Source organism: Amblyomma americanum, chromosome 1 (assembly GCF_052857255.1).
Source record: "Amblyomma americanum isolate KBUSLIRL-KWMA chromosome 1, ASM5285725v1, whole genome shotgun sequence".
In the NCBI taxonomy this organism is placed as follows: domain Eukaryota; kingdom Metazoa; phylum Arthropoda; class Arachnida; order Ixodida; family Ixodidae; genus Amblyomma; species Amblyomma americanum.
This window is the reverse complement of record NC_135497.1, coordinates 345197798-345341839: the sequence shown is the minus strand read 5'-3', so window position 1 is coordinate 345341839 and position 144042 is coordinate 345197798. Positions and strand designations below refer to the sequence as shown.

At 47.0% G+C, this 144042-nt stretch overlaps 5 protein-coding genes across 5 annotated transcripts; all 5 read right to left on the bottom strand.

The window, feature by feature from the left end:
* Positions 1–3141: 3141 nt before the first annotated feature.
* LOC144121373 (uncharacterized) lies at positions 3142–15155 on the bottom strand. Its single transcript, XM_077654566.1, has 5 exons — positions 14951–15155; positions 11776–11890; positions 10387–10395; positions 7484–7729; positions 3142–3766 (listed from the first exon to the last, which is right to left on the bottom strand). Exons 1-5 carry the CDS (start codon positions 15050–15052, stop codon positions 3402–3404), a joined length of 837 nt encoding a protein of 278 aa, XP_077510692.1. The 5' UTR covers positions 15053–15155; the 3' UTR covers positions 3142–3401.
* Positions 15156–26879: 11724 nt separating this feature from the next.
* On the bottom strand, positions 26880–51216 carry LOC144121363 (protein ABHD1-like). Its single transcript, XM_077654555.1, has 5 exons — positions 51107–51216; positions 50225–50429; positions 42245–42514; positions 27924–28046; positions 26880–27171 (listed from the first exon to the last, which is right to left on the bottom strand). Exons 1-5 carry the CDS (start codon positions 51214–51216, stop codon positions 26896–26898), a joined length of 984 nt encoding a protein of 327 aa, XP_077510681.1. The 3' UTR covers positions 26880–26895.
* A 2993-nt stretch (positions 51217–54209) lies between these two features.
* On the bottom strand, positions 54210–76607 carry LOC144121355 (protein ABHD1-like). Its single transcript, XM_077654545.1, has 5 exons — positions 76365–76607; positions 72925–73206; positions 69355–69624; positions 55273–55395; positions 54210–54485 (listed from the first exon to the last, which is right to left on the bottom strand). The coding sequence occupies exons 1-5, from the start codon at positions 76605–76607 to the stop codon at positions 54210–54212; spliced, it is 1194 nt and encodes a 397-aa protein (XP_077510671.1).
* Positions 76608–87062: 10455 nt separating this feature from the next.
* LOC144121348 (protein ABHD1-like) lies at positions 87063–109448 on the bottom strand. The gene is made up of 5 exons (XM_077654534.1): positions 109339–109448; positions 108457–108661; positions 100461–100730; positions 88154–88276; positions 87063–87354 (listed from the first exon to the last, which is right to left on the bottom strand). The coding sequence occupies exons 1-5, from the start codon at positions 109446–109448 to the stop codon at positions 87079–87081; spliced, it is 984 nt and encodes a 327-aa protein (XP_077510660.1). The 3' UTR covers positions 87063–87078.
* Positions 109449–112481: 3033 nt separating this feature from the next.
* Positions 112482–134781, bottom strand: LOC144121339 (protein ABHD1-like). Its single transcript, XM_077654522.1, has 5 exons — positions 134539–134781; positions 131099–131380; positions 127525–127794; positions 113545–113667; positions 112482–112757 (listed from the first exon to the last, which is right to left on the bottom strand). The coding sequence occupies exons 1-5, from the start codon at positions 134779–134781 to the stop codon at positions 112482–112484; spliced, it is 1194 nt and encodes a 397-aa protein (XP_077510648.1).
* Between the last annotated feature and the right edge of the window lie 9261 nt (positions 134782–144042).

Sequence of the window (144042 nt, the reverse complement as noted above, 5' to 3'; positions counted from 1 at the left end):
GGATGAACGTGTTGTCTTGTGCCGCTAGAAGCAACCGGTCGCCATACGTAGCTGGGTGAATTTTATTGGGGAACTGTAGAAAGCTGCGAATAATTTTCTTACTCTCACAAAACTTGGGCGTGGTCATGGGACTACGGCAGCTCCGACAGATTCCTTCATCGGGGTGGTGGTCTCTGCGCCGGGAATACGTCAGTGTCGAGCGCCGGTTTCGGGGCTGTCGCGGCTTGGAAGTTTCTCTGAAAACCGAACGGATGAAACGGCAGGTGCGGGCACTAAGTTAAAAGGAAATGCTGGAACTTCGCTATGGGTATACTTGTTACCATGTCTGGCTGCATGTTCTGGCCGCAAGTAATATTGCATTTCTGGGAACGTAGCCAGCATGTCGTTGACTATTTACGAATGGGTTGTCGTGCATACTCGCCTGAACGCTGTGTGCGCAGGATAAATCCCCTAAGAAATGAAGTCTGTCGGAAGAAAGCTTTGTAATTCTTACTATACAACTTCGAAACGCTCCGCGAGCTTGGTTTCCGCTGTGCAGACATCCCCGATAGGTAGGAACCTAACGGATGCGTTCCTAACTGAAAGAAGCAGGGTCGACCAACGCCAGCACCCTGACTGTGCCAGCCATAAGGACCAGAGCTTTTCTATAAATCAGAGTTAATCGTAGTTTTTGTAGACGGGGTAATATGTGCAACGCTATGGTTGTACATACAGCTAGGCTATGCGGTTGTAACTTGAAGAGCTTGGTGCTTAGACAAAAGTTGCCGTGGATTCATGTCATGCGGTGCTGTCTTGCCACCGGCGAGCACGTTCGGGAGGGGATGGAAGTAGCCATTCAAGAGGCTAACTACAGGTGTAGTTAGGGTGGCGTGAATGTGAGAAGGTCTCTTTAGGCAAGGTACGTACGTCTGCTTGGCAATCTCCGACCACAGATTCTTTGTGTCTAGCGCGTGGAGCTCCTTGAAAGCCACGTGCTCCGGCAGGCTGGTGGCGATATGGTTCGGCTTGTCAAGCAGCTTATTGCTTCCTTTTAAGAATGGGGTAGCTCCAGCCGTGCAGTACTCGAAATTCGAGAAGTAGCGTGACGCATTTTCACATCTTCTCCCGCCTACTGCCCTCGAGATGCGTATATCTTCGTGTATAAGGCAAAGATGGGACCTAAATTGCAAACTAACCATTGCAGCCCACGCTTTTTTTATTCTTGGTCTGTGCAGTGTCCTTGGCCTAATACAGTTTACCTTCATCTTCCTCTGCAATCTTCTACTACGTCTTCTTCTTGCAGCCTTCGTCAAGGTACATCGCCAGGACCCGGACAAACCATTGATGGCGCTTTTAAGTGTCGAGTCACTTTTGTAGCTGCTAAGATTAAATTAAACGGTGGAATTGGGCATGGCAGCTTAAGAAGCGTCGGCGATTACTTCTCCCGACTTATAGCTGAAGGTCATCGCGTAAACCTGATTTGAGTTTTCAGCTTTCCAGAATTTCCTGCAGTTATTGGTTAACATTTCAAGCAAGTGTACGAGAAAAAGGTTTACTTTGTGTCATGAATAGCTGCGAAACGTGATTTACTGACCGAGCTGTGCTCTTCTAATGTGCCGCGGGCTCCTCTATAAACTTCACCGAGGTGAAGAGTTTGTTTTTTAAGTGTGTCGATGAGCTTTATGATTTAGGCAGCTTCTACTACGATTGGCTGCGAATAGTTTGAAGTTACAAGACGGAAGCAATTGTGATGGAATACCATTAGCGTGAAATTAGGTTGAAACTGAATACAGCCAGCGTTTAGAGTGTATACGCGCTCATGTCCACAGGCGGAGGTGAAGCCCTCTGGTTAACGAAAAAGACCTCCGTGTTTTTTTGTACAATTTTAAAGAATTTTTGAGGCTTACTCATCGGCACAGATAAAAGTTCATTTTTAGAAAATTTTCTTGCGCATCGGCGACAGCTTCCGTATAGGTGTCAGACTCAATGGTGCACACTTGTCAGTATTTTTTGTTTTTTCTCACCTTCGCCGCGCAAGATGTAAATACTCGTTACACGATAGCAACCCTGGATTTGTCGGTGTTATTCTAAGCTAGGATTTTGGCCTGTGTAACAGCTCCAATTATATAATTAACTGGGCTTGTTCTTTCGGGCAGACTTGTTTTCAAAGTCATGCAGGTAGCGATCATCTCCAGTCTTCTATTCCTTCATCCTATTCTTTGAATCCCACTTCGATAACATGTATAACTTACCTTCCTGCCTACGGGGCCATGCGTACGGTGCATACTTAACATGTCCGTGTACACAACGTACGGCTATGAATTCTCTTGGTGGCCTTCATTTTTACTGTGGGCCAGTGTGGACTCGCAAGCATTGCTTTGCTTGGACAGAATAGCGCACGTGATGGCAGCCGAAAACTGCGCATGTAGACGTGAAATTGATTCCTGCAGTTAATACCGTTCGTGTTGGCAAACTCTCAACAAAATCCTATCACTGCAAGCAGCTGGCAAGCAGCTGGCAAGGAGCCCACGTTGCGCAGTTGGGTGCACTGCAGGTTTCGAGTTAACACTAGTATATTTTCTGTCTCTTACCTTGCAACCTTGGGTTACATCCTGCACACTGAAATAGTTCATCGGCAACTGTCGCAATATAACACCGGATGACGACGTGCAATAAATATGCTTTACGTCAGACAGAAAGGGTATTTACCTTAGGATAACTAAAGAGGAATCACACAGCTACTAGTGGTCCCAAGGCACGTTGGTTAACAGACGTAAAAAGTGATAGTTCGCCTCGTCTACGGCAATGCGCGGAGCGCCCGACAATTTTATGAACCGATCGGTTGCTGAGGAGGAAATGCCGGGGGTACATCCTAGAGTCAGGGACGTATCCGAGGAGGAGGAGGGGGAGGCCAGAGAGCCCGGGCTACCCGCCTCCCCTCCAGAGTAGTGTTCATGTTAGGCATGGGCCCTTCACCCCCCCCCCCCCCCCGACCTTCGCCCCACACAACTGCCTCGGGCCCCTCCCGAAAAAAATATGGTGCACCGACCAGCATCGCGAAGCCTTGACAACTTTGAAATACGAAAAGAAATCCTGAGACCACAAACTTACTTCTCGCGCTGACAACACGGCATACCAGCGTTAATATAAATTCAGTCCTGGTACTAGAAAGCAAACAAAAAACTTTACTTTTTCTTCTTTGGCCGCGTTTCGAGCTCTAGAAGCACACTTATGAAGCACTGCTCAAGGAAAGGACGATTAAAAAAGGAGGGCAGCCACTCAGTCATCCGTTTCGTTTTGGTTTGCCCCATTCGTCTGCACGGCGAGGCAACAGACAGGCTGAGCACCACTGCACAGCGCTGTCCGAGCCACCGGCTGGGAGTGGCACACTCCGCTTCCTTCTTTCTTTCTTCAGTGGACCCTCAGAAATCGTCGTCGGACTCCACGCTGTAGTCCGCTTCATAAGCCTGTTCTTCATCGATCTCGCGGTCAGAAATGTCGTCCTCCACCTCGGTGTCTGAATCCGATTCCGTGTCGGTGTCAGAATCACTTTCCATCTCAGCCACAGCCTCAGTGGCGGCGGCCTCCCTGCCCGGCTTGGCTGGGTTGGCCGGCATGGCCGCCATGGCCGCCATGGCCGCCATACCCGGATCGGCCGGCATGGCCGGATCGGCCGGCATGGCTGGATCGTCCGGCTCCTCCGTCTCCTCGTCCTCAGAGTCGTCAATGTCCTCCACGACCAGAAGTGGGTCATCGCACTCCTGATCCCAAGACTCCGCCTCAAAGTCTGCGAAGCAGTAACACTTTTTATAACACCAAGAGCGTTTGTACCCACATTCAGCTCCCCTCTCCCCCTGCCTTGGTCAACGCCTTTTTGCATACCGCCATAGAGACCTGCCGGAAGAGGTTTCTTCTCGAACTACCCGCTTTAGTTTATTGCGAAGACTACTCTACTTTCCTGCAAGAAAACAAGGACAGGCAAGGTTTATACTTGTAACGGAAAGCAGTATGAACGAAGGTTTGCTTCAGAATCAGGCACTCCGCTCTCGCGTGGAATTTCAGCAGTAACTCTCATCCCGCCCACACCAACTGCAGAAAAATCTATCACTTTGGCTCCTGGGGCCTCGCATGGGCTCGCGCTCTCACCACCTACTTTCCCTCTCCCGGCTCCGGCGGTAGAATAAATCGGAGCAGGTCTGCTCGGGCGTAACATCGGTTTCGACATCACTTGTCGAACTCGAAAAGGACACGCTATCGCCTCGTGTCCTTTTCGCTCTGATGCGGAAAAGAAGCGTTAAAGGAGTAATGGGTCAAAGCCACGCTTTACCATATCTTTCTGTCTCGGCGTCGAAGAAATTCCAGCAAGACGAGCGAATGTCACTGTCGCTACTGACAGGCTAAACAGCCGTCAACGTAAGCTTCATTAGTGGATTCGCGCGGAAATTTGGTGAATCTTTACGCGGACGTTACGCCGAGCGCGAAATCAGGCAGGCGCAATGCCACATAGCCGTAAGCCATGCACAGCGAATCGCTGACATGAGCGTCCGCAACGAACCGTGCAGGGTGTTCAAAATGAGGCTTTCAAGATTTTTAGAAAATAAACGATGAGCTGCACGCAACAGCCGTTTTACACGTATGTTACGCGATCAGGTGGACACACAGCTAGAAGATAACTGTCATGGAGCATTAATTAACATTTTTGTCTGTGCAAATATGCAAGCTAACTGCATTCGCATGTCACCTTTATTAGACAATTAGGAGGGCAGCATCATTGTGCTTTTTGCAGCGACAGCTGTAATAGCTTAATCAAAGAGCCAAACAGAGGCGGTACAACGGCTAAGTCAATGTCGCACCACGCAGCATCACGCGCAGCACTGTGGAAAGGAGGAAAGCCTGGCGCGGCGACAGCGAATAAAACGCAGTAACAATCTCACTTCTCGATGGACACCTCAACTGCGCCGTGGAGAGAACCTCCGCTGTATCTGAGGATAGGAAAGAGGGGGTCTAGGCCACTTCTGGCACCATGGTCTAAAACTGCGAATAAGGCAAGACTGGAAAATAGGCTATTTAATTTGCTTCGTGCAAGCGGGCATTGGACTGTGCCGGGAAGGAAGGACTGAAAGGGGCAGTCCATGATACCGAACAACGCTATGTATCAGGCGTGCGTCTCTCGTAGTGAGCATGGCTGTCTACTCGCGTCCTCCTCTCCACCCACACGCAACGCTAGGCCAGCCCCGTCCGCGGCAACCACGTTTTGAAGCGCAACATGATCAAACCAGCCTGCTACAGTTCGTGTTTGCCGGCTGGATTTTCGCTGTGGGTTAAGCACACCGTAACCTTCCTTTATTTTTTTTCATTATCTTAAACTTTTCTGTGTAAGATGTAGAGTGTTAGTCGGAAGCATACTTCACAGCCGCGCCTTGTTTCTTTGTTTGTTTGCTTGGGTGCTTTCATGTAAGTTTTCGCATTACTCCTTATTCCTTTGGGACCTGACAGTTGCAACAAGTTATCTGTTCCTTAATTTGTCTGTAATCATAACATTTTCTAACACATCTCACATCCGTTGCCAACTTTGAGCTCGCGCCCCATGAAACTGCGACTTGCGCAGCTTTTTACCGCAGCCATATTCTATCTTGGAAAGAAATTAAATTGGCGTCAAGTTCAACCGTGGAGAAAATATTCCTTTAGAAGGCTGGGCCTTAACAATACAATGTTTCTAATCAGATTTAATTCCATGTTTGCTTCTCCCGCTCGCCGTCATCACCTCAAGCGACGCTACGCCACCGATAACGCTCGCCTTGAGCCAGTAACGAAGAACTAACGCGAGTCGAACCGCGGCTTCAGCCAATGACAAAGGAAAAAAAACAATTGAATACGATGGGTATAGGTGTCTTCTAAAAACCTAGCTGGCAGAGCAGATGGTAATCAGAAAGACTTTTTGTCGCCATCCTAGGCAATACTTTCTGTCTACTTGGTTTCACGCTTCTGCTGGACCTGCAGGCGAAATATGTCTCAAGTCTGCACATTTAGGCGAAAAAAGCGATTCGCTATTTTACGTTGTCGCACAGCTACAGCTGTAGCTGAAATGAAGTGTGCTGCTGGACGAACATGCAAGGCTTCTCATTTCAATATTCCGCTGTTTCTTGGGGGCTTGGCTATCATACGTGGGGACGTAGCGTTAGTCAAAATCGTGGGTTGCAGGCGGTTTCTAATGAAAACCTCCTGGCATACCCCTCCTAGATTGCTCTCTGGTGACCACCTGCCAGAGCCATGCTAGTGATTTTCCGCTCACAACGCCGACGCCGGATTATCTGCGTAACGGGGTCTTTAAATATGTCGCTATTGCTAACGCTGACGCTGTCGCTAACGCTATCGGGGCCTTAAACGCTATCCAGGTACCCGTTTAAATAGGGAGACTGGGCTATGCGCTTTTCCTTTCCTAAAAATCAATGGGGGGTTCAGACTGCGAATAAGACAGCACTGGGAACTAGACTATTGGCTTCGTGAAAGCGTGCCCCGTGAAGTGTGCCGGGAACGCGATCGAACCGATGACCGCAAGCGGAAGAAGGCCGAGTATGCACGTGAGCGTATACAGTATAAAATGGGCCTTTCAGACGCCCAACCGGGCGTCTGTGAAACGTCAACATGAAAAGTAAAAAATGAAACGTCAAATTGTGAAACGCCAAAATGCCATTAGTAGGCCTCTCCTCTGCTAATGACAAACAGCTATCGCTTATTAATGCACTAACTCGGTAAGCTTAGAAATGATGATTTTTTTTTTTGCGCCGTAGCAGTTCTTTCGTTTCCCATTCATTTTAGTCCAATACGTACAACTAGGAGGGCGCTTGTAAGGCTGTGGCTCAAATCTCGTAGCATATATCTGATCGCGTGTTCTCACAGGTGCCTACAAAATGCATTTCATTCTTTGCGACAAGAACTCGCCGATTCTTCATCTGTGGTACACAGACGTTAAAGATTAGCCTTAATTCTCATCTAAGCTATTACAATAAACTATTACCAATCTCCAAGCAGCTGTTTTTTTTTAGTTTTTTCTTTAGGAGCGTCTGCGGGCGGTATGTTTAAGCAAATTCGAACCGATTATAAACCTATTCTCGATCACTATATGCCTCGCGAGCAGGCAACTGAGAAAAGCGAAATTGCTTAAATGTATCGCGACAAAAGGATAGAGCTCTTCCTAGGGACAGCAGTGCACAATATTGATTTTCACAAACCATGCTCATCTCTGCGTGGCAAGACACGAAAAAAAAATTAAGAACTGCCTAGTATCATACCCAAGATTCTATACTGCGACAGCATTTCCAGCTGTTCCGGCAGAGTTTGTACCTCGCCATGATAGTGTGGTACAAATTTCCGTCAAGATATCTAAACTCCGCACTCGGCTCCTCCATATCGGCCCCACTTTGCGTCCTAAGGAGGACGAGGTCGTGAGGAAAGACCCAGTAACTGTTGCACAAGTCCGGCGAAATGGCGAAATTACACTCACCGGCCAGCACAGAGCCATCGCCGCCAACAAGCCCTGCGTATTCCGTGTCATGGAAGCGAAGCGGCAGTCGCAGACTCAAGTTCGAGTGCCTAGCGACCGTGTCCAAGTAGACTGCCACTGCCCTCTCGCGTCGCTGAAGCTCGCTTGCACCGGCTGCACGTAAAAACAGGCGTATTCTTGACCCGGGGAACCCCAAACGCGCACATCTGTTTGCGGCTCTGAGGCTGCCACAACTGAACTTAGCTCCTGATTACAGAACCTCTTTTACGTAACACCAATGCGTGACTGAGCGCTACACTAGAGCTGCAGAATGACGACACCAGTGACAACGATAACAACGATATAACAGCGCTAAAGAGTCAGTCAGACAAGAACGGCACTTGCGCATGCGAGGTATTGTGCGCCCGTTTGATTCACTACAATTATGCGGTACAGATCAGAGCCCCGTACTGCCTAAAATTCTTTTGTAGCGATACCTACACTACGCCAGCCACTTCGCGAGGTCAGCGTGGCTGCGCGCTGAGCCGTGGCACCACCGTTCCGCCAGCTGTGTGCATGCGCGGAGTGAAGTTGTAGCCCGCAGCTGGTGTGCACGCCGCGCGCCTACATTACGCTAGCATTCCGAGCTTTCAGCGAGGCGACGCCGTGGCCACCGTGGCAGCTGCCGGCGAAACCGAGTGGGGGAGGAGTGGATAGGGGGAGACAGTGAATCCACGTCCAGGGACGAAGATGAAGAATGAACGCCCAGCGAAACGCAGCGGCGAAAGACTAACTTTGCAAATTCGACTAAGCGAGTTCCACTCGGCCAGCTGTAGCTATCGCGTCACTCCAGGTTTAACCAGAGCTAAACCACAGCCATTTTAGCGCTAGCGCGCTTTGCGCTTCCCTGGTGCAGACATCATTGGCTGCCGTGGTCGGCCACCGTCTCATTTGCCTTTGGGAATCACTTTGCTGCCCAATCGCACAGTTCTCTTGAGAACAACCAACTGTGTAACACGAAGCCTGGGGACGCGATGTATTCCACTTCTCTCCCATAAGTACGCGATCCAGGCCGTGCTTGGGCCTCGAATCGCTTTGTTGTAAGACTCCCGCTCCTCACCGGACAGCAAACATCTGGATTCTGTGCTGACCATTATGAAGGGTTAGGCCGCGTTTATGCTGTCTTTATTCTAGAAAAATTATTCAGCCACACACATACTTGACTCTCTCTCTGCCCCACTTAGAGAGGGAACAACCAGCGACAAAGTTATCAACATTTGCTTAACTACGGCATACCCTGTTTGTCTATTGCTTGTCCTCTTTCACATAATGATTACGCTATGGTTTTTGACGCTCTTATCAAGGGAATCTCTGCGAAGGAAGCCCCAAAGTCCATATTCTAAGGAGGAGAGGCCCTTAGGCGAGGAAGGTATTGTGCATAGGGCCCAAATGATGCGCAAAGGCAGTTACCCAGCAAAATTGGCGCTGTTTTCCCCGTTCCAGCAATCTTTTTGAGATATCACTCGATAGAAAATTAATACATCCAGGAAGTCGAATGGTTTAACCATAAGTGTCACGCAAATCGGCTTAATTACCAATAATTGTTCGTTGAAATATCTAAAAATGGCGATGCACAAGTGAATACTGGAGCCTTTTATTAGATATTTGCCTTTTTTTGCTGCGCAGTGACATCAAACGACGACACGGAACACGTAGTACGCTCGCAAGTTATGTTTCAAGAAGCAGAGATCGTCGTGTGTTGAGATTGCATGGTGAATACTCGCGTAAACACGGTCAGCTGCTCATGTTAATAGCATAGTAGTCAAGGCAAAACTAAGCATCAGATTTTACTTTAATAAGCGATGAGAGAAACAGACGGTGGCATCTGATATGTACCTTCTTGAAAGACTAACACCAGGGCAGCCGCCTTTTACGCGGGGGCCACTATGTATACGACCCCTGGGAAAGCAAGGCGCCGGTTTGAAAAGTCTTGCTTACGCGGCGTTTTTTAGGAATGGTCTGTCCTACGAAGAACGACGCGTGTGGCATTTCGTGGTCAGCACGGGGGATGTTCGTCCTTCTGCCTTACATTATGCCTTGGTTGCCGTTTAACAAATTGCTAGGACGAAGAGAGTCATACGAAGAAGCCTTACGAGGACGGTACTTCTGCATTTAGAAGGAGTCTGCAGGAGTTTTTCGCACTGGCGATCGCAATACCAACGGCAGAGCGTAGCAACCACAGTGCATGTGATACTGTACTGTGTCACAATGCTCATCCAGCACTCGAAAACCTAGCGTTCCGTATTACGGAGCAATTACTTCAGTCAATTCTGGGTTATAATTGATCACACTCAGACTGGGTTCAGGTTCAGTGATGGCGAGGACATGCAGTGCTTCTTTACTTACGGCTCATTGGGGTTGACAACAAAAAATGGTTTAATGTCCTGAAATTTCACATGGGTTACAAGGGACAGTCTGGCCGGAATGAAACGCGAACTTGCCTGTGAACAAAACAAAATATTTACCTGTGCGCTTTCCGCTGTAGTGCTCAACTAGCCTGATTCGTGATTCTGGGTAAATTATCTACTGAAGTATATACCCGTTCAAAATGAATATCTTGGTGCAAAGTAGAAACCTACGGCATATGCGCGTTCGCGTTTCATTCCAGTCTGACTATACACTGTAGTGCAGGCGCTCCGGTAGAATTTTTAACCCCCCCCCCCCCCCCTAACCCCCATGAGGATATTTAGCCTGTGCTGACATCGCAAAGGATGCGACATTTCTTTTAATTTCGCTTCCACCGGAACGCGGCCGCCGTGGCTGGGATTTCCATCCCATGGCCTTGCGATCAGGAAACCAACGCCAAAGGCACTGATCCACCATAGTGGGTCGAGAGCAGAAAATGAAGGCTAAACTTTGCTTACCATAGTTCCCTGCAAAGAAACAAAACAAATAATTGTGAGGAAGTCAGCAGCTTATTGAAATTTTGGGTTGATCGTGCAGCTAACACCTGCATGTGCTCGCTTAAAATCAATGATTGCTGGTGGTGACCTTTATGCGATCGATAATGCTGCAACTCACACGGTTTTAAGGCAGTCCGCCTCACATACGCGGTTCCCAGCCTTTCTTTTTCCTCTCACGCTGACACAAAAGCAAGCCAGGCCCAACGAGTTGAACGCCGCGTCAGCAACAGCCTGTGGGTCCTTAACAGAGAGTATGTCATGAACCGAACAGCCTAGCCTGTGTGTCACGAAAGCTGGTATTCATACTGGATAATTCCTTAACTAGGTCCGTTTTTGGCCCTGGTTCCGTGACTGGTTATCACCTTCGCTCTGACGGTAACCTGGCAAGCACTACAGTATAGATAGCCGAAACGCTCTACCGCGCTCTACCGGCCCCTTACCAAGCCGAGCAGCAGCCCCAACTCATTGGGACGGAAAACAGTTTTCACTCTCTCAGCAACCGATCCGTGCACGGACGGTTTCATACCGTGACCAACTTGACAGCACAAACAGAAGCCGCTTGAAACAAGCGTCATTAATGCTTGCAACAAAAACTAGGCGGAAGCTTGCAACACACTACTTAGTGTCAAGCACTTGTTCTGTACTGCTACTACTTAGTAGCGGTACAGGACAAGTGCTTGACCCCTCCCGTGTCCGCTCTCCGTCATAATCGACTATGTCAAGGTTTCATAGCAACTCATGTGGCAGTTAACCTCCCTGGCCAATAGCGAGCGTGGTCACTTTTGTATGTAGCGCGAGCTACATTACGCCATCCACTTCGCGAGGTCAGCGTGGCTGCGCACTGAGCTGTGGCACCAGCGCTACGCCAGCTGTGCGCATGCGCCGAGGGACGTCATAGCCCGCATCTGTTGTGCGCGCCGCGCGCCTCGCCGCTGCGCCGACGGCGGAGCAGACGCCGCCCGCCTCGTCAGTTGTGCGCATGCGCGGAGTGATGTCAGATCACGCAGCTGGTGTGCGCGCCGTGCGCCTACATTACGCTAGCATTTCGAGCATTCAGCATGGCGGCGCCGTGGCTTGTCAGTGGCTGCTGCCGGCGGCGCGGCGCGCCGGCGGAACCCAGTGGGGGAGGAGTGGAGATGGAGAGAGTGAACCCACGTCCAGGGACGAAGATGGACAAGGGACGTCCAGCGAAACAGAGTGGCAAGGTTGATTTTGCAATTGGACTGAGTGGGTTCCACTCGGCCAGCTGTAGCTCTCGCTGTCACGCCAGGTTTAACAAGAGCTAAAGAATTTTTTTCGCCAATGAACTTTTGAATATCTACTCGAAACGGCCCACGGAGCCCAGCTTACTGTCGCGGGCGACGATTTCAAGCGCCATCTCCACCCCCTCGTCGTAGCTGGCCTCGGCCAGGAGTCGCCTCTTCTCACTAATCTGGCGAAGTTGTTCTCGAGCAGCCAGGCGCGCCTGCGGAGCGGAGCGTACAGCGGAAGTGACGGCATTGATGCACCTGTTAACACAAAAGCAAGCTGCGCAGTATGCGGCACAGGTAAACGGAACATGATCAGGGTTGCAAAACGAGCCAGTTGGTTGAGTCGCGTGGCTCTAGCAATTGTCTCGACACTGTCAGAGCTAAGCAGAACAACGCGCTGCGTTCGCAAGCAATCCGTTTACGCGAGGGCACGCGAGAATTCAGTGACGCTGTCTGTCGTGTCCTCCACGGTGGCGCCGTTCCGCTCACGCATGACTGGACTACGCCGGGTCACGCGTCTGAAGGCTTTGCACGACGGGAATGTCCTACGTTTTTTTTTAATCTTCACCTTCTAGTGTCGCGCATGGTGTGGCATCACTGTGGCTATATCGGTTGTCTTATTGGGTCATAAAAGCCGCACCATAGCTATTCCAACAGAAGGAGAAAAGAATGAAAATGCACAACGAGAATTCTGCTGTTATGCGAATGATAAAACAAAACTAATTCGCACAAGAATTGAACACAGGCCGGTATTCCGGTATTGCGCATAAAGTGAGCGCCATAGATCACAAGTTTCACGTATGAGTTGCACCAAATATAGGAGTTGCGTTCAAATTAAGCACTCAGTTTCTGCGCGGTAATTACGACTAACGCCATGGCAGTTTTGGGTGTAGGAGTCGCGGTACATAAAGGAGGTTTAAGGATTCTAGAAGCGGCTCTCTGCGCAGCGATCGAAGCAATTTGTGCTACTGGGAGCCAAAAACGGCAGTTGCAGGCTATTTGTTCAGAATGGGACTCGCATGTGCGCGTGCTTGAGCCAGCATCCTCTGGCATATTCACGCACGCCAACGAGGGGTTGACCTTCTTTGACAACCCTTCTTTGGCGTGCGTGAGTACGCCAGAGGATGGTGGCTCAAGCACGCGCACATGAGAGTACCATATGGCATTAACCCATTAATGCTATCGCGTCATACCCTTATAAGCTGGACCTTAATAATCCCCTGTAGTGTTTTTTTTTAACGTGATAGTGTTAAAGGCCCCGTTACGCAAGGAATCCGGCGTCGGCGTTGTGACAGAAAAATTAGGATCTTTATTCTGGCAGGTACTACCCAGACAGCAACCTAGCAGGCGGGTGGGACATCTAGGTCACGTGACGTCATCCGAACCTGCCCACCGGGTAGTGAGCAAACGGCCCACCGTGGCACGTGGCAGTAAAATTAATGATTGGTCGCTCGGGAAGAGCAAGCAAACTGGGCCGCACACGGCCCATATACCGCTGGGAGCACCTGCCATCGCAGGGCAGTGGCGCTGCGCCAGTAGAGGTAGGAGGACTCCCAGGAATCTACGAATGTACAATAGAAAATGACATTCTGCATATATGGAAATCATCGCATTACGCTATCGCGTCATACCCTTAAGGTGGGGCATAAGTGTACACGCCATTTTTTTTGCTTTTTTGGAGCATTTTATAAAAAGTTGGGTATAAGGTTATTAACCCATAAGAATTACTTGGCTCGAGCATGGCGTAAATGAAAACTGTGTACAGGAAATGTTAACAAAAAGTGTGGGAACTTACTCGAGATTGCCCGAGTTACTCGCCACTCGGTTACACAGTAATAACTCGGGTAAACTCGGCTAAGTTCGGAAGAGTGCCAGGCAAGTCGCAGCCAATGGGAGGAAGTCCGGGTGAGCTCGGGTAAGTTCGGAGGAGCGCCGCGCAAGCTGTGGCCAATAGGAGGAAGCTAGGGTAAGTTCGGAGCCGCGTCGCGCCAGCTGCGCGAGAAGTTTCTCGGGAAGAGCAACATGGTTCACACAATCCCTACGGGTGGCTGTGACAGGAACAGCCACCTGCCAGTGCAGTGGCGCATCGCTTGGTCGCTGCGCCACTGCGCTGGCAGTGGTACGAGGACTCGCCGCCATCTATGAATGTTCAGTAAAGAATGGCCAATTCTGCTTATGTGGGCATTAACCCAAGTAGCTCAGAACGGTGTACGGTTTGGTGGCCAACGCGAACTAAGTTGTACAAACGCACACACCGCAAACGCACGAACGGAAATAGGCAGAAGTGCACTATGCTTTTGCATTCATAGCACGTAAGCAGACTTAAGTGCCCCTGGTAGTTTTTACACGTGAGATGTGCCGCAGGATGTCAGGCAGCGACCGCAAGTGAAATCAAGTGCGAAAATGGCGATCCTCGCTGCAGAAAAGAATATCCCAGACTGCCAGCATGTCACACATGGTTAGCGGGCAGCAATGTTCCATTGGCGAGAGAGTGCTCTTTTATCACGTCCTCAGACACGGTGCGAACGTCTATTCTGTATTCCCTTCACCACAAGTTGACGAAGCCACTGCAGGAAGGGTTTCCCGACAAGCGGACGGGAGTAAACAAAACCAAAGTCGCCGCTCTCTTGCCAGACGGCCGGTGCTGACGTCACATCTGCGATGTTTGCCAGCAATCTCCTGATCAGGAGAGAACGAGGAGGCCCATCAAAAGTTTGGACAGACAACAGAGGGCTCTTGCGCTGTGTCGACCCGGCATACCACCGGAAAACTGGCCAATACGAGTTGGTGCGAGAGCCCGACGGTGGAGTCCAAGAAAGGCTCCTGCTAGTTATTCGAAAGAGGCCTCAAAACGGAATTAAGTCCTAGTTAAGACTACGCGGGTCTTTGAAATCTTCCTCATCGAATCGTCCCTTTCTGGTTTTGGACCTGCCCGTACAACACGCTACGATGCAAACACCTGGAGGTATAATTTCAATTTGCTCCGCTTTCGCATAGTCTCCCACCAGTGTCCTCATCGTGGTCTCTTTGTAGAAACCTGCCTACGGTTTCGAAAGGTGTCTAAACAATGTGCGCAAGAAAAAACGCTCAAAAAAAGGGCGCTATCCCGTACGCTTCCTATATGAAATAAGCACTGCGATGCAAGCATGCAGCTCTCAATATTTGAAAGTACCCGCCTCTACTCCCTCCATTAATCTTGCTCTAATGGCAAGGCGCTCCAATCGGCCGGAGTCCCAGACCTCCTGCGAGGGCACAGGCCCAGCCAAGCCGCTTACTCTTTCTGCAGCCTCCCGCCGCGCTTCCTTGGAGTGATCTCCGCCGCCAGCGTCGCCGCTCCCACCGCAGGCCCCGGACTCGCCATTTCCGTGCTCTGCCATCGTGTTGGTGTCCTCGGAATAACCTGACGATGCCTTGACTTCGTCTTTCTGTCGCGCGCTCTCCGGAATCACGCTGCACGCGGTCGACTGACCCCGTATCCTCGAGGTTACTCGAGGCCCATTTTTGATCAACAAAAAGCTTGTTGTTGTTGCCGCAAAAACGATGGCACACACCCACGGCATAAAAACCTTGTTATATTTGCCGTCGTCGTTTTTTTCCGTTGCTGCGTTACAAAACATGCAGTTGCGAGCGTTGTTGTGGCAAATAAAAGTATAGCAGCTGGCTATGCCGCTGGTAGCAAGCGCGTGGTGCCCCCCTTTTTCCCTGCGCCCAGGGGGAAGAGCCATGCTCTGATCCTACAGCATATTGTTTCCGCTAAGTGCTCAAAGTTACCCTCCCGAGGATCGGCCGATACGAACTTTAGAGCAAAAAATTTCCTCGCATGTTAGTACATATTTCAAAAACATTCCTCCGTTGACTAATTATGAAAATGAGCCGCTTTGGTACCGAGTTTTTTTTACTACGACTCTCGTTCACTAACGCTGAGCCCGTTTCATATAGCTAAAAACCTTAGCATGGACTGCAACGTTTTTTTTTTAAACATGGGAGATTTCAAGTTATGAGGAGTTCAGCTGAGGACACAACCCAAACAGCCCGACCACAACATACGTACTGGATGACTCCACCTCGCAGGTTATGTCATTTTTTTCATGAAATCATCATAAAATTGTTATTAGGCATGTTTAATGCTATTTTCTGTAAGGATAGCGGCGATTTCAAGTTCAAATGTTTCATTTCTTCAAAAGTGAAGGGTGACGCCAGAGAGCAGAGAGCAGAGACTCTTTGCTACGAAGTTTTGCCACACCTGCAAGAAAGCCTGAGTTGCACTGTCTTGCAAAAGTGAGTTGGCAACAAAAGTCTAATCAAGATTTTTCAATAAGCGCGTGGAATACGCGTCACTTAGCATGCAGGGTTCTATTCGCGCTTTAAAAAAAAAGAAAAAGAGAAAATGAATTTTAAACCGTCATGGCACTCATTGCTCAATATTCTGTATTACCCACGACGCGCTATTGGTTGATTTTACACCGTTACTTACCTGCCATGTTTTGCAGTTGACATGGCGGCTGTGTGCGGAAATGCTGTTGTTGATTCCCACTGAGTGTGTCAAGAATTTCTCGGAAAACATCGCCTGCAGAGCCAGTAGCACAGGGCAAAAATTACACATGACGCATTTCTTTGTCGCAAAGTACGCTCCCTCTTTTTTGGCCCTCCTGCGAGGTGAAGAAGTCAGAGTCAGTCTTCATCACGAACGCCTACCTCCTCCATCTTATCAGGGCAACGACAGACTAATAACGTATTCCAAACAGCGATCCGGAGCAAGTTTTCTTGCTACGCGAAACCTTAGTGTTTCAGTGGGCGATTTGGATCGAAATCCTGAGTTCTTATTGTACCGCGGCGGGATGGTTCCTATAGACTCCCTAGACAGCGCATGAAAGAACTGCACACGAAAAAACGGCATGCATCAAAACAGCAGAACAAGAAAACAGCTCAGTGAAAAATACAGCATGGCGACAGAATTGCACGCTTCAAAAAGAATGTGTATAGCAGAACTAGTGGCCATGCAGTCCTCTCTTGCTTGGCTTTAATGATCCAGATTTTTCAGTATTATGCAAGCAGAATCTGGGAAACTAAGAAATGAAATTGGCCTGGGCATCCGACTGATTTTATTGTTTCCCTTTTCGTTACACTCTCTAAGCAACCTCGTGGGGCCAATTTTGGTGGATTGATTTTCACTGAGACAGCAGCCCAATTTCACGTTTAATTAACGTCGAGTAACCGGAATCGTATTGATATCTGATGCTGAGGCATTAACCGTAAGACTCGAGCCACTGTATGATACCTAAATGTGAGGTTGTGCTATCTCGCTTTAGACAACCCGTTCTTGCTTTAGACAGCCAGCGTGCTTTTGAACATAATAGTTCAATTCACCGTGTTTTAGACCACAGCAGTGGCCGAGTGGTTGAGCATCCGCCTCGTATGCGGGAGGTGCGGGGTTCGATCCCCAGTGCCGCCGGGTACCCACCGGTGATACATTGGGTACAAGATTTCCCCTGGTCTGGTGCTTCGGCTTATTTAGGGTGAAATCCTTGGAAAATGGGTCTTTGACCCCTCCTTGAGAAATGGAAAATACCTTGTGTCATGGCGCACTTTGGCCTCAGATGCCCTTGCGCCATAAAAATTCATCATCGTCATCATCAGTTCATAAAGCGTTTGAAAAACTAAAGGTCACAAGAAAAAATGCTTGTATGTAAGAAACAAAAAAGGTGTTTTCCTAAGTACTCTGCAAAACAACCTAACTTAAAATAACCTTCACTCTGCAAAGCAACCTAACTTAACCTAACCTGAGCTAACCTAACAACGCAGTAGCTGTTTGGGTTGTGTCTTACCCTTTGCTCTTATGAGCATGCCAGTTCGTTCCTCCGCAGAACTGAACCTGTTCTACGTGGCGCTGGTTTGTCGCAGTGCTGTTTTCTCCGTGTGCTGTTTTGTTTTGTGCTGTTCTGATGCAAGCGCTTTTGTTTTTTCTTTCCCCCCTTGCTGCTTATGATGATGACGACGGCAATGACCAGGTGGACCCCTCGCAACGGCAGATCTTATGAGGACGGAAGGGAGGGCTAGTCTTTCACCTGACGGATGTATATGAAAATCGTCGAACAGACTTGGACGAAACTAGCGCTTACGCATTGTTAACGAAGTACACTTTTTTGCAACGTTTATATCTTCCTTGGCGGTGTTGTTATCTTCCTTGGCGGTGTTGTTCGTTGTCTAGCACTTAGATACCTAAACCTCCTGGTCGACCTGCTGGCCAAAAAATGTGTTCCCGGGAACGGAGCGCGAGTCCCAAAAATGTTCCGTGCATCGTGATATAATACATGCGACTCTAATACGTGTGCGCCTTGCTATGGGCACGCTGGTAACGGCTGGGGAACGGACACTCTCGACAGTGTGCGGTGCGTGGTCATCTGATCTTGGCAGCCCCCTCCCCGTACATGATGGTTGGGTCATGCTCAATTACAGGGGTAATGGCCGAAGTAAGTGGGCCCCCTGCAGAATGTGTACAATGTGTGGTCACGTGCTCTAATCCACCCAGAGTTGCGAAATTTGTTGTTTGAATCATTTTTTTTTTCGGCTGAGGTAGTGATTTCCTTGTTGCCAAGGCTACCTTTCTAGTGCTGCTGCAACTTGACTACATAGCTTCACCAGTCCTCGAAATTCTATTTGGCATCTCCCTTTCCAATTAGCTGTTATTCACGGCAAGTGACATACGGCATATCTGACCACAGGGCAACGAAATGCTAGATATCTTCATTCGAAAGGCCACGCCACGAAATATGAACTACCAAGATTTTCAACTAGGCTTGGGCAGGTTGTTACCATTCTGGATTATTTTGATAGCACGTTTCAAAACGCACCCAGCGCTTTGCTGTCCAGACGGTGTCAATGAACTATCCTTGTCGTTCAAAGCTATTCCCCAGCACTGATTGTCAGCTTTTGCTCCCACTAAAGTAAAAGTGACACAGAACAATAATCGTTCAAATTCACGAGAAATTATTCGGCTAAAACGGAGATGCTCCTGAATAAGGAATCTTTTAAATAAGGACCTGCTGTCTCGGTATATCGACATAATTCTAAATATGTCCAAAAATTTTAAAGAATTAATAAAGAACCAGAACGTAAGTATATTAACAATACTTTGAGTGAAGAAGTCAAATAAGTGTTGGCCTTGTTTATCTTCCAGTGTGCATAGACAGAACAATTTGCCACCCAATGATGCTGCAGATAAGGGTAACGAATTTAACCCTTATTTTAAATATCTTTTGACTCTTGATAACGGTACCACGCCATGATTGCCGTATACTGATCATGGCAGTGGAGATTCACTCGAAGATTTAACTTTCACGCAGCCCGGTATTTTTTCATTATTACTCAGTATTAATGAAAAGAAATCGAATTGCCCCGACAACTTACCGGATGCTTTTCTTAAACGATATACAGAATTGATTTCGAAGTACTTACTACTGGTTTAAATAAAGACTTGAAAATTCGGAGGGGTCTATAAGAACGGCAATAAGCTAAAGTCATCCAGATTACCAGATCAAGAGATAGTTCAAACCCCGCATATAGCCGCCCTGATTCATTTACTGCCACCGCGTGCAAGATACATGAACATATTCTTAAACCCATAATAACTTTTTCTAACCAAACAGTATCCTCAACCCAAATCAACATAGGTTTAGGTAAAAGCCTACCAACGACAACAGAGTTATCAGAAACCATTCATGGCCTAGCCCTCACAACCTACATACTTTGAAAGCTTAACATGTATTTCTAGATTTATTGAAAACCTACAACCTCGTGTCCCATGCCAAGTTACTTTACAAATATACCAGCTATTTCGGCAACTGCAACGTCACAAAATGGTTGAAAGCGTATATTCAGGCCGTCGCCAGATTGTATATTATGAAAAACATTCTTCAAATCTAGTCGACGTACCATTTTGGAAAACCGCACGGCACGGTTCTCGCAGTGATCGTTTTCCTCCTGTGTGTTAATGACATAGCACTCAGCTTTTAAGCAACCATACGGATGTTTGCTGGCTATTGTATCATATACAAAGAAGCTAATGGACATAAAGATGACTTTTCACTGCAGAACGCACTTACAACGATTGAAAACATGTTTCGGAATTGGCAAATGAAAATTAACCTTGACAAATCTGTCTTCATACCATTAACCGAAAAACAAAGTCCGCTTACTTTCTCTTACAGATTACAGCATCCAATAAAGCAAGCGGACGATTGCAAGTACGAAGGATTCATAACTTCATTGTATCTAAAATAGGATAAGCATGTGTCATTTGTTACAAGCAATTATGGTTTTCTCTAGTCTCGATTCGCTATAGCAGACAATCATACCTGCTTTAGCAGATACAAAAATACAAGCCTCTACTTCACTAATTCGCCCTATAATAGAATATGGCATCATAGTCTAGCTTCCATGTACAAAACATTGCACACAAAAGTTACTGTCCAACACAAAGCAATACGGTTTGTTTACAACCGATACAGAGGGATGATTGTCCAAACGAACTTTTGCATCGAGCTGACCTTCCAGCAATAAGTGCTCGCTCCAAGTTCATGCGCCTCTTGTTTGTCTTCCCCCTTGTAAATAGGAATCTTAAAATAGACGCAAGTTGATTTTGTGTTTATCGACTACACGAAATGCAAGAAAAAAACATTGTAAACATCTAAATGAATATAGGAGATCGAAATTTTAGGAGCGCTCCACAAGAATGTCCCTCATACCTTGAATTGCTTTGGGACGTTCAACCCTCATAGACCAAACCAATCTAAATGAATATCGATTCAATATTGACGAAAATGACTCAGCAGCGCTAGCAGACGGGGCGGAAGAGAAGAAAAGAGGCACATGTGCTCTCTCTCTTCTGTCCCGTCCGTTACAGCTGTTCAGTAATTTTCATCAACATACACCAGCCAGCCCGACTAAGCTCTCTTCTTGAATAGGCTTAATATTGATTCATTCAGGTATTCGATATCGCAAGCGGTCAGAGACTGGAATGTCCTGTCTTATGATGTTAACAAAACTCCGCTTTTTTCATTTCTTTGAAGTTTTGGGTTTATGGGTTTATGGATGTTTAACGACTCACAGCAATTCAGGCTGTGGGGGACGCCGTAGTGAAGGCTTCCGGAAATTTAGAAAAGCTGCGGTTCTTTAACGTGCACCCCTGGTGGTTAAAATTTCCGGAATCCTTCACTACGGCGTCACTGTTCGCTCTTTCGAATAACAGTTGGTTTCTTAAGATTTTTTCTTGTTCACACTTTTCTTAACTTGTTCCTTGTGTGCCATACCATGTCCCAAGCCTGCCACAGCCTCAAATGATATTATAAGAACGTTGTAAATAAAAACATTGGCAATATTCGTATTCCATTCGGTTATGAAAAGTACTATTCGCACATCCTAAGTTGCCGGGTACAGCGTGTTCGTAATCGTCGTCTTAGTAGTAAAAAATTGTCCGTTCAGCCAAGCGCTACCGCAAGGAAGGAATAGGTGGATATAGGGCGTCCAACACGAGATGCCACACCAGAGGAGCGCGATCACACGCCCAACCCTTGCACACAGCCCGTGCCCTGCACCTTCCCCAGACTGACAGAGCGAAGGTTCCTTTGAAAGGCTTGTCGGGGTTCGCAGTCTTTTCGCGTCCATGCAGCGTTGAGTTTCCACATTACCAGTTGTGCAGTCGCCATTCATCGCCATTCAATATTTTTTTATCAATCTCCGAAATAATATTTTAACGTTTTGCGGCACTACAAACGGTAGGGCGCTGCCGTTGGTATCCGTCCCTCCAGAGGTAAGAAGCCTCGTTACCCTGATGACCCACGCAGGGCACAAGGTCGATACAACGTAAAGCTGCTCAGCTTATTTGCACGTATTGCTGCCTTATAGCGTGTCATTCGGCGGCAACCTTTTGCTGCGAACTGACTGCAATCTTTGTGTACGACAGGTAACTGCTTCCGACGACCACCTGATACAATTATCCTGCGCATATCGTGGAAGAACTGGACAGCTCGGCGCAGCAAATCAGTCCACTTCGGCACAGCGTGACCGGAAGGACCATCACTGCCAGGCTTCCTGGAGGCGGCACTGCTGCCGCTAGACAGCTATAAAACCGTGGTTCACCTGGTTCACCTTCGCAGTCGGCGGCAACCTTTTGCTGCGAACTGACTGCAATCTTTGTGTACGACAGGTGAGCATTGCTGAAAACTCATCACTAGCCTTTTGTCTCGTTATGCCGCCGACTGCAACCTGTGCAATTTGTACCTTGTCATATTGTGTGCTTTGCTACACCTGCTAATATTATTCTCGACTGTTCAAAATGGCACGTTGTGGGGTTTGTAATGAGGCTCTACCTACAGATGGAAAACGAATTGTTTGCTGCGAATGTAGCATTGAACACCATCTCGGTGACTGCTCCGGTCTTTCCGAGAATACATTTACATCCATGGGACCAGGAAAACGTGAAAAATGGCGATGTCGCGTGTGTCGCGGGGAGTCACTTCCCGTGAAACCCAATGATAAGCCAACTGAAGAACCATCGGACGTTTTTAAAAAAGTGGCTGCGTTGGAAGAAAAATTGATGGTTGTTTCTGAACTGAAGATAAGCATAGATAGCCTCCTGGCTCTGCCGGCGCAGCTCGATAAGCTTGTCATGACAATTCCAGGCCTGCAAACGACAGTTACTGAGGTTCAAACATCAGTAGAATTCTTTGCATCCAAATACGACACGCTCCTTGCGACTTGCAACGATGCCGTGCAGGCAACAAAGACGCTTGAGCAAAAGGTTGCATTTCTAGAAGGGACTATTGACGAACAGGCTTCGATGATTCACCGAATTCAGTGGGAACTCAATGAAAGTGAACAGTACAGCCGTCTGTCCAATCTAGAGATAAGCGGACTGCCAGTTCAGCCACAGGAAGACCTGCGGGCTGAAATAGCGCAGATGGCTGAAACACTTGAAGTGCGTGACTTCAACCAATCTGAGATAGCCTCCTTGCACCGTCTATCATCGAGACAAGGGAAGATTCCGGTCGTATTGGTCAGGTTTTCGTCCCCGAGCCTACGGGAGAAATGGCTGCAGGTAAAAAGCAAACTTAGAACGCTAAATGAGTCCCACAAGCTCTCCTCAGTTTTATTCAATGAAAACTTGACCCGTATGAACAGTGAGCTGTTCTGGAAAGCTCGAATCCGAGGAAAGGAAAAATCTTTCAAATTTGTCTGGGTCAAGAATGGCAAAGTTTTCGCCAGAAAAGAAGTGGGGGCTTCCGTTATCAAAATCGCGTCTCTTTCAGACATTGACAAAATGACGTAGGGAAATTCACTATTACTGCTATGGCTTCTTTTTCAAGTTTTGACGTCTGTTTCCAATCGTTCCATCCAGTTTCATTGAGTTCTCTTACAATTCTTCACATTAACATTAGAAGTATTCGAAAACATTGGAATCAATTTCTGGTAATCGCACAAGACCTTTACCAAGTAGTAGACGTATTTGCTTTCACAGAGGTAAATATTGCTGACCATATTACCTGCACGTTCAAGCTTCCGGGTTATACGGAGCATTTCCTTACCCGCCAAATGGGTAAGGGTGGAGAAATTGCTGTTTTCTTCAAGGATTCTTTATCGGTTTCCAATATCAATATCTCCATCAACGCTGCAGAGGCAATGGGATTTGAAATTTCGTACAGCAACATTTCGAGTCATCTCCTTATCATATACCGACCACCGTCTGGAAATGTGGCTAATTTTATCACAGCATTGCATGACGTTTGTAAGCAAAGGTTTAGCCATGGTAACCTATGCATAATGGGTGATTTGAATATTGATCTGTTAAAACCTGAGAAAGCATCTGCGCAAAACTACCTAAATGCCCTTGCGGATCATGGTATAGAAACACTACTTTCAGATCCTACTAGAGAAGAGATCGTAAATAACAGTTTGTGTAAAACTTGCATAGACCACGTTAACGTACGCGCGCCGGACTCGTCTTATGTTATGGCAGCTGTCATTCGAAAGAAATTAGCGGATCATTACTTTACACTATGCCACCTTGCTAAGGTCGATTCTGCACAGAAACCTAATGATAGCAGGTGTGTTATGACTTTACTAGATCGAAAACTATTTGACAGTAAGGTGTCATCCTTCGACTGGAACTCATTTATATCACGAAATAACAAAGATACCGCCTACGATAACTTTGTTTTGGTTCTTAAAAATTTAAAAGAATCCTGCAAAAAAAGTATCATTGTCAAAAAACGAAATAATAAATGCTTCTGGCTTACAGCTGACATTCTCGCAGCCATTAGATGCAAAGAAGCGCTGTGGTCAAAATGTCGCGCTTCACCAAAAAATGCAAACTTACGAAATGAATTTCGGGCTGCTAGGAACAAAGTAACCGCTCTTCTTCGGTCCTCTAAAAGGCGTTACTATGCTAGCCAGTTTCGCAGTTGCCACCATGACGTGGCCAAAACTTGGGCTATCGTGAATGAACTACGTGGGCGTCAGCGTAGACCGGTCAAGGACGCAATCGAGCATAGTTTTGGTCACTTGACATCCTCTTTGGCAAATGATTTTAATAACTTTTTTTCTAAAGAACAGCGCATTGCCCGTGCCACATCACGTTCGCCGTTACTTCCTTCTTCTGTGATTGACTCAGCATTTCTTCCACACATAACAGAGCCAGATCTTTTCAGCATAATCTCCAGTCTACGGCATAGCAACTCAGCTGGAATTGATGGAATATTTATCAGCGACCTTTCCAGAAACTTCCAAAGCTTGAAGTGTGTCCTTCTTTTTCATGCTAAATGATATGATTGAAAGTGGCTTCTTACCATGCTCTCTTAAACAAGCACGTGTTATACCACTTTACAAGGGTGGCAAAAGAAATGATATCTGGAATTATCGCCCAATATCTATCGTGTCGTGTATATCACAAATTCTAGAAAAACACGTCTTATGTACAATGTCAGCTTTTTTGCTGAGGCATAACGTGCTTAGCCCACATCAATACGGATTTGTTGCTGGTTCTGGTACCCAAACGTTATTAGAAAAGATGTCGGATTCCGTTCATTCTAGTTTTGATAAAAATGAAGTGGCATTTGGTCTCTTTCTTGATGTCAGGAAGGCATTTAATACTGTTCACCATGATATTCTCTGTGAAAAGTTGTTTTGCTATGGTTTTCGTGGTCCTTTTCAAATGTTACTAAGAAATTATGTGTCTCAGCGATCTCAAATGGTGGAACTTGGACCTGTGCAAAGCAGAATTATAGACTTATATAGTGGTGTTCCCCAGGGATCCATCTTATCACCCCTCTTATTTAATCTCTATGTTAATGACCTCCCCGGCATTATAACTTCATCACAGATTTACCAATATGCAGATGACACCCTCCTCATCTCATCTAATACAGATTTTTCTTGCGCACTCCGTCAACTTCAACAGGACGCTACTAATCTATATGATTGGTTTCTATGTAACCTGATTGATATAAACCCCCAAAAAAACTCATCTAGTGTGCTTTAGAAATGCACACAAGCCTGTCCCGAAAAACGCTGCGGTTTTTTTGCACAGCTCCAGTTGCACTGCATGTTCTTGCTACCCCATTGCATGTGTTCCGTCCGTGAAATACCTTGGCATTTACTTTGACAGTGATTTATCCTGGAACACGCACATGGCACACCTCAGTAAGAAGCTTAGAGGCGTCGCATGCTTGCTCTATGCTCTAAGGGCCTACCTGCCATTTGCCATAAGACGTTTAATTGCACAGTCTTTGGGGTATTCTCTGCTGAGATATGGCATGTGCTGTTTCTTCAACTGTTCTGCAACGTGGAAAAATAGGATAAACCGTATTCTCAAGAATATGGCTAAGAGTGTCATCTATTCAATACCCCATAAACAGCAAAGTGTATTCCTTTCTTCAGGTCTGCCTTCCTTTGACATTGTGTTCAAACAAATCACTGTACTCAGATATTTCTGGAACTCTGACTTTCGGTTCCACAACGTTAAACCAATCCCATTAAGAAAAGTTTCTCGATATATTGTCCCTGCAGTGCGAACTCATTTTGGTATGTCTATGAGGTCACATTATATCCCATGTATATTCAATGAGATGCCTGATAATGTTTTCAACTTGAACACTCGCAGACAGTTACGAGATGCTATTGCCGAGCTTGAACAGCTCTAGTGCATATGTTTTAATGTACACAAAACAGAATTTATTTGGTAACAGAGGTTGTTGCTGCTGCCGGACGGCGCCCTACAAGCCCAATTGAGGCTTTGGCGCGTCCGCGTCTTGTATTGTTTCTTTGGAGTGAATAAAGTATTTATTATTATTATCATTTCAGCAATGGCCAGGAAGTGAAGCAAGCAGCGGGGTTACTGCAGTAATGAAACCTTTCTGCCTATCTCGTTCGTAAGCAGCAGCGAAACAGTAAAGTATTTGAGTTATAAAAGGTATGCGCAGACCCACACATATAATTATTTCCTCTCTAACAAGAAATAATTCTTCTGAAAAAACAAAAAAAAATCCCGGCCCTACCACACGTTTAGCAATGTATACCAAGCTCCCAAATATCATACGGGGATGAAATGCTGTGCGTGATAAGATAATCATATCTCTACTATTAGCAGAGATGCCGGTCTGTACGGAGCACCCCCCCCCCCCCCACACACACACACAGGCTTACCAAGTATCCAGGGAAAGACGCAGAGTGACAAATAAAAAAGCACTTGCATGTCGACAGTGGGAATGTGGTTGAAAAAGTGTTCACGAAACATCCCACTGCTGGTTCTCAATGGCGATTCAGAGGCAAGTGTAACCGAGTGCGCAATTCACTATACTTAACCGCTTTATGCTTAGGTTTTCGATATAATGTCGAAAATATCTTTATTAATATTTCTACTCTTCGTTCATCTGAGATGTTCACGGTTGCCACTTCTTCGTTGAACCAGGTTGAACTAAAAATATATTAAAATTCAAAGTGGTGAACAAAGTTATATTAGCGCCTATTCTTAGTGCCAATGAATTCAGTGAGCCGAAAAAAAAAACAGATTAACAGCCCTTGCGCCTCGAACAAAAGCGGCTATTCTCACGGCACCACCAGGTTAGACAACGGTGTTGCCCACAACTGGGGGCCAAGTGCAGTCCCCGGCCACAATCGCTAAGCAAGAATAAAAACAGCCTTCAACTCGTATACTTGCGAGAAGCCTTTAATTCCCCAGCGTATGCAGCACCCGAACGCCGCGCGCCTTGCACACTTTGCGGAGACCCACGGCGAAGGCGACCACGAAGCGTTCCGCGTAGAAGGGCTGGCGGGGCAGCAGCCAGCCGTCCACGAACCCCATGTGGCCCCCGCGCGGAGTCACCACGGCCCCCAGCCAGGGAGACTTCAGTACCTCGTCCTCGGGCAGGGCTGTCTCGGGGTTCAGCGAGTCGTCCTCCGACACGAGGAAGACGAGCGGTCGCTGCACCATGCACAGCTTTCCCTGCATGCGATTCGACATCGGGTTACTATAGGGTTGGAGTATAGCGTGTCTGCGGTTATTAAAGCTTTCAAGTGATGATCTCTTGGACACAAGGTTATATTTCGAAGATTGAGACTTCGCGCGGCCAGCCACAATTCTATGTCTCATTTTCAGACACTTGTCTCTTCTGCCCCGTTCTTGTGAGTGAAGCCACCGCGTATCAACTCCTATGTGGTGGTGCGATAAATTTAACGCCCCGTCTTCGCCATCTTAATGGCACGGGCTTCAAACAACGCCGGCCTGCTGACTTGGAACGCTGGATGAGGGGACCGCTATTATAACTTTTATAAGCCGCAGGGCATGCTGTCGCAATTAAGTCGCCAATACTGTTCCTGAATCCGCAAAAAACGGCAGAGCTAAACATAGTGGCCTACAATCCTGAGACAAATCGTACCCATAGTCGCCATCTCACAAACAGTGTGTACATTGACAGGATAGCTGCACGGGAAGAATACGTTTCAAAGCTTCTGGCGTTGCTAGTTGTCCATCGTTCCTTTTCCGTAACAAGAGTGTCATTGCTCAGAAGAAAAATCGTCGCGGCAGCCGAGAATCAAAGTCGCCATCTACTAAAACTCGCACAACGAAATTAAGGAGGTGATAAACCTTCATTTCATGAAGCCTACAATCGATAGCCCACAACTACTCAAAAGCTAAAAACATCTCGCAGTTTCGTCTGATATTGCTAAAGGGCATAATTCGCTGCTTCCTCCTACCTTCAGGCTGTAGTTCTCGTAGAAATGCAGCACCGATTGGAAGCCGAATGCCGAGGCTGCATAATGCCTGTCAAATGATGCCAGTGTCGAGCAGCGGAACACATCATCAGCCCGGATCACCCTCTGCACAGAAACCATACTGTGCGGTATAAGAACCCAAAGAATTTGTTCGCAGGTACTGATGAAAAAAAAGGAAATAAATTCAGGGCGCTCCTTCTTTACAAGGAACTGCAGGCGCCGTATAGCGCGAATGTGAAGCCTATATTTCAAGATTGGGTATTTGTTGCTAATTTACAAATCAGAATTTACAGCAAGTAGGCTTAGAGCATTCATTTTGAGTGCCTCCTTCGTCGTTAATGAAAGCATGCTGGCTTACAGCAGCTCAAGACGTGGCAGCATTCTCCAGCGTTCGCATTGCCAACAAAGGCAATGCGTTGGCCAACGCTGAGCAGCTGCCTAGTCGCCACCTGCGAAACGTCTCCACCGAACGGATATATTCCTCACAGCGTCTCATACCCGTGCCACACGTGCCGATGAAGTATTGCATGCCTTCCGTTAGTTTTCGGTATTATTTCCGAATTCAGCGCCACATGTACAGATTAAATATGATTTAAGCCGAAAAACTTGCTGAATATCTTACCAGTTCTTGTTAAAAATGCTGTACAATAAAAGCATTGCTTAAAGACTGCAAACAGGCTCACCATTGTCCAACTGTAACATATGGGATATCTTGCAGTGGATACCGCGAACTTTTTGTCAAGAACAACTTCAGCTAATCGATGTTAAATCTGATGCTACATCTTCAGCCGCAGTTATAAACGCTTGAAGCTTCAACTTCGTGATCCAAATGCGGTTGCCGTCGAGAGGTCAGGCGAGCGCGGCGTCTTGTTATCGCACAGCTCAGTCTGCCTCAAAAGCATGACACCGAACTTTACAGGCTCTAAATGTAAGCGAACACTAACGCATCGTATCCACGATATTGAACACCCTGTGATGGCCAGCGCAACTGTCACGACTCCTGTGCTTGCATTTGCCTTCGACTTGCGCTGACAGAACTCCGGTGTTTTCTCCGAAGTTAAGGTCGTTCAAGAAGACGTCTCGCTTCGCAGAGGATAATTTTAAAAGGTGTTTGCTAGTCTTGAAAGCAACTTATCTAACCTTAAACGTAACAAAACCTATAGAAGAAAAAATAGTTGTTGGACGTAATCGGATGTCCCCAGAGGCGTATATATCCGCACTTTGTTTTTGCCGCGTCACTGAACGCTTTTTATAAAGTTCTGCGAGGTAATATAAGACCAACTGGAGCAGCTCTCACTTACTACACATTGTGTCGCCCGCTAACCTACGCAAACATTTGCCAGTTTAATGTTGTCACCGAATTTTCACCAGGCGTCGCTGCCCTAAGGTGACGCCATTTCCACGTATCGTCGATAAAAGAACACGCCACAAGGAGTCTGGGGAATAGTTACCGCGAAGGCTCTTTCATTTTATTTGTCATATGTACAGTTCCGCACAGTGAGTTCGCGAGGTATACGAGATCCTCCTTTCCTACTACTTGGTCTTGAAATATGTTTGAAGAAAGATGAGAAATACGCATTTTCAAAAAGATATGAAAAAACAGTATTCTTTTGGTTTTCTCATCTTTTTGTCTGTACAGCGCTAATGCATTCGTGTAAAACGTATTCTCATAATTAGCGCACTGCGCATGTGCGTAATGGCATTTACGCCCTAAAATTTTATTTTCCAACTTTAATCAAAACTGTGAATAATTAGCTAAGGATTACCCAGGTATTGTTTTTTTTTTAACACGTAACCGGTCTGTTCCACTCAGTAACCTTGTTGTGCATGCTGCTACAACTTAACCTTTCTTGTGTTGGTGCGTGTATCACGCATATAGTTTGCATTTAATTCTCGTTAGAGAGGGTGGGGCTACACTGCCTCCGTATATAAGCCTCCAAACATTACAGAGGAAAGCAAGTGTTTCCGGGAGCCAGCCGTAGAGGCGCAAGAAATGAGTCTGCCACCATTTACCTTCCGCGAGCGGGCCTTCGTACCTGCACCAGACATGCACAAGCTGCTCGCATGGAAGCGCTGAAGCAGCATCCTTTTACAGCCTCTTTAGTAAGGAAAGAATCGCTAAAAATGCTGCTACATGTTGTTCTGTGGTGTCCCGTTCAGTTTCCGACTGTCACATGGAGTGCGCGGGTTCTGTTCACAGCGGTGCTGCTACCTATTCATTTGTTTCTCGGCAGTTTTTATTCCGAACACCTCAGAATGAGCGGCAGCCTTTCTTGATGGTAAATGAAAGCAATAGAAGAAATCGAAGTAACGTGACTCTTTTTATATGTACCCGCTCCTGTAATAACTTGCTAAGTGAGACGAGAGTATATGTAAATAAAAAACTCAATCCTGTGTACGTTGCAAGAGAGGCGCTTCTCCGCCTGCCATCTGTGCGAACCGTAATCAATATTTTCCCTCGACGCATGCTTCAGCATATGCGCAGCGATGCTAATTCCTGAAAAGGTAATAAGAGCGTATATAAGCACCTGATTTTTAAAGCGTCATTTAATGATTGCGTACGATCAATAAAATTGTCAAAATCCTAATGCACTATCTAGAAGGACCTACACAGTGACTCACATAAAACAAAAATTAAAATGATATTTGCGCGGCTTGTCAAAAACAGTGGAAACCACCTGCGTATATGACGTCCTGTGTTTACGATGATGTCAAGCAGCAGTGGCAATGGTGTTGACCTGGCCAAATACGATTGCTATTGCGCAAGTGCGAATACCAGATTGCGGTGTTGAGAATTCCGGTAGAAAGGATTATTCAGCGTATAAAGGTGTCCAATATTCTTAACACATGTGTACCCGCAGAGCTTATTGCAGCAATGAGCGATATATTCCATGTCTGTTGCATTTCAGCAAATTTGCAGTCACCTATTATACACCCCGCACATGTGAGGCTTGAAGACATGCACCACATTCAGTTGGCAGGCCCGTGCTATAAATATGTATATATACTTTCCAGTAAACAGAAGTCTTTATTCAAAACAAAAGGGTATTTCTTTCTATTGACGAGCAAGGGGAGCAGCCAGCTCAAGTAAACATCTTCCAAGGCTCGCATATCTGACCACAGAAAGTGGCCGTTCATCTCTCCAGTGAGAGTGACGCTTTGTCTTGTTGAGTGAACAAAGAGAAACCATTCGCTGAGGTTGCAGATGTGCACGAGCAGTTGCACCTGGGTGTAATATCGGTGCCAAGAAAGCAGGGTGGGATTGCCATTGGTGTACCTGATGTATGGCACAAATGTCAGCTGCTGCTCTGCATCAATACATAAGGTCTCTCTTCTTGAACATTGGCACTTTGTCTCGAGCAGGAGAACACCATTTCAGTTTCAAAAAGCCCATCAGTACTTCCACAAAGCCATGGCTGGGCAGTATAGACAACAAATTCAGTCCAGAAAAAAAATGTCCTCTCTTGAAATGCATGTCACATCATGCTAAACTTTCTGCAAACGAAGAGATAGAAATAATCAATGGTTATGTACACCTATATGAGCAACAAGACTATGTATTGCGTCAGCAGAAATTTTGATGTCAAGCAGGTTAGATGTGGATTCCCTCTACCACATCTGCACCAACTTTCCCTTCGAAGTCCTCGCGTGCCACTGGCTCCATCTTCATGCCTGAAAAATAACACATCAATTAGCCCAACATAAAATGGCGTGATGTTGGAACGCGTATCGTATGAGGTGGCCTCTGGGTAAAATCCTCGACCATGGAAAAGCGTTCGCACGAGCTCCTGGGGCGTCTTCCTTGTTCAAAGCATAGTGTGTGCTTGTGAACACGTTTTCCTTAGTTTTTTTTCTTGCTGCCACCAGTCAGAAATTTTAATGCGACATTTAGCAGGTACATTCCATTGCGATTCCCAAATGTACGATGACAACTAGGAGGCAAAGCACGCACCTAAAATTACTAGCCTGCCCATTGAAAGGCACATAGCTGCAGAGTACTTGCACATCTTATATTCTTTGTGTAGTACTGGGCCACTTCTGTTGTCATGTCTTTTTCATTGTCTTTTTTTTATAACTATCATTGTAAACTGCCCAGTGATAATTAAACTGTGCAGGGCCTTTTCTGGCTCCTGCACAAGATTTTTCAACTGTGCAATATCTTCTTCAAGCACTATTTGGTCTATGATGTCATGGAGGAGTGTCTTCCAAGCACCCTCACAAATTCCATTTTGTGCCCTCAAGATTTGTGAAATTGGACAGTTAATATCGTGAAACTGCTTTACGATGAAGCTTGGCTCCAACGCTTCAAGAGCTTCTCTTCCACCGAAGTATGTGTGCATGTTAGCTTTAAGAAACTATGCAGGTGCATTAGATGAAATAAAGATGGAGCACGCTTTGTGGCAACTGTAATTGCAAAGCACAAATTTTGTTGTCTTTTCCCTCTGAATTGCTTAACCACTGCACAAGAAAACACGAGGCAATTCAAAGATAACTACACTTATATTACATGAGTTAGGTACTGAAATGCAATGCTTAACACAAAAAGTTCAACTGACGCTTTATCGTCTACCCACGACTCTTTGGCTGGCCTTCCCCACTTCTGCCTTTCAGATATGCACGAGACATCTTCGTCTATCTTGATGTAAAGCGCGACGGCAGTGCAGTGCTTGCAGCTTCCTGCACAGCCGCAGCTGCTGATTCAGTGTCCAGCTTGTAGTTTACGGTCTTCCTTGCTTAACTGCAATGAATACAATGCAAATTCAACAACTCGCACGAACTTGGAAAACCAAACTCGTTAACAAAAACAAGCAAATATTTGCACAATGTGAACGCATTGCAAATGATTACGTTCCCGCCGAGAAATCGCTTTCCAAATCGTTCTCAGAGAAGTGCAAAGCTCAATTCTTTAATGGAGTCACATTCCTGAGAAGAGTTGTTGCTTCTTTTTTTGTGCGTGCAATAACTCCGCTGAAACCGCATACCACGCAGACCACTTTAAATGATATGTAAAACGTTTCGGGCATCAAAGTGCCCCAAAATATGAAACAAGGCCTGCAAGATTAGAGGCATACGGCAGGTAGCGGCGTGGAAAGCACAGAAGCGGCCCCCGAAAACGTACATCTACGACAGCGGTGCCCGTTTTCGAGGCGAGGCAACAGCTACGTTAAGCATGTCAGTTTTACTCACGTGCAGTGAAACGCAGTAAACTTGTTTCCCGTGCTGAGAATGGCACTTCGCACACACATCCACGTCGTCCACTTCCCTCACAGAAGTAACATGTCCATCGTAACAAGCCCATACCTTCTTTCCGCTCTTCAGAAAGGCGGGATGAAAGTATTCCTGCACGCCCTTAATAGGCTTAAAACCAGTGAATATCACTTGCGACATCGCATAGAGCAGTCCACGCAACAACATACGAACGCGGTCGTTAGTCGTGCCCGAATTGCAGCAATAAGCAAGTGTGTGGCTAGCACGTTCACCACCTCTACCGGCACAGAACTGAAGAATCTACCACGGCGGCGCTGACAGCGGTGCTACCCAGAAGAGCCCCCCGCTTTCTGTACGGAGCCTATAGCAGCGGCTGAGCCAATATCGAAATAATACTGTTGGGTGCAAAGTAGCGCTGTGCACCCGACAATTACATTGCATATGCATCGTGTGTTGCCATTATAACACCGGCGAGCAACTTTCCTAACTTTGCTAAGAGCTGAAAAGCAAGTTTCAGTCCGCTTCAAATTATAACTAGAATAATTGACATAAAGCACGACGGCAGCGCAGTGCTTGCAGCTTCCTGCACCGCCTCACCTCCAGCTGCAGTGTCCAGCTAGTAGTTGACTACTACTGAGAATGGCACTTCGCACGCACATCCACGTCGTCCACTTCTCTCACAGAAGTAATATGTCCACCATCATATAACCTCTTTCCGCTCGTCAGAGAGGCGGGATGGTTTCAAAAACAGATATTATTTTGCACAAGCGCCGTGCCTTGATAATTGTGCACAGTCTACTACTTGAAATGCTTAATTTCGTGCATCACCTGCGACATCGCATAGAGCACTGCACGCAAGTCCACACAAACGCTGTCGCTGGTCGTGCCCGAAACACGGCAAAAAGCAAGTGGGTGGCTAGCACGTTCACCACCTCCGCCTGCACAGAACTGCAGAATCTACCACGGCGGTGTTGCGGGCGATGCTTCCCTAAAGCGCCCCCGCTCACTGAACCAAGCCTGTAGCAGAAACTGAGCGAAGAGCTAAAAAATACTGTTGGGAGGCAGAGTAACGCTGCGCACCCGACAATGACGTTGCATATGCATCGTGTGCTGCCATTATAACTCCGGTGAGAAACTTTCCCAACACTGCTAAGAGCTGAAAAGCCCGTTTCAGTCCGCTTGAACATATCACTCGAATACACTTCCCTTTGCATCGCCGATGTCGAGAACGCCTTGCAAACAGATCCAAAGTAAACAGACTTTAAGAAGTCTGACCTGTTGTTCCAGTCGGTGCATGGCTGACAGGATAAAAACTGTGGAAAAGGAACACGCTCACAAGAGAAAAAATCCTCATCAAAATACACACATGTGTATTTCTTTTCTCTTGAACGTATTTCTCTTCTGCAGCTTTTTTTTCTGTCGCAGTAAAATGACCACTTGAGACTGATAGAATACAATGCTCAAAACAAGAGTTTGTCCTGGGAACTGTGGCATGACGTGACAGCGAACGTGCATTCCAACGGTTGGCCACTCTGGATCATACAGGCACGAGGATGACGGGATCCCTGCATCGAAGCTGCAGACCGCACCGGAACGCTCGCTTGGCGTATGGTGGGTCGGTGTTTCATTACCCAAAATATTAGCTCAACCCGGTTAGAGAGCGAAGGTTTTGGTCTGTCGGGCAACTAGACACGGCTAGGCGTCTGTAACGTTGAGTATCTTCCGCGGACTGGATAGGAGGTGCGCCCACCCTGCCATCCTGGCAGGTGCCAGTTAAAACAATGGTTGATCGCGAGAGGTGGGTCACCCAATGAACGCCGAGGTCTACTGCTGCAGTGCCGTGCGTCTCACACAAAATTTTCAGCGCTAATGCATGCAGCCCACATCTCTCTCTAAAAACCACCACCACGTACCTCAGAGCACAATTGAAGAATCCAATGTCCCAGAGAACCAGTTATGCGCCTTTCATTCCTTAAAATCATCGGAGTCTAGAACGCTGTCAACGGCAAGGGCAATGAACGCAGTCAACGCCGACGGTCTATAGCTTCAGTTCCGCATTTCTGCAACAACGTTGTTTATGCTAACGCATGCAGCACAGATCTGTCACTACCGACACTTAGGTTAAAGCGCGACTGAGATGTCCACTGTCCCACGAACCCAGTTATGCGCCTTTCCTTTGCTTTGGAAGAAAATTGAAGATTGGTTTGCGGTTGGGCTGAAGGTCGTTCGAAGTCATTCTCCGGCCTACGCTACGATTGTGTTACCTCCCGTAGTGAAGCTTTTCGCTTATATAATAATGCCGTCAGACGGTACTGTAGTGAGCGCCCTTAACATAATTTTGCGAGCACCGTTCTGTGATACCTTCCGCTTCCGAACTGAGTATGATTTGTGTCTAAAGTGAACAATAAAAGACCTTAGATTCTACCTATCTCTCAGTCAGCACATGCCACATTTTCGGCTCTTTTGGAGAATCCAACTCCACTGCTTTAAAAAGTGTCAATCCTAACAACTGGCGCCAGTTTTAATCCTTACTACTGAAGATGTTGAATGTTGTACTAACACTGGCCAGTGTAGTGCAGTGTACAGCGTGGTTAGATTACATTACAGTCCTGCTGCGATAGTTTAAATACGTACAGCAGGTGACGCATATAATTAAATATTTCAAGAAATAGACTGGGTACAATTATCAAGGCAAGGCGCTTGGGCAAAATAATGTCTGTGTTGGCGATGCCCCACTTTCACAGCTGTTTAGCGCAAAAAACCACGTCCACTGCAGATGACCGCAAAATTATTTTACTACGCCATATTACGCTTTTGATGTGCAGCACGCATCTGTTGCACTGAAAGCCCTCCAGTGCATCTTTCAGACGATGCTCTCGCTTTCCAGCGACTTCTCGGAACCTTAGGCTGTTCCGATCAAGTTCGTGTGCTTTTGCTTGCTTGCGTTTCTTCCAAGGGCAGCGGAAGGTCTTGCGTTCCAGTGTTACCTTTCTCAGAAGAGCATCCTTCTTTGTGCTCGGCTTCATTTTACGGCGCATAGAGCTAGGAGGAAGCTGACGCTATGCACTTGTTGCTCTATATGAATTTTCGCCTTGTTTGCGTGTTACTGTGCGAAGAGATAGACGATAACCTAGGTGGCTGCCCATAATCAAATATGTGTTCACATTTGCTCGTCCCCAAAGAACGGGCTTGTAGTGTGTTGTTCAGCCTTGCAGCTTATGCGCCCACAGTCTTCCCCTTCGCCATGCTTTGACTGAGCTGCATTAAGCCAAAGGGGCCTAGATGAATAACACCGCCTTAAAAAGTTCCACGCATAAACATTCCAGGATCTTCTTAAGGCTTAAGAAATCTTAAGAAATCGAAGCAGCTCAATCCTTGGATCACTAGAGAGATCATTCAGTTAAAGCGCAAGGTAAAAAGGCTACGAAAGCAAAAAAATAGAGCGACAGAACTTTCAAATATCAAAAAGAAGCTCAAAACAGTGTTATTAGATTCGAAAAAAACTTACTTCAATACAACACTGACTAATTTTCTCACAAGCTCACCACAAAAGTTCTGGCGATATTTTTCAGCGAAAAAGAACGCAATCACACAGGTAATGGATGGGGACGATGAGGTGACTGATAAAAACGATATTGCAAATCTGTTTAATGATTTCTTCCAGTCGGTCTTTAGTAGGGATAACAATGATATTGAGAGTGATCATACAACAATTTACCCGTTGCCATACTCAATGCACGGGATTCGCATCAATAGGGAGGGCATCTGTGAGCAGCTGCTGTCTCTGGACCCGAAGAAATCGAGCGGTCTCGATGAAATACCGACGGAATTCCTTAAACAATATGCTGAGTGGTTATCATATTATTTGCAAATTTTATTTGAAAAGTCATTGCGGGATCATTCTTTACCTCGTGACTGGCGCAGCGCAATAGTAGTTCCGGTATTTAAAGGCGGTAATCGACTTCTTGTAAAAACCTACAGGCCAGTTTCACTCACTTCTGTATGTTGCAAGGTTTTTGAACACATAATAGCTAAACACATCCTTCATTTTTTGGAAATAAATGACCTATTGTGTCCATTTCAGCATGGTTTTGCGGACCGGCCTTTCGACAGTAACGCAGTTAATTGAAACAGTGAACGACTTTTGCAAGGCTATAGATGAACGTCAGCCGGTAGATGTGGTCTGTGTAGACTTCTCGAAGGCTTTCGATAAAGTTCCGCATCTTAAGTTTTTTTTTAAACTACGCAGATTAGGAATCGCTGAAAATATAGTACTGTGGATTCAGGCCTATCTAAGTAACCGCTGTCAAGTCGTCAAAATAGAAAGTGCAGTATCGGATAGGCGTGAAGTTCTGTCGGGGGTGCCACAGGGCTCCGTTTTAGGTCTGCTTTTGTTTTTATTGTATATAAATGATATTTCTGCTATCGTCGAAAAGCCTGTCAGAATGAAACTTTTTGCCGATGATTGATTTACTCTCCTGTGGCTTCCCCGGCAGATCAGATGAACATAAATAGGTGTCTTCAGTCGTTAAACTCGTGATGCCTGAAATGGGGTATGGAAATAAACTACCAAAAATCTAATTACATGCAAGTAACAAGGAAGCAGAATGTTATGATGTTACGATACAATATCGGTGAAAATTCCTTAGATCAAGTAAAGTGTCTCAAGTACTTGGGAGTGATATTAACAAATAATCTTGACTGGCGCACCCATATTGAAAATGTCTATTTAAAAGCCTACCAGAAGGTCTGTTTCCTGAGGAGGAAGTTGCCGAATGCGACTAGAGAAATTAAATTGATTGCGTACAAGACGTTCGTGCGGCCAATCATAGAGTACGCAAGTGCAGTGTGGAGTCCTCATCAAAAGGGTTTAAAACGGCAACTGGAAAGATTGCAAAGGATGTCAGCACGTTTTATATGCTCTAAATACCGCCGCACTGATTCAGTCACAGCAATGCTAAAAGAGTGTCAGTTAGAATCACTAGAAGTAAGAAGAACAAAGCAGAAATTGAAACTTTTTTTTCTGATAATGAATGATAAAGTCAAAGTTAATAAACATCACTATGTTACACCTCCCCTGAAGCGTTGCCCTCGGAAAAATCACAGTAAGGTATTACAACCTATTATTACACGTACTGATGTCTATCGCTACTCCTTTTTTCCCGATGCTGTAAAAATTTGGAATCAACTACCAAGTGACATTGTGGACCAAACAGATGTAGAAAAATTTGTGATAGGTGTGAACGCGTTCCTGGAAGATTGCTGTGCAAATCTGTAATTCTGTGCATTTGAGTGTTTCTTTTTTTTTAGCGAAGAGAATTTCACTTGTGTCTGTATATGTTTCCCTCCCTGTAATGACCCTCATTCAGAGGGTTAACAGTATGAATAAATAAATAAAAAAACAAGCCACGGAAAGCGGATGTAGGTTCTAGAGATGTAGTCTAGCAGGCAATATAGTTCGAAGAAATTTTGGAATAAATCTTTCACGTCATGCGTCTGCGTTCTCACCTCAGAGACAGATCGCTCTCTCCAGTTGCACTCTTGATTTGTAGGTGGGCTTAGCCCGAAAGAAACAAGGAGATGAGAAGGACACAGGACGAGCGCTCTGCAAAGTGTGTCCTTCCAGCCACCCCCCCCCCCTCCGCCTCCCTCCTTCTAATTCATGACTTACCAACGATTCGAAATTTCCACTTTGACCAGCCACTTTCTAAGACAGAGCAGAGCATCTGAAGGCAAGAAGTCCAGCAGATCGCGAATTGCCCATGATGAACTCCTTGCAACCTCAGTGGAGCCAGCAGTTTTCTTCAATAAGGACCTGCAAAATTCAGACATAAATCACCTTTCCCGCTGTCACAGAAGGCACAAGGTGCCCAGTAGAGCTAGCCATGTAGACGACACGCAAACCAAACAGTGCGTCGGCGCTCCTTCATTTGAGTGAACTTGCATACTTGTATTCATGCGTATTTTTGTTGAAATCTGACATCATAGGCCACAATTCCACCAAACTGTGCGGTACGTGGGCTATACTTCTACTTCTAGCATGCTCGAGGTTAACGTCAACGCACTGCTCTCGTCTGCTCACTTAGACAGCTCCAATTACTCTCCACGACCGATCGGGATCGTCTGATGGAAGGTAGTCCAAAAATCTGTTATGAAAACAGTTAACATGTTTCGAACTTATACAGAGATTTTACAATGTAACCCAGAAGGTGGTCTGCCGGAACTCTACAGGGCTGAGCAAGATGCTACACAACGAATGCTAACAACACAGCGCCCTGCAGGGTAGCCGTTTGTCCATACCTCCTGCTGTCCGAGGCAGACGTGCTTGCCTGCATCGCCCTGTGGACACTGCCGGCGTACTGTGGAGAGTAATAAAGATTGGCACAATTGGCCGACGACTGTGGCAGCGGAAAAAATAAAACATAGAATTCAATGCTGGCTGTGAAATTCTGGTGAACCATTCGCAAAACAGAGGCGTTTGAAAGGCCTCGAACTCTCGTTAACGATGTTTTTTTTTTGTTAGCCACAGCCCCATGAGTAGCCATTACACCACTCCGGCGATCGTTCAATTTCAAAATATTTCTTACTCTGCACTGCACACGTATTAGCAATTGTACACAGCTTCTCGTCAGTGCACGGCTCTAAACTGTTAGAAGGCTGCAGCATGAACGATGCGCAGTCCTTCCGCCTGTAGATATCCTGTTCATCCTAGTTTGTGAGCCCATATCTAGGTCACAATGAGCTTCTACAAAATTGTCATTGGAAGAAAGTAGGAGTGAAGCGCATACCTGTATTTTCCGCGAAGGTGTTGCAATCCTTGAGGGCCACTTGTAAGTAGGTTTTCACGATAACGTTCTCAACCACGGCAGCATTGACTGTTCTATCCATATTTTCTTTTATTTTTCGGGCCCCCAAACCAAACAGTGTCGCCACGCACATCGATTGAAACATCTGTACATTTTACTACTGTTCAACTCGCGATGATTGCTCTGAGAATGTAGCGTTCTGCGACGTCATGGTCACGAATTATGGGTTCGAGCCAGGGCTGAGCAAAGTGCAAAATGCATTGCGATGGAAGCGAAATGCAAAAGTCCTCACGCACCGATATTTGGGTGCGCCCTAAGGAGATGATGCGTGTTGTAGGTTGTTTAAAAGAAGCGGATGGCTCACCTCGTCAGGCGAGATAACTATACAACGCTTCCTGTTCGCTAGAAGGGCATGAAGCTGAAATCAATGATAAGCCACACGCCTCACAGGAGCAGGGTCCCCGATGCAGTTCCACTTGTATGCTGAGTCATAGACGCTCTAGATTGTGTCGCCAAACCGTCACGGTGATCAATACCCTTTATTAAATGTATAGAGCCCTTCGTGCAGAAAACAAATGCATTCAGAGCACTCTCGTGCCATAATTTCCAGGGTATACCTCTACTAGAGCACTGTGTTCGTAGAGTTCTAGTTTGCTCATTAAACGCCCCAGCTGACTCAGGCAATATGGGACGACGCAGTGGAGGGCTCCGGATAATTCTGACTGTCTGGGATTCTTTAACGCGCATTGACTCCGCACAGTACACGGGCCTCTAGCATTTCACCTCCATCGAATTGCGACCACCGCGGCCGGGATCGAATCAGCGTCTTTCGGGACTACGGCCGAGCCCGATAACCACCGCGGCGACTTTCATAGAGTATTCGTGGCGTACGTATGGTCTACCGCAAGCGTCGTGGAATAAACTGCATCGCAGCGCCACGAGTTCGGCCTTCTCGACAAGCAGGAGTGAAGCGCACCAAAACAATGAAACTGTCACGCCTTCAGATATAGGTGGTCCTCCTTCTGCTTGTCTCCAGACCAGGCACACTCGTGAAATGGTGGCTTCGATGCAGTTAGTCGAAGCCCGAGTGATTTACGCCATCAAGAACACCGCTTATTTATCACGGCAGTACAACAGGGCACATTTTAGAATTAGACTTGATAGGTAATAAAGTTACATCCTGAGAAAACAAAACGTTGGCGTCCACTCTTGCAGCTTGGTGTCGGAATTAATTTCGATCATGGCTCCATGTTTCACAGTGAGCTGCACATGCAGCAGTCGGAAGAGCGGACCGTGATTCTAAGCTTTCAGTTATTTATTTTGCACATAAGTAGGGAAAAAAACGGTACATTTCACTTCTTCACGTAGCTCGAATGAGATACGCACACACAGAGTTAAACACTATCTCGCGGGTCATTTCTGTCGCAGTACGTTTCAGAATCGGTTACACCGACGGCCTGTGTTTGTCGGGATGTCAACGCACCTAATCGAAGCCAAACGTCCGACTTCCATTTCAATGAATACAGCTCAGATATCACCAACACTGTTTTTGTAACGACGCCGCAGTTGATCTTGACAGGCACTCGAAATCGAGAAAAACACTAAACGCCTAACTGAAGGCGCTTTACATGTTGAGAAATGCTCCTGAGCGCCCAGTGCTGTGGAAACAGTTTAGACAAAGTGAAATCAAATCTTTATATGTAAAGAAGGCATTTGAAATAGCTTTCAGTCTAATTATTTCACCACCCATGCAATCTTGTTCTTACAAGTCTTCCCTGAAGTTATAGTTGGTTTATTCTTAGTCAGTTTAACTCCAAATGAGCGTTACAGCCTAGCGCAAAGTAATTCACGACCATTAGCTCATAAATATAGTGCAGGACCATTTCTTTAAAATTTTATTGAACTTTAGCAACAGGTGGAAATTTTATTCAAGTTGTCACTCCGCTAATCGACAAATTTTAGTAAATTATCTCAGCAAGAACAAAGAACTCACCCCCCCCTCCTCCCGTAATGACCGCCGAGCTCACGTGACAAATCGCGACCTCATCGTTGTCAAGACATGGCTGTTTAAAGAGGAAATTTATACCGGTTCCCTGATCGAGTTAACGAGAGTCTTGTTTTTGTTTCAGCGCGGAAAGCCTCCCGGTACATTATTCATTTAATGACTGAGTTTCACTATCTAAATCATTTTTCTTTTAAATTTCCAATGCTATATCGGGAGATGATACGCTGGCGAAGTGGTGATCATGCTTGTCAAATCATCCTTTTCTTCATGGATGGTGCACTCACCGAGGCGCGCACCACATCCTCGTTGTCTCGCAGGCGACCCACGAGACCGCGCGTGATGCAAGCGTTCAGGAGCCGGTTGAAACCCCAGGGGTTGGCCAAGGCGCGGGCAGCCACCGCGGGTTGGAAGGGCGGCGACACGGCCAGTGCCGCGTCCAGCTGAGCTTGGCGACCCCGCTGGCACAGGTAGAGGGACACCAGGAGGCCGCCCAGGGACACGCCCACAACCAAAAGGCACTCGCGAGGATAACGCTTGCACACCTTCTTCACCACCTGCAGTGCCGACCGGTAGCCATGTCATCTAATTGCTGACCCGTACCTAATCGCGCAAGCTAATGAAAACGTAATCTCTAAAACGCGTTCCTGGCTAAATTTGAGAAAACAGAACCCACATTGGCGGTTTCGGGCGGTGCCTAAAGCATCTCACGTTTACCGTCAAAAGTAGAGAATGTGTGTATGCGGGGTGTATTGTCCCGATGGTGAATGTGGGCAATGAACGCTGAAGTGGAGTTCTTTTGCTTAATTAGAAGCACCTGTACACATTAACGTGCACTGATGTCGCACCTGCACATTGGCGTCTTTCGCATTTCGCCTCCATCGAAATGCTCCCGCCGCGGCCGACTTTCGATCGCGTGACCTTGAGCTTCAGCAGCCAAACGCAGAAGCCACTGAGCCACCGCAGCGTATTTAGTTAATTGGAAACATCTTAGTAACCTGCTATTTAATAATATTTAACTGATTTGTATTTGGGGATGATGGAAGCTTTCTTTAAAGACTTGTTATAATTGCCGGGGGTAGACATTGCACTGTTTCTCATTGTTATTTGATAGCATTGGAGCTGAGTGGCCAGGTGTCAGGTGAGGGGTTTCACTTTTTCTTTGTGGAGCGCTGTCGACCTTTTACTTTAATCCTTCTCAGGTATTAGAAAACATGTTCAGGCCTCTGACTAAAAATCACGATTAAATTTTCGAAACGATAATGTTTCGACCAGGACTGAAAGAAGAATAAAAATGGTTGCCTGCTTCTGATTCATGCAGTCCCTATATTATAGAGCGGGTGTAGGGGGGGGGGGTCTCAGATTCCTTGTCCGTACTGGTGGGGGAATCCGAGACCCCCGAGCCCCGCTGATATTAAGCACAGGAGGCAGATGCACGGAAGCTGCATGCGATATCTTCCCTAACTGGATAGACTTTATTTTCGTATTCTGTATTCTTCTACTTTGTATCGGAGCGTATGTTTTCAGCGTACGATCTTCAAGCATATAGAAACAAGGTGCTAACAGGTTCATCCCGAAAATAAGCTCCTACAAGAACCGCTGGAAACGCTGGAATAAAGGAACATTACAAAGACTAGGCAACAAGAAATAAATGTATTTTCTGCGGCGCGAAACTAAAGAAAAACGACCCTTTCGCATAGGAAACATGTAACGCAGTGGAGCACTCATATCCCACCGCAATCGGCAATGTCGAATACCCTTTTCTTCATGGTCACCTTCTAAAAATTTGACTGATAATCCTAGAAAATTATGCCAGAAAATAAGTTAGCTCCCGACGCATACCATCGCTCTTACTAATGAATCTAAAGAAGTCAATGACACCGAATTCGATGAAATATTTGGTCATGCCTTTTCATCGGTATCTACTAATGCAATTAACGCGACAGCTGCTGTGTCCGCAGCTGATAAAGACTAGAAAATGCCTGCGTTCGTATTTTCTAAAGCAGGCATTTCGGTCCTTATTGGAAAAAAAATTAAATCTCCTCAAGAGCCGGCGTAGATGAAAAGATCTCCAAACTATTGCGCGATCATAGGGGCATTTATGCAGTGTACTTACCTTCATTGCTCTCACATTCGTATCCATCAGGGTACGCATCGGATGACTGGAAAATGGGATTTAATAGAAATAATATAGCCCCATCAAGGCCAGCATAGCATGCGCAACAGCAGCATCACAAATCACAGCACATAGGACACACCAGATATCACATCAAACATGACTGACCTAAAGAATCGAATTCTTTCTCGAGTAAGCGCACCGAGGTTGAGCTAATGCAATCATGGCCTGACAAACTGATATGGTATGCTTCCCAGATTTATCGCTCTTGTTTTACCTTGCCTCTACCAAGAATCGCTACATTGCTGAACAGTGGATAACACCCACATTCATTGCAATGGCGAGGCAAGTTGGCGCCGTCATCGGACCCCAGGGAGGAGTTGTGCTCACGCAGCCGGTCATTGATACACCGACCGGTTTGGCCTATGTATAATTTCTCGCATGTGAGGGGGAACTTGTGCACGACCTGTGCGACACACGCCGTGAAACGGTTCTCGGGCTGCGTTGTGCAAACGTAGTTCCTTTCCCTGCCTCGAGAAATGCGCGAGCACAGACCCGAAAGCTTGCAAGGAGCAGAAAGCACCACACTCACTCTCTGCTTGGCCGCAGCTTTTTTTTGATGATGCGGCTCACTTAATGCACGTACGGCATGACCTCGAGTCCTTGCGTTCAGTTGCCCCAACATCAGCCCGCTTCGTACGTTCTTTCTTAAGTTTCTGAAGCAGCAGCGGTTCAGCCACTGCTTTCAAAAGGGGCTTAGGGAAACCCGTGGCTTCCATACGTTGGAATTGATTGCCAAGGCTATTTTTGATTGCGTGGTGACAGCTTTTTTCAAGTGCATCGCGGAAACAATTCATCGCAATCCCTCTATTTACTACCTTAGAGTGTGCAGAACCGAAAGGTAATAGAGCTTTCTTGCTTCTAGGCAAAAACCTCTGTTCATCAACGAGCATCTTTGTCCAGCAGTAAAACGACTACTTGGCATGGCTATTGAACACAAGAAAGCAAAAGGGTGGAAATTTGTCTGGACAAGCAATGGTAGGGTTCTTGCCAGGAAGGATGAGTCGTCATCGACTCTGTACCTTCGCAATGCTCAGGACGTAGAAAAAATGGTTTAAGTGTTTTCACTTATTTACAGTTTGCATCTCACCTGTAAAATGGCTGAGTCTCCGCACGAGTTAAACACCACATTTAATACATCGAGAAAAATTGGCTTGATTTCTTTTCAACTGAATATTAGATTAGCAAAGCATAAAGAAGATGAGCTTACTATTCATCTAAATGAATTTGTTTTTGATTTCGATGTAATAATCTTGACACAAACATGGTATTCATTGGATACAGAGGTTTACAGGCGTGATGGATATAACAGTTTCTTCCTAAACACACCTAATAAACAAGGTGGGGGGATTGAAATCCTCATCAAAAATAATCTAGAGTGTGAAATAATTCCTGAACTGTCTCTGTTGACTGAGGATATTGAATGGCTATGCTTGAAATCGAGAAAATACATAAACTGCGTGATCTACCGACCACCGAACGGTCAATTCAATAATTTTATTTCCCACATTGAACTGCTATTCAACTACGTGAATGTAAATAATTTGGAATTATTACTTGCGGGTGATTTCAACATTGATGCGCTAAAATCTTGCCCTGCGCAGGAGACCTTTCTTTTGACAGTAGAAGCAAATGGTCATGCTATCTTTACTAAAACTGCAACACGTGTTAAAATGTACACAGAGCCGTTGATAGACCTTTTTATCACCAACATTGATGCAAAATATGTAATATCAGCAGTTGTATGTAATGGCATAAGCGACCACTTTCTGATATACCTTTTTGTTGAATGTGAAGTTAAAAGAACGCATGCGCAAACTTCGACAGCAGTAGTTATCCAGAACATCACCCCTGTAACCTTGGAATCTTAATACTCGAGTCTTGTGAATGAAAACTGGGAAGGTGTATTCCACTGTGACACTGCAGATGAGGCGTATGAAACATTCATATTCATTTTTAAGCGAATTTACTGGGAACACTTTAGAGAAATTATTTTAAAGCCACTTCATAACAACAGAAAGCCCTGGATCAGCCGTGAATGTTTAAGACGAATGGAAAAGAAGGCTAGATTGTATAAAAAGTCTGTCAAAATGACGTCACTTTTAGATTTAAAGATATTTAAGCAATATAGGAATAAGCTTAATTCCTTCCTGAGAAATGAAAAGCGGCGTTTCCTGCAGCATCAGTTCCAACAGGAATCCTGTAAAGATAGTGCAGACGTATGGAAAAAAATAACAAGTTGCTAAACAGAACCCCATCGTCGCAAGTCATCAAAGATCTGGTTTTTCAAGGCCGCCGCATACAGGGCACAGAACTTGCCGAAGAATTTAACAAATTTTTTAAAGATGTCACCAGTTCTCAAAACCCTCAATCTCTGAGCAGCACAATTCCTAGGAATAACCGCAGCTTTTATTTTGATCCGACAGATGAACGCGAGGTATGTAATATATTCAACTCGTTGAAAAATAGCAAATCACGCGATATTGATGGCATACAAATTATTCCAGTTAAATATGTGCTGAACGTTATTGCCCCCCTACTGACTTATATATATAATCTGGCGTTATCAAAGGGTTGCTTTCCCAAATTAATGCAGATCTCCAGAGTAATTGTACTTTTCAAGAGTGGCGATAGAAATGATATGTCCAACTATCGACCGATTTCTTTTCTGCCGATTTGTTCTAAGGGCCTAGAAAGAGTAATTTATAACAGACTCATGAACTTCTGCAATAAGCTTAACCTCATTAATCCGTCACAACATGGTTTCCACCCAAACAGGTCCAGTGAAACAGCCTTACTAATGCAAAAAGAGATAATCCTCGAGGCACTTGAAAACAGGTAGATGTGCATAGATGTTTTTGTGGATTTCTCGAAGGCTTTTGATCGCCTAAACCATCAAATACTACTCAACAAGCTAGAAAGATATGGAATCCCTGGCACTGCAGCTTGTCTACTAAAGTCCTACCTACAGCATCGATATCAATGTGTAACAATAGATCAGCATGTTTCAACCCTTCAACCCACAACCACTGGAGTTCCACAAGGAAGTATTTTAGGACCGCTACTGTTTATTGTATACATAAAAGACATAACAGATATCAGCAACCTTCCAAAATATCTTCTGTATGCAGACGATACGAGTCTCTTATTTAGGGGCAATAACATTCCATTGCTCATTTCAAACATAAACAGTGTACTAGAAAAGTTGAATCGTGGAGCGCAGCAAGTTCCTTGATAATAAATAGTAATAAAACAAAAGCGGTACTTTTTCATTACCGGCAGAGTGTCGTTACATCAGATCTTAGGCTAAAAATAGACAACTCTATTATAGAGGTGGTAGACACAGTAAAAACACTAGGAATTCTCTTTAACGAGAACATGAGCTGGGACCCTCACATTAGCTCCACTTTAACCAATTTATCAAAGTTCGTCGGAATGCTCGCGAAATTTCGCTCCTATCTACTCGTATCGATTAAATTAATAATATACAACACATTATTCATATCGTATGTTAACTACTGTTTCCTTGCCTGGGGCACTGCTACTCAAACTAACCTGCACAAGATACACATGCTGCAAAAGAAAGCAGTACGTTACATAGAAAATGTTGACTACCTCGCGCATACCAAAGAACTGTTTAAGCGATTCAAAATTATGCCCGCTCTTAAGCTACACGAATTTTTCTTAGCCATAAGTTATAAAAAATTTATTTTTCAGTGACAACTTCTTGATAGCATTGTAATCCCTCAAATCAAACTCAACGCCGTACTCGTTTCTAAAACACGAACGTTGGACCATTCCCTTTTGCCGTACAGAACATGGTCTACAGATGATGCGTCATGCAGTTCCAAGGTTGCTAAATAAATTAATATTTGAAAGTTTTTCTCTTGAGACATCTAGTACACAAACACTAAGAAATCATTTTTTGTAAGCCGCTGTATTCCCTTTGCATTAGACAAGAATGACTTTTGCATCTCTGTTAACACCGATGTATTGCGTATTAATGAGCATGTACCAAGAGTTTATATCGATTGTTCTGAATTTTTTGTATTATATTCTGTTATGTAGTGTGTGTGGATTTTGTACTTTTTCAAAAATTTTGCCCTTGCTGTACGCCATGTAGGGGGCTCGGGCTCCCTCAAGCGAAAACCGTTCGCTTTTTGCCTGAACCTTCACAGATCACAATGATGTAAATAAAATTGACTTGACTGGAACATCCAGCATAAATGGCCATCGTCAAAGAATGTTAGTTGCCGTTTTAATAAATCTAATAAATCTCAGTTGATAGTCCAGTCGTCGTGGCGTGAACACTCCTTCTCTTGTTCCTTGTCTTTTGTGACTTTTCTTTCATGTTGCAGGTAACAAAGACCTAAACAGTACCTGAAAACTTAAGGTAAAAAAGAATAAATTATTCTTATACCTCATCAACCAGCGTACCTTGCAAAATCACGGACAAGCCATGTATACTCAAACCACGAATTTCTCGACAGCAGTAACTTATTCCGTAATTTACAGCGTGGGTTCCACAAGGATTTCTCATGCGAAGTAAAGATGGCCATCTTCCTTCATGATGTGCCCAGAATCTTCGACTTAAATTCACCTACTGACGGTATTTTTTTACATTTTTGCACAAGCATAAGGCTAACTACCACAATCGCGTTTATTGCAAAAAATAGCCCAAACGAAATTCCACACTTATGTTTCATTGCGGCTCGAAGAATTTCTCACTAACCCCTGATTATTGGCATAATGACCTTAACTGCGTGCAACCTAGGGGCGATGCCTGGCTAAATCGCTTAATGCCAACAAATGTAATCTAATGTCTTTTCATCATTAGCTTAATCCCTACGTTTCCACTTACTCAGTTCCTAACGTCCCACTACAATCTGTACACTCATTCAAATATCTAGTCATCAGTAGAGCGTTCTTGCGGGCTGGTTGGTTCATTGCAGAAAAAAGGTCGGTACTGCGCGATTTCGACACCACAGGAGAACAGGTGTTGTCGTGTTTGTTCCCTTTCTCCTTTCGTGTCTAATTCGCGCAGTACTAACCTTTTTTTCTATCTAGTCATCACACTGGGCCAGTAGTTCTCCTGGTGCACACACATAACAAACATTGTCGCAGCCGCTAACCGATCACTGGATTTTTTTGTAGCGTCATCTACAGCACGCGTGTAAAAGTGTTAAACTTCTCAAGTACAGATCACTTAACACACCAAGACTAGAATAGGCATCTGCTATCTGGAGTCCGCACCACGCATTTCACATCAGCACACTGGAATAAGTTCAAAATCACGCCACACGGTTCATTCATTCTGCCTATTGATACTAAATCACCGTATATCATCACTGAAAAAATACAATAAAATCGCAACTTCTTCCCATCATCGTCACATTTCTTCTCTTTGCCAGTTTCATAAGCGTTTTACAGCAGTTCTCTTGGCCAACCATTTTACATGACCCCACCAGCCCGCATATCTCACCACGCCAGACATCCACAACAAATTTTGTGGGAACCATCCCACATCGTCACTTTTTCCGATGCTTGTATTCTTTGTACTCAACCGACAGGAACGACCTTTCCCACGAAGGAGCTGTCATCACCTGTCCATCAAGCTTAACAGTTTAATAAATTCCTCCAATAATTTCACGCGACGGTCATAATCAAATAATTCTTGTACTACCACCCCACCTTTAATTCCACTGAACTAGGGTATTAGGGTAATAAAGTGAATACAACATAAACGTGTGGTTCGAAGAGCCATTCGTAGCCAATCTTCCCTCAATATAACCGGAATGTGTTCGGAGGCTTGATCACCTGGCGTCTGGTATCGGGTTTCATGCATTTAAAAGCAGCCTGCAGTAAAAAAAAAAGTTCATGCCTTACACTGCACCTTTACTAACGTGCCTCAAGCTCCCCTGATTCGCTAGCACATAGATGCCATCCGCACATGGATCACACCGACGTGCGAACACTAAAACATTGCCCCGATTACCCGACGCAGCTCTGTCCTCCACGGACCTCCACAGTGTAGCAGGCTAGGGATGGACCAGACAGCTTAGGGCTGGTAAGGCCGTTAGTGCCGTAATACCTCGGCAAAGTCTCTGACGCTGGCCGCATAGGTGACGCGGTGCGTGGTGAGCGGCACACCACCACATCCGTGCCCGTTCACCACCACGCAGGGGAAGCCAAGCGTGGCGAGCGGATGTGAATTCTCTGCATACAGTGTCGAAAGGAAGCCTCTCTGCCGTGCCCTCGAGCGTCCAGATCCACGCCCGCTGACGGAGACGAAGGTTCTGGGCCATTGGCCGCGGAGATCATCGGTGGTGAAGGCCTCCCAGGCACTCAGAGCGTCAGGCCTTCAGGGCATGCTTACTGACTTCGCACACGGCCTTTTTTCCTGCTACTCCCTTTTCTCCTTCACTTATATATCGCCTCATCCCCTTCCCCCCGTTCAGGGCAGAAAAACCGGTTTCGTCTTCCTGTTAACCTTCCTTGTCGTTCCTTCTCTTCTTCCTGCTCCTTGCCTTCGCATTAAATTCACTGCTTACGCCGGGACTTGTAATGCGAACGCAAGATAACCCATGCTTAGTTAATCGATGCAGCTAGCAAGGTGGCTCGCCACGCACGAACGATGGGATGTCGGAGGTTGTCGCGCCTTCAAATCATTTATTGACCTCTCTGGACCGGAATATGGGAAAAACAAAAGCGCTGCAGGTAATACAGTCCACACTCTACAACCAATCACGTTGCTTCTAGCTTGATACGCTCAGCGTATAATGGAACAAAAAACGCACTTCACCGGCTTTTTTCTTCCCAACTACATCACATCTGTGATAGCCAGCTGTGAGTGCGAATAAGCTCTGAGCGCTGGCAAGCCGCAATAAGGGCAACCTCATCGGCCAAGCGTGGCACTGCTTCCCGCAGCTGAGAGGCGTGCGTTGCACTCACGTGGTAAAGGCAGCCGACCAACCGCTGCAGGTTGGCACCGATGCACCAGACTGGAGTGCGGAAGTATCCCTTCACGAATCCCTCCATCTTGACGCATAGGAAGCGACGCACGTGTCCGGTGCGGCACAACATCCTGGGCTTGCGCACCACCACCAGGACATGGTAGACTACGTAGGCGGAGCACGCCAGACAGAGCAGCAACTCGCCCTAGGTGGACGCCTTCACATGCTACGCGACGCCCATCGCGATCCGCAAGTTCTTATTGCACTTCAACCTCGAGTAGCGAGCGCGCGGGCGGGTGCCTGTCGATTGAGTCGCTGGCAACACGTGCTGACAGCGACATCTACTTAAACAAGGCACACCACTCGGCGCTGTATATCATTTCCTCTTTTTTTTTCGTTTGATTAGAGTGCCAACGAATAATAAAAAGAAAGAAAAAAGGGGTGTAGGACAGAAAAAAATAAAATAAAAAATGTAGAAACGTATAAAAATTCTTGCTGTTTTCCCGCGCCGTGTAAAAGCGTTCTGGTACAGGAACGGACTTCGTTCCACCTGGGTCGCAATATACTCTACTATAGTCACACTAAATAATGCGCCTGGTGCATTGGTGCCTTTCCGTTCTGTCTAAACAATACCTCTAAGCGAATGTCTTTTCAGGTTTTGCGCAAGTTGCGACCTATTCGTGAGTCTATATATCCTAACATAAAATAAACGGTGCCACCCTTCCGCCGTCATTTGATGAATGTGGTCATGGGCCATATGGCCGAGAGGTGTACCGCCACCTCATCCTCCGTAGAGGTATTAGACCACCAGGATAGGACGTCAGCATCGTGCAGCAGCAGCGCGCCGAGGGCTGCTGAGATACGAGGAAAGGGCCTTAGTGAAGCCCTCGTGCGCACCAGCTTCAGAAACGCAAGTTAGGCGCGACACTTTGTGTGGTTCAGGCTTTTCCCTAACACTGAGGCCGGTATTAGCGTGAAGGCAGGAAAGGGTTGTAAACAGGGCTTCGCGGTGATAATGGTGATGCTGGTCATGCTGATGTCGCGGGCATGATTTTTGCCCCTGCTAGACATATGACAGGATTTTGTCCGGCTAAAGTACACATCAGAAAAGAAAACAAAACAGCTGACAATGATGATGATGGTGGTGGATTACTCGTATGGAGCAGTCCATTTGCATCGACTGGAGCAAGAGGTACGGTAGCGCCATCTCTTTATGAATAATCTGACAAATTGGCCCAAGTGGTCAGCGGGAAATTCGGTGTTGTCTTCGCATGTTCCCTCCGATTGGTGGACTTCGCTTTCTCCGCTTTCCCGCAGGGCTGACATCAGAAATATAATTCACTTCAGGGCATGTTTCGAAGCTTTACTTCCAACAATTCCTTTCCAGCTGAAGCCTAGCCGTCATTTTTATTCAACATTACAGAAAACGGCTTCTCTGAAGCTTCCGTGAAGCTAACAGTAAGCAGTCTTCTCAAAGGTGGAGGATTGACACCCTCCAGTTAAAGTGTGCTTACCAAAGAAGCATCAGCAGCCAACGCGGCTCGTATGCGGCTAAGAGGTTCACGAATCCAGGGAGCCGATAGTGACAACACGACGCGTCGAATGCCATGGTACCATGTGAAGTAGTGATGTGTCCCAGAGATGATGTTCACATTTGTAAGAGGACTTTTTTTTTCGTTGACACGGGTCAGAGCTAAAAAAGACGAACACAAGGCGAGAGAACGACGACACGGCCAAGATGAGCGCTCATCTGTGTCATGTATTCGTTCTCTCGCCTTGTGTTCGCCTATTTAAGCGCTAACTGTTTCAAAGAAATGTTTAACCAACTATCCCAGCCCCAAGTTTTACTAAAGTATATTTAGGAGGACTGTCGAAAGGCGCCGATAGTTTGTGTGCATTTGCGAGATTGATTCTCAACAGTTAACGATTTTTGTATTCGGCTTGCCGAAACTGACAGAGCGATGGTTCCTCGGAAAGGCATGTCTGGGTTCGCAGTCTTTTCGCATCCATGCAGCGCCGAGTTTCCACATTACCAGTTGTGCAGTCGCCATTCATTGCCATTCATTTTTTAAATGTCCGGAATACCATTATAACGTTTTGCGGCAGTACAAACGGTAGGTCGCTGCCGTTAGTATCCGTCCCTCCTGAGAAAAGAAGCCTCGTTACCCTGATGACCCACGTAGGGCACAAGGTCGATACAGCGTAGTGCTGTTCTGCTAATTTCCACGTATTTCTGCCTTATAGCGTGTCATCATTTCAGCAATGGCCAGGAAGTGAAGCAAGCAGCAGGTTACCGCAGTAATGAAACCTTTCTGCCTATCTCGTTTGTAAGCAGCACCGGAACAGTGAAGTATTGAAGTTATAAAAGGTATGCGCAAACCCACACATATAAATATTTCCTCTCTAACATGATCTCATTCTTCTGAAAGAACAAAAAAAAAATCGCGGCCCTGCCACAAGTTTAGCAACGTATACCAAGCTGCCAAATATCATACGGAGATAAACTGTACGTGATAACATAAACATGTCTTTACTATTAGCAGAGATGCCGGTCTGTACGGAGCACAGAGCCCCCACACTTACCAGTGTCCAGGAAGACGCAGAGTGAAAATTTAAAAAAGCACTTGCATGTCGACAGTGGGAATGTCGTTTAAACAGTGTTCACTAAATATCCCACAGCTGGTTCTGAAGGGGGCTTCAGGGGCAAGTGTAACCGAGAGCGCAATTCACTATATTTCACCGCTTTGTGTTTAGGTTGACGATATCATGTCGAAAATATCTTTATTAATATTTCTACTCTTCGTTCATGTGAGATGTTCACGGTTGCCCCTTCTTCGCTGAACAAGGTTGAACTAAAAATACACTAAAATTCAACATGGTGAACCAAGTTATGTTAGCGCAAAGCAGTACGCCAGCATGCTATACCTTATGTTAGTGCCAATGAATTCATTAAGCCGAAAAAAACATAAGAGCCCTTGAGCCTCGAACTAAAGCGGCGACTCTCATTGCAACACGAGGTTAGACAACGGTGTTGCCTACAACTGGGGGCCAAGTGCAGTCCCCGGTCACCATCGCTAAGCAAGAATAAAAACAGCCTTCAACTCGAATACTTGCGAGAAGCTTTTAATCCCCCAGTGTCTGCAGCACCCGAACGCCGCGCGCCTTGCACACTTTGCGGAGACCCACGGCGAAGGCGACCACGAAGCGTTCCGCGTAGAAGGGCTGGCGGGGCAGCAGCCAGCCGTCCACGAACCCCATGTGGCCCCCTCGCGGAGTCACCACGGCCCCCAGCCAGGGAGACTTCAGTACCTCGTCCTCGGGCAGGGCTGTCTCGGGGTTCAGCGAGTCGTCCTCCGACACGAGGAAGACGAGAGGTCGCTGCACCATGCACAGCTTTCCCTGCATGCGATTCGACATCGGGTTACTATAGGGTTGGAGTATAGCGTGTCTGCGTTTATTAAAGCTTTCAAGTGATGTTCCCTTGGACACAAGGTTATATCTCGAATATTGAGACTTCGCGCGGCCAGCCACAATTCTATGTCTCGTTTTCAGACACTTGTCTCTTCTTCCCCGTTCTTGTGAGTGAACCCACCGCGTATCAACTCATATGTGGTCGTGCGATAAATTTAACGCCCCATTTTCGCCATCTTAATGGCACGGGCTTCAAACGCCGGTCTGCTGACTTGGAAAGCTGGATGAAGGGCCGCCGACTACTGGTCTTCCAGGAATCATGGGATCATTATTGCATTTCAACTTTTATAAGCCGCAAGGCATACCGTCGCAATTCAGTAGCCAGCACTGTTCCTGAATCCGCGAAAAACGGCGGATCTATACATAGTGGCCTACTACCCCGAGACAGATCATACCCTTAGTCGCCATCTCACAAACAGTGTGTACATTGACAGGATATCTGCATGGGAAAAAATACTGTGCAAAGCTTCTGGCGTTGCTGGTTGTTCATCGTTCCTTCCCCGTAAAAAGAGTATCATTGCTGAGAAGAAAATTCGTTGCGGCAGCGGTGAATCAAACTCGCCATCTACTAAACTTCCCACAGGGAAATGAAGGCTATGATGAACCCTTATTTCATGAAGCCTACAATCGATAGCCCACAACTACTCAAAAGTTAAAAACAACTCACAGTTTCGTCTGATATTGCTAAAGGGCATAATTCGCTTCATCCTCCTACCTTCAGGCTGCAGTTCTCGTAGAAGTCCGGCAGCGATTGGAAGCGGAATGAGGGGGCTGCATAACGCCTGTAAAATGATGCCAGGGTCCAGCAGCGGAACAAATGATCAGCCCGGATCGCCCTCTGCGTAGAAACCATATCGTGCGTCATAAGAACCCTCATAAAGAATTTGTTCGCAAGTACTGAAAAAAAAAGGAAATAAATTCAGGTCCCTCCTTCATTACACGGAACTGCAGGTGCTGTATAGCGCGAATGTGAAGCCTATATTTCAGCACTAGGTATTTGCTGCTCATTCACAAATGAAAAATGACCGGTAAGCACAGAGTATTCCTTTTGAATGCCTCCTTCGTCGTCACTGAAAGCATGCTGGCTTGCAGCAGCTCATAACGTGGCAACATTCTCCAGCGTTCGCATTGCCAACAAAGGCAATGCGTTGGCCTACGCTCAGCAGCTGCGCAGTCGCCACCTGCGAAACGTCTCCACCGAACGGATGTCTTCCTCACAGCGTCTCATACCCGTGCCACACGTGCCGATGAAGTGTCGCATGCCTTCCGTTAGTTTTCGGTACTATATCCGAATCCAGTGCCAGATGTTCAGAATAAATACGATTTAACAATATTAGGATAAGAACGCCTGAGACTTGCTGAATATCTTACCTGTGTTTGATAAAAATTCTGTACAATAAAAGTATTGTTTAAAGACTGCAAACAGGCTCACCATTGGCCTACTGTAACCTAAGGAATATTTTGCGGCGGATACCGCGAACTTTGTGTCACAAATAACTTCAGCTAATCGATGTTAAATCCGCAACTATACCTTTAGCCGCAGTCATAACCGCTTGAAGCTCCAACTTCGTGATTCAAATGCGGTTGCCGTCGAGGGGTTAGGCGAGCGCGGCGTCTTGTTATCGCACAGCTCAGTCTGCCTGAAAAGCATGACACCGAACTTTACAGGCTCTAAATGTAAGGGAACAATAACACATCGTATCCACTATATTGAACATCCTTTTTCCAGCTGTAATGAAAGCATTTTTCAACTTTAATATAAACTGTAAATAATTAGCTATGGTTTACCCAGGTTTTCTGTTGTTTTTTTAACACGTAACCGGTCTTTTCCATTCTGTAACCATGTTCTGCATGCTGTACAACTTAATGTCTCTTGTGCTGGTGCGTGTATCACGCATATAGTTTGCATTTAATTCTCGTTAGAGAGGGTGGGGCCACACTGCCTCCGTATATAAGCCTCCAAACATTACAGAGGAAAACAAGTGTTTACGGGAGCCAGCCGTAGGGGCACAAGAAATGAGTCTTCCACCATTTACCTTCCGCGACCGGGCCTTCGTACCTGCACCAGACATGCACAAGCTGCTCGCATGGAACCGCTGAAGCAGCATCCTTTTACAGCCTCTTTAGTAAGGAAAGAATCGCTGAAAATACTGCTACATGCTGTTCTGTGGTGTGCCTGTTCAGTTTCCGACTGTCACATGGAGTGCGCGGGTTCTGTTCACAGCGGTCCTGCTACCTATTCATTTGTTTCTCGGCAGTTTTTATTCCGCACACCTCAGAATGAGCGGCAGCCTTTCTTGATGGTAAATGAAAGCAATAGAAGAAATCGAAGCAACGTGACTCTTTTTATATGTACCCGCTCCTGCAATAACTTGCTAAGCGAGACGAAAGTATATGTAAATAAATAAAAAACCTCAAGCCTGTGTATGTTGCAAGAGAGGCGCTTCTCCGCCTGCCATCTGTGCGAACCGTAATAAATATTTTCACTCGACGCCGTGCTTCAGCATATGCGCCGCGATGCTAATTCCTGAAAAGTTAATAAGAGCGTATATAAGCACCTGATTTTTAAAGCGTCATTTAATGATTGCGTACGATCAATAAAATTGTCAAAATCCTAATGCACTATCTAGAAGGACCTACACAGTGACTCACATAAAACAAAAATTAAAATGATATTTGCGCGGCTTGTCAAACACAGTGGAAACCACCTGCGTATATGACGTCCTGTGTTTACGATGATGTCAAGCAGCAGTGGCAATGGTGTTGACCTGGCCAAATACGATTGCTATTGCGCAAGTGCGAATACCAGATTGCGCTGTTGAGAATTCCGGTAGAAAGGATTATTCAGCGTATAAAGGTGTTCAATATCCTTAACACGTGTGTACCCGCAGAGCTTATTGCAGCAATGAGCGATATATTCCATGTCTGTTACATTTCAGCAAATTTGCAGTCACCTATTATACACCCCGCACATGTGAGGCTTGAAGACATGCACCACATTCAGTTGACAGGCCCGTGCTATAAATATGTATATATACTTTCCAGTAAACAGAAGTCTTTATTCAAAACAAAAGGTTATTTCTTTCTATTGACGAGCAAGGGGAGCAGCCAGCTCAAGTAAACATCTTCCAAGGCTCGCATATCTGACCACAGAAAGTGGCCGTCCATCTCTCCAGTGAGAGTGACGCTTTGGCTTGTTGAGTAAACAAAGAAAACCCATTCGCTGAGGTTGCAGATGTGCACGAGCAGTTGCACCTGGGTGTAATATCGGTGCCAAGAAAGCAGGGTGGGATTGCCATTGGTGTACCTGATGTATGGCACAAATGTCAGCAGCTGCTGTGCATCAATAATTAAGTTCTCTCTTCTTGAAAATGGGCACTTTGTCTCGAGCAGGAAAACACCATTTCAGGTTTAAAAAGCCTATCAGGACTTCCACAATGTCATGGCAGGGCTGTATGGATAACAAGCTCAATGCGGAAAAAAAATGTCCCCTCGTGAAATGCATGTCACGTGATCCTAAACTTTGTGCAAAAGAACGGGTAGAAATATCACGTGGTAATGTACACCTATATGAGCAATAAGACTGCACATATTGCGTCAGCGCAAATTTTGATGTCAAGCAGGTTAGATGTGAATTCCCCCTACCACATCTGCACCAACTTTCTCTTCGAACTCCTCGCGTGCCACCGGCTCCATCTTCATGCCTGCAAAATAACACATCAATTATCCAACATGAAATGGTGTGATGTTGGAAGACGTACCGTTGTAGTGGCCTCTGCGTAAAATCCTCGACCATGGAAAAGCGTTCGCACGAGCTCATGGGGCGTCTTCCTTGTTCGAAGCATAGTGTGTGCTTGTGAACACGTTTTCCTTAGTTTTCTTTCTTGATGCCACCAGTCAGAAATTTTAACAGGACATTTAGCAGGTACATTCCATTACAATTCTCAAATGTAGGATGACGACCAGAAGGCAAAGCACGCACCTAAAATTACTAGCCTGCCCATTCTGAAAAGCACATAGCTGCAGAGCACTTGCACATCGTATATGTTTTGTGTAGTACTCGGCCACTTTTGTTGTCATGTCTCCCTCATGGCCTTTTTTCCTTATGCCTATATTTGTAAATTTCTCATTGACAGTGTGCAGAGCGTCTTTTGGCGCTTGAAAAAGATTTTTCAACTGTGCATCCAAAATCTTCTTCAAGTCCTATTTGTTCTATGATGCCCTGGAGTACTGTCCTGCATCCACCCTAACCTGTTCCATTCGTGCCCTCAAAATCCGCGCAATTGAACAATTATTACCCCAAAACTGCTTTATGATGTATCTTGGCTCTAAGGCTTGAGGAGGTTCTCTTCCACCGACGTATGTGTGTATATTAGCTGTAAAATAATATGCAGGTCCATTAGACGAAATGAAGCTGGAGCACGCTATGGGGCAACTGTAATTGGAAAGCAGAAATCTTGTTGGCTTTCACCTCAGGATTTTTTGACCACTGCACAAGAAAATGCTTCGTAATACAATCATAAGTACCCTTATCTTGCATGAGTTAGGCACGGAAATGCAATGCTTACCACCAAAAAGTTCTTCACATGACGCTTTATCGTCTACACGCGACCTTTTGGCTGGACTTCCCCACCTGTCCCTTTCAGATGTGCACGAGACATCTTCGTCTATCTTGATGTAAAGCGCGACCACAGCGCAGTTCTTGCAGCTTCCTGCACCACCTCACCCTCAGCTGCAGTGTCCAGCTAGTAGGTGACGGACTTCCTTGCTTAGCTGCAATGGACGCAATGCAAATGCAACACAGACACGAACTTGGAGAACGAAACTTGTTACGAACAACAAGCAAATATTCACACAGTGCGAGCGCAATATCCCTGATTAATTTCCCGCCGAGCAATCGCTTTCCAAATCGTTTTCAGAGATGTGCAAAGCTCACTTCTTTAACGGAGTCACAGTGCTGAAAAGAGCTGTTGCGTCGTTTTTTGTCCGTGCGACAATTCCGCTGAAACAGCATATACCACGCGGATCAGCTTATATGTAAAGCGTTTCATGCATCAAAGTGCCCAAAGATATGAAACGAGGCCTGCAAGATTAGGGACATACGGCTGTTAGCGGCGTGGAAGGCACAGAAGCGGCCCAAAACGTCCTTCTCCGACATCGGCGCCCGTTTTCGAGCCGAGGCAACAACTACGCAAGAAGGTCAGTTTTACTCACGTGATATAAAACGCAGTAAAGTTGTTTCCCATGCTGAGAATGGCACTTCGCACGCAAATCCACGTCGTCCACTTCTCTCACAGAAGTAACATGTCCACCGTCATATAACTTCTTTCCGCTCGTCAGACAGGCGAGATGGAAGTATTCCTCCACGCCCTTATTAGGCCTAAAGCCAGTGATTATCACTTGCGATATCGCATAAAGCACTGCACGCAAGTCCACACAAACGCTGTCGCTGGTCGTGCCCGAAACACAGCAAAAAGCAAGTGGGTGGCTAGCACGTTCACCACCTCCGCCTGCACAGAACTGCAGAATCTACCACGGCGGTGCTGCGGGCGATGCTTCCCTAAAGCGCCCCCTGTCACTGAACCAAGCCTGTAGCAGAAACTAAGCGAAGAGCTAAAAAATACAGTTGGGAGGCAGAGTAACGCTGCACACCCGACAATGACGTTGCATATGCATCGTGTGGTGCCATTATAACTCCGGTGAGAAACTTTCCCAACACTGCTAAGAGCTGAAAAGCCCGTTTCAGTCCGCTTGAACATATCACTCGAATACACTTCCCTTTGCATCGCCGATGTCGAGAACGCCTTGCAAGCACATGCAAAGTAAGCAGACCTGAAGAAGCGTGACCTGTTGGGCCAGTCGGTGCATGGCTGACAGGATAAAAACTTTGAAAAAGGAACACGCTCACAAGAGAATAAATCCGCATCGAAATATGGACATGTGTATTTCTTCTCTCTAGAACGTATTTCTATTCCGCAGCTTTTTTCTGTCACCGTAAAATAACCATTTGGCACTGATAGAATACAATTCTCAAGACAAGTGTTTGTCCTCAGAACTGTGGCATTACGCGACAGCGCACGTGCACGCCGACGGTTGGCCACGCTGGATCATACACGCACTAGGATGACGGGATCCCTGCATCGAAGCTGCAGACCGCACCGTAACGCGCGCTTGGCGTATGGTGGGTCGGTGTTTCATCACTCAAAAAATTACCTGCGGTTGAACTGCTGCTCAACCCAGATAGAGAGCGAAAGCTTTGGTGTGTCGGGCAACTAGGCCGGGCTTGGAGTCTTTAACTTTGAGTGCGTTCCACACACTGGATAGGCAGTACGCCAATCCTGCCACCCTGGCAGGTGGCAGTGAAAGTTATGGTTGATCTCGAGAGGTCACCCAATGAAAGCTGCGGCCTATTGCTGCAACGCCACTTGTCTGTTACAACGTTTTCAGCGCTGATGCATGCAGCCCAGATATCTCCCTCGCCACCACCACGTACCTCAGAGCGCGATTAAGGCATCCACTGTCCCTGGGAGCCAGTTATCCGCCTTCCTTTCTTCAAAACCGTCGGAGTCTAGAAACGCTGTCAACGGCAACGGCAATGAACGCAATTAACGACGAAGGTCTGTGCCTTCAGTTCCGCATTTCTGCAATAACGTTGTGAATGCCAACGCATGCAGCGCACATCTGTTCGTACCGCCACGTAGGTTAAAGCGCGACTGAGGCGTCCACTGTACCAAGGGACAGTTATGCGCCTTTCCTTACCTTTCAAATAAAACTGAAGATTGGTTTTGAAAATAATGCTTTTGAGAAAAGGAAATGGCACAGTAACCGTCTCACATATATCGGTGGACGCCTGAACCGCGCAGTAAGGAAGGGTTAGTGAGTGAGTGAGTGAGTGAGTGAGTGAGTGAGTGAGTGAGTGAGTGAGTGAGTGAGTGAGTGAGTGAGTGAGTGAGTGAGTGAGTGAGTGAGTGAGTGAGTGAGTGAGTGAATAAACTTTATTGCTCTAATAAAGGAGGCTTGCTGCTTGCCTGAAGATTGCCGATGTCTTCCAGGCTGAGCGTGGTTGGCGCCCCTAGTCCAAGGCACAACTGTCCCTGGCCATCCGGCATGCGTGGCTCACTAGGTCTCTTTGGACCTTGAGCTGTCAGCTGGTTAGCCGGTCCTCCCACTGCTCCGCATTTGGCTCTTTGTTACCTCGGAAAGCTAAATTGTGTATGCATTCCCATGTGATATGATACAGCGTGGGGATTGCCCCGCACCACGGACATGTATCCCTATACTGCTCCGGATACATCTTATGTAGAATGTGAAGGTTGTGTAAGGCTCCTGTTTGGAGTCTTCTCCAACATGTCGCTTCATATTGTGTTAGCAGAGGATGTGGCTGGGGATATTTGCGTCTTCTGCCTTTGATGAGGTTGAGGATAGCTGCGTACGTGCGCTCTACCGTTATCTCCGGGCCGTCCGAGGCGTTTGACGCACCAGCTCGGATAGTAAGCTCGGGAGATAGCTTGTCCGCCTTCAGATTGCCTTCGACTCCGGCGTGTCCCGGTACCCAGTAGATCCTATGTTGGATCTTTTCGTTGGTTCGCTGCGTTTTCAAGAGAATCCTTAGTGCTTTCTTGTTGATTCTTCCTACCATGTAGCGTCTGCACGCTTCTTGGGAATCATTTATAATTGTGAGAGATTTGTTGGTGCGATAAACCTCGGCTGCCGCTAGAGCTACGGCGATCTCCTCGGCCTCAGTTATCGTCCCATCTCTCGTGGATGCGCTGCTGATGAGGCCACCCTCCTTTGTTGTGACAACCGATACCGTTTTCTTGATGCTTTGGCGACAAGTCCACGGGTACAGAGTGGCGTCAGTGTAGACTACCTGATCTTGTGTGACTATCTTCGCCTCTACATATTCAGCCCTTGCCTGTCTCCTGGCTGCGTGTAGATATGGATCCATATTCCTGGGTATAGGGCTAACCTGGTAGGTTCGACGTATTTTGTCTGGGATGTTTGCCGATCTATCCTCTATGTCCAGGACCCCCTTATAGTTCAGCCTTCTTAGGAGGGCCCTCCCTGTTGCCGAGTTCCTTAGCCTTTGTATCTGTGACATGACTTTTGCCCTGCTTAACTCGTCGAACGTGTTGTGCAGCCCCAGTTCTGACAGGCTTGCCGTTCGACGTTTTTCTGGGTAAGCCCAAAGCTGTCTAGTAGGCTCCTTTGGTTTGGACCTCTGCCTGATTTTCTTCACTTTTCAGCATGCTGTGATATGGGTGTGAGTAAGTTATTCTGCTGATGACTAGCCTGTTCACCAGCTTTAGCGTGTCGCCTTCCTTCATGCCGTATCTTCTGGATGATACTCTGGTTATCATATGGCAAACTTGTTCCGTTGACTTTTTAAGGAGGCCAGTCGTGTGGTTGCATTTGCCGTTGTTCTGTAGCCACATGCTTAAAACTCGAATGATCTTCCTTTCCGGGATGATCTTGCCCTCGAGTTTATCTCTATTCTTGCATCCGTTGGCTTCTTTCCTATCCTAAGTATTTCTGATTTTTCAGTTGAGCAGGCTAACCCCCTTTTCTTGATACATTGCTCAACACAAGTCACTGCTTCTTGCATTTGTTGTTCCATATGCCCCAGAGATCCCTGGTTCGACCATACAGTTATGTCGTCCGCATATATGGCATGTCTTATGCCTGGGATGCTTTCCAATTTTCTTGCCAGGCCAATCACGGCTAGGTTGAAAAGGATTGGCGATATGACCGAGCCCAGCGGCGTGCCTTTGTTTGGAGTGTCTGTGGTCTCGCTTCTTATATCTCCCAAGCCCACTGTGGCCGTTCTTCCTGTCAAGAAAGATCTTACGTAGTCGTGGACTCTCTTCCCGCAGTTGGTGGTGTTGATGCCTTCCATTATAGCCGCATGGCTGACATTCTCGCAAGCCCCTTTGATGTCGAGTGCCATAATTAGATTTTTTCCTTGTTGCGGGGCATTGGCAATGACCTCGTGTTTCAGTTGTAGCAGGATGTTCTGCGTTGACAGGTTTGCCCTAAACCCAATCATGCTATGAGGATACAGCTCGTTATCCTCTGGTTAGTTTTGAATTTTTTTGGTCACAATTCTTTCGTAGAGCTGGCCGAGGCAAGGTGTGAGTGCGATGGGCCTCAGGTTCTCTATGTGTAATTTCTTGCCAGGCTTGGGAATCATTACAACCATAGAGTGCTTCCATTTCTTGGGCACCAGTCCTGCCTCCCATTGCTTGTTTAGGTAGGTAGTGAGCTGCTCGATTGCCTCATCACCCAGGTTGCGGATTAGAGAAGGAAGGGATAAACGTGGCGGGGCTGAAGGTCATTCAAGGTCATTCTCCTGACTACACAACTGCTTTACCAAGCGTAGTGAAGCTTTTCCCTTATATAATAGTGCTGTCAGACGGCACTGTAGTGAGCGCCCTGAATAAAATAAATTTGCAATGACAGTTCTGAGATACCATCCACTTCCGGACTGAGAATGACTTGAGTTTAAAGTGAACAATAAACAGACCTTAAGTGTTACATATCTCTCGGTCAGCTCATGTCAGACATTTCGGCTCTTTTGGAATATCCAACTACACTGCTTTAAACAGTGCCAACCCTAAGAACTGACGCTAGTTTTAATCCTTAGTACTGACGCTGCAGAATGTAGTATTAACATTGGACAATGTAGTGTAACATACAGCGCATTTACATTATATTGCAGTCCAGTTGCGATAGTTTCAATACGTACAAGAGGTGATGCACAAAACGAAGCATATAAAGAAGTAGACTGGGTACAATTATCAAGGCAAGGCGCTTGTGCAAAATAATGTATGTTTTGGCGAAGCCCCACTTACACAATGGTTTAACGTCTTACACAACGTCTTACACTTACACAACGGTTTAGTGGTTTAACTTACACATTGGTTTAACGCAGACGACCACAAAATTATTTTACTGCACCATATTAAGCTTTTGATGTGCAACACGCATCTGTTGCTGTGAAAGCCCTCCAGTGCATCTTTCAGACGATGCTCAGGCTTTCTAGCTTCTTCTCGGACCTTTAGGCTGTTCCGCTGAATATCCTATGCTCTTGCTTGCTCGCGTTTTTTCCGAAGGCAGCGGAAGGCATTGCATTCCCGCGTTAGCTTTCTCGGAAGAGCATCCTTCTTAGTGCTCGGCTTTCTTTTACGGCGCATAGAGCTGGGAGGAAGCTGAGGTTATGCCCCTGTTGCTCTAGTCGCACTTTTGTCTTGGTTAATGACTGAAGAAAAAGCAACGCCGACCAAAAGGTTGTTGTTTAAAACGAAGACGTTTCGGCTTCCATACGGAAGCCTTGATCACTTGATCACTTGATCATTTGATCAAGGCTTCCGTATGGAATTCGTTTTAAAAAACAACCTTTTGGTCGGCGTTGCTTTTTCTTCAGTCATTAACCAAGACTTGATCAAGGCTTCCGTATGGAAGCCGAAACGTCTTCGTTTTAAACAACAACCTTTTGGTCGGCGTTCCTTTTTCTTCAGTCATGAATCTTCTACCCGACCAGACGCAGACTAGATTTCCTTGTGTCTTGGTTCCTTCTTACTGTGTGAAAAGATGGACGATGAACTAGATGGCTGTCCACAATCCAGCATTTGATCACATTTGCTCGTTCCCAAAGAACGGACTTGTAGTGTGTTGTTCAGCCTTGCAGCTTGTGCGCCCACAGTCTTCCCATTCGCCATGCTTTGACTGAGCTGCATTAAGCCCAAGGGGCCTAGATGAAAAACATCGGTTAAAAAGTTCCTCGTATGAACTTTCCAGAATCTTCATGTCATACCGTTAACAAAAGCCACATAAAGCGGATGTAGGTTCTAGAGATGTAGAGTAGCAGGCAAGATAGTTCGAAGAAAGTTAGAAATAAATCTTTCACGCCATGCTTATGCGTGCTCACCTCAGAGCCAGATCGCTCTCTCCATTTGCACTCTTGGTTTGTAGGTGGGCTTAAACCGAAAGAAACATGGAGACGAGAGTGACACAGGACGAGCGCTGTGCAAAGTGTGTCCTTCCAGCCCCCCCCCCCCCCTTCACTTCTATATAATGATTTACCAATGATTACAAATTTCCACTTTGCCCAGTCACTTTCAAAGAGAAGGCAGGATCATCTCAAGGCAAGTAGTCCAGGAGATCGCGAACTACATAGCATAACCTCCTTCCAACCTAAGCGGGTCCTGTAGTTTCCTTCAATACAGAGCTGCAAAATGCAGACATAAATCAAGTTTCCAGCAATACCAGAAAGCACGAGGTTCCCAGCAGAGCTAGCCATGCAGGTGACACTCCAAGCAAACAGTGCGTCGGCGCGTCTCCATTTGAGTGACCTTGCATACTTGTATTCATGCGTATTTTGTTGAAACTTGACATCAAAGGGCATATTTCCACAAGACTGCGCGTTACGTGGGACATCCACTTCTAGCGTACCCGAGGAGAATGTCAACGCACTCGTCTCGCATGCTCACTTCCCTGAAGGCTCCAATTACTCTCCACGACAGATCAGGATCGTCTGATGGATGGTAGTCGAAAAACTTGTAACGAAAAGCAGTTAGCATATTTACAACTAATACAGGGCTTTTACATGGTGACCCAGTACCGCCGTCTGTCGGAACTCTACAAGGCTGAGCAAGGTGCTACACAACGAATGCTAACAACACAGCGGCCTGCAGGGTAGCCGTTTGTCCACACGTCCTGCTGTCCTTGACAGACGTGCATTTCGATATAGTCCTTTTGACACTGCCGGCGTACCGTGGAGAGTAATAATCTTTGGCACAAGTGGTCGATGACTGTCGTGGTGGAAGAACTAAAAATATATACAATTCATTGCTCGCTGTGGCTTTCAGGTGAACCATTCGCAGGACTGAGGCGTTTGACAGGCCTGGAACTCTAGCTGGCGGTGTTTTTTTTTTGTTAGCCACAGCCCCATGAGTAGCCATTACACCACTCCGGCGATCGTTCTATTTCAGAATATTTTTTTTCCTCTTCACTCCACACCTATTATCATTTGTACACAGCTTCTCGTCAGTGCACGGCTCTAAACTATTAGAAGGCTGCAGCATGAACGATGCGCAGTCCTTCCGCCTGTAGATATCCTGCTCATCCTAGTTTGTGAGCTCATATCTATGTCACAATGAGCTTCTACAACTTTGTCATTGGAAGAAAGTAGGAGTGAAGCGCATACCTGTATTTTCCGCGAAGGTGTTGCAATCCTTGAGGGCCAATTGTATGTATGTTTTCAGGATGACGTTCTCAACCACGGCAGCATTGGTTGTTGTATCCGTATTTTCTCTTCTTTTTCGGGCCCCCAAAGCAATCAGTCTCGCCACACACCTCTATGAAAACTTCTGTCCATTTCACTACTGTTGCTCTACTCGCGATGAGGGGTCAGAGGCTGGCGTTCTGCGACGTCATGATTACGAATCGCGGGTTCGAGCCAGGGCTCAGCCAAGTGCAATATGCGTTGCGGTGGAAGCTTTGCATTATTGCTTTATTGGGGTTTAATGTCCCCAACGCGGTTCAGCCTTTCAAGGACGCCGGAGAGATGGGCTAAGAAATTTCATCCACCTGGGGTTCTTTAATGTCCACCGACATCGCACAGTACGTATGTACACGGGCTCCTAGAATTTCGGCTTCATCTGAACTCGACCGCCGTGGCCGGGGTCAAGCCCGCGTCTTTCTGGCCAGCAGCCGAGCGCCATAACCACTGAGCCACCGCGGCGGTTAAACCCGGTGGAAGCGAAATGCAAAAGTACTCACGCACCTATATTTGGGTGAATCCTAAGCCGCTTATCCCTGCTATAGGCTGTTCATAAGAAGCGGAGGCCTCATTTCGTGAGGCGACATAAAATTACAACGTTTCCTCTTCACTGGAAGCATGCGACTCTGCCATCAGTGATAAGCCACAGGCCTCGCAGGCGCAGGGTCCCCGACGAAGTTCCACCTCTATGCTGAGTCCTAGACGCTCTCCTTTACGTCGCCAAACAGTCGCCGTGATCTACTGCCTTTACCAAAGTATAAAGCCCTTCGTGCAGAAAAACAATGTATTCAGAGCACTCTCGTGACGTAATTTTGCGGGGTATACCTCTACTAGAGCACTGTGTCCGTAGAGTTTTAGTTTGGTTATTATGATAATAAACTCCCCAAACCACTCAGGCAATATGGGACGACGTAGTGGAGGGCTCCGAATAATTCTGACTGTCTGGGATTCTTTAACGCGCATTGACTCGGCAAAGTACACGGGCCTCTAGCATTTCGCCTCCATCGAATTGCGGCCACCGAAGCCGGGATCGAATCAGCGTCTTTCGGGACCGCGGCCGATCCCCTTAACAACTGACCCACCACAGCGACTTCCATAGAGTATTCGTGGCGTACGTATGGTCTACCGCAAGCGTCGTGTAATAAACTGCATCGCAGCGCCACGAGTTCGGCCTTCTCGACAAGCAGGAGCGCAGCGCACCAAAGCAAAGAAACTGTCACGCCTTCAGATATAGGTGGTCCTCCTTCCGGTTGTCTCGACACCAGGCACACTCGTGAAATGGTGGTTTTGATGCAGTTAGTCGAAGCCCGAGTAATGTACACCACCACGAACAACACTTTTTTATCACGACCGTACCACACGACACACTTTCGAATTAGACTTGATAGGTAATAAACTTACATCATAAGAAAACAAAATCTTGGCGTCCACTCTTGCAGCTTGGTGTCGGAGTTAAGTTCTATCAGGGCTCCATGTGTGACAATGAACTGCAGATGCCACAGTTGGAACCACGGACCATGATTCTAAGCTTTCACTTATTCATGTTGCATAGAAGCAGAAAAAGAAACAGTACATTTGACTTCTTCACGTAGCTCTAATGAGATACGCACACACAGAGTTAAATACCATCTCGCTCGTCATTTCTGTTGAAGTACGTTTCAGAATCGGTTTCACCCACGACCTGTGTATGTCGGGATGTCAACGCACCTATTCGAAGACAAATCCCCGGCTTCTATTACAATGAATACCACTCGGATATCACCAACACTGTTTCTGTAACGACGCCGCGGTTGATCTCGACAGGCACTTGAAATCGAGAAAAACACAAAACGCCTAACTGAAGGCGCTTTACATGTTGAGAAATTCTCCTGAGCGCCCAACGCTGTGCAAACAGTTCATACAAAATGAAATCAAATCTTTATAATTAAAGAAAATAACTCAATTAGACTTCATTCTAAATAATGATTTCACCACCCTTGTAATCTTGCTCTTATAAGTCTTCCCTGAAGTCATAGGGGCTTTATTTTGAACTCTGTTTCACTCCAAATGAGCATTAGAGCCTAGCGCATAGTCACTCATGGTCATTGGCCCTTAAATAAAGTGCATGCCCATTTCTTTAAAATGTTATTCAACTTTAACAGCAGGTGGGGACATTAGGCATGTTGTGATTTCTCAAATCAATAACTATTTCTAAATTAGCCAGCAAGGAGCAAGTGCTCACCCCCCCCCCTCCGCCGGTAATGCACGCCGAGCTAACGTGACAATTCACGACCTCATCGTTAACAAGATATTACTGTTTAATGAGGAAAGCTATTAACGGTTCCCTGACTGAGTCGACGATCATCTCGTTATTGTTTCAGCGCAGAAAGCCTCGTGTTACATTATTCATTCAGTGACTGAGTTTCATCACCTAAATCATTTTTCTTTTAAACTTTCAGTGCTATATCGGGAGATGATACGCTGGCGAAGTGGTGATCATGCTTGTCAAATCATTTTCTTCATGGATGGTGCACTCACCGAGGCGCGCACCACATCCTCGTTGTCTCGCAGGCGACCCACGAGACCGCGCGTGATGCAAGCGTTCAGTAGCCGGTTGAAACCCCAGGGGTTGGCCAAGGCGCGGGCAGCCACCACGGGTTGGAAGGGCGGCGACACGGCCAGTGCCGCGTCCAGCTGAGCTCGGGGACCCCGCTGGCAGAGGTAGCGGCACAACAGCAGGCCGCCCAGGGACATGCCCACACCCAAAAGACACGTTCGAGGGTAGCGCTGTCGCACCTTCTTCACCACCTGCAGTGCCGACCGGTAGCCATGTCATCTAATTGCTGGCCCGTACTTAACCGCGCAAGTTAATGAAAAGGCCAAGCAAGAAAACGCGTTCCTGGTTACATTTGAGGAAACAGAACCCACGTTGCCGGTTTCGGGCGGTGCCTAAAGCATCTCATGTTTACCGTCAAAAGTAGAGAATGTGTGTATGCGGGGTTTAATGTCCCAATGGGGAATGTCAGCAATGGACGCCTAAGTGGAGGGCCTTAGGTTCATTTGGACCACCTGTACACATTAACGGCCCGAAAGACGCGGGTTCAATCCCGGCCGTGGCGGTCGAATTTCGGTGGAGGCGAAATTCTAGAGGCCCGTGTACTGTGTGATATCACGGCACGTTAAAGAACCCCAGGTGGTCTAAATATCCTGAGCCCTTCACTACGGCGTCCCTCATAGCCTGAGCTGCTTTGGGACGTTAAACCGCCATAAACCAGACCTTGTACACATTAACGTGCACTTAGGTCGCGCCTGCACATAAGCGTCTTTCGCATTTCGCCTCCATCGAAATGCGGCCGCCGCGGCCGACTTTCGATCGCGTGACCTTGAATTTCAGCAGCCCAACGCAAAAGCCACTTAGCCACCGCACAGTATTTAGCTAATTGGAAACATCTTAGTAACCTGATATTTAATAATATTTAACTGATTTGGATTTGGGGAGGATGGAAGCTTTCTGTAAAGACTCGTTAAGATTGTCGGGAGTAGAGTTTGCACTGTGTTTGCCATTGTTTATAGGGTATCATTGAAGCATTTTTTACTCCTTCTAAGGTATTGGAAACATGTTCTTGATTCTTATTAAAAATCACGGTGAAATTTTCGAAACGATAATTTTTCGACCAGCACAGAGAAGAATAAAAAATGGTTGCCTACTTCTGATTCATCCATTCACTACATTATAGCGCTGGGGATCTCAGAATCCTTGTCTGTACAGGTGGGGGAATCCGAGACCCACGGCGCCAAGACACCAACCCGAGACCCCCGGTACCCTGACTTTAAGCACTGGAGGCAGATGCACGGAAGTTGCATGCGAGATCTTCCCTAACTGTATGAAGTTTATTTTCGTATTTTCTATTTTTGTACTTTGTATCGCAACGTATGTTTTCAGCGAAGGATCTTCAAGCATTCAGAAACGACGTGCTAACGGGTGCTATAATAAAAGAAGCTTCTACTACAACCGCTCGAAACACCGGAATAAAGGAACATTACAAAGACTATAGGCAACAAGAAATAAATGTATTTTCTGCGACGCGAAACTAAAGAAAGGCTATGCTTGCACATTGGAAAAATGTAGCGCAGTGGAGCACGCATATCCAACCACGGTCTGCAATGTCAAATACTCTTTTCTTCACGCTCACCTTCCAAAAAAAATTTACCGATAATCCTAGAAAATTATGCCAGAAAATAAATCAGCTCCCGACGCATACCATCGCTCTTACTAATGAATCTAAAGAAGCCAATGACATGGAATGCGATGAAATTTTTTGCCATGCCTTTTCATCGGTATTTAATAACGCAGTTAACGCGACAGCTGCTGTGTCCGCAGCTATAAAGACTTGAATATAGCTGCGTTCTTGTTTTTTGAAACCAGCATTTCGCCCCTTATTGCAAAAAAAAAATCATCCTCAGCCGACGTAGAGGAAATGATCTCCATAATATTGCGCGATCTTAGGGGCTTAGTGTAGTGTACTTATCTTCATTGCTCTCACATTCGTTTTCATCACCGGATGACTGGAAAACGGGAAAGCTATATATCAGGTAACAAAGACCTAAACAGTACCTAAAAACTTAAGGTAACAAAAAATAAATTACCGCCTGACCTCATCGATCCGTGTATCTTGCAAAATCGCGGAACACGCCCTGTATTAAAACCACGAACTTTCTCGACAGCAGCAACTTCTCCCGTAATTCACATGCTGACGTCATTTTTCTACATTTTCTCAAAAGCATAAGACTAAATACTCCAAACGCTTGCAAAAACTAGCCCAACTGAAATTACATCCTAATGTTCCATGGTGGGTCGAAGAATTTCTAACTAATCGCTCCCAATTTTTCCTCGTTAATGGTCGCAGCCCTCTCCACAATCAGGCGTCCCTCAGGATCCTGTAGTAGCATTCATCTTGTTGCTAAATGTGTATAAACGAATTACACTCAAAATTAATTAATTTATTTATTTATTGGCAATACCCGGCCTCAATCGCCGAAGCATTGCAAAGCGTCGCAGTCGTCGACGAACAGTTGTGTACACTCATACAAATATCTAGTCACCACACTGGGCCACGAGCTCTCCTGGCGCACTCAAACCATGTCGCAGCCACTAACCGATCACTGGATTTTTTGTAGCGTCATCTACGGCACGCCTGTAAAAGTGTTAAACTTCTCACGTACAGATCACTTAACACACCAAGACTAGAATACGCACCGTCTATATGGAGTCTCCACCAAGCATTTCTTATCAGCACACTAGAATAAGTTCAAAATCACGCTACACTGTTCGTTCATTCTGCCTATTCATATTGCATCAGCGCATATCGTCACTCAAAAAAAAAATACAATAAGATCTCACAACTTCTTTCGATCATCGTGATATTGCTTCTCTTTGGCAGGTTCATAAGCGTTTTACTGCAGTTCTCTTGGCCAACCAGTTTACATCACCCCACCAGCCCCCATATCTCACCACTCCAGTCATCCACAAGCTTTGTGCAAACGCTCCCACACCATCACTTTTTCCGCTGCTTGTATTCTTCGTAGTGCAACCGCTAAGACGACCTTTCCCACGAAGGAGCTGCCATCACCTGTCCAACAAGCTTAACAATTATTTTAATCCCTCCAATGATTTCACGCGACGGTCATAATCATACAATTCTTGTACCACCACCCCACCTGTAATTCCACTGAATTAGGTTTTTAAGGTAATAAAGTGAATTAAACTTAAACGTGTGGCTCAAAGACCCATTCTTAGCCAATTTTTTCTCAATATAACCGCGATCCGTTGGGAGGCTTGGTGAGCTGGCGTCAGATATCGGGTTTGTGCATTCAAAGCAGCCTGCAGTTTAAAAAAGACATTCATTTCCCACACCGCAACTTGACTAACGTGCCTCTAGCTCTCCGGATTGGCTAGGTCCTAGGTACCACCCACCCATGGACCGTCCGGACGTGCGAACACTAGAAACTTTGCCCCGATTACCCAACGCAGGTCTGTCCTCCAGAGAGCTCCACAGTGTAGCAGGAAGGGATCGACCAGCCAGCTTAGGGCCGTTAGGGCCGTAGTACCTCGGCAAAGTCTCTGACGCTGGCCGCATTGGTGATGCGGTGCGTGGTGAGCGGCTCACCACCGCAGCCGCGCCCGTTCACCACCACGCAGGGAAAGTCAAGCGCGGCGAGAGCGGGCAGCAAAGAGCGCCACGGCCGGCTTTGGCTGTCCGTGTAGCCACCTGCGACAAGCACCAGCACCACGGGTCCCCTCGCCTCCTCGTTGAGCCAGTCGAGCGCCACAAGGCCCCGGTCCGAGAGCACCAGCAGCTCCCGACGGTAGTTCACACGCGGAAGCCACCACTGCGTGAGGGAGCACATTACATAAGCGCTGCGTCCGCACTACTGAAAACTACTATATGGCAGCATTTCCTGCTTGTGTGACAACGACGGCAAGCTATATAAGCCTTCAATTTATGAACCTGCTACTCATAATCATCGGCCTAACAGCGTCCACTACATGCCAAAGGCCGCGCCCGTATCTCTCCAATTAACCCTGTCCTGTAACAGCTCCGGCCACCTTCTCCACACAGAATTGCTGATCTCATCCGCTCACCGCACTCTCTGACTCCCCTTGCCAGGCTTGCAGTCTCTTCTAATCCGTTCCCTTACCCTAAAAAACCTTTAGTCCTTTGTAATCGCTATAGCTAATAAACTTGCATGTGCGATCTGCGGGTGTGATGAGACTATATCCCATATTCTTTGTGAATTCCCTGCATACAGTGTCGAAACAAACCCTCTCTGCCGTGCTTTGGAGCGTACAGGTCCACGCCCGCTGACGAAGATGAATGTTCTGGGTCACTGGCCCTGGAAATCATTGGTGGTGAAGGCCTCCCTGGCACTCAGAGCGTCGGGCCTACAGAATAGACTGTGCCTTCAGGGCATGCTTAATGACTTCGCACACTGCCTATTTTCCTGCTACTCCCTTTCCTCGTTCACTTATATATCGCCTCATTCTTTTCCCCCGTGCAGAGCAGAAAAACCGGTTTCTTCTTCCTGTTAACCTTCCTTGTCGTCGCTTTCCTCCTTCTCAAGGAACAAGTACTCAGTAACATCCCGAGAGGCGGCGAGCACCTAATTATGGCACTTGATCTGAAAGGCGCTTTTGACAACGTTTCTCACGACGCCATCTTGAAAGAGCTCAACTCCCTTGATTGCGGACCCAAGACCTTCAACTACATCAAAAACTTTCTCAGCAACCGAACGGCCACGATTGGCATGGGAGATGTCCGCTCCGGCACAGAGCAGACACCCAACAAAGGCACTCCCCAAGGCTCTATCATCTCTGCTCTCCTCTTCAATATAGCTATGATCGGCATGGCAAAAGCACTCGAGGCTATTGAAGGCATCGGCTATACTATCTACGCTGATGATATTGCCATCTGGTCCACCTGGGGTTCCCTTGCCGACAAAGAAAACACCCTACAAGAGGCAGTCAATTGCGTAGAAAGACAAGCAACAAATTGCGGCCTCCGCTGCGCACCCGACAAATCCGAAATTATCCGCATTCAGGGCTATGCCTACAAATCTCCCGGCGACATCGAGGTTTACCTCGAAGGCACGAGAATAAAGGAAGTCCCTCTTGTCCGCATCCGGGGCCTTTGGCTTCAGAGCGACAGGAAAGCCAACCACACGTTACAGCGTCTCCGGACAACTGCCCTCCAGATCTCCCGCATGATTTTGCGCATCACCCGCAACCGAAAAGGCATGAGAGAGGAGGATACAATTCGATTGATAAGGGCTCTACTTCTGAGCCACCTGTCATACGGTCTCCCATTCCTACCACTTCTGGGGAATGAGCGAGACAAAGCAGATGCCATCATCCGTACCGCCTACAAACATGCGTTAGGCCTCCCGATGTACACGGCCAACTGCCACCTCGAGGACCTGGGACTGACCAACACAATAGAATAAATTCGAGAAGCTGTCCTAGCATCGCAAAAGAAACGCCTCCTCACCACCAAAGCTGGACGCGCAATCTTGGAAAGAGTGGGTTCCCCGGCTGACATACGCGCCGTCCAGGACAACCGAGACCTACCCTCAACTCTGCGAACTCGCGTGTGTGTAGCTCCACTCCCGAAGAACATGCACTCGGACTCACAAAAGGGACGACGAAAGGCGCGAGTGGACTATCTGCGATGCACAAATCGACAGGCACAAAATGTTGTATACGTCGACGCAGCCATGTACCCCGATTCAACAAACGCGGTGGCGGTCGACTTAGACACCAATTTCAAGGAAATCGCCAGCGCCTCCCTACGAAACTGCTCTCCCACAGTAGCAGAAACTGCTGCAATTGCCCTCGCAATCCAGCACGGCGATGCTACGGGAAATGAGTTAAAAATTATTACCGACTCCCAGTCCGCGTGTCGCCTCTTCCTCTCTGGCAGGCTTCCACACTCCGTCGCTCTCATTCTGACTACCCCACAAATTCAAAATTCCACATGCAAGCACCAAATCACTTGGACTCCTGGGCACGAGGGGCTCGAGGGAAACGAGGCCGCGGACAGTTTAGCTCGAGGATATACTAACCGAGCGACTAACCTCCCCCACCTCACCCCTCTCCCCTCTACGTACGGCGAGCGCCTCCTCCTTCTCCGAACACAAATACAAGTCTATCCCCCACCACACCGTAAGCTAACAGCGGCAGAGGCGAGGGAATGGCGACAACTACAGACGAACAGCTTTCCTAACCTACACAAGTACCACATCATCTTCCCCGAAAGATATGACAGCATCTGCCCCTGGTGTGGCGGAATTCCAACAACATATCATGTAACATGGGGCTGCTCCGGTCCCAAGCCCCCCGAACTAGACAAACATCACTCCGAGGAACAGTGGGAGTCTTCCCTGCTCAGCTCTGACTTGGCGACGCAGCGAAAGCTGATATCCCAAGCAAGAGCAACTGCGGTGGACATTGGGGTCCTGAAATAAGGACTCCACCCAAAATCTGTATTTTCGCCTCTCTATCCTACCTTTTTGAAATAAATGTTTTCTACTACTACTTGTCGTTCCTTCTCTTCTTCCTGCTCCTTGCCTTCGCATTAAATTCCCTGCTTACGCCGGGGCTTGTAATACGAAGGTAAGATATCAAATGCTTAGTCAATCGATGCAGCTAGAAAGGCGATTCGCCACGCATGAACGATGGGAGGTTGGAGGTTGTCGCGCTTTTAAATCATTTATTGACCTCTCTGGATCCGAATCTCGGAAAAACAAAAGCGCTGCAGGCGGCACTGTCCACACTCTAGACCCAATCACGTTGCTTCTAGCTTGATACGCTCAGCGTATAATGTAACCAAAAACGCGCTCCACCAGCATTTTTCTTCCCAACTGCTTCACATCTGTGATAACCAGCTGTGAGTGCGAATGAGCTCTGAGCGCTGGTAAGCCGCAATAAGGGCGGCCTCATCGGCCAAGCGTGGCGCTGCTTCCCGCAGCTGAGGGGCGTGCGTTGCACTCACGTGGTAAAGGCAGCCGACCAACCGCTGCAGGTCGGCACCGATGCACCAGACTGGGGTGCGGAAGTATCCCTTCACGAAGCCCTCCATCTGGACGCATAGGAAGCGCCGCACATGGCCGGTGCGGCACACCACCCGGGGCTTGCGCACCACCACGAGGACATAGTAGACTACGTAGGCGGAGCACGCCAGACAGAGCAGCAACCCGGCCTTGGTGGCCGCGTTCGCATGTGGCACGACGCCCATCGCCCCTGCAGCGATCCGCAAGTTGTTGTTGCTGTTGCCTCAAATACGATGGCACATACCCACGGTGGGGGATTGGCCAGGGTTTGGTGCAGATCCAAACAGGAAAAAACTCATTCAGGTTTATCTCAAGCGGCTCATAAATACAGAGGAATCTGAGAGTAAAAGGAAATCACGAATTTTGTGAGGTCTTGAGGAAATCGGAATGAAAATCGAGGAAACAAAGCAGTGTGGGTGGAAATACTAAACTTTAATAAATTAATCAGAAAAAAAATATTGAGAGGGAAGTGAAGGCATCGAGAAGTTAGCACAAAAATTTCCCGGTTTCAGTAAATACTTGTGAAGAAGCTGGCACACCTGCCTAATGGCATGCCCTTTGACGGTTGTACTGAAGTAAAGGAGGACGGGCAGAGTAAACGGCAGCCCTAATTGAGCGAGAGGATTTTGCAAAAACTGAATTCGCTGCCGTGCAAACAGCCGGCAGTACAGGATGAAATTATCTATCGTTTCAACGTCCCTGCATAGTGCACATTGATTCGATGGCGTGAACCCAGAACGGCATAAATATAGATTAAGGCGAGGAACCCTGCAGCGCAACAGCGTAATGGAGACCTCACATTGTCTTGATGCGCAAGAGCGTATGTTCTATGAGAATTTTAAATGTTCGAAATCCGCTGTACCAAGGATGGGCTTATTGCTCAGGTAATGGTGTATTGGGTAACGTTCATAATGGGAGGTGGTCAGCAGGATGAGGTTCAGAAGGACGTGGGCAACAGGCCCATTGATGGCTGATTTTGCTAAGAAATCGGCCATCGAATTTGAAGTAATGCCACAGTGCCCTGGAATCCACTGAAAGCGCACCTCTTGGGCATGACTGCAATTCTGCAAGACTGCAATTCTAGACAAGAGGTGCTCAGTAAATACAAATTCAGGCAGTTTGTAAAGCGGCCAATGTTTGTATAAAAAGAAAGCTGGGTTAGTTTTAAAATTGCAGGAACCACTCCAGGCATTGGCTCAAGTCCCCGTAAGAATTTGCGCACTGTGAGAAGCTGGAAGCAAGAATTCAAGTCCCGTATGCGAACTTCCAGAAGGAGGACACAATTTTCCACTGATTTTGGTAAACCCAGGCAAAGCCGTAGAGCGCGCCTCTCCAAAAGAACCAGAGGTTGAATTTTGTATCTAGAACAACCGGATAACATAACGCAACCGAACTCCAAAATTGGTCTTATGTAAGTCTTATAGAAAAATAAGAGAGTGTCTCTGCACATACCGAATTCCTTATTGCTGATTCGCATCAGGCGACCGAGAGCTCGCTCACCTTTGAGGACTATACTTCAGATATGAGGTCGCCGGTCTAGATGAGGGTCGTAAATTACACCTAGGTACTTTAAGGGCTCAACTTGCGGGATTTGGGGGCCACAATACTGTACAGATATAAAGAGGGGACGCTGGAGGAAAAATGAGAACGGAAGATTTGCTCATGTTGAGAATTAAATGTTACTTGCCCAGCCACACTTCTAGTGCATTGAGGTAGGCCTGCAAAAGCTGGTAAAGAGGGTGATTGTCTCTAGCTGAATCAAAAAACGCAATGTCGTCCGCATACACATACACTTTGACGTCACCCTGAATTGGTATGTCTCGCATAAGTATATTAAAAAGTAAAGGAGACAATACCGAACCCTGAGGCACACCCCTAGTCTGTGAAAAAGTCTCGGAAGTAAAGGATCCGCCAGAACAGAAGAAACGCCTATCTTTTAGGAATTCCTAAACCCATGCAAGAATGTAAAAAGGCGGCCGAATTTCATCAAGATTGTTCAATAGTATTGAATGCTCTACGCTGCCATATGCTTAAGCGATATCCAAAGTGACTAAAGCCGCGACCTCTTTCTTCTTCATTGCAATCCTAATTCTGCTTTCCAAATCTAAATGTGCGGTCCAAATCGAGCACCCCCGACAAAACCCTATCTGGGAAGCACTGAAGGCTTGTATTGCAAGAACCTGATCTGTAAGACGGCTGTGAACAATGCGTTCCATAAGTTTAACTAAATTAGACAAGAGGGAAATTGGCCGAATGTTATCAATTACAAAACCCTTTTTTGGATCTTTGAGAAGTAAGATTATTTTCGCAACTTTCCATTCAGGAGGGAGCCAAGCTGTCTCCAGGGACACATTAATCATATGCAATACATCCGAGGTAAATTCTTTCAAAAGAGACTTCAAAATACCGATAGAGATCCCGTCGCCTCCGGGAGCTGCAGGTTTGAGGCCAGTAACAATGGAAAATAATTCAGAGGGTGTAACCCCAGTGAAGTCTGCGCGCGGAGGGGGTAGTACGAATGGAAGCACCAACCGCGCTTGAAAGCGCAGAGCAAGGCCTTGTGCTATCTGGTCGTTGTTGTTTTTTTTTTTTTTTGCATCCTCGGGTGTTAACACCACTGACTGTGTAGTATGAGAGGACGGCGTTTTATGGTTGCGTTCCATGAATCGGTACAAAGCTTTGCTGTTATTGGGGCTTGATAGATAGCTGTTCAAATTCGCATTGTACTCCTCCTTCGACTAACGAATGGTCCGTTTAAATGAAGTGCGAACAATTTGTAATTTATCCAATTCTGCGGGCAGTGGTTATGAGAGGGGCTTTTCCAGGCAGCTTTTATAAGTCGATATGCTCTCTCACAGTCATCATTCCACCACAGGGAGGGCTGTTTCTTTTTGACCGTAGACTGCACCATGAACACGGAACGCTCAGAGGCCCCTAACACGGAATAGAGAACTTGGTTAGCGCGATCTAAGTTAGCAGATGATGCAATGGAGGAGAATGAGGATTGCAAAAGTTTTTTGAAAAATGTGTGGTTTACGAATTTTTGTGGAGAAGCAGTCGTGCTTAGTGAGATATCGGAAAGTGGTCACTGGAAGTACCACAATCCACTGTAGATAACGAAGAAACCTGCACCCCGTTCACAGCCAATGTTAAGTCAATGACAGACTGAGAGTCGGAACGCAAGAAAGTAACTCCTGGACTGTTACAGCAACGCACGTTCCTTGCAGACATCCATGACCAAAGAAGCTGCCCACGTGCATCAGTATGAACACTCCAAATTGCATGATGAGAATTGAAATCACCAGCAATCACCACTCTATTGTTAGAACGCAAAAGGACATTTAAATGATCTGTGCTGTGGACACATTAAGGAAAGTAAACATTAGCAACGGTAACGGGAGCACACTGTGGAATTGCGATATCAACAGCCAACAGTTCGCAGTCAGGTCTTTGAATTTGGTGTGACACATGCGCCCGATGAACAAATTTAGAAGCAATTAATGTTAACAAGCCACCACCGTGGCCGCAGTTGCGATCGGCTCGGAATATCCGGAATTTTTTTAGACAGAATAACCTAATAGAAGTAAGCCATGTTTCTTGAAGTAAAATTATGTCTTGGTCGAATTGTGAGACAAGGTTCACTAAATCGTGAAAAGATACGACTGAGCTTCAATTCCACTGTAGTACTTTTAACCCCGCCATTGTTCCTGTAAATGTCGAGAGGCTGTGACAGCCTCCTTTAACACATCAGCTTTATGTGGAATACTGGGGGAACCTTTCTTGCTTTTGTTGCTTGGGAGGGCAGACTTCGACGGAGAGGAAGCAGCTCGACGCTTCTGGGAAGGGTTCCCCATCTCGACGTCCGTAGTGCAAATGGTAGAAAGGCTGGTATCCCCGGCACCATGTACGGGCACAGACGAGGACGCAGCAGGAATAGGAGCCAGGGGAGAGACACCAGAGAGGCTATGGGAAGGACTAGCTCATAGAACGGGAAGGCCAACAGTTGAATGAGCAACCTGACTTGAAATGACCTGGGACAGAGCTTCACTGAATGCAGTCAGCATGCGGTCCACAACACCTGCAAGAGCCTTCTCGGCAGCTGACACCAGACTTTGTCAGCAACGGCTCTGCCTCAGAACCAGATGACCTTGCAAGACCCGCATAAGATTGCTTCTTCCGGTCTAATTGTGCGTAAACTTCAGCTCTAGAGCACCTTCTCTGCTGAATGATGTCCAGAACATTCTGCTCTTCTGAACGTTTGGGGCAGCCAGCATCATCAGCCGGATTAATGCCGCCACAGAGACTGCAAATGGGACCCTCAGATGCGCAGATGTCTGCGGAATGATTATCCCCGCATAGTCGGCAACGCGTCGCAGATTTGCAAGCTTTGCTGCTATGACCGAAGATCCAACAATTCCTGCATTGCAACGGACGAGGATGTAGCGGGTCGACTCGGTACACTATGGACCAAACCTTTAGCTCAGACGGGCGTGAAGATCCTGAAAATGTTGCAATCACAGACTATGTCGGCACACGTGAGCCATTAGCATCTCTGGTGCAGTGGTAAACTGATAACACGCCTACACCGGCGTCCTGGCAGTCGTCAAGTAGTTACTGAGGAGAGGCCGATGGGTCCACGCCGCGGATGCCTTTTGAACATGCAAGTTGCACTGGAATAAAAGGCTTTACTGGAAATGACGCGAATGATGTACAGCGCAGCAGCTCCGACACGCACTGCACATCCGAGGATCGGCACAGAATGCCCCTTCGGCAGAAAGGGCGCACTTCAGAGATTTCCAGGTGGCGGCATGGTAACAGCCTTCAGCTGCTCCTGGATCATTTAAGAATTTCAGGGCCCCGTCTCCAAAGGGTACAAGCGCAACTGGGATGTCACTGACGCTATTTCGACAGAAAGAATCCAGGGGCAAACTTTGGGCCGGCAGGCTGGCGAACCAGGAAGCCGGACTCCCACCCAACGAAGCTAAAGACATTGCACTAGGCCTAAGGAGACATTGCCCCTAACTATCGATACAGCAGTAAAAAACACCTGGCCAAAACCCCAACACGTGGAACGGCCTCACCGGAGAATGGAGTCCGCGTCGGTCGGCCTTCGGAGATCTTCTGAAGGGAAAACTTGAAGAGTCTTCACGCCCAGATACACTCCCGCAAGATATTTCACTTCAACCTCGAGTAGCGAGCGCGCGGGCTGGTGCCTGTCGATTGAATAGCTGCCAAATGTGCTGACAGCGACACCTGCGGAAACAAGGCACACCACTCGGGACTGTCCATCACTTCCTTTTTTTTTTCCTTCGATGAATGTGCCAACGAATAATTAAAGAAAGAAGAAAGGGGGTGTATGACAGAAAAATTAAAATAAAAAATGTAGAATCGTATAAAAATTAACGTAGATTACCTCAGCTAATCCAGGATATACAGAGCGAAAGATGTCGGCGTTCACTGTGTTCATTGGAGTTGGAAATGTTCTAGCCGCCGATGGTTTTGAGCAAAGTAAGGGCGCATAACTGGCTCTCTGCATATGCGGACGCCTCATTCTTTGATACATGTGGCGGTGGTGAGAGATATGGCCTGAAGGCATTAGCGCTGACAGCATTGTGGCTGACGTGAGGCACTGCAGCAATAGCTAGGCCGCAGCGTTCGTTTGGTGAATCCCTCGTGATCAACCATTGACTGCATGCCACCTCCCAGCGTGGCAGGGAGGGCGCGCTCCCTATCCAGTGCGCGGAACGCAATCAAAGCAGGCTTTTGCACTCGGGCACCAACGCCACGTATATGAAAGCGAGATTGAGGTCTCCACTGAACCCCCGCCGCGGTGGCTCAGTAGTTAGGGCGCTCGACTACTCATTGTCAGGGAAACGCCTCAACCACACAAAGTGTTGCGCCTAGCTTGCGCTTCTGCAGTTTGTGCGCACGAGGGCTTCACTAAGGCCCTTTTCGTGCACCTCAAGAGCCCGCGGCGCGCTGCTGCTGCACGATGCTTGTCGACATCGAAATAGCATTACTCGTAAAAGCCATGAGCCAATGATGGCAGGTGAAGATTTCAGGTGACCAGGTGCAGTTACCGCCATTCTCGAGAGGCGTACGGTGCTACTGGCTTTCGTTGCTAGGCGATTTTCTGGCTCGTTCAAGCTGTGCTTTAGGTAAAGACCGCAGGTTTCAAACCTTGGAGCTGTACTCTTTCAATCAAGGTAGATTTAGCGTTCCTCTTTAGCGTTGTCCTTCTACAGATTGGAGCGTCTTCGCAGGGGCACGTCACTTCACATGGAACCATGGCATTCGATGCGTCGTGTTGTCACTACCCGCCGCGGTGGCTCAGTGGTTAGGGCGCTCGACTACTGATCCGGAGTTCCCAGGTTCGATCCCGACCGCGGCGGCTGCGTTTTTATGGAGGAAAAACGCTAAGGCACCCGTGTGCTGTGAGATGTCAGTGCACGTTAAAGATCCCCAGGTGGTCGAAATTATTCCGGAGCCCTCCACTACGGCACCTATTTCTCTCTTTCTTCTTTCACTCCAACCCGCCGCTGTGGCTCAGTGGTTAGGGCGCTCGACTACTGATCCGGAGTTCCCGGGTTCGAACCCGACCGCGGCGGCTGCGTTTTTATGGAGGAAAAACGCTAAGGCGCCCGTGTGCTGTGCGATGTCAGTGCACGTTAAAGATCCCCAGGTAGTCAAAATTATTCCGGAGCCCTCCACTACGGCACCTCTCTTCCTTTCTTCTTTCACTCCCTCCTTTACCCTTCCCTTACGGCGCGGTTCAGGTGTCCAACGATATATGAGACCGATACTGCGCCATTTCCTTAATAATAATAATAATTGGTTTTTTGGGGGGGAAGGAAATGGCGCGGTATCTGTCTCATATATCTTTGGACACCTGAACCGCGCCGTAAGGGAAGGGATAAGAGAAGGAGTGAAAGAAGAAAGGAAGAGAGAGGTGCCGTAGTGGAGAGCTGCGGAATAATTTCGACCACCTGTGGATCTAACGTGCACTGACATCGCACAGCACACGGGCGCCTTAGCGTCTTGCCTCCATAAAAACGCAGCCGCCTCGGTCGGTTTCGAACCCTAGAGCTTGTTTCGTTTGGGTTTTGAGGAAAGGAAATGGCACAGTAACCGTCGCACATATCTCGGTGCACACCCGAATCGCGCCGTAAAGGAATGGATAAAGTAAGGAGAGAAAGAACGAGAAAATTGAAAGTTGGATTTTGAGGAAAGGCGCGCAGCGGCGGAACACCTGTGGCTTGGTGCTACTAGTGGCGCATGCGCAGAGGGACTAGGGAGCGAGAAACAGCGGCGAAAGAGGTCAGGCAGGGTCAGGTGACGGAGTCGGCGGCGGCCACCTGCGCCGTGTGACGTCACTCGTGCTCCGACATACGGCGGCTCGCGCGAAGCGCGGTGTTGACTAGCGTAGTGAAGCTTTTCGCTGCAAAACACGCTGTTTTCCCGCGCCGTGTAAAAGCGTTGTGGAATATGAACGGGCTTCCTGTCCCCTTGGTCGCACTGCACTCTACTATAGTCGCACTAAGTAACGCGCGTGGTGTCTTAGTGCCTTTCCGTGGTCTCAAAATACCCCTAAGCGTTAGACTTTTCAGGTTTTGCGCCAGTTGCGACGTATATCCTAACATAACATGTATAGTGTCACCCTTCCGCCTTCATTTGATGCATGTGGACATGGGCCATATGGCCGATAGGTGTACCGCCACCTCATCCTCCGTAGGACTGGACCACCCGGATAGGACGTCAGCAGAAGGCACATTTATACTAGAAAGCAGGCGAACGCTGCCAGTTTTACCTCACCCGCACTACAGCCTGAACCTCGCACCATCACATTTCAAGCTATTTCACGAGATCAAGAAAGACCAGAAGGTAATGCGGTTCGCTTGCGGCTAAGAGGTTAAGGAGTGCAGTGAGCCGCTAGTGACAACACGACGCATCGAGTGCCATTGTGCCATGTGAAGTGACGTGCCCCTGCGAAGACGCTCCGATCTGTAGAAGGACAACGCTAAAGAGAACGCTAAATCTACCTTGATTGAAAGAGTACAGCTCCAAGGTTTGAAACCTGTGATGTTTACCGAAATTAGAGCTTTGACTAGCCTGAAAATGGCGTAGCAGCGAAGGACAGTAGCTACGTATACGCCTCTCGAGAATGGCGGTAACTGCACCTGGTCACCTGAAATCTTCACTCCTATCATTGGCTCATGGCTTTTACATGCGATGCTATTTCTACGTGGATAAGAAGCATCGCGCAGAAGCAGTGCGCCGAGGGCTCTTGAGATGCGCGAAAAGGGCCTTAGTGAAGGCGTCGTGCGCACAAACTGCAGAAGCGCAAGCTAGGCAAAACACTTTGTGTGGTTCAGGCTTTCCCCTAGCAATGAGGCCGGCATTAGCGTGAAGGCAATAAAGGGTTGTAAGCAGGGCTTCGCGGTGCTAATGGTGATTCTGGTCATGCTGATGTCGCGGGCTTGATTTTTGCCCCAGGTAGACATATGACGGGATTTTGTCCAGCTAAAGTACACATTAGAAAACAGCTGACGATGATGATGGTGATGATGGTTTACTCGTATGGACCAGTCCTTTTGCATCGACAGGAGCAAGCGGTATGGTAGCGCCATCTCTTGAAGAATAATCCGACAATAGGCCCAAGTGGTCGGCGGGAAATTAGGTGTTGTCTTCGCATGTTCCCTCCGATTGGCGACCTATATTTTCCCCGCTTTGCCGCAGGGCTGACATCAGAAATATGTCGCCGCAAATCAGGCGTTTCGCGAGAGTTTAAATGTTTCACGCAGTAAAGAACGCAGGTAGAATCCCTTTAATTGGAGCTGCCTCCTTGCTTCACTACTTCACTTCAGGGCATGTTCCGAAGCTTTCTTTCCAACAATTCCTTTCCGGCTGAAGGCGAGCAGACTGCATCGTAATTCTTATTGAACATTTCGGAAAACTGCGGCTCTGAAGCTTCCGTGAAGCTAACAGCCGGCAGTCTTCTCAAATTTCGAGGTTTGACACCCTCAATTTAAATTGTGCTTGCCAAAGAAGCACCAGAAGCTAATGCGGCTCGCATGCGGCTAAGCGGTTCACGAGTCCAGGGAGCCGATAGTGACAACACGACGCGCCGAATGCCATGGTACCAAGTGAAGAAGTGACGTGTCGCAGCGAAGATGCTCAGACTTTTAAGAGGACTTTTTTTTCGCTGACACGGGTTAGAGCTAAAATAGACGAACACAAGGCGAGAGAACGACACGATAGAGATGAGCGCTCATCTGTGTCATGTGGTCGTTCTCTCGCCTTGTGTTCGTCTACTTTAGCGCTTACATGTTTCAAAGAAATGTTTAACCAACTATCCCAGCACCAATTTTTACTAAAGTATATTTAGGAGGACTGCCCAATGGCGCCAACAGTTCGTGTGCATTTCCGAGATTGATTCTCAACAGCAAGCGATTTTTGTATTCGGCTTGTCGAAACTGACAGAGCGATGGTTCCTGGGAAAGGCTTGTCTGGGTTCGCAGTCTTTTCGCATCCATGAAGCGACGAGTTTCCATACCGTCATTTGTGCAGTCGCCATTCACCGCCATTCAATATTTTTTTTCAATGTCAGGAATACTATTTTAACGTTTTGCAGGACTACAAACGGTAGGGCGCTGCCGTTGGTATCCGTCCCTCAGATGTAAGAAGCCTCGTTACCCTGATGACCCACGCAGGGCACAAGGTCGATACAGCGTAGAGCATTTCTGCTTATTTCCACGTACTGCTGCCTTATAGCGTGTCATCATTTCAGCAATGGCCAGGAAGTGAAGCAAGCAGCGGGGTTACCGCAGTAATGAAACCTTTCTGCCTATCTCGTTTGTAAGCAGCAGCGGAACAGTGAAGTATTGAAGTTATAAAAGGTATACGCAGGCCCACCCATATAATTATTTCCTCTCTAACATGAACTCATTCTTCTGAAAGAACAAAAAAAATCGCGGCCCTACCACAAGTGTAGCAACGTATACCAAGCTGCCAAATATCATACGGAGATAAACTGTACGTGATAACATAAACATACCTTTACTATTAGCAGAGATGCCGGTCTGTACGGAGCACAGAGCCCCCACACTTACCAGTATCCAGGGAGACGCAGAGTGAAAATTAAAAAAAAGCACTTGCATGTCGACAGTGGGAATGTGGTTTAAACAGTGTTCACGAAATATCCCACAGCTGGTTCTGAAGGGGGCTTCAGGGGCAAGTGTAACCGAGAGCGCAATTCACTATATTTTTCCGCTTTGTGTTTAGGTTGACGATATCCTGTCGAAAATATGATCTTTATTAATATTTCTACTCTTCGTTCATGTGAGATGTTCACGGTTGCCCCTTCTTCGTTGAACCAGGTTGAACTAAAAATACACTAAAATTCAACATGGTGAACCAAGTTATGTTAGCGCGGAGCAGTACACCATCATGCTATGCCTTATGTTAGTGCCAATGAATTCAGTAAGCCGAAAAAAACAGATTAACAGCCCTTGCGCCTCGAACGAAAGCGGGTACGCTCAAGGCACCACGAGGTTAGACAACGGTGTTGCCCACAACTGGGGGCCAAGTGCAGTCCCCGGCCACAATCGCTAAGGAAGAATAAAAACAGCCTTCAACTCGTATACTTGCGAGAAGCCTTTAATTCCCCAGCGTATGCAGCACCCGAACGCCGCGCGCCTTGCACACTTTGCGGAGACCCACGGCGAAGGCGACCACGAAGCGTTCCGCGTAGAAGGGCTGGCGGGGCAGCAGCCAGCCGTCCACGAACCCCATGTGGCCCCCGCGCGGAGTCACCACGGCCCCCAGCCAGGGAGACTTCAGTACCTCGTCCTCGGGCAGGGCTGTCTCTGGGTTCAGCGCGTCGTCCTCCGACACGAGGAAGACGAGCGGTCGCTGCACCATGCACAGCTTTCCCTGCATGCGATTCGACGTCGGGTTACTATCGGGTTGGAGTATAGCGTATCTGCGGTTATTGAAGCTTTCAAGTGACGATCTCTTTGACACAAGGTTATATTTCGAAGATTGAGACTTCGCGCAGCCAGCCACAATTCTATGTCTCGTTTTCAGACACTTGTCTCTTCTGCCCCGTTCTTGTGAGTGAAGCCACCGCGTATCAACTCCTATGTGGTGGTGCGATAAATTTAACGCCCCGTCTTCGCCATCTTAATGGCACGGGCTTCAAACAACACCGGCCTGCTGACTTGGAACGCTGGATGAGGGGACCGCTGACTATTATAACTTTTATAAGCCGCAAGGCATGCTGTCGCAATTAAGTCGCCAATACTGTTCCTGAATCCGCAAAAAACGGCAAAGCTAAACATAGTGGCCTACAATCCTGAGACAATCCCTTAGTCGCCATCTCACAAACAGTGTGTACATTGACAGGATAGCTGCATAGGAAAAATACTCTCCAAAGCTTCTGGCGTTCCTCGTTGTTCATCGTTCCTTCCCCGTAGCAAGACCATCATTGCTGAGAAGAAAAGTTGTCGCGGAAGCGGAGAATCAAGCTCGCCATCTACTATAACTCCGAGAGGAAAATTACAGTGGTGATGAACCCTCACTTCATGAGGCCTGCAATCAAATTAAGGTGGTCATGAACCTTCATTTCATGAAGCCTACAATCGATAGCCCCCAGCTACTCAAAAGCAAAAAAAAAACATCTCGCAGTTTCGTACGCTCTTGCTAAAAGGCGTAATTCTCTGCTTCCTCCTACCTTCAGGCTGCAGTTCTCGTAGAAATCCTGCACCGATTGGAACCCGAATGCCGGGGCTGCATAATGCCTGTCAAATGATGCCAGTGTCCAGCAGCGGAAAACATCATCAGCCCGGATCACCCTCTGCGCAGAAACCGTATTGTGCGTTATAATAACCCTCATAAAGAAAAGAAAGGTACTGAAAAACAAAGTACTGAAAGGAAAAGAAAGGTACTGAAAAAAAAATTAAATTCAGGGCGCTCCTTCTTTGCAAGGAATTGCAGGTGCTCTAAAATGCGAATGTGAAGCCTATATTTCAACACTGGGTATATGTTGCTCATTCACAAAGGAAAATTTACAGGTAGGCCCAGACTATTCATTTTGAGAGCCTCATTCGTCGTAAATGGAAGGGTGCTGGCTTACAGCAGCTCATAACGTGGCAGCATTCGCCAGCGTTTGCACTGCCAACAAAGGCAATGCGATGGGCTACGCTGAACAGCTGCCGGGTCGCCACATGGGAAACGCACCACCGAACGGATGTCTTTCTCACAGCGTCTCATACCTGCGCCACACGTGGCGATGAAGTGCCTCATGCCTTCCGTTAGTTTTCGGTATAATTTCAACCCAATGCCACATGTTCAGATTAAAATTGATTCAAAATATAAGGATACAAACGCCGAAAAACTTGCTGAATATCTTACCTGTTCTTGTTAAAAATTCTGCACATTAAAAGCATTGCTTAAAGACCGTAAAGAGGCTCACCATTGATCAACTGTAATATGAGGGATATATTGCGGTGAATACCGCGAACTTTGTGTCAGGATTAACTTCAGCTAATCGATGTTAAACCCGAAGCTATAACCTCAGACGCAGTAGTAACCGCTTGGAGCGCCAACTTCGTGATCCAAATGTGGCTGTCGTTGAGGGCTTAGGCGTCTTGTTACGGCACACCTCAGTCTGCCTCAAAAGCGTCACACCGAACTTTACAGGCTCCAGATGTAAGCGTACACTAATACATCGTATCCACGATACTGAACATCCTTTGTTGGTCAGTGCAACTGTCACGACTCCTGTGATTGCATTTTCCTTCGGCCTGCGCAGACAGAACCTTGGCGTTTCCTCCGGAACTCAAGGTCGTTCAAGACGTCTCGCTTTCTGGAGGCTAATTTTAAAAGGTGTTTGCTAGTCCCGTAAGCCACTTACCTATCCATGAACGCAACAAAACCTACAAAAGAAAAACTGTTGTTGGACGTAATCGGATGTCCCCAGCGGCGGACATATCCGAACTCTTTGCAATTTGCCGCATCACCGAGAACGCTTTTTATAGAGTTCTGCTAGGTAATATTAGACTAACTGGAGCAGCTCCTGCTTACTACACATAGTGTCGCCCGCCAAGTTACACAAAAATTCGCCAGTATAATGTTGTTACCATATTTTCCCTAAGCTGACGTCATTACCTCTTCTCGTCGACAAAAGAACACGCCACAAGGAATGTGTGGGGAATACTTACCCCCAAGGCTCTTCCTTTATTTGCCTGATGTACTGTTCAACGCCGTGAGTTAACGAGGTATGACAGATCCTCCGGTCGTTCCTCTTGGTCTTGAATTATTTTTGAATGAAGATGAGCAATACGCATTTTCAAAATGATACAAATAAAAAAACTGCCATTCTTTTGTTTTTCTCGTTTTTTTTTGTTTGAGGAGCGCTGTTGCGTTCGTGTAAAACGCATTCGCATAATTAGCGCACTGCGCCTGTGCTTAAAAGTATTTATACACTAGAATTTTATTTTCCAACTGTAATAAAAACAGCAAATAATTAACTAGAGATTATCCAGGCTTTTAGGTTGTTTTTTTTATACTTGAACCGGTCTGTACCACGCAGTAACCTTGTTGTGCCTGCTGGTACACCTTAACCTCTCTTGTGCTGGTGCGTGTATCACGGATATAGTTTGCTTTTGAAATCGTTAAGGAGGCTGGGGTCACAGCGCTTACGTATCTAAGCCTCCAAACATTACAACTGAAAGCAAGTGTTTACGGGAGTCAACCATACAGGCGCAAGAAATGAGTCTGCCACGAATTACCTTGCGCGACTGGGCCTTCGCACCTGCACCAGACATGCACTAGCTGCTCGCATTTAACCGCTGAAGCAGCATCCTTTTACAGCCTCTTTAGTAAGGTAAGAATCGCTGAAAATGCTACTACATGCTGTTCTGTGGTGTGCCCGTTCAGTTTCCGACTGTCACATGGAGTGCGCGGGTTCTGTTCTTAGCACTGCTGCTAATAATAATAATTGGTTTTTGGGGAAAGGAAATGGTGCAGTGTCTGTCTCATCTATCATTGGACACCTGAACCGCGTAAGGGAAGAGGTAAAGGAGGGAGTGAAAGAAAGGAAGAGAGAAGTGCCGCAGTGGAGGGCCCCGGAATAATTTCGACCACCTGGGGATCTTTAATGTGCACTGACATCGCCCAGCACATGGGCACCTTAGCGTTTTGCCTCCATAAAAAACGCAGGCGCCGCGGTCGGGTTCGAACTCGGGAACTCCGGATCAGCAGCCAAGCGCCTTAACCCGAGCCACCGCGGCGGTGCTGCTAACATTTCGTTTATTTATGGGCAATTTGTATTCCGCACACCTCATTATGAGCGCCAGCCTTTCTTGATGGTAAATGATAGCAATCGAAGAAATCGAAGTAACGCGATTCTTTTTATATGTACCCAGTCATGTTATGATTTGCTAAGCGAGACAAGACTATATGTAAATAAATAAACTCTAACAACCCTGTATACGTTGAAAGAGAGGCGCTTCCCTGTCTGCTATCTGTGCGAACCGTAATCAATATCTTCCCTGGGCGCTGTGCTTTAGCATATGCGCCACGATTCTAATTCCTGAAAAGTTCAGCGTATATATTCGCCTGATTTTTAAAGCGTCATTTAATGGTTGCTTACAATCAATAAAATTGTCCAAATCCTAATGCACTATCTATAAGCACCTACACAGTGACTCACACAAGACGAAAATTAAAATATTTGCGCGGCTTGTAAAAACAGTGGAAACCACCTGCGTATATGACGTCCTGTGTATACAATGATGTCAAGCAGCAGTGGCAATTGTGATGGCCTCGCCAAATACAAATGCTGTTGGGCAAGTGCGAATACCAGAATGCGCTGGTGCGAATTCATGTGGAAAGGATTATTCAGCGTGTAAAGGTGTTCAGCATCCTTAACACATGTCTACCCACAGAGCTGACTGCAGCAATGAGCGGCGAATTTCATGTCCGTTGTATTGCAGCAAATTTGCAGCCACCTATTATTCGCTCTGAACAGTGAGGCTTGAAGCCATGCACCACGTTCAGTCATCAGGCCCGTGCTACTCTCATATAAACAGAACTCTTTATTCAAAACAAAAGGTTATTTCTTTGTCTTGACGAGAGCGGGGAGCAGCCAGGTGAAGTAAAAATCTTCCACGGCTCGCACAGTAGAGCACATAAGTGGCTGTCCCTCTATACATTGAGACTGACGCTTTGTCTTTTTGAGTAAACAAAGAAAAAGCATTCACTGAGGTAGCAGATGAGCATGAGCAGTGTCACCTGAGTGTAATATCGGTGCCAAGAAAGCAGGGTCAGCTTGTCATTGCTGTACCTGATGTATTGCACAAATGTCAGCTGGCGCTCTGCATCAATAATTAAGCTTTCTCTTCTTGAAAATCGGCACTTTATCTTGAGCAGGAAAACACCCTTTGCAGTTTTAAAAAGCCGATCAGGCCTTCCGCGAACCCATGGCTGGGCTTAATAGACAACAAGTTTAATCTGGAAAAAAAAATCCTCTCCAGAAATGCATGTCACATCAGACTAGACTTCTTGCAAAATAAGAGGTAGAAATATGCAACGCTTATGTAGACCTATATGAGCAACACAAATGTGTGTAATGTTTCAGCACAAATTAATAAGCCAAGTTGGTTCGATGTGGATTACCTCTACCACATCTGCACCAACTTTCTTTTCGAAGTCCTCGCGTGGCACTGGCTCGATCTTCATCTCTGAAAAATAACTTTCAATTAGCCCAACATACAATGGTGTGATGTTGGAAAACGTACCGTATGCAGTGGCCTCTGAGTAAAATCCTCGACCATGGAAAAGCGTTCGCACGAGCTCCTGGGGCGTCTTCCTTGTTGGGAGTATAGTGTTTGCTAGTGGCACGTTGTCCTTTATTTTCTTTTTTGGTGCCACCTGTCAGAAATTTTAACAGGGCACTTTGCAGATACATTCCATTACAATTCTCAAATGTATGACAACAATGAGGCAAAGCACGCACCTAAAGTTACTAGCGGCCCCTTCTTCAAAGCACATAGCTGCAGAGCACTTGCACATCTTATACTTTTTGTGTAGAACTCGGCCACTTCTCTTGTCATGAATTGCTCATGGTCTGTTTTCTATATTACTATCTTCGGAAATTGCCCAGTGACGATTAAGATGTGCAGAGCCTGTTTTGTTTCCTGCAAAAGATTTTTTCGACTGTGCAATAACGTCATATAACTTCAAGCAACATTTTGTCTATGATGTAATGATGTAACGTGCACCCCCCCCCCCCCCCCCCCCAAAAAAAAAAAATTTCTATTCTGTTCCCTCCAGATTTGTGTCATATGACAATTGTAATGTGAAGGTGCTTTACGATTAAGCTTATCTCCAAAGCTTCGGGATTGTTCCTTCCACCGATGTATGGGTGCATGATAGCTGTAAGAAAATGTGAAAGTGCATTAGATGAAATAAAGCTGGAGTACGCTTTGTGGCATCTGTAATTGGAAGCCACAAATATTGTAGTCTTTTACATCTGAATTGCTTAACCACTGCAAAAAAAAAAAAATGCTTGGCAATTCAAGGATAAGTACACTTATATATAAGCATGAGTTAGGTACTGAAATGCAATGCGTGCCCCAAATAGTTCTTCAACTGACACTTTATCATCTGCACACACCTTTTTGGTTGGCCTTCCTCACTTCTGCCTTTCAGATGTGCACGAGACATCTTCGTCTATCTTGATGTAAAGCGCGACGGCAGTGCAGTGCTTGCAGCTTCCTGCACCGCCGCACCTGCTGATTCAGTGTCCAGCTTGTAGTTTACGGTCTTCCTTGCTTAACTGCAATGAATACAATGCAAATTCAACAACTCGCACGAACTTGGAAAACCAAACTGGTTAACAAAAACAAGCAAATATTTACACAATGTGAACGCATTGCAAATGAAATCGTTCTCAGAGAAGTGCAAAGCTCAATTCTTTAATGGAGTCACATTCCTGAGAAGAGTTGTTGCTTCTTTTTTTTTGTGCGTGCAATAACTCCGCTGAAACAGCATACCACGCAGACCAGTTTAAATGATATGTAAAACGTTTCGGGCATCAAAGTGCCCCAAAATATGAAACAAGGCCTGCACAATTAGGGGCATACGGCAGGTTGTTGTGGAAGGCACAGAAGCGGCCCAAAACGTACATCTCCGACATAGGTGCCCGTTTTAGAGCCGAGGCAACAGCTACGTCAAGAATGTCAGTTTTACTCACGTGAAATAAAACGCAGTAAACTTGTTTCCTGTGCTGGGAATTGCACTTCGCTCACACATCTACGTCGTCCACTTCTTTCACGGAAGTAACATGTCCACCGTCATATAACTTCTTCCCGCTCGTCAGAGAGGCGGGATGGAGGTATTCCTGCACGCCCTTATTAGGCCTAAAGCCAGTGAATATCACTTGAGACATCGCATAAAGCAGTGCACGCAAGTAAATACGAATGCGCTCGTTGGTCGTGCCCGAAACGCAGCAAAAAGCAAGTGGGTGGCTAGCAGGTTCACCATCTCCACCTGCACAGAACTGCAGAATCTACCACGGCGGAGCCGCGGGCAGTGCTGCACTAAAGAGCCCCGCTCTCGCTGAACGAAGCCTATAGCAGAAACTGAGCGAATATCTTAATAATACTGTTGGGATGCAGAGTAACGATGTGCACGCGACTATGACGTTACATATGCGTCGTCTGTTCCCATTATAAATCCTGTGAGCAGCTTTCCGAACGTTGCTAAGATCTGAAAAGCCCGTTTCAGTCCGCTTGCACACATCACTCAAATACACTTCCCTTTGCATCGCCGATGTTGAGAACGCGTTGCAAACACATGCAAAGTAAGCGGACCTAAAGAAGCCTGACCTGTTGGGCCAGTTGGTGCATGGCTAACAGGGTAAGAACAGTGGAAAAGGAACACGCTCGCAAGAGAATAAATCCACACCGAAATACACCCATGTGCATTTTTTCTCTCATGAACGTATTTCATTTCCGTAGATTTTTTTTTCCTTCACCGTAAAATAACCATTTGGGACTGATAGAATACTATGCTGAAGACAAGTGTTTTTCCCGAGAACTGTGGCATTACGCGACAGCGCACGTGCACGCCGACGGTTGGCCACACTGGATCATAGAGGCACACGGATCACGAGATTCCTGCTTCAAAGCTGCACACCGTACCGGAACGCGCGCTTGGCGTACGGTCGGACGTTGTTTAATCATTAAAAAAATTAGCTGCCGTTCAACTACTGCTAAGGCTCGTTAGAGAGCGAAAGCAGTGGTGTATTGGGGAACTAGACGCGGCTTGGCGTCTGTAGCGTTGAGTATATTCAGCACACTGGATAGGCAGTGCGCGCAGCCTGCCACCCTGGCAGGTTTCAGTTAATGGTTGATGTCGAGAGGTTTGTCACCCAATGAACGCTGCGGCCTATTGCTGCTGTGCCGCGCGTCTGCTACAACAATGTCAGCGCTAATGCATGCAGCCGAAATCCCCCTCTCTACCACCGCAACGCACCTCATAGTGCGATTAAGGCATCGACTTCCCAAGAGAGCCAGATATGCGCCTTCCTTTCCTCAAAATCATCGGAGTATAGAATGCTGTCAACGGCAACGGCAATCAACACAATAAACGCCGAAGGTCTATGCCTCCAGTTCCGCGTTTCTGCAACAACGTTGTGAATGCCAACGCAAGCAGCGCAAATCTATCAGTACCGCCACGTATGTTAAAGTGCGGCTGAGGCGTACACTGTCCCAGGGGCCAGTTATGCGCCTTTCCTTTGCTTTCGAATAATTCGGAAGATTTGTTTTGAAAAATGATTTTGAGGAAAGGAAATGCCACAGTAACTGTCTTACATATATCGGTAGACACCCAACAGCGCCGTATGGAAGGAATAAACGTGGTTGGTCTGAAGGTCATTCAAGGTCATTCTCCGGCCTACGCGACCACACCTTTACCTATCGTAGTGAAGTTTTTCGTTTCAGTAATAGTGCCGTCAGACGGTACTGTAGTCAACGCCATTAATTAAATCATTTCGCAATGACAGTTCTGTGATACCTTTCGCTTCCAGACTGAGAATGAATTGTGTTTAACGTGAACAATAAAAAGACCTTAGGTTTACATATCTCTCAATCAAGTCATGTAAGACATTTCGGCTTTTTTGGAAGGCCCAACTGCACTGTCTTAAATAGCGGTATCCTAAGAACTGGCGCTAGTTTTAAACCTGAGTCCTGCCGCCGTAGAATGTACTTTGGACAGAGTAGTGTAGTATACAGCGTAGTTACATTACCATATTGTGGCGATAGTTTCAATACGGACAGCAGGTGCTGCACATAATTAAACAATTTAAGAAATAGACTGGGTACAATTATCAAGGCAGTGTGCTTGTTCAAAATAATGTCTGTGTTGGCGAAGCCCCACTTTCACAGCGGTTTAACGCGAAATATAAAGTCCACTGCAAACGGCCACAAAATTATTTTACTGCACCATATTAAGCTTTTGATGTGCAACACGCACCTGTTGCAGTCAAATCCCTCCAGTGCATGTTTCAGACGATCCTCTGGCTTTCATGCTTCTTCTCGGAACTTTAGGCTGTTCCTCTGAAGCTCCTGTGCTCTTGCTTGCTTGCTTAATAATAATAATAATTGGTTTTGGGGGAAAGGAAATGGCGCAGTATCTGTCTCATATATCGTTGGACACCTGAACCGCGCCGTAAGGGAAGGGATAAAGGAGGGAGTGAAAGAAGAAAGGAAGGAGAGGTGCCGTAGTGGAGGGCTCCGGAATAATTTCGACCACCTGGGGATCTTTAACGTGCACTGACATCGCACAGCACACGGGCGCCTTAGCGTTTTTCCTCCATAAAAACGCAGCCGCCGCGGTCGGGTTCGAACCCGGGAACTCCGGATCAGTAGTCGAGCGCCCTAACCACTGAGCCACCGCGGCGGGTCTTGCTTGCTTGCGTGTTTTCCAAGTGGAGTGGAAGGCTTTGCGTTGCAGGGTAAGCGTCGTCAGAAGAGCACCCTTCTTAGTGCTCGGATTCCTCTTACGGCGCATAGAGCTCGGAGGAAGCTGAGGCTATGCACCTGTTGCTCTAGCCGCACTTGTCTTGCTTCCTTCTTACTGTGGGAAAAGATAGAGGATGAACAAGATCTCTAGCATTTGATCACGTTTGATTGTCCCCTCAGAATGGGCTTGTAGTGTGTTGTTCAGCCTTGCAGGTACGTTGTGCTCCCACAGTCATCCCCTTCGCCTGGCCAGGGGCCACGATGAATAACACTGGCTTAAAAAGTTCGGATAAACATTGCAGGATCTTCTTAATGCTACACCGTTAACTCAACCCACGGAAAGCGGAAGTAGGTTCTAGAGATGTAGAGTAGCAGGCAGTATAGTTGGAAGAAAGTTTGGAATAAATCTTTCATGCCTTTCACGCCATGCGTGTACGTGCTCACCTCGGAGAAAGATGGATCTATCCAGTTGCTCTCTGGAATTGGAGGTGCGCTTAGCGCGAAAGAAACCAGATGAGAAGGACACGGGAAGAGCATTGTGCAAAGTGCGTCCTTCACCCCCCCCCCCCCCAACTCCTTCTGACTCATGACTTTCCAACGATTCCAAATTTCAACTTTGCCCCGTCACTTTCTAAGACAAGGCAGGATCATCTGAAGGCAAGAAGTCCAGGAGATCGCGAACTACCCAGCATAGCCTCCTTGCAACCCAAGCGCAGCCTGTATAGTTTTCATCAGTACGGGGCTGCAAAATACAGACGTAAATCACGTTTCCCGCAGTCACAGAAGACACGAGGTGCCCAGCAGAGCTACCCATGCAGACGACATGCAAACCAAACAGTGCGTCGGCGCGCCTCCATTGAGTGAACTTGCTTACTTCTATTCATGCATATTTTTGTTGAAATTTGATATCATAGGGCATATTTCCACCAAACTGTGCGGTATGTGGGCTATACATCCACTTTTAGCGTACTCGAGGTGAATGTCATCGCACTGGTATCGCGTGCTTACTTCCCAGACAGCTACAGTTACTCTCCAAAAGATCAGGATCGTCTGATGGCAGGATGTAGCCCAGTACTGCCATCTGCCGGAACTCTACAAGGCTGAGCAAGGTGCTACACAACGAATGCTAACAACTCAGCGGCCTGCAGGGTAGCCGCTTGTCCACACCTCGTGCTGTCCGAGGCAGACGTGCTTGTCTGCATATTCCCGTTGACACTGCCGGCGTACAGTGGAGAGTAATAAAGATTGGCGCAAATGACCGACGACTGTCACGGTGGAAGAAAGAAAAAATTATATAAATCATTGCTGGCCGTGACTTTCTGAAGAACCATTCACAGGACTGTGGCGCTTGAAAGGCCTGGAACTCTAGCTAACGATGTTGTTTGTTCTTAGCAACAGCACCATGAGTAGTCATTACTCCACTCCGGCGATCGTTCGATTGTGGAATCTTTTTTTACTCCCCACTGCACACTTATTAGCAATTGTACACAGCTCCTCGTCAGTGCATGGCTCTATGCTATTAAAAGGGTGCAGCATGAACGATACGCAGTACTTTACCAGTAGACATCCTGCTCATCCTAGTTTGTGAGCTCATATCTATGTCACAACGAGCTTCCACAAATTTGTCATTGGAAGAAAGTAGGAGTGAAGTGCATACCTGTATTTCCGCGAAGGTGTTGCAATCCTTGAGGGCCACTTTTATGCATGTTTTCACGATGGCGTTGTCAACCACGGCAGCCGTGATTGTTGTATTCGTACTTTCTCTCCTTTTTCGGGCCCCCAAACCAATCAGCCTCGCCACACACCTCGATGAAAACTTCTGTCCCTTTTACTTCTGCTGTTCTACTCGCAACGATTGCTCAGAGGATGTAGCGTTCTGCGACGTCATGATTACGAATCGCGGGTTCGAGCCACGCCTCAGCGAAGTGCAAAATACATTGCGGTGGAAGCCAAATGCAAAAGTGCCCACGCACCGATATTTGGGTACACACTAAGGCTCTGATCCCTGTTATACGCTGTCAAAAGAAGGGGATGCCTCATCTTGTCAAGCGACATAACAATCCAACGTTTCCTTTCGCTAGAACGGCGTGACGCTGCCATCAATGATAAGCCACAAGCCTATCAGGCGCAGGGTCCCCGACGAAGTTCCACCTCTATGCTGAGTCCTAGACGCTCTCCTTTATGTCGCCAAACCGTCGCCGTGATCTACTGCCTTTATCAAAGTATAGAGCCCTTTGTGCAGAAAAATAATGCATTCAGAGGACACTCGTGGCTTAATTTACGGGGTATACCTCTACTAGAGCACTGTGTTCATAGAGTTTTAGTTTGGTTATTATGATAGTAAACTCCCGAAAGCACTCAGGCAATATGGGACGACGTGGTATAAGGCTCCGGATAATTCTGAGTGCCTGGGATTCTTTAACGCGCACTGACTCCGCACAGTACACGGGCCTCTAGCATTTCTCCTCCATCGAATTGCTACCACCGTGGCCGGGATCGGATCAGCGTCTTTCGGGACCGCGGCCGAGCCCCTTAACAACTGACCCACCGCAGCGACTTCCATAGAGTATTCGTGGCGTACGTATGGTCTACCGCAAGCGTCGTGTAATAAACTGCATCGCAGCGCCACGAGCTCGGCCTTCTCGATAAGCAGGAGCGCAGCGCACGAAAGCAAAGAAACTGTCACGCCTTCAGATATAGGTGGTCCTCGTTCTGCTTATCTCCAGACAAGGCACACTCGTGAAATGGTGGTTTTGATGCAGTTGGTCGAAGCCCGAGTGATGTACACCACCACGAACAACACTTTTTTATCACGACCGTACCACGCGACACACTTTCGAATTAGACGTGATAGGTAATAAACTTACATCATAAGAAAACAAAATCTTGGCGTCCACTCTTGCAGCTTGGTGTCGGAATTAATTTCTATCACGGCTCCATGTTTCAAGTGAGCTCCAGATACCGCCGTCGGAACAGGGGACCGTGTTTCTAAACGTTTAGTTATTAATATTTCGCAGAAGGAGGGAAAAAAACAGTACATTTGACTGTTTCACGTAGCTCGAATGAGCTGCGCACACACAGAGTAAAACACTATCTCGCGCGTCATTTCTGTCGCAGTACGTTTCATAATCGGTTTCACCGACGGCCTGTTTATGTCGGGATGTCAACGCACCTAATCGAAGCCAAACGTCCGGCTTCCATTGCAGTGAATACCACTCGGATATTACCAACAATGTTTCTGTAACGACGCCACGGCTGACCTAGGCAGGCACTCTAAAGCGGTAAAATCACAAAAAAACCCAACTGAAGGCGCTTTACATGATGAGAAATTCTCCTGAGCGCCCAAAACTGTGAAAACAGTTCATACAAAATGAAATCAAATCTTTATAAGTAAAGAAGATATCTGAAAAAGCCTTGAGTCTGATTAATGATTTCACCACCCTTATAATCTTGTTCTTATAAGTCTTCGCTCAAGTCATAGCAGTTTCTTTTTTTTGCAATCTGCTTAACTCCAAATGAGCGTTGCAGACTACCGCAAAGTCACTCACGACCATTGGCTCAGAAAAGAAGCGCATGCCCATTTCTTTAAAATGTTATTCAACTTGAACAGCAGGTGGGGACATTAGGCATGTTGTGATTTCTCAAATCAATAAATATTTCTAAATTAGCCAGCAAGGAGCAAGGGCTCACCCCCCCCCCCCCCACCCCCCCCCCTCACCCCTCCGCCGGTAATGCGCGCCGAGCTAACGTGACAATTCACGACCTCATCGTTAACAAGACATGACTGTTTAAAGAGGAAAATTTATAACGGTTCCCTGACTGAGTCGACGATCATCTCGTTATTGTTTCAGCGCAGAAAGCCTCGTGTTACATTATTCATTCAGTGACTGAGTTTCATCACCTAAATCATTTTTCTTTTAAATTTTCAATGCTATATCGGGAGATGATACGCTGGCGAAGTGGTGATCATGCTTGTCAAATCATCCTTTTCTTCATCGATGGTGCACTCACCGAGGCGCGCACCACATCCTCGTTGTCTCGCAGGCGACCCACGAGACCGCGCGTGATGCAAGCGTTCAGGAGCCGGTTGAAGCCCCAGGGGTTGGCCAAGGCGCGGGCAGCCATCGCGGGTTGGAAGGGCGGCGACACGGCCAGTGCCGCGTCCAGCTGAGCTTGGCGACCCCGCTGGCACAGGTAGAGGGACACCAGGAGGCCGCCCAGGGACACGCCCACACCCAAAAGGCACTCGTGAGGGTAGCGCTGGCGCACCTTCTTCACCACCTGCAGTGCCGACCGGTAGCCATGTCATCTAATTGCTGGCCCGTACCTAATCGCGCAAGCTAATGAAAAAGTAATCTCTAAAACGCGTTCCTGGATAAATTTGAGAAAACAGAACCCACATTGGCGGTTTCGGGCGGTGCCTAAAGCATCTCACGTTTACCGTCAAAAGTAGAGAATGTGTGTATGCGGGGTGTATTGTCCCGATGGTGAATGTGGGCAATGAACGCTGAAGTGGAGTTCTTTTGCTTAATTAGAAGCACCTGTACACATTAACGTGCACTGATGTCGCACCTGCACATTGGCGTCTTTCGCATTTCGCCTCCATCGAAATGCTGCCGCCGCGGCCGACTTTCGATCGCGTGACCTTGAGCTTCAGCAGCCAAATGCAGAAGCCACTGAGCCACCGCAGCGTATTTAGTTAATTGGAAACATCTTAGTAACCTGCTATTTAATAATATTTAACTGATTTGTATTTGGGGATGATGGAAGCTTTCTTTGAAGACTTGTTATAATTGCCAGGGGTAGACATTGCACTGTGTTTCTCATTGTTATTTGGTAGCATTGGAGCTGAGTGGCCAGGTGTCAGGTGAGGGGTTTCACTTTTTCTTTGTGGAGCGCTGTCGACCTTTTACTTTAATCCTTCTCAGGTATTAGAAAACATGTTCAGGCCTCTGACTAAAAATCACGATTAAATTCTCGAAACGATAATGCTTCGACCAGGACTGAAAGAAGAATAAAAATGGTTGCCTACTTCTGATTCATGCAGTCCCTATATTATAGAGCGGGTGTGTGTGTGTGTGTGTGGGGGGGGGGGGGTCTCAGATTCCTTGTCCGTACTGGTGGGGGAATCCGAGACCCCCGAGTCCCGCTGATATTAAGCACAGGAGGCAGATGCACGGAAGCTGCATGCGATATCTTCCCTAACTGGATAGACTTTATTTTCGTATTCTGTATTCTTCTACTTTGTATCGCAGCGTATGTTTTCAGGGTACGATCTTCAAGCATATAGAAACAAGGTGCTAACAGGTGCATCCCGAAAATAAGCTCCTACAAGAACCGCTAGAAACGCTGGAATAAAGGAACATTACAAAGACTAGGCAACAAGAAATAAATGTATTTTCTGCGGCGCGAAACTAAAGACAAACGACCCTTTCGCATAGGAAACATGTAACGCAGTGGAGCACTCATATCCCACCGCAATCGGCAATGTCGAATACCCTTTTCTTCATGGTCACCTTCTAAAAATTTGACTGATAATCCTAGAAAATTATGCCAGAAAATAAGTTAGCTCCTGACGCATACCATCGCTCTTACTAATGAATCTAAAGAAGTCAATGACACCGAATTCGATGAAATATTTGGTCATGCCTTTTCATCGGTATCTACTAATGCAATTAACGCGACAGCTGCTGTGTCCGCAGCTGATAAAGACTAGAAAATGCCTGCGTTCGTATTTTCTAAAGCAGGCATTTCGGTCCTTATTGGAAAAAAATTAAATCTCCTCAAGAGCCGGCGTAGATGAAAAGATCTCCAAAATATTGCGCGATCATAGGGGCATTTATGCAGTGTACTTACCTTCATTGCTCTCACATTCGTTTCCATCAGGGTACGCATCGGATGACTGGAAAATGGGATTTAATAGAAATAATATAGCCCCATCAAGGCCAGCATAGCATGCGCAACAGCAGCATCACAAATCACAGCACATAGGACACACCAGATATCACATCAAACATGACTGACCTAAAGAATCGAATTCTTTCTCGAGTAAGCGCACCGAGGTTGAGCTAATGCAATCATGACCTGACAAACTGATATGGTATGCTTCCCAGATTTATCGCTCTTGTTTTACCTTGCCTCTACCAAGAATCGCTACATTGCTGAACAGTGGATAACACCCACATTCATTGCAATGGCGAGGCAAGTTGGCGCCGTCATCGGACCCCAGGGAGGAGTTGTGCTCACGCAGCCGGTCATTGATACACCGACCGGTTTGGCCTATGTATAATTTCTCGCATGTGAGGGGGAACTTGTGCACGACCTGTGCGACACACGCCGTGAAACGGTTCTCGGGCTGCGTTGTGCAAACGTAGTTCCTTTCCCTGCCTCGAGAAATGCGCGAGCACAGACCCGAAAGCTTGCAAGGAACAGAAAGCACCACACTCACTCTCTGCTTGGCCGCAACTTTTTTTGATGATGCGGCTCACTTAATGCACGTACGGCATGACCTCGAGTCCTTGCGTTCAGTTGCCCCAACATCAGCCCGCTTCGTACGTTCTTTCTTAAGTTTCTGAAGCAGCAGCGGTTCAGCCACTGCTTTCAAAAGGGGCTTAGGGAAACCCGTGGCTTCCATACGTTGGAATTGATTGCCAAGGCTATTTTTTATTGCGTGGTGACGGCTTTTTTCAAGTGCATCGCGGAAACAATTCATCGCAATCCCTCTATTCACTACCTTAGAGTGTGCAGAACCGAAAGGTAACAGAGCTTTCTTGCTTCTAGGCAAAAACCTCTGTTCATCAACGAGCATCTTTGTCCAGCACTAAAACGAGTACTTGGCATGGCTATTGAACACAAGAAAGAAAAAGGGTGGATATTTGTCTGGACAAGCAATGGTAGGGTTCCTGCCAGGAAGGATGAGTCGTCATCGACTCTGTACCTTCGCAATGCTCAGGACGTAGAAAAAATGGTTTAAGTGTTTTCACTTATTTACAGTTTGCATCTCACCTGTAAAATGGCTGAGTCTCCGCACGACTTAAACACCACATTTAATACATCGAGAAAAATTGGCTTGAGTTCTTTTCAACTGAATATTAGATTAGCAAAGCATAAAGAAGATGAGCTTACTATTCATCTAAATGAATTTGTTTTTGATTTCGATGTAATAATCTTGACACAAACATGGTATTCATTGGATACAGAGGTTTACAGGCGTGATGGATATAACAGTTTCTTCCTAAACACACCTAATAAACAAGGTGGGGGGATTGAAATCCTCATCAAAAATAATCTAGAGTGTGAAATAATTCCTGAACTGTCTCTGTTGACTGAGGATATTGAATGGCTATGCTTGAAATCGAGAAAATACATAAACTGCGTGATCTACCGACCACCGAACGGTCAATTCAATAATTTTATTTCCCACATTGAACTGCTATTCAACTACGTGAATGTAAATAATTTGGAATTATTACTTGCGGGTGATTTCAACATTGATGCGCTAAAATCTTGCCCTGCGCAGGAGACCTTTCTTTTGACAGTAGAAGCAAATGGTCATGCTATCTTTACTAAAACTGCAACACGTGTTAAAATGTACACAGAGCCGTTAATAGACCTTTTTATCACCAACATTGATGCAAAATATGAAATATCAGCAGTTGTATGTAATGGCATAAGCGACCACTTTCTGATATACCTTTTTGTTGAATGTGAAGTTAAAAGAACGCATGCGCAAACTTCGACAGCAGTAGTTATCCAGAACATCACCCCTGTAACCTTGGAATCTTAATACTCGAGTCTTGTGAATGAAAACTGGGAAGGTGTATTCCACTGTGACACTGCAGATGAGGCGTATGAAACATTCATATTCATTTTTAAGCGAATTTACTGGGAACACTTTAGAGAAATTATTTTAAAGCCACATCATAACAACAGAAAGCCCTGGATCAGCCGTGAATGTTTAAGACGAATGGAAAAGAAGGCTAGATTGTATAAAAAGTCTGTCAAAATGACGTCACTTTTAGATTTAAAGATATTTAGGCAATATAGGAATAAGCTTAATTCCTTCCTGAGAAATGAAAAGCGGCGTTTCCTGCAGCATCAGTTCCAACAGGAATCCTGTAAAGATAGTGCAGACGTATGGAAAAAAATAACAAGTTGCTAAACAGAACCCCATCGTCGCAAGTCATCAAAGATCTGGTTTTTCAAGGCCGCCGCATACAGGGCACAGAACTTGCCGAAGAATTTAACAAATTTTTTAAAGATGTCACCAGTTCTCAAAACCCTCAATCTCTGAGCAGCACAATTCCTAGGAATAACCGCAGCTTTTATTTTGATCCGACAGATGAACGCGAGGTATGTAATATATTCAACTCGTTGAAAAATAGCAAATCACGCGATATTGATGGCATACAAATTATTCCAGTTAAATATGTGCTGAACGTTATTGCCCCCCTACTGACTTATATATATAATCTGGCGTTATCAAAGGGTTGCTTTCCCAAATTAATGCAGATCTCCAGAGTAATTGTACTTTTCAAGAGTGGCGATAGAAATGATATGTCCAACTATCGACCGATTTCTTTTCTGCCGATTTGTTCTAAGGGCCTAGAAAGAGTAATTTATAACAGACTCATGAACTTCTGCAATAAGCTTAACCTCATTAATCCGTCACAACATGGTTTCCACCCAAACAGGTCCAGTGAAACAGCCTTACTAATGCAAAAAGAGATAATCCTCGAGGCACTTGAAAACAGGTAGATGTGCATAGATGTTTTTGTGGATTTCTCGAAGGCTTTTGATCGCCTAAACCATCAAATACTACTCAACAAGCTAGAAAGATATGGAATCCCTGGCACTGCAGCTTGTCTACTAAAGTCCTACCTACAGCATCGATATCAATGTGTAACAATAGATCAGCATGTTTCAACCCTTCAACCCACAACCACTGGAGTTCCACAAGGAAGTATTTTAGGACCGCTACTGTTTATTGTATACATAAAAGGCATAACAGATATCAGCAACCTTCCAAAATATCTTCTGTATGCAGACGATACGAGTCTCTTATTTAGGGGCAATAACATTCCATTGCTCATTTCAAACATAAACAGTGTACTAGAAAAGTTGAAATCGTGGAGCGCAGCAAGTTCCTTGATAATAAATAGTAATAAAACAAAAGCGGTACTTTTTCATTACCGGCAGAGTGTCGTTACATCAGATCTTAGGCTAAAAATAGACAACTCTATTATAGAGGTGGTAGACACAGTAAAAACACTAGGAATTCTCTTTAACGAGAACATGAGCTGGGACCCTCACATTAGCTCCACTTTAACCAATTTATCAAAGTTCGTCGGAATGCTCGCGAAATTTCGCTCCTATCTACTCGTATCGATTAAATTAATAATATACAACACATTATTCATATCGTATGTTAACTACTGTTTCCTTGCCTGGGGCACTGCTACTCAAACTAACCTGCACAAGATACACATGCTGCAAAAGAAAGCAGTACGTTACATAGAAAATGTTGACTACCTCGCGCATACCAAAGAACTGTTTAAGCGATTCAAAATTATGCCCGCTCTTAAGCTACACGAATTTTTCTTAGCCATAAGTTATAAAAAATTTATTTTTCAGTGACAACTTCTTGATAGCATTGTAATCCCTCAAATCAAACTCAACGCCGTACTCGTTTCTAAAACACGAACGTTGGACCATTCCCTTTTGCCGTACAGAACATGGTCTACAGATGATGCGTCATGCAGTTCCAAGGTTGCTAAATAAATTAATATTTGAAAGTTTTTCTCTTGAGACATCTAGTACACAAACACTAAGAAATCATTTTTTGTAAGCCGCTGTATTCCCTTTGCATTAGACAAGAATGACTTTTGCATCTCTGTTAACACCGATGTATTGCGTATTAATGAGCATGTACCAAGAGTTTATATCGATTGTTCTGAATTTTTTGTATTATATTCTGTTATGTAGTGTGTGTGGATTTTGTACTTTTTCAAAAATTTTGCCCTTGCTGTACGCCATGTAGGGGGCTCGGGCTCCCTCAAGCGAAAACCGTTCGCTTTTTGCCTGAACCTTCACAGATCACAATGATGTAAATAAAATTGACTTGACTTGAACATCCAGCATAAATGGCCATCGTCAAAGAATGTTAGTTGGCGTTTTAATAAATCTAATAAATCTCAGTTGATAGTCCAGTCGTCGTGGCGTGAACACTCCTTCTCTTGTTCCTTGTCTTTTGTGACTTTTCTTTCATGTTGCAGGTAACAAAGACCTAAACAGTACCTGAAAACTTAAGGTAAAAAAGAATAAATTATTCTTATACCTCATCAACCAGCGTACCTTGCAAAATCACGGACAAGCCATGTATACTCAAACCACGAATTTCTCGACAGCAGTAACTTATTCCGTAATTTACAGCGTGGGTTCCACAAGGATTTCTCATGCGAAGTAAAGATGGCCATCTTCCTTCATGATGTGCCCAGAATCTTCGACTTAAATTCACCTACTGACGGTATTTTTTTACATTTTTGCACAAGCATAAGGCTAACTACCACAATCGCGTTTATTGCAAAAAATAGCCCAAACGAAATTCCACACTTATGTTTCATTGCGGCTCGAAGAATTTCTCACTAACCCCTGAATATTGGCATAATGACCTTAACTGCGTGCAACCTAGGGGCGATGCCTGGCTAAATCGCTTAATGCCAACAAATGTAATCTAATGTCTTTTCATCATTAGCTTAATCCCTACGTTTCCACTTACTCAGTTCCTAACGTCCCACTACAATCTGTACACTCATTCAAATATCTAGTCATCAGTAGAGCGTTCTTGCGGGCTGGTTGGTTCATTGCAGAAAAAAGGTCGGTACTTCGCGATTTAGACACCACAGGAGAACAGGTGTTGTCGTGTTTGTTCCCTTTCTCCTTTCGTGTCTAATTCGCGCAGTACTAACCTTTTTTTCTATCTAGTCATCACACTGGGCCAGTAGTTCTCCTGGTGCACACACATAACAAACATTGTCGCAGCCGCTAACCGATCACTGGATTTTTTTGTAGCGTCATCTACAGCACGCGTGTAAAAGTGTTAAACTTCTCAAGTACAGATCACTTAACACACCAAGACTAGAATAGGCATCTGCTATCTGGAGTCCGCACCACGCATTTCACATCAGCACACTGGAATAAGTTCAAAATCACGCCACACGGTTCATTCATTCTGCCTATTGATACTAAATCACCGTATATCATCACTGAAAAAATACAATAAAATCGCAACTTCTTCCCATCATCGTCACATTTCTTCTCTTTGCCAGTTTCATAAGCGTTTTACAGCAGTTCTCTTGGCCAACCATTTTACATGACCCCACCAGCCCGCATATCTCACCACGCCAGACATCCACAACAAATTTTGTGGGAACCATCCCACATCGTCACTTTTTCCGATGCTTGTATTCTTTGTACTCAACCGACAGGAACGACCTTTCCCACGAAGGAGCTGTCATCACCTGTCCATCAAGCTTAACAGTTTAATAAATTCCTCCAATAATTTCACGCGACGGTCATAATCAAATAATTCTTGTACTACCACCCCACCTTTAATTCCACTGAACTAGGGTATTAAGGTAATAAAGTGAATACAACATAAACGTGTGGTTCGAAGAGCCATTCGTAGCCAATCTTCCCTCAATATAACCGGAATGTGTTCGGAGGCTTGATCACCTGGCGTCTGGTATCGGGTTTCATGCATTTAAAAGCAGCCTGCAGTTAAAAAAAAAGTTCATGCCTTACACTGCACCTTTACTAACGTGCCTCAAGCTCCCCTGATTCGCTAGCACATAGATGCCATCCGCACATGGATCATACCGACGTGCGAACACTAAAACATTGCCCCGATTACCCGACGCAGCTCTGTCCTCCACGGACCTCCACAGTGTAGCAGGCTAGGGATGGACCAGACAGCTTAGGGCTGGTAAGGCCGTTAGTGCCGTAATACCTCGGCAAAGTCTCTGACGCTGGCCGCATAGGTGACGCGGTGCGTGGTGAGCGGCACACCACCACATCCGTGCCCGTTCACCACCACGCAGGGGAAGCCAAGCGTGGCGAGCGGATGTGAATTCTCTGCATACAGTGTCGAAAGGAAGCCTCTCTGCCGTGCCCTCGAGCGTCCAGATCCACGCCCGCTGACGGAGACGAAGGTTCTGGGCCATTGGCCGCGGAGATCATCGGTGGTGAAGGCCTCCCAGGCACTCAGAGCGTCAGGCCTTCAGGGCATGCTTACTGACTTCGCACACGGCCTTTTTTCCTGCTACTCCCTTTTCTCCTTCACTTATATATCGCCTCATCCCCTTCCCCCCGTTCAGGGCAGAAAAACCGGTTTCGTCTTCCTGTTAACCTTCCTTGTCGTTCCTTCTCTTCTTCCTGCTCCTTGCCTTCGCATTAAATTCCCTGCTTACGCCGGGACTTGTAATGCGAACGCAAGATAACCCATGCTTAGTTAATCGATGCAGCTAGCAAGGTGGCTCGCCACGCACGAACGATGGGATGTCGGAGGTTGTCGCGCCTTCAAATCATTTATTGACCTCTCTGGACCGGAATATGGGAAAAACAAAAGCGCTGCAGGTAATACAGTCCACACTCTACAACCAATCACGTTGCTTCTAGCTTGATACGCTCAGCGTATAATGGAACAAAAAACGCACTTCACCGGCTTTTTTCTTCCCAACTACATCACATCTGTGATAGCCAGCTGTGAGTGCGAATAAGCTCTGAGCGCTGGCAAGCCGCAATAAGGGCAACCTCATCGGCCAAGCGTGGCACTGCTTCCCGCAGCTGAGAGGCGTGCGTTGCACTCACGTGGTAAAGGCAGCCGACCAACCGCTGCAGGTTGGCACCGATGCACCAGACTGGAGTGCGGAAGTATCCCTTCACGAATCCCTCCATCTTGACGCATAGGAAGCGACGCACGTGTCCGGTGCGGCACAACATCCTGGGCTTGCGCACCACCACCAGGACATGGTAGACTACGTAGGCGGAGCACGCCAGACAGAGCAGCAACTCGCCCTAGGTGGACGCCTTCACATGCTACGCGACGCCCATCGCGATCCGCAAGTTCTTATTGCACTTCAACCTCGAGTAGCGAGCGCGCGGGCGGGTGCCTGTCGATTGAGTCGCTGGCAACACGTGCTGACAGCGACATCTACTTAAACAAGGCACACCACTCGGCGCTGTATTTCATTTCCTCTTTTTTTTTCGTTTGATCAGAGTGCCAACGAATAATAAAAAGAAAGAAAAAAGGGGTGTAGGACAGAAAAAAATAAAATAAAAAATGTAGAAACGTATAAAAATTCTTGCTGTTTTCCCGCGCCGTGTAAAAGCGTTCTGGTACAGGAACGGACTTCGTTCCACCTGGGTCGCAATATACTCTACTATAGTCACACTAAATAATGCGCCTGGTGCATTGGTGCCTTTCCGTTCTGTCTAAACAATACCTCTAAGCGAATGTCTTTTCAGGTTTTGCGCAAGTTGCGACCTATTCGTGAGTCTATATATCCTAACATAAAATAAACGGTGCCACCCTTCCGCCGTCATTTGATGAATGTGGTCATGGGCCATATGGCCGAGAGGTGTACCGCCACCTCATCCTCCGTAGAGGTATTAGACCACCAGGATAGGACGTCAGCATCGTGCAGCAGCAGCGCGCCGAGGGCTGCTGAGATACGAGGAAAGGGCCTTAGTGAAGCCCTCGTGCGCACCAGCTTCAGAAACGCAAGTTAGGCGCGACACTTTGTGTGGTTCAGGCTTTTCCCTAACACTGAGGCCGGTATTAGCGTGAAGGCAGGAAAGGGTTGTAAACAGGGCTTCGCGGTGATAATGGTGATGCTGGTCATGCTGATGTCGCGGGCATGATTTTTGCCCCTGCTAGACATATGACAGGATTTTGTCCGGCTAAAGTACACATCAGAAAAGAAAAGAAAACAGCTGACAATGATGATGATGGTGGTGGATTACTCGTATGGAGCAGTCCATTTGCATCGACTGGAGCAAGAGGTACGGTAGTGCCATCTCTTTATGAATAATCTGACAAATTGGCCCAAGTGGTCAGCGGGAAATTCGGTGTTGTCTTCGCATGTTCCCTCCGATTGGTGGACTTCGCTTTCTCCGCTTTCCCGCAGGGCTGACATCAGAAATATGACGCCGAAAATCCGGCGGCTTCACTTATTCACTAATTCACTTCAGGGCATGTTTCGAAGCTTTACTTCCAACAATTCCTTTCCAGCTGAAGCCTAGCCGTCATTTTTATTCAACATTACAGAAAACGGCTTCTCTGAAGCTTCCGTGAAGCTAACAGTAAGCAGTCTTCTCAAAGGTGGAGGATTGACACCCTCCAGTTAAAGTGTGCTTACCAAAGAAGCATCAGCAGCCAACGCGGCTCGTATGCGGCTAAGAGGTTCACGAATCCAGGGAGCCGATAGTGACAACACGACGCGTCGAATGCCATGGTACCATGTGAAGTAGTGATGTGTCCCAGAGATGATGTTCAGATTTGTAAGAGGACTTTTTTTTTCGTTGACACGGGTCAGAGCTAAAAAAGACGAACACAAGGCGAGAGAACGACGACACGGCCAAGATGAGCGCTCATCTGTGTCATGTATTCGTTCTCTCGCCTTGTGTTCGCCTATTTAAGCGCTAACTGTTTCAAAGAAATGTTTAACCAACTATCCCAGCCCCAAGTTTTACTAAAGTATATTTAGGAGGACTGTCGAAAGGCGCCGATAGTTTGTGTGCATTTGCGAGATTGATTCTCAACAGTTAACGATTTTTGTATTCGGCTTGCCGAAACTGACAGAGCGATGGTTCCTCGGAAAGGCATGTCTGGGTTCGCAGTCTTTTCGCATCCATGCAGCGCCGAGTTTCCACATTACCAGTTGTGCAGTCGCCATTCATTGCCATTCATTTTTTAAATGTCCGGAATACCATTATAACGTTTTGCGGCAGTACAAACGGTAGGTCGCTGCCGTTAGTATCCGTCCCTCCTGAGAAAAGAAGCCTCGTTACCCTGATGACCCACGTAGGGCACAAGGTCGATACAGCGTAGTGCTGTTCTGCTAATTTCCACGTATTTCTGCCTTATAGCGTGTCATCATTTCAGCAATGGCCAGGAAGTGAAGCAAGCAGCAGGTTACCGCAGTAATGAAACCTTTCTGCCTATCTCGTTTGTAAGCAGCACCGGAACAGTGAAGTATTGAAGTTATAAAAGGTATGCGCAAACCCACACATATAAATATTTCCTCTCTAACATGATTTCATTCTTCTGAAAGAACAAAAAAAAAATCGCGGCCCTGCCACAAGTTTAGCAACGTATACCAAGCTGCCAAATATCATACGGAGATAAACTGTACGTGATAACATAAACATTTCTTTACTATTAGCAGAGATGCCGGTCTGTACGGAGCACAGAGCCCCCACACTTACCAGTGTCCAGGAAGACGCAGAGTGAAAATTTAAAAAAGCACTTGCATGTCGACAGTGGGAATGTCGTTTAAACAGTGTTCACTAAATATCCCACAGCTGGTTCTGAAGGGGGCTTCAGGGGCAAGTGTAACCGAGAGCGCAATTCACTATATTTCACCGCTTTGTGTTTAGGTTGACGATATCATGTCGAAAATATTATCTTTATTAATATTTCTACTCTTCGTTCATGTGAGATGTTCACGGTTGCCCCTTCTTCGCTGAACAAGGTTGAACTAAAAATACACTAAAATTCAACATGGTGAACCAAGTTATGTTAGCGCAAAGCAGTACGCCAGCATGCTATACCTTATGTTAGTGCCAATGAATTCATTAAGCCGAAAAAAACATAAGAGCCCTTGAGCCTCGAACTAAAGCGGCGACTCTCATTGCAACACGAGGTTAGACAACGGTGTTGCCTACAACTGGGGGCCAAGTGCAGTCCCCGGTCACAATCGCTAAGCAAGAATAAAAACAACAGCCTTCAACTCGAATACTTGCGAGAAGCTTTTAATCCCCCAGTGTCTGCAGCACCCGAACGCCGCGCGCCTTGCACACTTTGCGGAGTCCCACGGCGAAGGCGACCACGAAGCGTTCCGCGTAGAAGGGCTGGCGGGGCAGCAGCCAGCCGTCCACGAACCCCATGTGGCCCCCTCGCGGAGTCACCACGGCCCCCAGCCAGGGAGACTTCAGTACCTCGTCCTCGGGCAGGGCTGTCTCGGGGTTCAGCGAGTCGTCCTCCGACACGAGGAAGACGAGAGGTCGCTGCACCATGCACAGCTTTCCCTGCATGCGATTCGACATCGGGTTACTATAGGGTTGGAGTATAGCGTGTCTGCGTTTATTAAAGCTTTCAAGTGATGTTCCCTTGGACACAAGGTTATATCTCGAATATTGAGACTTCGCGCGGCCAGCCACAATTCTATGTCTCGTTTTCAGACACTTGTCTCTTCTTCCCCGTTCTTGTGAGTGAACCCACCGCGTATCAACTCATATGTGGTCGTGCGATAAATTTAACCCCCCGTTTTCGCCATCTTAATGGCACGGGCTTCAAACGCCGGTCTGCTGACTTGGAAAGCTGGATGAAGGGCCGCCGACTACTGGTCTTCCAGGAATCATGGGATCATTATTGCATTTCAACTTTTATAAGCCGCAAGGCATACTGTCGCAATTCAGTAGCCAGCACTGTTCCTGAATCCGCGAAAAACGGCGGATCTATACATAGTGGCCTACTACCCCGAGACAGATCATACCCTTAGTCGCCATCTCACAAACAGTGTGTACATTGACAGGATAGCTGCATGGGAAAAAATACTGTGCAAAGCTTCTGGCGTTGCTGGTTGTTCATCGTTCCTTCCCCGTAAAAAGAGTATCATTGCTGAGAAGAAAATTCGTTGCGGCAGCGGTGAATCAAACTCGCCATCTACTAAACTTCCCACAGGGAAATGAAGGCTATGATGAACCCTTATTTCATGAAGCCTACAATCGATAGCCCACAACTACTCAAAAGATAAAAACAACTCACAGTTTCGTCTGATATTGCTAAAGGGCATAATTCGCTTCATCCTCCTACCTTCAGGCTGCAGTTCTCATAGAAGTCCGGCAGCGATTGGAAGCGGAATGAGGGGGCTGCATAACGCCTGTAAAATGATGCCAGGGTCCAGCAGCGGAACAAATGATCAGCCCGGATCGCCCTCTGCGTAGAAACCATATCGTGCGTCATAAGAACCCTCATAAAGAATTTGTTCGCAAGTACTGAAAAAAAAAGGAAATAAATTCAGGTCCCTCCTTCATTACACGGAACTGCAGGTGCTGTATAGCGCGAATGTGAAGCCTATATTTCAGCACTAGGTATTTGTTGCTCATTCACAAATGAAAAATGACCGGTAAGCACAGAGTATTCCTTTTGAATGCCTCCTTCGTCGTCACTGAAAGCATGCTGGCTTGCAGCAGCTCATAACGTGGCAACATTCTCCAGCGTTCGCATTGCCAACAAAGGCAATGCGTTGGCCTACGCTCAGCAGCTGCGCAGTCGCCACCTGCGAAAAGCTCCACCGAACGGATGTCTTCCTCACAGCGTCTCATACCCGTGCCACACGTGCCGATGAAGTGTCGCATGCCTTCCGTTAGTTTTCGGTACTATATCCGAATCCAGTGCCAGATGTTCAGAATAAATACGATTTAACAATATTAGGATAAGAACGCCTGAGACTTGCTGAATATCTTACCTGTGTTTGATAAAAATTCTGTACAATAAAAGTATTGTTTAAAGACTGCAAACAGGCTCACCATTGGCCTACTGTAACCTAAGGAATATTTTGCGGCGGATACCGCGAACTTTGTGTCACAAATAACTTCAGCTAATCGATGTTAAATCCGCAGCTATACCTTTAGCCGCAGTCATAACCGCTTGAAGCTCCAACTTCGTGATTCAAATGCGGTTGCCGTCGAGGGGTTAGGCGAGCGCGGCGTCTTGTTATCGCACAGCTCAGTCTGCCTGAAAAGCATGACACCGAACTTTACAGGCTCTAAATGTAAGGGAACAATAACACATCGTATCCACTATATTGAACATCCTTTTTCCAGCTGTAATGAAAGCATTTTTCAACTTTAATATAAACTGTAAATAATTAGCTATGGTTTACCCAGGTTTTCTGTTGTTTTTTTAACACGTAACCGGTCTTTTCCATTCTGTAACCATGTTGTGCATGCTGTACAACTTAATGTCTCTTGTGCTGGTGCGTGTATCACGCATATAGTTTGCATTTATTTCTCGTTAGAGAGGGTGGGGCCACACTGCCTCCGTATATAAGCCTCCAAACATTACAGAGGAAAGCAAGTGTTTACGGGAGCCAGCCGTAGGGGCGCAAGAAATGAGTCTGCCACCATTTACCTTCCGCGAGCGGGCCTTCGTACCTGCACCAGACATGCACAAGCTGCTCGCATGGAACCGCTGAAGCAGCATCCTTTTACAGCCTCTTTAGTAAGGAAAGAATCGCTGAAAATACTGCTACATGCTGTTCTGTGGTGTACCTGTTCAGTTTCCGACTGTCACATGGAGTGCGCGGGTTCTGTTCACAGCGGTGCTGCTACCTATTCATTTGTTTCTCGGCAGTTTTTATTCCGCACACCTCAGAATGAGCGGCAGCCTTTCTTGATGGTAAATGAAAGCAATAGAAGAAATCGAAGCAACGTGACTCTTTTTATATGTACCCGCTCCTGCAATAACTTGCTAAGCGAGACGAAAGTATATGTAAATAAATAAAAAAACTCAATCCTGTGTATGTTGCAAGAGAGGCGCTTCTCCGCCTGCCATCTGTGCGAACCGTAATAAATATTTTCACTCGACGCCGTGCTTCAGCATATGCGCCGCGATGCTAATTCCTGAAAAGTTAATAAGAGCGTATATAAGCACCTGATTTTTAAAGCGTCATTTAATGATTGCGTACGATCAATAAAATTGTCAAAATCCTAATGCACTATCTAGAAGGACCTACACAGTGACTCACATAAAACAAAAATTAAAATGATATTTGCGCGGCTTGTCAAAAACAGTGGAAACCACCTGCGTATATGACGTCCTGTGTTTACGATGATGTCAAGCAGCAGTGGCAATGGTGTTGACCTGGCCAAATACGATTGCTATTGCGCAAGTGCGAATACCAGATTGCGCTGTTGAGAATTCCGGTAGAAAGGATTATTCAGCGTATAAAGGTGTTCAATATCCTTAACACGTGTGTACCCGCAGAGCTTATTGCAGCAATGAGCGATATATTCCATGTCTGTTGCATTTCAGCAAATTTGCAGTCACCTATTATACACCCCGCACATGTGAGGCTTGAAGACATGCACCACATTCAGTTGGCAGGCCCGTGCTATAAATATGTATATATACTTTCCAGTAAACAGAAGTCTTTATTCAAAACAAAAGGTTATTTCTTTCTATTGACGAGCAAGGGGAGCAGCCAGCTCAAGTAAACATCTTCCAAGCCTCGCATATCTGACCACAGAAAGTGGCCGTCCATCTCTCCAGTGAGAGTGACGCTTTGGCTTGTTGAGTAAACAAAGAAAACCCATTCGTTGAGGTTGCAGATGTGCACGATCAGTTGCACCTGGGTGTAATATCGGTGCCAAGAAAGCAGGGTGGGATTGCCATTGGTGTACCTGATGTATGGCACAAATGTCAGCAGCTGCTGTGCATCAATAATTAAGTTCTCTCTTCTTGAAAATGGGCACTTTGTCTCGAGCAGGAAAACACCATTTCAGTTTTAAAAAGCCTATCAGGACTTCCACAATGCCATGGCAGGGCTGTATGGATAACAAGCTCAATGCGGAAAAAAATGTCCCCTCCTGAAATGCATGTCACGTGATCCTAAACTTTGTGCAAAAGAACGGGTAGAAATATCACGTGGTAATGTACACCTATATGAGCAATAAGACTGCACATATTGCGTCAGCGCAAATTTTGATGTCAAGCAGGTTAGATGTGAATTCCCTCTACCACATCTGCACCAACTTTCTCTTCGAACTCCTCGCGTGCCACCGGCTCCATCTTCATGCCTGCAAAATAACACATCAATTATCCAACATGAAATGGTGTGAAGTTGGAAGACGTACCGTTGCAGTGGCCTCTGCGTAAAATCCTCGAACATGGAAAAGCGTTCGCACGAGCTCATGGGGCGTCTTCCTTGTTCGAAGCATAGTGTGTGCTTGTGAACACGTTTTCCTTAGTTTTCTTTCTTGATGCCACCAGTCAGAAATTTTAACAGGACATTTAGCAGGTACATTCCATTACAATTCTCAAATGTAGGATGACGACCAGAAGGCAAAGCACCCACCTAAAATTACTAGCCTGCCCATTCTGAAAAGCACATAGCTGCAGAGCACTTGCACATCGTATATGTTTTGTGTAGTACTCGGCCACTTTTGTTGTCATGTCTCCCTCATGGCCTTTTTTCTTTATGCCTATATTTGTAAATTTCTCATTGACAGTGTGCAGAGCGTCTTTTGGCGCTTGAAAAAGATTTTTCAACTGTGCATCCAAAATCTTCTTCAAGTCCTATTTGTTCTATGATGCCCTGGAGTACTGTCCTGCATCCACCCTAACCTGTTCCATTCTGTGTCCTCAAAATCCGTGAAATTGAACAATTAATATCCCAAAACTGCTTTATGATGTATCTTGGCTCTAAGGCTTGAGGAGGTTCTCTTCCACCGACGTATGTGTGTATATTAGCTGTAAAATAATATGCAGGTCCATTAGACGAAATGAAGCTGGAGCACGCTATGGGGCAACTGTAATTGGAAAGCAGAAATCTTGTTGGCTTTCACCTCAGGATTTTTTGACCACTGCACAAGAAAATGCTTCGTAATACAATCATAAGTACCCTTATCTTGCATGAGTTAGGCACGGAAATGCAATGCTTACCACCAAAAAGTTCTTCACATGACGCTTTATCGTCTACACGCGACCTTTTGGCTGGACTTCCCCACCTGTCCCTTTCAGATGTGCACGAGACATCTTCGTCTATCTTGATGTAAAGCGCGACCACAGCGCAGTTCTTGCAGCTTCCTGCACCACCTCACCCTCAGCTGCAGTGTCCAGCTAGTAGGTGACGGACTTCCTTGCTTAGCTGCAATGGACGCAATGCAAATGCAACACAGACACGAACTTGGAGAACGAAACTTGTTACGAACAACAAGTAAATATTCACACAGTGCGAGCGCAATATCCCTGATTACTTTCCCGCCGAGCAATCGCTTTCCAAATCGTTTTCAGAGATGTGCAAAGCTCACTTCTTTAACGGAGTCACAGTGCTGAAAAGAGCTGTTGCGTCGTTTTTTGTCCGTGCGACAATTCCGCTGAAACAGCATATACCACGCGGATCAGCTTATATGTAAAGCGTTTCATGCATCAAAGTGCCCAAAGATATGAAATGAGGCCTGCAAGATTAGGGACATACGGCTGTTAGCGGCGTGGAAGGCACAGAAGCGGCCCAAAACGTCCTTCTCCGACATCGGCGCCCGTTTTCGAGCCGAGGCAACAACTACGCAAGAAGGTCAGTTTTACTCACGTGATATAAAACGCAGTAAAGTTGTTTCCCATGCTGAGAATGGCACTTCGTACGCACATCCACGTCGTCCACTTCTCTCACAGAAGTAACATGTCCACCGTCATATAACTTCTTTCCGCTCGTCAGACAGGCGAGATGGAAGTATTCCTCCACGCCCTTATTAGGCCTAAAGCCAGTGATTATCACTTGCGATATCGCATAAAGCACTGCACGCAAGTCCACACAAACGCTGTCGCTGGTCGTGCCCGAAACACAGCAAAAAGCAAGTGGGTGGCTAGCACGTTCACCACCTCCGCCTGCACAGAACTGCAGAATCTACCACGGCGGTGCTGCGGGCGATGCTTCCCTAAAGCGCCCCCTGTCACTGAACCAAGCCTGTAGCAGAAACTGAGCGAAGAGCTAAAAAATACTGTTGGGACTCAGAGTAACGCTGCACACCCGACAATGACGTTGCATATGCATCGTGTGCTGCCATTATAACTCCGGTGAGAAACTTTCCCAACACTGCTAAGAGCTGAAAAGCCCGTTTCAGTCCGCTTGAACATATCACTCGAATACACTTCCCTTTGCATCGCCGATGTCGAGAACGCCTTGCAAGCACATGCAAAGTAAGCAGACCTGAAGAAGCGTGACCTGTTGGGCCAGTCGGTGCATGGCTGACAGGATAAAAACTTTGAAAAAGGAACACGCTCACAAGAGAATAAATCCGCATCGAAATACGGACATGTGTATTTCTTCTCTCTAGAACGTATTTCTATTCCGCAGCTTTTTTCTGTCACCGTAAAATAACCATTTGGCACTGATAGAATACAATTCTCAAGACAAGTGTTTGTCCTCAGAACTGTGGCATTACGCGACAGCGCACGTGCACGCCGACGGTTGGCCACGCTGGATCATACACGCACGAGGATGACGGGATCCCTGCATCGAAGCTGCAGACCGCACCGTAACGCGCGCTTGGCGTATGGTGGGTCGGTGTTTCATCACTCAAAAAATTACCTGCGGTTGAACTGCTGCTCAACCCAGATAGAGAGCGAAAGCTTTGGTGTGTCGGGCAACTAGGCCGGGCTTGGAGTCTTTAACTTTGAGTGCGTTCCACACACTGGATAGGCAGTACGCCAATCCTGCCACCCTGGCAGGTGGCAGTGAAAGTTATGGTTGAACTCGAGAGGTCACCCAACGAAAGCTGCGGCCTATTGCTGCAACGCCACTTGTCTGTTACAACGTTTTCAGCGCTGATGCATGCAGCCCAGATATCTCCCTCGCCACCACCACGTACCTCAGAGCGCGATTAAGGCATCCACTGTCCCTGGGAGCCAGTTATCCGCCTTCCTTTCTTCAAAACCGTCGGAGTCTAGAAACGCTGTCAACGGCAACGGCAATGAACGCAATTAACGACGAAGGTCTGTGCCTTCAGTTCCGCATTTCTGCAATAACGTTGTGAATGCCAACGCATGCAGCGCACATCTGTTCGTACCGCCACGTAGGTTAAAGCGCGACTGAGGCGTCCACTGTACCAAGGGACAGTTATGCGCCTTTCCTTACCTTTCAAATAAAACTGAAGATTGGTTTTGAAAATAATGCTTTTGAAAAAAGGAAATGGCACAGTAACCGTCTCACATATATCGGTGGACGCCTGAACCGCGCAGTAAGGAAGGGTTAGTGAGCGAGTGAGTGAGCGAGTGAGTGAGTGAGTGAGTGAGTGAGTGAGTGAGTGAGTGAGTGAGTGAGTGAGTGAGTGAGTGAGTGAGTGAGTGAGTGAGTGAGTGAGTGAGTGAGTGAGTGAGTGAGTGAATAAACTTTATTGCTCTAATAAAGGAGGCTTGCTGCTTGCCTGAAGATTGCCGATGTCTTCCAGGCTGAGCGTGGTTGGCGCCCCTAGTCCAAGGCACAACTGTCCCTGGCCATCCGGCATGCGTGGCTCACTAGGTCTCTTTGGACCTTGAGCTGTCTGCTGGTTAGCCGGTCCTCCCACTGCTCCGCATTTGGCTCTTTGTTACCTCGGAAAGCTAAATTGTGTATGCATTCCCATGTGATATGATACAGCGTGGGGATTGCCCCGCACCACGGACAGGTATCCCTATACTGCTCCGGATACATCTTATGTAGAATGTGAAGGTTGTGTAAGGCTCCTGTTTGGAGTCTTCTCCAACATGTCGCTTCATATTGTGTTAGCAGAGGATGTGGCTGGGGATATTTGCGTCTTCTGCCTTTGATGAGGTTGAGGATAGCTGCGTACGTGCGCTCTACCGTTATCTCCGGGCCGTCCGAGGCGTTTGACGCACCAGCTCGGATAGTAAGCTCGCGAGATAGCTTGTCCGCCTTCAGATTGCCTTCGACTCCGGCGTGTCCCGGTACCCAGTAGATCCTATGTTGGATCTTTTCGTTGGTTCGCTGCGTTTTCAAGAGAATCCTTAGTGCTTTCTTGTTGATTCTTCCTACCATGTAGCGTCTGCACGCTTCTTGGGAATCATTTATAATTGTGAGAGATTTGTTGGTGCGATAACCCTCGGCTGCCGCTAGAGCTACGGCGATCTCCTCGGCCTCAGTTATCGTCCCATCTCTCGTGAATGCGCTGCTGATGAGGCCACCCTCCTTTGTTGTGACAACCGATACCGTTTTCTTGATGCTTTGGCGACGAGTCCACGGGTACAGAGTGGCGTCAGTGTAGACTACCTGATCTTGTGTGACTATCTTCGCCTCTACATATTCAGCTCTTGCCTGTCTCCTGGCTGCGTGTAGATATGGATTCATATTCCTGGGTATAGGGCTAACCTGGTAGGTTCGACGTATTTTGTCTGGGATGTTTGCCGATCTATCCTCTATGTCCAGGACCCCCTTAGTTCAGCCTTCTTAGGAGGGCCCTCCCTGTTGCCGAGTTCCTTAGCCTTTGTATCTGTGACATGACTTTTACCCTGCTTAACTCGTCGAACGTGTTGTGCAGCCCCAGTTCTGACAGGCTTGTCGTTCGACGTTTTTCTGGGTAAGCCCAAAGCTGTCTAGTAGGCTCCTTTGATTAGGACCTCTGCCTGATTTTCTTCACTCTTCAGCATGCTGTGATATGGAAGTGAGTAAGTTATTCTGCTGATGACTAGCCTGTTCACCAGCTTTAGCGTGTCGCCTTCCTTCATGCCGTATCTTCTGGATGATACTCTGGTTATCATATGGCAAACTTGTTCCGTTGACTTTTTAAGGAGGCCAATCGTGTGGTTGCATTTGCCGTTGCTCTGTAGCCACATGCCTGAAACTCGAATGATCTTCCTTTCCGGGATGATCTTGCCCTCGAGTTTATCTCTATTCTTGCATCCGTTGGCTGCTTTCCTATCCTAAGTATTTCTGATTTTTCAGTTGAGCAGGCTAAGCCCCTTTTCTTGATATATTGCTCAACACAAGTCGCTGCTTCTTGCATTTGTTGTTCCATATGCCCCAGAGATCCCTGGTTCGACCATACAGTTATGTCGTCCGCATATATGGCATGTTTTATGCCTGGGATGCTTTCCAATTTTCTTGCCAGGCCAATCATGGTTAGGTTGAAAAGGATTGGCGATATGACCGAGCCCAGCGGCGTGCCTTTGTTTGGAGTGTCTGTGGTCTCGCTTCTTATATCTCCCAAGCCCACTGTGGCCGTTCTTCCTGTCAAGAAAGATCTTACGTAGCCGTGGACTCTCTTCCCGCAGTTGGTGGTGTTGATGCCTTCCATTATAGCCGCATGGCTGACATTCTCGCAAGCCCCTTTGATGTCGAGTGCCATAATTAGATTTTTTCCTTGTTGCGGGGCATTGGCAATGACCTCGTGTTTCAGTTGTAGCAGGATGTCCTGCGTTGACAGGTTTGCCCTGAACCCAAACATGCTATGAGGATACAGCTCGTTATCCTCTAGTTAGTTTTGAATTCTTTTGGTCACAATTCTTTCGTAGAGCTGGCCGAGGCAAGGTGTGAGTGCGATGGGCCTCAGGTTCTCTATGTGTAATTTCTTGCCAGGCTTGGGAATCATTACAACCATAGAGTGCTTCCATTCCTTGGGCACCCCAATTGCTTGTTTAGGTAGGTAGTGAGCTGCTCGATTGCCTCATCACCCAGGTTGCGGATTAGAGAAGGAAGGGATAAACGTGGCGGGGCTGAAGGTCATTCAAGGTCATTCTCCTGACTACACAACAAGTGCTTTACCAAGCGTAGTGAAGCTTTTCCCTTATATAATAGTGCTGTCAGACGGCACTGTAGTGAGCGCCCTGAATAAAATAAATTTGCAATGACAGTTCTGAGATACCATCCACTTCCGGACTGAGAATGACTTCAGTTTAAAGTGAGCAATAAACAGACCTTAAGTGCTACATATCTCTCGGTCAGCTCATGTCAGACATTTCGGCTCTTTTGGAATATCCAACTACACTGCTTTAAACAGTGCCAACCCTAAGAACTGACGCTAGTTTTAATCCTTAGTACTGACTCTGCAGAATGTAGTATTAACATTGGACAATGTAGTGTAGCATACAGCGCATTTACATTATATTGCAGTCCAGTTGCGATAGTTTCAATACGTACAGCAGGTGATGCACAAAACGAAGCATATAAAGAAGTAGACTGGGTACAATTATCAAGGCAAGGCGCTTGTGCAAAATAATGTATGTTTTGGCAAAGCCCCACTTACACAATGGTTTAACGTCTTACACAACGTCTTACACTTACACAACGGTTTAGCGGTTTAACTTACACATTGGTTTAACGCAGACGACCACAAAATTATTTTACTGCACCTTATTAAGCTTTTGATGTGCAACACGCATCTGTTGCTGTGAAAGCCCTCCAGTGCATCTTTCAGACGATGCTCAGGCTTTCTAGCTTCTTCTCGGACCTTTAGGCTGTTCCGCTGAATATCCTATGCTCTTGCTTGCTCGCGTTTTTTCCGAAGGCAGCGGAAGGCATTGTATTCCCGCGTTAGCTTTCTCAGAAGAGCATCCTTCTTAGTGCTCGGCTTTCTTTTACGGCGCATAGAGCTGGGATGAAGCTGAGGCTATGCCCCTGTTGCTCTAGTCGCACTTGTGTCTTGGTTAATGACTGAAGAAAAAGCAACGCCGACCAAAAGGTTGTGGAAGCCTTGATCACTTGATCAAGGCTTCCGTATGGAAGGCGAAACGTCTTCGTTTTAAACAACAACCTTTTGGTCGGCGTTCCTTTTTCTTCAGTCATGAATCTTCTACCCGACCAGACGAGTTTTCGTCAGACTTTAGATTTCCTTGTGTCTTGGTTCCTTCTTACTGTGTGAAAAGATGGACGATGAACTAGATGGCTGTCCACAATCCAGCATTTGATCACATTTGCTCGTTCCCAAAGAACGGGCTTGTAGTGTGTTGTTCAGCCTTGCAGCTTGTGCGCCCACAGTCTTCCCCTTCGCCATGCTTTGACTGAGCTGCATTAAGCCCAAGAGGCCTAGATGAAAAACACCGGTTAAAAAGTTCCTCGTATGAACTTTCCAGAATCTTCATGTCATACCGTTAACAAAAGCCACATAAAGCGGATGTAGGTTCTAGAGATGTAGAGTAGCAGGCAAGATAGTTCGAAGAAAGTTAGAAATAAATCTTTCACGCCATGCTTATGCGTGCTCACCTCAGAGCCAGATCGCTCTCTCCATTTGCACTCTTGGTTTGTAGGTGGGCTTAAACCGAAAGAAACATGGAGACGAGAGTGACACAGGGCGAGCGCTGTGCAAAGTGTGTCCTTCCAGCCCCCCCCCCCTTCACTTCTATGTAATGATTTACCAGTGATTACAAATTTCCACTTTGCCCAGTCACTTTCAAAGAGAAGGCAGGATCATCTCAAGGCAAGTAGTCCAGGAGATCGCGAACTACATAGCATAACCTCCTTCCAACCTAAGCGGGTCCTGTAGTTTCCTTCAATACAGAGCTGCAAAATGCAGACATAAATCAAGTTTCCAGCAATACCAGAAGGCACGAGGTTCCCAGCAGAGCTAGCCATGCAGGTGACACTCCAAGCAAACAGTGCGTCGGCGCGCCTCCATTTGAGTGACCTTGCATACTTGTATTCATGCGTATTTTGTTGAAGCTTGACATCAAAGGGCATATTCCCACCAGACTGCGCGTTACGTGGGACATACATCCACTTCTAGCGTACCCGAGGTGAATGTCAACGCACTCGTCTCGCATGCTCACTTCCCTGAAGGCTCCAATTACTCTCCACGACAGATCAGGATCGTCTGATGGATGGTAGTCGAAAAACTTGTAACGAAAAGCAGTTAGCATATTTACAACTAATACAGGGCTTTTACATGGTGACCCAGTACCACCGTCTGTCGGAACTCTACAAGGCTGAGCAAGGTGCTACACAACGAATGCTAACAACACAGCGGCCTGCAGAGTAGCCGTTTGTCCACACGTCCTGCTGTCCTTGACAGACGTGCATTTCGATATAGTCCTTTTGACACTGCCGGCGTACCGTGGAGAGTAATAATCATTGGCACAAGTGGCCGATGACTGTCGTGGTGGAAGAACTAAAAATATATACAATTCATTGCTCGCTGTGGCTTTCAGGTGAACCATTCGCAGGACTGAGGCGTTTGACAGGCCTGGAACTCTAGCTGGCGGTGTTGTCTTTTTTTTGTTAGCCACAGCTCCATGAGTAGCCATTACACCACTCCGGCGATCGTTCTATTTCAGAATATTTTTTTTTACTCTTCACTCCACACCTATTAGCATTTGTACACAGCTTCTCGTCAGTGCACGGCTCTAAACTATTAGAAGGCTGCAGCATGAACGATGCGCAGTCCTTCCGCCTGTAGATATCCTGCTCATCCTAGTTTGTGAGCTCATATCTATGTCACAATGAGCTTCTACAACTTTGTCATTGGAAGAAAGTAGGAGTGAAGCGCATACCGGTATTTTCCGCGAAGGTGTTGCAATCCTTGAGGGCCGCTTGTAAGTAGGTTTTCACGATGACGTTCTCAACCCCGGCAGCATTGGTTGTTGTATCCGTATTTTCTCTTCTTTTTCGGGCCCCCAAAGCAATCAGTCTCGCCACACACCTCTATGAAAACTTCTGTCCATTTCACTACTGTTGCTCTACTCGCGATGAGTGGTCAGAGGCTGGCGTTCTGCGACGTCATGATTACGAATCGCGGGTTCGAGCCAGGGCTCAGCCAAGTGCAATACGCGTTGCGGTGGAAGCTTTGCATTATTGCTTTATTGGGGTTTAATGTCCCCAACGCGGTTCAGCCTTTCAAGGACGCCGGAGAGATGGGCTAAGAAAATTCATCCACCTGGGGTTCTTTAATATCCACCGACATCGCACAGTACGTAAGTACACGGGCTCCTAGAATTTCGGCTTCATCTGAACTCGACCGCCGTGGCCGGGGTCGAGCCCGCGTCTTTATGGCCAGCAGCCGAGCGCCATAACCACTGAGCCACCGCGGCGGTTAAACCCGGTGGAAGCGAAATGCAAAAGTACTCACGCACCTATATTTGGGTGAATCCTAAGCCGCTTATCCCTGCTATAGGCTGTTCATAAGAAGCGGAGGCCTCATTTCGTGAGGCGACATAACATTACAATGTTTCCTCTTCACTGGAAGCATGCGACTCTGCCATCAGTGATAAGCCACAGGCCTCGCAGGCGCTGGGTCCCCGACGAAGTTCCACCTCTATGCTGAGTCCTAGACGCTCTCCTTTACGTCGCCAAACCGTCGCCGTGATCTACTGCCTTTACCAAAGTATAAAGCCCTTCGTGCAGAAAAACAATGTATTCAGAGCACTCTCGTGACGTAATTTTGCGGGGTATACCTCTACTAGAGCACTGTGTCCGTAGAGTTTTAGTTTGGTTATTATGATAATAAACTCCCCAAACCACTCAGGTAATATGGGACGACGTAGGGGAGGGCTCCGAATAATTCTGACTGTCTGGGATTCTTTAACGCGCATTGACTCGGCAAAGTACACGGGCCTCTAGCATTTCGCCTCCATCGAATTGCGGCCACCGAAGCCGGGATCGAATCAGCGTCTTTCGGGACCGCGGCCGATCCCCTTAACAACTGACCCACCACAGCGACTTCCATAGAGTATTCGTGGCGTACGTATGGTCTACCGCAAGCGTCGTGTAATAAACTGCATCGCAGCGCCACGAGTTCGGCCTTCTCGACAAGCAGGAGCGCAGCGCACCAAAGCAAAGAAACTGTCACGCCTTCAGATATAGGTGGTCCTCCTTCCGGTTGTCTCGACACCAGGCACACTCGTGAAATGGTGGTTTTGATGAAGTTAGTCGAAGCCCGAGTAATGTACACCACCACGAACAACACTTTTTTATCACGACCGTACCACACGACACACTTTCGAATTAGACTTGATAGGTAATAAACTTACATCATAAGAAAACAAAATCTTGGCGTCCACTCTTGCAGCTTGGTGTCGGAGTTAAGTTCTATCAGGGCTCCATGTGTGACAATGAACTGCAGATGCCACAGTTGGAACCACGGACCGTGATTCTAAGCTTTCACTTATTCATGTTGCATAGAAGCAGAAAAAGAAACTACATTTGACTTCTTCACGTAGCTCTAATGAGATACGCACACACAGAGTTAAATACCATCTCGCTCGTCATTTCTGTTGAAGTACGTTTCAGAATCGGTTTCACCCACGACCTGTGTATGTCGGGGTGTCAACGCACCTATTCGAAGACAAATCCCCGGCTTCCATTGCAATGGATACCACTCGGATATCACCAACACTGTTTCTGTAACGACGCCGCGGTTGATCTCGACAGGCACTCGAAATCGAGAAAAACACAAAACGCCTAACTGAAGGCGCTTTACATGTTGAGAAATGCTCCTGAGCGCCCAGTGCTGTGGAAACAGTTTAGACAAAGTGAAATCAAATCTTTATAATTAAAGAAGATAACTCAATTAGACTTCAGTCTGATTAATGATTTCACCACCCTTGTAATCTTGCTCTTATAAGTCTTCCCTGAAGTCATAGGGGCTGTATTTTGAACTCTGTTTCACTCCAAATGAGCATTAGAGCCTAGCGCATAGTCACTCATGGTCATTGGCCCTTAAATAAAGTTCATGACCATTTCTTTAAAATTTTATGGAACTTAAGCAGCAGGTGGGGACATTAGGCAAGTTGTGATTCCTCTAATCAATAAATTTTTGTAAATTACCTCAGCAAGAAGCAAGTACTCACCCCCCCCCCCTACCCCGGTAATGCGCGCCGAGCTAACGTGACAATTCACGACCTCATCGTTAACAAGACATGACTGTTTAATGAGGAAAGCTATTAACGGTTCCCTGACTGAGTCGACGATCATCTCGTTTTTGTTTCAGCGCAGAAAGCCTCGTGTTACATTATTCATTCAGTGACTGAGTTTCATCACCTAAATCATTTTTCTTTTAAATTTTCAATGCTATATCGGGAGATGATACGCTGGCGAAGTGGTGATCATGCTTGTCAAATCACCCTTTTCTTCATGGATGGTGCACTCACCGAGGCGCGCACCACATCCTCGTTGTCTCGCAGGCGACCCACGAGACCGCGCGTGATGCAAGCGTTCAGGAGCCGGTTGAAACCCCAGGGGTTGGCCAAGGCGCGGGCAGCCACCACGGGTTGGAAGGGCGGTGACACGGCCAGTGCCGCGTCCAGCTGAGCTCGGGGACCCCGCTGGCAGAGGTAGCGGCACAACAGCAGGCCGCCCAGGGACACGCCCACACCCAAAAGACACTTTCGAGGGTAGCGCTGTCGCACCTTCTTCACCACCTGCAGTGCCGACCGGTAGCCATGTCATCTAATTGCTGGCCCGTACTTAACCGCGCAAGTTAATGAAAAGGCCAAGCAAGAAAACGCGTTCCTGGTTACATTTGAGAAAACAGAACCCACGTTGCCGGTTTCGGGCGGTGCCTAAAGCATCTCATGTTTACCGTCAAAAGTAGAGAATGTGTGTATGTGGGGTTTAATGTCCCAATGGGGAATGTCAGCAATGGACGCCTAAGTGGAGGGCCTTAGGTTCATTTGGACCACCTGTACACATTAACGGCCCGAAAGACGCGGGTTCAATCCCGGCCGTGGTGGTCGAATTTCGGTGGAGGCGAAATTCTAGAGGCCCGTGTACTGTGTGATATCACTGCACGTTAAAGAACCCCAGGTGGTCTAAATATCCTGAGCCCTTCACTACGGCGTCCCTCATAGCCTGAGCTGCTTTGGGACGTTAAACCGCCATAAACCAGACCTTGTACACATTAACGTGCACTGAGGTCGCGCCTGCACATAAGCGTCTTTCGCATTTCGCCTCCATCGAAATGCGGCCGCCGCGGCCGACTTTCGATCGCGTGACCTGGAATTTCAGCAGCCCAACGCAAAAGCCACTGAGCTACCGCACAGTATTTAGCTAATTGGAAACATCTTAGTAACCTGATATTTAATAATATTTAACTGATTTGGATTTGGGGAGGATGGAAGCTTTCTGTAAAGACTCGTTAAGATTGTCGGGAGTAGAGTTTGCACTGTGTTTGCCATTGTTTATAGGGTATCATTGAAGCATTTTTTACTCCTTCTAAGGTATTGGAAACATGTTCTTCATTCTTATTAAAAATCACGGTGAAATTTTCGAAACGATAATTTTTCGACCAGCACAGAGAAGAAGAATAAAAAATGGTTGCCTACTTCTGATTCATCCATTCACTACATTATAGCGCTGGGGATCTCAGAATCCTTGTCAGTACAGGTGGGGGAATCCGAGACCCACGGCGCCAAGACACCAACCCGAGACCGCCGGTACCCTGACTTTAAGCACTGGAGGCAGATGCACGGAAGTTGCATGCGAGATCTTCCCTAACTGTATGAAGTTTATTTTCGTATTTTCTATTTTTGTACTTTGTATCGCAACGTATGTTTTCAGCGAAGGATCTTCAAGCATTCAGAAACGACGTGCTAACGGGTGCTATAATAAAAGAAGCTTCTACTACAACCGCTCGAAACACCGGAATAAAGGAACATTACAAAGACTATAGGCAACAAGAAATAAATGTATTTTCTGCGACGCGAAACTAAAGAAAGGCTATGCTTGCACATTGCAAAAATGTAGCGCAGTGGAGCACGCATATCCAACCACGGTCTGCAATGTCAAATACTCTTTTCTTCACGCTCACCTTCCAACAAAAATTTACCGATAATCCTAGAAAATTATGCCAGAAAATAAATCAACTCCCGACGCATACCATCGCTCTTACTAATGAATCTAAAGAAGCCAATGACATGGAATGCGATGAAATTTTTTGCCATGCCTTTTCATCGGTATTTAATAACGCAGTTAACGCGACAGCTGCTGTGTCCGCAGCTATAAAGACTTGAATATAGCTGCGTTCTTGTTTTCTGAAACCAGCATTTCGCCCCTTATTGCAAAAAAAAAATCATCCTCAGCCGACGTAGAGGAAATGATCTCCATAATATTGCGCGATCTTAGGGGCATTTACGCAGTGTACTTATCTTCATTGCTCTCACTTTCGTTTTCATCACCGGATGACTGGAAAACGGGAAAGCTATATATCAGGTAACAAAGACCTAAACAGTACCTAAAAACTTAAGGTAACAAAAAATAAATTACCGCCTGACCTCATCGATCCGTGTATCTTGCAAAATCGCGGAACACGCCCTGTATTAAAACCACGAACTTTCTCGACAGCAGCAACTTCTCCCGTAATTCAAATGCTGACGTCATTTTTCTACATTTTCTCAAAAGCATAAGACTAAATACTCCAAACGCTTGCAAAAACTAGCCCAACTGAAATTACATCCTAATGTTCCATGGTGGGTCGAAGAATTTCTAACTAATCCCTCTCAATTTTTCCTCGTTAATGGTCGCAGCCCTCTCCACAATCAGGCGTCCCTCAGGATCCTGTAGTAGCATTCATCTTGTTGCTAAATGTGTATAAACGAATTACACTCAAAATTAATTTATTTATTTATTTATTGGCAATACCCGGCCTCAATCGCCGAAGCATTGCAAAGCATCGCAGTCGTCGACGAACAGTTGTGTACACTCATACAAATATCTAGTCACCACACTGGGCCACGAGCTCTCCTGGCGCACTCAAACCATGTCGCAGCCACTAACCGATCACTGGATTTTTTGTAGCGTCATCTACGGCACGCCTGTAAAAGTGTTAAACTTCTCACGTACAGATCACTTAACACACCAAGACTAGAATACGCAACGTCTATATGGAGTCTCCACCAAGCATTTCTTATCAGCACACTAGAATAAGTTCAAAATCACGCTACACTGTTCGTTCATTCTGCCTATTCATATTGCATCAGCGCATATCGTCACTCAAAACAAAATACAATAAGATCTCACAACTTCTTCCGATCATCGTCATATTGCTTCTCTTTGGCAGGTTCATAAGCGTTTTACTGCAGTTCTCTTGGCCAACCAGTTTACATCACCCCACCAGCCCCCATATCTCACCACTCCAGTCATCCACAAGCTTTGTGCAAACGCTCCCACACCGTCACTTTTTCCGCTGCTTGTACTCTTCGTAGTGCAACCGCTAAGACGACCTTTCCCACGAAGGAGCTGCCATCACCTGTCCAACAAGCTTAACAATTATTTTAATCCCTCCAATTATTTCACGCGACGGTCATAATCATACAATTCTTGTACCACCACCCCACCTGTAATTCCACTGAATTAGGTTTTTAAGGTAATAAAGTGAATTAAACTTAAACGTGTGGCTCAAAGACCCATTCTTAGCCAATTTTCTCTCAATATAACCGCGATCCGTTGGGAGGCTTGGTGAGCTGGCGTCAGATATCGGGTTTTATGCATTCAAAGCAGCCTGCAGTTTAAAAAAGACGTTCATTTCCCACACCGCAACTTGACTAACGTGCCTCTAGCTCTCCGGATTGGCTAGGTCCTAGGTACCACACACACATGGACCGTCCGGACGTGCGAACACTAGAAACTTTGCCCCGATTACCCAACGCAGGTCTGTCCTCCAGAGAGCTCCACAGTGTAGCAGGAAGAGATCGACCAGCCAGCTTAGGGCCGTTAGGGCCGTAGTACCTCGGCAAAGTCTCTGACGCTGGCCGCATTGGTGATGCGGTGCGTGGTGAGCGGCTCACCACCGCAGCCGCGCCCGTTCACCACCACGCAGGGGAAGTCAAGCGCGGCGAGAGCGGGCAGCAAAGAGCGCCACGGCCGGCTTTGGCTGTCCGTGTAGCCACCTGCGACAAGCACCAGCACCACGGGTCCCCTCGCCTCCTCGTTGAGCCAGTCGAGCGCCACAAGGCCCCGGTCCGACAGCACCAGCAGCTCCCGACGGTAGTTCACACGCGGAAGCCACCACTGCGTGAGGGAGCACATTACATAAGCGCTGCGTCCGCACTACTGAAAACTACTATATGGCAGCATTTCCTGCTTGTGTGACAACGACGGCAAGCTATATAAGCCTTCAATTTATGAACCTGCTACTCATAATCATCGGCCTAACAGCGTCCACTACACGCCAAAGGCCCCTCCCGTATCTCTCCAATTAACCCTGTCCTGTAACAGCTCCGGCCACCTTCTCCACACAGAAGTGCTGATCTCATCCGCTCACCGCACTCTCTGACTCCCCTTGCCAGGCTTGCAGTCTCTTCTAATCCGTTCCCATACCCTAAAAAACCTTTAGTCCTTTGTAATCGCTATAGCTAATAAACTTGCATGTGCGATCTGCGGGTGTGATGAGACTATATCCCATATTCTTTGTGAATTCCCTGCATACAGTGTCGAAACAAACCCTCTCTGCCGTGCTTTGGAGCGTACAGATCCACGCCCGCTGACGAAGATGAATGTTCTGGGTCACTGGCCCTGGAAATCATTGGTGGTGAAGGCCTCCCTGGCACTCAGAGCGTCGGGCCTACAGAATAGACTGTGCCTTCAGGGCATGCTTAATGACTTCGCACACTGCCTATTTTCCTGCTACTCCCTTTCCTCGTTCACTTATATATCGCCTCATTCTTTTCCCCCGTGCAGAGCAGAAAAACCGGTTTCTTCTTCCTGTTAACCTTCCTTGTCGTCGCTTTCCTCCTTCTCAAGGAACAAGTACTCAGTAACATCCCGAGAGGCGGCGAGCACCTAATTATGGCACTTGATCTGAAAGGCGCTTTTGACAACTTTTCTCACGACGCCATCTTGAAAGAGCTCAACGCCCTCAATTGCGGACCCAAGACCTTCAACTACATCAAAAACTTTCTCAGCAACCGAACGGCCACGATTGGCATGGGAGATGTCCGCTCCGGCACAGAGCAGACACCCAACAAAGGCACTCCCCAAGGCTCTATCATCTCTCCTCTCCTCTTCAATATAGCTATGATCGGCATGGCAAAAGCACTCGAGGCTATTGAAGGCACCGGCTATACTATCTACGCTGATGATATTGCCATCTGGTCCACCTGGGGTTCCCTTGCCGACAAAGAAAACACCCTACAAGAGGCAGTCAATTGCGTAGAAAGACAAGCAACAAATTGCGGCCTCCGCTGCGCACCCGACAAATCCGAAATTATCCGCATTCAGGGCTATGCCTACAAATCTCCCGGCGACATCGAGGTTTACCTCGAAGGCACGAGAATAAAGGAAGTCCCTCTTGTCCGCATCCTGGGCCTTTGGCTTCAGAGCGACAGGAAAGCCAACCCCACGTTACAGGGTCTCCGGACAACTGCCCTCCAGATCTCCCGCATGATTTTGCGCATCACCCGCAACCGAAAAGGCATGAGAGAGGAGGATACAATTCGATTGATAAGGGCTCTACTTCTGAGCCACCTGTCATACGGTCTCCCATTCCTACCACTTCTGGGGAATGAGCGAGACAAAGAAGATGCCATCATCCGTACCGCCTACAAACATGCGTTAGGCCTCCCGATGTACACGGCCAACTGCCACCTCGAGGACCTGGGACTGACCAACACAATAGAATAAATTCGAGAAGCTGTCCTAGCATCGCAAAAGAAACGCCTCCTCACCACCAAAGCTGGACGCGCAATCTTGGAAAGAGTGGGTCCCCCGGCTGACATACGCGCCGTCCAGGACAACCGAGACCTACCCTCAACTCTGCGAACTCGCGTGTGTGTAGCTCCACTCCCGAAGAACATGCACTCGGACTCACAAAAGGGACGACGAAAGGCGCGAGTGGACTATCTGCGATGCACAAATCGACAGGCACAAAATGTTGTATACGTCGACGCAGCCATGTACCCCGATTCAACAAACGCGGTGGCGGTCGACTTGGACACCAATTTCAAGGAAATCGCCAGCGCCTCCCTACGAAACTGCTCTCCCACAGTAGCAGAAACTGCTGCAATTGCCCTCGCAATCCAGCACGGCGATGCTACGGGAAATGAGTTAAAAATTATTACCGACTCCCAGTCCGCGTGTCGCCTCTTCCTCTCTGGCAGACTTCCACACTCCGTCGCTCCCATTCTGACTACCCCACAAATTCAAAATTCCACTTGCAAGCACCAAATCACTTGGACTCCTGGGCACGAGGGGCTCGAGGGAAACGAGGCCGCGGACAGTTTAGCTCGAGGATATACTAACCGAGCGACTAACCTCCCCCACCTCACCCCTCTCCCCTCTACGTACGGCGAGCGCCTCCTCCTTCTCCGAACACAAATACAAGTCTATCCCCCACCACACCTTAAGCTAACGGCGGCAGAGGCGAGGGAATGGCGACAACTACAGACGAACAGCTTTCCTAACCTACACAAGTACCACATCATCTTCCCCGACAGATATGACAGCATCTGCCCCTGGTGTGGCGGAATTCCAACAACATATCATGTAACATGGGGCTGCTCCGGTCCCAAGCCCCCCGAACTAGACAAACATCACTCCGAGGAACAGTGGGAGTCTTCCCTGCTCAGCTCTGACTTGGCGACGCAGCGAAAGCTGATATCCCAAGCAAGAGCAACTGCGGTGGACATTGGGGTCCTGAAATAAGGACTCCACCCAAAATCTGTATTTTCGCCTCTCTATCCTACCTTTTTGAAATAAATGTTTTCTACTACTACTTGTCGTTCCTTCTCTTCTTCCTGCTCCTTGCCTTCGCATTAAATTCCCTGCTTACGCCGGGACTTGTAATACGAAGGTAAGATATCAAATGCTTAGTCAATCGATGAAGCTAGAAAGGCGATTCGCCACGCATGAACGATGGGATGTTGGAGGTTGTCGCGCTTTTAAATCATTTATTGACCTCTCTGGATCCGAATCTGGGAAAAACAAAAGCGCTGCAGGCGGCACTGTCCACACTCTAGACCCAATCACGTTGCTTCTAGCTTGATACGCTCAGCGTATAATGTAACCAAAAACGCGCTCCACCAGCATTTTTCTTCCCAACTGCTTCACATCTGTGACAACCAGCTGTGAGGGCGAATGAGCTCTGAGCGCTGGTAAGCCGCAATAAGGGCGGCCTCATCGGCCAAGCGTGGCGCTGCTTCCCGCAGCTGAGGGGCGTGCGTTGCACTCACGTGGTAAAGGCAGCCGACCAACCGCTGCAGGTCGGCACCGATGCACCAGACTGGGGTGCGGAAGTATCCCTTGACGAAGCCCTCCATCTGGACGCATAGGAAGCGCCGCACATGGCCGGTGCGGCACACCACCCGGGGCTTGCGCACCACCACGAGGACATAGTAGACTACGTAGGCGGAGCACGCCAGACAGAGCAGCAACCCGGCCTTGGTGGCCGCGTTCGCATGTGGCACGACGCCCATCGCCCCTGCAGCGATCCGCAAGTTGTGGTTGCTGTTGCTTCAAATACGATGGCACATACCCACGGTGGGGGATTGGCCAGGGTTTGGTGCAGATCCAAACAGGAAAAAACTCATTCAGGTTTATCTCAAGCGGCTCATAAATACAGAGGAATCTGAGAGTAAAAGGAAATCACGAATTTTGTGAGGTCTTGAGGAAATCGGAATGAAAATCGAGGAAACAAAGCAGTGTGGGTGGAAATACTAAACTTTAATAAATTAATCAGAAAAAAAAAATACTGAGAGGAAAGTGAAGGCATCGAGAAGTTAGCACAAAAATTTCCCGGTTTCAGTAAATACTTGTGAAGAAGCTGGCACACCTGCCTAATGGCATGCCCTTTGACGGTTGTACTGAAGTAAAGGAGGACGGGCAGAGTAAACGGCAGCCCTAATTGAGCGAGAGGATTTTGCAAAAACTGAATTCGCTGCCGTGCAAACAGCCGGCAGTACAGGATGAAATTATCTATCGTTTCAACGTCCCTGCATAGCGCACATTGATTCGACGGCGTGAACCCAGAACGGCATAAATATAGATTAAGGCGAGGAACCCTGCAGCACAACAGCGTAATGGAGACCTCACATTGTCTTGATGCGCAAGAGCGTATGTTCTATGGGAATTTTAAATGTTCGAAATCCGCTGTACCAAGGATGGGCTTATTGCTCAGGTAATGGTGTATTGGGTAACGTTCATAATGGGAGGTGGTCAGCAGGATGAGGTTCGGAACGACGTGGGCAACAGGCCCATTGATGGCTGATTTTGCTAAGAAATCGGCCATCGAATTTGAAGTAATGCCACAGGGCCCTGGGATCCACTGAAAGCGCACCTCTTGGGCATGACTGCAATTCTGCAAGACTACAATTCTAGACAAGAGGTGCTCAGTAAATACAAATTGAGGCAGTTTGTAAAGCGGCCAATGTTTCTATAAAAAGAAAGCTGGGTTAGTTTTAAAATTGCAGGAACCACTCCAGGCATTGGCTCAAGTCCCCGTAAGAATTTGCGCACTGTGAGAAGCTGGAAGCAAGAATTCAAGTCCCGTATGCGAACATCCAGAAGGAGGACACAATTTTCCAGTGATTTTGGTAAACCCAAAGCCGTAGAGCGCGCCTCTCCAAAAGAACCAGAGGTTGAATTTTGTATCTAGAACAACCGGATAACATAACGCAACCGAACTCCAAAATTGGTCTTATGTAAGTCTTATAGAAAAATAAGAGAGTGTCTCTGCACATACCGAATTTCTTATTGCTGATTCGCATCAGGCGACCGAGAGCTCGCTCACCTTTGAGGACTATACTTCAGATATGAGGTCGCCGGTCTAGGTGAGGGTCGTAAATTACACCTAGGTACTTTAAGGGCTCAACTTGTGGGATTTGGGGGCCACAATACTGTACAGATATAAAGAGGGGACGCTGGAGGAAAAATGAGAACGGAAGATTGGCTCATGTTGAGAATTAAATGTTACTTGCCCAGCCACACTTCCAGTGCATTGAGGTAGGCCTGCAAAAGCTGGTAAAGAGGGTGATTGTCTCTAGCTGAATCAAAAAACGCAATGTCGTCCGCATACACATACACTTTGACGTCACCCTGAATTGGTATGTCTCGTATAAGTCTATTAAAAAGTAAAGGAGACAATACCGAACCCTGAGGCATACCCCTAGTCTGTGAAAAAGTCTCGGAAGTAAAGGATCCGCCAGAACAGAAGAAACGCCTATCTTTTAGGAATTCCTAAACCCATGCAAGAATGTAAAAAGGCGGCCGAATTTCATCAAGATTGTTCAATAGTATTGAATGCTCTACGCTGCCATATGATTTAGCTATATCCAAAGCGACTAAAGCCGCGACCTCTTTCTTCTCCATTGCAATCCTAATTCTGCTTTCCAAATCTCAATGTGCGGTCCAAATCGAGCACCCCCGACAAAACCCTATCTGGGAAGCACTGAAGGCTTGTATTGCAAGAACCTGATCTGTAAGGCGGCTGTGAACAATGCGTTCCATAAGTTTAACTAAATTAGACAAGAGGGAAATTGGCCGAATGTTATCAATTACAAAATCCTTTTTTGGATCTTTGAGAAGTAAGATTATTTTCGCAACTTTCCATTCAGGAGAGAGCCAAGCTGTCTCCAGGGACACATTAATCATATGCAATACATCCGAGGTAAATTCTTTCAAAAGAGACTTCAAAATACCGATAGAGATCCCGTCGCCTCCGGGAGCTGCAGGTTTGAGGCCAGTAACAATGGAAAATAATTCAGAGGGTGTAACCCCAGTGAAGTCTGCGCGCGGAGGGGGTAGTACGAATGGAAGCACCAACCGCGCTTGAAAGCGCAGAGCAAGGCCTTGTGCTATCTGGTCGTTGTTGTCTTTTTTTTTTTGCATCCTCGGGTGTTAACACCACTGACTGTGTAACATGAGAGGACGGCGTTTTATGGTTGCGTCCCATGAATCGGTACAAAGCTTTGCTGTTATTGGGGCTTGATAGATAGCTGTTCAAATTCGCATTGTACTCCTCCTTCGACTAACGAATGGTCCGTTTAAATGAAGCGCGAACAATTTGTAATTTATCCAATTCTGCGGGCAGTGGTTATGAGAGGGGCTTTTCCAGGCAGCTTTTATAAGTCGATATGCTCTCTCACAGTCATCATTCCACCACAGGGAGGGCTGTTTCTTTTTGACCGTAGACTGCACCATGAACACGGAACGCTCAGAGGCCCCTAACACGGAATAGAGAACTTGGTTAGCGCGATCTAAGTTAGCAGATGATGCAATGGAGGAGAATGAGGATTGCAAAAGTTTTTTGAAAAATGTGTGGTTTACGAATTTTTGTGGAGAAGCAGTCGTGCTTATGAAGATATCGGAAAGTGGTCACTGGAAGTACCACAATCCACTGTAGACCACGAAGAAACCTGCACCCCGTTCACAGCCAATGTTAAGTCAATGACAGACTGAGAGTCGGAACGCAAGAAAGTAACTCCTGGACTGTTACAGCAACGCACGTTCCTTGCAGACATCCATGACCAAAGAAGCTGCCCACGTGCATCAGTATGAACACCCCAAATTGCATGATGAGAATTGAAATCACCAGCAATCACCACTCTATTGTTAGAACGCAAAAGGACATTTAAATGATCTGTGCTGTGGACACATGAAGGAAAGTAAACATTAGCAACGGTAACGGGAGCACACTGTGGAATTGCGATATCAACAGCCAACAGTTCGCAGTCAGGTCTTTGAATTTGGTGTGACACATGCGCCCGATGAACAAATTTAGAAGCAATTAATGTTAACAAGCCACCACCGTGGCCGCAGTTGCGATCGGCTCGGAATATCCGGAAATTTTTTAGAGAGAATGACCTAATAGAAGTAAGCCATGTTTCTTGAAGTAAAACTATGTCTTGGTCGAATTGTGAGACAAGGTTCACTAAATCGTGAAAAGATACGACTGAACGGCAATTCCACTGTAGTACTTTTAACCCCGCCATTGTTCCTGTAAAAGTCGAGAGGCTGTGACAGCCTCCTTTAACACATCAGCTTTATGTGGAATACTGGGGGAACCTTTCTTGCTTTTGTTGCTTGGGAGGGCAGACTTCGACGGAGAGGAAGCAGCTCGACGCTTCTGGGAAGGGTTCCCCATCTCGACGTCCGTAGTGCAAATGGTAGAAAGGCTGGTATCCCCGGCACCATGTACGGGCACAGACGAGGACGCAGCAGGAATAGGAGCCAGGGGAGAGACACCAGAGAGGCTATGGGAAGGACTAGCTCATAGAACGGGAAGGCCAACAGTTGAATGAGCAACCTGACTTGAAATGACCTGGGACAGAGCTTCACTGAATGCAGTCAGCATGCGGTCCACAACACCTGCAAGAGCCTTCTCGACAGCTGACACCAGACTGTCAGCAACGGCTCTGCCTCAGAACCAGATGACCTTGCAAGACCCGCATAAGATTGCTTCTTCCGGTCTAATTGTGCGTAAACTTCAGCTCTAGAGCACCTTCTCTGCTGAATGATGTCCAGAACATTCTGCTCTTCTGAACGTTTGGGGCAGCCAGCATCATCAGCCGGATTAATGCCGCCACAGAGACTGCAAATGGGACCCTCAGATGCGCAGATGTCTGCGGAATGATTCTCCCCGCATAGTCGGCAACGCGTCGCAGATTTGCAAGCTTTGCTGCTATGACCGAAGATCCAACAATTCCTGCATTGCAACGGACGAGGATGTAGCGGGTCGACTCGGTACACTATGGACCAAACCTTTAGCTCAGACGGGCGTGAAGATCCTGAAAATGTTGCAATCACAGACTATGTCGGCACACGTGAGCCATTAGCATCTCTGGTGCAGCGGTAAACTGATAACACGCCTACACCGGCGTCCTGGCAGTCGTCAAGTAGTTACTGAGGAGAGGCCGATGGGTCCACGCCGCGGATGCCTTTTGAACATGCGAGTTGCACTGGAATAAAAGGCTTTACTGGAAATGACGCGAATGATGTACAGCGCAGCAACTCCGACACGCACTGCACATCCGAGGATCGGCACAGAATGCCCCTTCGGCAGAAAGGGCGCACTTCAGAGATTTCCAGGTGGCGGCATGGTAACAGCCTTCAGCTGCTCCTGGATCATTTTAGAATTTCAGGGCCCCGTCTCCAAAGGGTACAAGCGCCACTGGGATGTCACTGACGCAATTTCGACAGAAAGAATCCAGGGGCAAACTTTGGGCCGGCAGGCTGGCGAACCAGGAAGCCGGACTCCCACCCAACGAAGCTAAAGACATTGCACTAGGCCTAAGGAGACATTGCCCCTAACTATCGATACAGCAGTAAAAAACACCTGGCCAAAACCCCAACACGTGGAACGGCCTCACCGGAGAATGGAGTCCGCGTCGGTCGGCCTTCGGAGATCTTCTGAAGGGAAGACTTGAAGAGTCTTCACGCCCAGATACACTCCCGCAAGATATTTCACTTCAACCTCGAGTAGCGAGCGCGCGGGCGGGTGCCTGTCGATTGAATAGCTGCCAAATGTGCTGACAGCGACACCTGCGGAAACAAGGCACACCACTCGGGACTGTCCATCACTTCCTTTTTTTTTTCCTTCGATGAATGTGCCAACGAATAATTAAAGAAAGAAGAAAGGGGGTGTATGACAGAAAAATTAAAATAAAAAATGTATAATCGTATAAAAATTAATGTAGATTACCTCAGCTAATCCAGGATATACAGAGCGAAAGATGTCGGCGTTCACTGTGTTCATTGGAGTTGGAAATGTTCTAGCCGCCGATGGTTTTGAGCAAAGTAAGGGCGCATAACTGGCTCTCTGCATATGCGGACGCCTCATTCTTTGATACATGTGGCGGTGGTGAGAGATATGGCCTGAAGGCATTAGCGCTGACAGCATTGTGGCTGACGTGAGGCACTGCAGCAATAGCTAGGCCGCAGCGTTCGTTTGGTGAATCCCTCGTGATCAACCATTGACTGCATGCCACCTCCCAGCGTGGCAGGGAGGGCGCGCTCCCTATCCAGTGCGCGGAACGCAATCAAAGCAGGCTTTTGCACTCGGGCACCAACGCCACGTATATGAAAGCGAGATTGAGGTCTCCACTGAACCCCCGCCGCGGTGGCTCAGTAGTTAGGGCGCTCGACTACTCATTGTCAAGGAAACGCCTCAACCACACAAAGTGTTGCGCCTAGCTTGCGCTTCTGCAGTTTGTGCGCACGAGGGCTTCCCTAAGGCCCTTTTCGCGCACCTCAAGAGCCCGCGGCGCGCTGCTGCTGCACGATGCTTGTCGACATCGAAATAGCATTACTCGTAAAAGCCATGAGCCAATGATGGCAGGTGAAGATTTCAGGTGACCAGGTGCAGTTACCGCCATTCTCGAGAGGCGTACGGTGCTACTGGCTTTCGTTGCTAGGCGATTTTCTGGCTCGTTCAAGCTGTGCTTTAGGTAAAGACCGCAGGTTTCAAACCTTGGAGCTGTACTCTTTCAATCAAGGTAGATTTAGCGTTCCTCTTTAGCGTTGTCCTTCTACAGATCGGAGCGTCTTCGCAGGGGCACGTCACTTCACATGGAACCATGGCATTCGATGCGTCGTGTTGTCACTACCCGCCGCGGTGGCTCAGTGGTTAGGGCGCTCGACTACTGATCCGGAGTTCCCGGGTTCGATCCCGACCGCGGCGGCTGCGTTTTTATGGAGGAAAAACGCTAAGGCACCCGTGTGCTGTGAGATGTCAGTGCACGTTAAAGATCCCCAGGTGGTCGAAATTATTCCGGAGCCCTCCACTACGGCACCTATTTCTCTCTTTCTTCTTTCACTCCAACCCGCCGCTGTGGCTCAGTGGTTAGGGCGCTCGACTACTGATCCGGAGTTCCCGAGTTCGAACCCGACCGCGCCGGCTGCGTTTTTATGGAGGAAAAACGCTAAGGCGCCCGTGTGCTGTGCGACGTCAGTGCACGTTAAAGATCCTCAGGTAGTCAAAATTATTCCGGAGCCCTCCACTACGGCACCTCTCTTCCTTTCTTCTTTCACTCCCTCCTTTACCCTTCCCTTACGGCGCGGTTCAGGTGTCCAACGATATATGAGTCAGATACTGCGCCATTTCCTTAATAATAATAATAATAATTGGTTTTTTTTTGGGGGGGGAAGGAAATGGCGCAGTATCTGTCTCATTTATCGTTGGACACCTGAACCGCGCCGTAAGGGAAGGGATAAAGGAGGGAGTGAAAGAAGAAAGGAAGAGAGAGGTGCCGTAGTGGAGAGCTGCGGAATAATTTCGACCACCTGTGGATCTAACGTGCACTGACATCGCACAGCACACGGGCGCCTTAGCGTCTTGCCTCCATAAAAACGCAGCCGCCTCGGTCGGTTTCGAACCCTAGAGCTTGTTTCGTTTGGGTTTTGAGGAAAGGAAATGGCACAGTAACCGTCGCACATATCTCGGTGCACACCCGAATCGCGCCGTAAAGGAATGGATAAAGTAAGGAGAGAAAGAACGAGAAAATTGAAAGTTGGATTTTGAGGAAAGGCGCGCAGCGGCGGAACACCTGTGGCTTGGTGCTACTAGTGGCGCATGCGCAGAGGGACTAGGGAGCGAGAAACAGCGGCGAAAGAGGTCAGGCAGGGTCAGGTGACGGAGTCGGCGGCGGCCACCTGCGCCGTGTGACGTCACTCGTGCTCCGACATACGGCGGCTCGCGCGAAGCGCGGTGTTGACTAGCGTAGTGAAGCTTTTCGCTGCAAAACACGCTGTTTTCCCGCGCCGTGTAAAAGCGTTGTGGAATATGAACGGGCTTCGTGCCCCCTTGGTCGCACTGCACTCTACTATAGTCGCACTAAGTAACGCGCGCGGTGTCTTAGTGCCTTTCCGTGGTCTCAAAATACCCCTAAGCGTTAGACTTTTCAGGTTTTGCGCCAGTTGCGACGTATTACTGAGTCTGTATATCCTAACATAACATGTATAGTGTCACCCTTCCGCCTTCATTTGATGCATGTAGACATGGGCCATATGGCCGATAGGTGTACCGCCACCTCATCCTCCGTAGGACTGGACCACCCGGATAGGACGTCAGCAGAAGGCACATTTATACTAGAAAGCAGGCGAACGCTGCCAGTTTTACCTCACCCGCACTACAGCCTGAACCTCGCACCATCACATTTCAAGCTATTTCACGAGATCAAGAAAGACCAGAAGGTAATGCGGTTCGCTTGCGGCTAAGAGGTTAACGAGTGCAGTGAGCCGCTAGTGACAACACGACGCATCGAGTGCCATTGTGCCATGTGAAGTGACGTGCCCCTGCGAAGACGCTCCGATCTGTAGAAGGACAACGCTAAAGAGAACGCTAAATCTACCTTGATTGAAAGAGTACAGCTCCAAGGTTTGAAACCTGTGATCTTTACCGAAATTAGAGCTTTGACTAGCCTGAAAATGGCGTAGCAGCGAAGGACAGTAGCTACGTATACGCCTCTCGAGAATGGCGGTAACTGCACCTGGTCACCTGAAATCTTCACTCCTATCATTGGCTCATGGCTTTTACGTGCGATGCTATTTCTACGTGGATAAGATGCATCGCGCAGCAGCAGTGCGCCGAGGGCTCTTGAGATGCGCGAAAAGGGCCTTAGTGAAGGCGTCGTGCGCACAAACTGCTGAAGCGCAAGCTAGGCGCAACACTTTGTGTGGTTCAGGCTTTCCCCTAACAATGAGGCCGGCATTAGCGTGAAGGCAAGAAAGGGTTGTAAGCAGGGCTTCGCGGTGCTAATGGTGATGCTGGTGATGCTGATGTCGCGGGCTTGATTTTTGCCCCAGGTAGACATATGACGGGATTTTGTCCAGCTAAAGTACACATTAGAAAACAGCTGACGATGATGATGGTGATGATGGTTTACTCGTATGAACCAGTCCTTTTGCATCGACAGGAGCAAGCGGTATGGTAGCGCCATCTCTTGAAGAATAATCCGACAATAAGCCCAAGTGGTCGGCGGGAAATTAGGTGTTGTCTTTGCATGTTCCCTCCGATTGGCGACCTATATTTTCCCCGCTTTGCCGCAGAGCTGACATCAAAAATATGTCGCCGCAAATCCGGCGTTTCGCGAGAGTTTAAATGTTTCACGCAGTAAAGAACGCAGGTAGAATCTCTTTAATTGGAGCTGCCACCTTGCTTCACTACTTCACTTCAGGGCATGTTCCGAAGCTTTCTTTCCAACAATTCCTTTCCGGCTGAAGGCGAGCAGACTGCATCGTAATTCTTATTGAACATTTCGGAAAACTGCCGCTCTGAAGCTTCCGTGAAGCTAACAGCCGGCAGTCTTCTCAAATTTCGAGGTTTGACACCCTCAATTTAAATTGTGCTTGCCAAAGAAGCACCAGAAGCTAATGCGGCTCGCATGCGGCTAAGCGGTTCACGAGTCCAGGGAGCCGATAGTGACAACAGGACGCGCCGAATGCCATGGTACCATGTGAAGAAGTGACGTGTCGCAGCGAAGATGCTCAGACTTTTAAGAGGACTTTTTTTTCGTTGACACGGGTTAGAGCTAAAATAGACGAACACAAGGCGAGAGAACGACACGATAGAGATGAGCGGTCATCTGTGTCATGTGGTCGTTCTCTCGCCTTCTGTTCGTCTAATTTAGCGCTTACCTGTTTCAAAGAAATGTTTAACCAACTATCCCAGCACCAAGTTTTACTAAAGTATATTTAGGAGGACTGCCCAATGGCGCCAACAGTTCGTGTGCATTTCCGAGATT

Excerpts from the sequence above, each read along its gene's own strand:
- LOC144121339 (XM_077654522.1), bottom strand. The coding sequence starts at position 134,781 with ATGGGCGTCGTGCCACATGCGAACGCGGCCACCAAGGCCGGGTTGCTG. Across the intron at positions 113,668-127,524 it reads AGGATGTGGTGCGCGCCTCG|AGGGCGATCCGGGCTGATCA; the intron begins GTGAGTGCACCA and ends GTTTCTACGCAG. Across the intron at positions 112,758-113,544 it reads ATGAGAACTGCAGCCTGAAG|GGAAAGCTGTGCATGGTGCA; the intron begins GTAGGAGGATGA and ends AATCGCATGCAG.
- LOC144121363 (XM_077654555.1), bottom strand. The coding sequence starts at position 51,216 with ATGTTGTGCCGCACCGGACACGTGCGTCGCTTCCTATGCGTCAAGATG. Across the intron at positions 42,515-50,224 it reads GCGTCAGAGACTTTGCCGAG|GTGGTGAAGAAGGTGTGCAA; the intron begins GTATTACGGCAC and ends TCGGCACTGCAG. Across the intron at positions 27,172-27,923 it reads ACGAGAACTACAGCCTGAAG|GGAAAGCTGTGCATGGTGCA; the intron begins GTAGGAGGAAGC and ends AATCGCATGCAG.
- LOC144121373 (XM_077654566.1), bottom strand. The coding sequence starts at position 15,052 with ATGGCAGAGCACGGAAATGGCGAGTCCGGGGCCTGCGGTGGGAGCGGC. Across the intron at positions 11,891-14,950 it reads GGCGGGAGGCTGCAGAAAGA|GCGCGCCTGGCTGCTCGAGA; the intron begins GTAAGCGGCTTG and ends TCCGCTCCGCAG. Across the intron at positions 3,767-7,483 it reads CGATGGCTCTGTGCTGGCCG|ACTTTGAGGCGGAGTCTTGG; the intron begins GTGAGTGTAATT and ends ACTGCTTCGCAG.
- LOC144121348 (XM_077654534.1), bottom strand. The coding sequence starts at position 109,448 with ATGTTGTGCCGCACCGGACACGTGCGTCGCTTCCTATGCGTCAAGATG. Across the intron at positions 100,731-108,456 it reads GCGTCAGAGACTTTGCCGAG|GTGGTGAAGAAGGTGCGCCA; the intron begins GTATTACGGCAC and ends TCGGCACTGCAG. Across the intron at positions 88,277-100,460 it reads AGGATGTGGTGCGCGCCTCG|AGGGTGATCCGGGCTGATGA; the intron begins GTGAGTGCACCA and ends GTTTCTGCGCAG.
- LOC144121355 (XM_077654545.1), bottom strand. The coding sequence starts at position 76,607 with ATGGGCGTCGTGCCACATGCGAACGCGGCCACCAAGGCCGGGTTGCTG. Across the intron at positions 55,396-69,354 it reads AGGATGTGGTGCGCGCCTCG|AGGGCGATCCGGGCTGATCA; the intron begins GTGAGTGCACCA and ends GTTTCTACGCAG. Across the intron at positions 54,486-55,272 it reads ACGAGAACTGCAGCCTGAAG|GGAAAGCTGTGCATGGTGCA; the intron begins GTAGGAGGATGA and ends AATCGCATGCAG.